Below are 122086 nucleotides of genomic sequence, written 5' to 3' on the forward strand. Positions count from 1 at the left end.
CCTTTTCAGAATTAGCTGGGAGGGATATCTGCAAAGCAGGTAGAAGGAAAGCAAGAAAAATACTGTTTGGGGACGGTTACTGTGCCTCTGCTTGTACCACAGAGTTGGGGCTGGTGACACAAAGCCTAAAATATAATTGAAGCTTCAATGTTTGTTCCATGGAACCTCACCAGTTCTTCTGCATTCCAGTGGTTTTCTACAGACAAAAATGTTTCAAAAACTATTTGAGAAGAACCCTTCTTAATGGTAGCAGCTTCTGGGGGCTGCAGGGAGAAGAAATCAATTTGAACAATGGGCTTATATTGTTGGGTAAGAATCAACTGTTAGGAACTGATGATGAAGATTGCTTTGTGTTGTCAGTGGTAATACCTATTCGTGCCTGAGGCTCAAAGTTCTAACAGGTGCTCTCTGTCCTGAAATTTTTTACTGCTTAGAAATGTCAATTTTAGGAATATCTGCTTGCAAATTTCTTTTGAATAGAACTTGTACATCAAATTCTGACCTTACATGATTTCATTGCTTATAATTTAAACCAAAGGTAACTGTCTCTCTGTGTTAAGACCAATATTTTATTTTCTTTTTTCACGAGCTTTTTTGATTTTTTTTGCCTTTTAATTGAATAAACTGTCAGAAGATTCTTTTTCTTTATCTTATTTCTCTTTTATCTTTCTTTCATAAGAGGAGAAGAGAAACAAACAGGAGAGTATCAGTTATGAGGATAATCCATGCTTGATAAAGGGAAAGCTGAGACTTTTTCTCCCACGGACAGAATAGTGTTTATTGTTATTTTAAAGGTGATGCTTCTTTTGTCAAAAATTCAAAAAATATAGAAAGACGTAAAGAAAAAGTAAAAATTATTTTGAAATCACACTATTCAGAAGAGAACCAGTATTAATGTTCTAGTATAGAATTTACATGTTGTCTCTCCATGTATATACAGACAGACAGAAAAAAAGACAGGGAGAGAGAAAATGTATGCAAGAGCCTTTCTAGGTCCTTTGAGAAAAGCCTGGTACTACCCTTTGAACCAGTGCCTTAATGTTGTCACCTAGGGAAGAAAGACAGATAAGCAAACCCCGTGTTTCAAAATTACCCATAACATAGCAGCTCCACAGATCAAATTAACCACACAGGACAGCCCTAAAGATCACTCAGGAAAATTGCTAGAACCACACTGTTATCTTGTTTCCAGAGCGTTACAGAACGTCTATGAGGAAACTCATAAACTATAAAGCATTGTCTTTGACGTACATAGTCATCTGATAGAGGCCACAACTCTTGAGTGGCTCAAAATACCACAAAAGTGGGTGGGGAGTGCTTCTACTCAGGGAGAGTCCTTTAACCTCATTTCCCTGTGTCTGATACTGCAGAAAGTCCAAGTAGTTTTAGTTTACCTTTATAATTGGAGAAGGCATTCCAGAAGGACTCTAACAAAACATTTGGAATCCATTAGTTGCTGCTTTGCACCCAGGATAAACTTTCTTTCTTTTTTCTTTTCTTTTTTTCTTTTCGTTTTTTTCTTTCTTTTCTTTTCTTTCCTTTCCTCTTTTCTTTTCCTTCTTTTCTTTTTTCTTTCCTCTTTCTTTCTTTCTTTCTTTCTTTCTTTCTTTCTTTCTTTCTTTCTTTCTTTCTTTCTTTCTTTCTTTCTTTCTTTCTTTCTTTCTCTTTCTCTTTCTTTCTTTCCCAAGTTTTTATTTAAATTCTAGTTAGTTAACATATATGGTAAAATTGGTTTCTGGTGTAGAACTTAGTGATTCAGCACATACATATTAAAGAATCCAGAGCTCATCACAAGTGCCCTCCTTAATACCCATTGCACATTTAGCCCATCCTCTGCACACCTTCTCTCCATCAACCCTCGGTTTGTTCTTTATAGTCCCTTATGGTTTGCTTCTTTGTCTCTTTTTGTCCTTCCCATATGCTCATCTGCTTTGTTTCTTAAATTCCACATATGAGTGAAATCATACGGTATTAGTCTTTCTTTGATTTATTTCACTTAGCATAATACACTCTAGCTCCATCCACATCGTTGCAAATGGCAAGATTTCATTCTTTTTCTCCTTTTTTAAGATTTCATTCTTTTTGATAGCTCAGTCAGTAATAGTCCATGTATATATATGCCACATCTTCTTTATCCATTCATCAGTCAATGGACTTTTGGGATCTTTCCATAGTTTGGCTATTGTTGATAATGCTGCTATAAATATCAGGGTGCATATGCCCCTTCAAACTGTATTTTTGTATCCTTGGGGTAAATGCCAGAAGTGGAATTGCTGGATCATAGGGTAGTTTTATTTTTAATTTTGGGGGGACCAAAAATTACTCTTCTCCAGAGTAGCTGCACTAGTTTGCATTCCCACCAACAGTGTAAAAGTGTTCCTCTTACTCTGTATCTTCACCAGTCTCTTGTTTTCCTGTGTTGTTAATTTTTGCTATTCTGACAGGTGTAAACTGGGTTACTTTCATCAAAGCAAGAATTTAAAAACAACATAACCTGATATAAAACAAAAATTTTTATTAACAGGGAAAGAGGACTGATGCTGGTATAATCCCTCACATGGTTTTCAGTATAGGAGTGGTGTTCCCTCTCAGTGAGAGAGTAGAAAGAGTAGGACTTTGGAGTCACATAGTTCTGAGTCAAATGCCACTCACTTAAGGGTGTATATTATATATCGCATGCAATATTTGGGAAATATTTACACTAAAGAATAATTTATTGTTTATCTGAAATGCAATTTTGACTGTGCATCCTGTATTTTTATTTGCTAAATCTGGCATCCCTACACTCACTCCATGTATGACCACATACAAGTTACTTTATTTCTCAGAATCTCCAGCTCTACATATGTAAAGTGTGAGATAACAATAACTAATTCTTAGGTGACTGAAAAGCACCTAGAATTCACTCATTAGATATTACTGAGTGTCTACTATGACAAGGGCTCTGGCATAGGCCAGGGAAATAGAGGCTGTCCTGCTGAAGATTATACTAAACGGTTAACTGAACAATTGGTTACTTCCTTAAACTGAGATTAGCACAACAGAAAAGCACAGGATGTTATGAGATAGAGACCCATACCCTGTAACTGGTCACAGGAGCTTTTCTTAAAGAAATGACACTTGGGGGCGCCTGGGTGGCTCAGTCAGTTGAGCGTCCGACTTCGGCTCAGATCATGATCTCACAGCTCGTGAGTTCAAGCCCCGCGTCGGGCTCTGTGCTGACAGCTCAGAGCCTGGAGCCTGCTTCTGCTTCTGTGTCTCCCTCTCTCTCTGCCCCTAACCCACTCACATTCTGTCTCTGTCTCTCTCAAAAATAAATAAACATTAAAAAAAAAATTAAAAAAAAAAAAGAAATGACACTTGAACGTGGATGCATATATTCATAGATGTGTACTTGTCAGTACTTGAAACTCAAAACACCTCTTTCTCTCAAACCTGTCTTTTGTCCTAAGTCCTTAAACTTCAGTTAAAAGGACAGAATTCATAGGTTACCCATTACACAAACCTGACAGTCATTCTGAACTCATTCCTGACACTCATTTTCTATATCAATTCAATTATCAGTTTTTCTTCCAAACATTCCTCAAACCTGTACCCTGTTCTCCATCTGTACACCCCACTTCCCTCACTGTCTCTTGCATGGCTATTTTGATAGCTTCCTAACCAGTTAATATACTGCTAGTTCTGCTACCTTAAAACTTGTATTTTACACATGAAGTAGGAAATTCTATTATATTTCTCTACTTAAAACATTTTAGTGACTTCCTTTTACCAAAAGCCCATGATTTCCTTCACTTTTCCCTTTATAGCATCTTTAAGAGTCATTCTTGAGTAGCCAATAACCTAATCAGGGAACCAGGGATGTGTTTTAGAGCCAAGGATACTATACACCTCTCCCAAAGTAGATAGCACTGAGAGCCTGCTAGGACACAACAGCAAGTGAAGGATCTAGGAAAACACATGGCTGCTTTTGAGTATTGCTAACAATAATATGCTTGGAAAAAACCCAAAAACAAACAAACCAAAACAAATAAAAAAACACACAAACAAACAAACAAAAAACCCTATAAAAATTCTGCCCTTCCAAACAATCAGTGCCTATTTTACCTTAAACCTTTTGCCAAAACCTGAAGTGTCTGGAAAAGAGGAGCACAGGGAATCCTGGATACATATAAAATACTGTCACTACTTAGCTTCTTTGGATCTGAACACTTCCTACTACCTAATCTTCATTGCCTGGGAAGCCACATCTGTTCATGAGTTGTATTTGGGTCTCTGGTGTTGACTTTCTACATGTATATCACTTCTATATATATGAATGCCCAGTATCCATCAAAAAGTGAAAATACGTATCATATTCCTTCAAGCGCCAGTTGTGAAAAACCATTAGCCAGTTCCCTAGACTCAGAAATCTAGAGTAATTTTTTTTATTTCTGTTTGCCTTAGAACAGAACCACCAGTGTGGGAGGGGAGAGTTCCGTGACAGGATTTAGGAAGCAGGCTCAGAAGGGAAGTTCATATGGAGGAGAGTGATGCTCTGTTCTAACAGTGAAGAGAGTAGGAACTGGAGGCAACAGAAGACAATTACCTCCTACTTGCTGCCTTGGTTCCAAGTAGGTCTGAGATTCCAAGGCGTCATCAGGAGGGCTTCAGTCTTTTCTTTGTTCAGAGTAGGACGAGTCTGAGAATGGTGGAGGTGGGGGAAGTAGATCCTCTAGTCTTGCCCTATTCTGCATCCAGCTCCTAGATGCTGTGGGAACAAAGCAGGACTTAATGAAGGCCAAAATGAAGTCCCTTTTGCTATAATCCTTTCTACCTCTACTATAGCCTCTTCACACCCTCTGTCCAGTGAGTTATAAGAGATGAAGAGGGAAGATAAGAGAGTTGAAGCAAAGAACAGGACAACTCTTGAGGCTTAGGCAAGGAGACAAAGTCATCTCCACAGTCTGCCAGAGCTTGCCAATCCAAAATGGCAAAGGCCACTTTGGGAGACAGAAGAAGAAAGATAGATTCAAGGAATCCCTTATTCCTCACATGGACACTGTGAAGAAGTTATGAGAATAGATCATACAGGCTATTTGTGGGTAACAAAAAAACAGGTCAGCCACAACTTCCTGCAGCCTCAATTGTGATTCGATTCACCAAACCAACTGGGGTCTTTTGGATAGAAACCCAGGAAGTTGGGCTGAAAACCTGAAACAAGGGGCTATGGATAACACTGGGTCTCCCATGTCTAGGAGAGTTGCTACAAGTAGACAGCCTGAAGCATTCCTACAGAACAGGGTAGCTGATTGGACATATTTAGATCCTTATGCCTATCATCACCTATTAACTCATTTCCATATGCTGGAAGAAAGTAAATTACTCTGCACTGAAGTCTAAATGCTTACATACATTATCCAGTTTGCAGTGTGCAGAAGATAAGATGTTTGCTTTATGCAGACCCATTCTCTTTGGACACCCACCAGTCAGGCGTTGCCATGGGTCATGAATTCTAGCTAATTATATGGGTCACCATTCCCCCTTCTGGATTAAAATATAAACTTAATAACTGAAATTGCAGCAGCCATTTTGTCATCCTGAGGTGGGAGACATATATAAAAAGACAGATAATCATAGACGATAACCTTGATATTGTCATGTTACTGAGCCAATACAAGTAAATACATATGTCAAGATTTCTTATGTGACACAAATACAAGTCTATTTGCTTACGCCACTACTTTGGGGTTATGTTACTTTCAACCTTAAAGACTTCCTAAATGATCCAGGGAGTCCAGAATTATTAGTGTTGGCTGATGACAAGAGAAAGTATAAAAACCATATGATCATTTCTGTAGATGAGAAAAAAACATCTGACAAAGTTCAACATCCATTCTTGATAAAAACAAAAAACAAAAAACAAAAAACCCTCAAGAAAGTAGGTTTGGAGGGAGCATACCTCAACATAATAAAGGCCATATATGAAAAACCCACAGCTAATATCCTAAATGGGGAACAACCAAGAGCTTTTTCTCTACTGTCAGGAACAAGACAGAGATGTCTGCCTTCACCACTGTTATTTAACTTAGTACTAAAGTCCTAGCCACAGCAATCAGAGAAAAGAAATAAAAGGTATCCAAATTGGCAAGGAAGAAGTAAAGCTTTCACTATTTGCAAATGGCATGATACTATATATCGAAAACCCTAAAGACTCCACCAGAAAACATTAGAATTGATAAATGAATTCAGTAAGGCCGCAGGACACAAAATCAATATACAGAAATCCTTTGCATTTCTATGTACTAGTAGTGAGGTAGCAGAAAGACAAATTAAGAAAATAATCCTATGTACAAATGCATCAAAAATAAGCAAATACCTCAGAATAAATTTAACCAAGGACGTAAAAGACCTATACTCTGAAAACTATAAAACAATGATGAAAGAAATTTAAGAACTCACAAGCAAATGGAAAGATATTCTATGTTCATGGATTAGAAGAATAAATATTGTTAAAATGTCCATACTACCCAAAGCGACCTACAGATTCAATGCAATTCCTAAAAAAATACCAACATCATTTTTAACAGAACTGGAAACTCTCCAGTTTCCAAAGGAATAAAAGCTGAACCACTTTCTTACACCATACACAAAAACAAACTCAAAATGGATTAAAGATCTAAATGTGAGACCTGAAACCATAAAAATCCTAGAAAAGAGCACAGGCGGTTTTTCACACATGGCCTTTATTTTCTCTGACATCAGCTATGACATCTTTCTAGATATGTCTCCTGAGGCAAGGGAAACAAAAGCAAACATAAACTATTGGTATTACATTAAAATAAAAGTCTTTTGCATGGCAAAGGAAACAACCAACAAAACTAAAACATAACCTACTGAATAGGAGAAGATAATTTGCAAATGTCCATTAAGAGGTTAGTATCAAACATATATAAAGAATTTATATAACTGAACACCAAAAAACCCCAAAGAATCCAAATAAAAATGGGCAGAAGACATGAATAGACGTTTCTCCAAAGACATACAGATGGCCAAGAGACATATGAAAAGATGCTCAACATCATTCATCATCAAGGAAATGAAAATCAAAACTACAATGAGATATCACCTCATACCTGTCAGAATGGCTAAAATCAAAACACAAGAAACAACAAGTTGGTGAGGATATGGAGAAAAAGTAACCCTCTTGCAGTGTTGGTGGGAATGCAAACTGCAGCCACTGTGGAAAAGTGTTCCTCAAAAAATTAAAAATAGAATCACGATATGATTCAGTAATCCCACTACTGGCATTTGCAAAAGAATATGAAAACACTAATTTGAAAAGATATATGCATCCTTATGTTTATTGCAGCATTATTTACATAGCCAAATCACAGAAGCATCTGAAGTGTCCACAGATGATTGGATGGATAAAGAAGATGTGGTATATATACATAATGAAAAAGAATGAAATCTTGCCATGTGTAGCAACATGGACACATTTTGAGAATATAATGCTAAGTGAAATAAGTTAGTCAGAGAAAGACAAATGCCATATGATTTTATTTGTACGTGGAATTTAAGAAACAAAATAAACGAACAAAGGGATAAAGAGACAAACCAAAAAAAAAAAAAAAAAAAAAGACTCAACTATAGAGAACAAACTGATAGTTACTACAGGGGAAGTAGATAGGGTGGATGGGTGAAACAGTGAAAGGGTTTAAGAGTACACTTATCATGATGAGCACTGAGTAATGTATAGAACTGTACATTAACTAAACTGGAAATAAAATAAATATTAAAAATAAATAAAGTGTTGGTTGCTGACAATGACTTAAGCCAAAAGCAAAATGACAAATGCATAGCTTTGTCAAATAATTTTTCTGTCAGTCCCTACTCAGACTTTTGAAGTAGCAGAGCACAGGGAGCAAGTTGGCTAGAACTCATAAATGGAATTTTTAAAAAAAAGGATAAACAAAAAGCAGATCAGAACTATAAATACAGAGACAAACTGATGGTTGCCAGATTGGAGGAGGGTGGGGGTGGGGGTAGGGCAAAATGAGTGAAGGGGAGAGAGAAATACAGGCCTTCCATTATGGAATGATAAAGTCACAGCAATAAAAAAGCAGAACATAAAGAACAGTCAATGATATTGTCATAGCTATGTAATGGGACGGATAGTAGTTATACTTGTGGTGAACACAGCATAATGCATAAACTTGTCAAACCACTCAGTTTTACACCTGAAACGAATGTAACATTGTGTGTCAACTGTACTTAAATAAAAATAAAAAGAAAAAAGAAAAAAGAAAGTTGGCTAGAGAAAAGGTATTAGGAAGTTAGAACTTTCATTTGCATATCAGTGTAACCTGGCAAAGGCTTGTCTATAGAGGATCTTGGAGATAATGTTCCAACATTCATTTTACCTCAGTAAATTAGTGTAAGCCAATTATGATAAGACTATGCCCCCTTTTAACTGGCTAATTGGGGGATGAGTAGACCAAAGCCAATATGGATCAAGGACCTACTGGAGTTCCCGGGAAAAAGGGCTAGTTTCAGTCTCCTGCTAGAAATAATCCAAGAAGAATATTATTCTAGTATATTATGCTAGCAGCCATATTATGACCATGAGAGTAACCAGTTTTAGCAGGAAGCCAACTCTGTGGCAGCAGAGAATTGGGGTCCCTAATGACATCTCTAAGCTGCTAAATCAATTGGCCCTGGAGTCTACCTGACTTTTAGAATTCCTAATATATGAAATAAATGTCTTTGGTGTTCAGACCAATCTAAAGCAGCCCTTCTGTTACTTATGACTGGGGGTATTCTAGTATATGTGCTGCCGAAGCGAGCACATGACTGGGGGTATTCTATCTGACATGGAATTTGGTCCCTGAAACTGATGTGCTACAAATCTCAGACCCTAAAATGTGATGTGGAATTTGCTGAATGGAGAAAAGTGGGACCAGTAACAATGGGCACTATGCTATTATTCCTAGTTGAAAGGTTCTAGAAACTTGCTTGAGAAACGGTTAGTAAAACTATTTCACCTGGGGGACAGATATATGCCACTAAAGCTGTAGTATTTGAGGAAATGATGGGAAAAATCAAGAAGATCAGCTGCTTCTTGCTGCCTATGGAACTAAAGGTGGTTCATCTGATAGCAGAAAAGAAGAGAATACACATCTTTTCCAAGAGAGACCTTTTATGTCTATAACCCATATTCTAAGTTTTTTGAGAGTCCAATAATTTTGACCCTTGCATGCTGAAAACAAACAGACAAACCAAAAAACAAACAAACAAACAAACAAACAAACAAACAAAACCACCCAAGTGTTTTCTCCCAAGAGGGAGGAAGAGGAGTGGAGTGTAAATATCCATAGACAAGGTTTGAGGGGCTCCCAGAAACTCTAACCACGATGATTGGTGAAGATCAGCTTCCTTGCTGAAGCCAATCCATAAAGACTGGGAGAGGTGGTTGTTTCTTCAAATGTGCAGACACCAATGCAAAGCCACAAGGAACATAAAGATTCAGGGAAATATGACACAATCAAAAGAACAAAATAAACCAGCCCTAAAGAAATGGGTATCTATGTATTTACTGATAAAGAATTCAAAACAATCATCTTAAATAAGTTCAGTGAGCCACAAAAGAACACAGATAACTAAATGAAATTAGAAAACCAATATATGAAAAAAAAAGAAGTTAACAAAGAAATGGAAATTATAAAAAAGAACCAAACAAATTCTGGAGCTCAAGAATTTAACAATTGAACTGAAAAATTCAATAGAGAACTTCAACATTTAACTCGACCAGGCAAAAGAAAGAACCGGCGAACTTGAGGACAAGTCACTTGAGATTATTTAGCCAGAGGCACAAAAAATAAAAATAATGAGAAAGCGTGTAAGAAACCCTCAGGGAATTATGGGACACCATCAAATTTACCAATATGCACATTAAAGAAGGAGAGAGAAATAGGGACAGAAAGCTTATTTAAAGAAATAATAAAGGAATTTATTTCAACACAATAAAGACCATCTATGATAAGCGATAGCTAACATCATACTAGTGAACAATAAAAGCTTTTCCTCTAAGATCAGTAACAAGAAAAGGATGCCCATTCTTGCCACATCTATTCAGCACAGTACTAAAAGTCCTAGTTAGGGAAATTAGACAAGAAAAAGAAGTAAAAGGCATTTGAGTAAGAAAAAAAGATTTAAAGGTGTCTCTCTTTGCAGATGACATGATCTTATAGGCAGAAAACCCTAAAGTGTATACACACACACACACACACACACACACACACACACACGTTAAACTAATAAGCAAAATCAGTAAAGTTGTGGGATACAAAATTAACATACAAAAATCAGATGTGTTTCTATAACTATCAATGAGCTATTTGAAAAAGAAATTAAGAAAACAATTCTATTTACAATTGTATCAAAAAGAATTACTTAGGAATAAACTTAACCAAAGAGGTGAAAGACTTACACACTGAAAACTACAAAACACTGGTAAAAGAAATTAAAGAAGACAAAAATAAATGGAAGCATGCCAATCACAGATGGGAAGATAATATTATTTAATATCCATACCACCCAAAGAAATCTATAGATTCCATGTTATCCTCCTCAAAATTCCAATGACATTTTTTATATTAAAAACATTTTTTTAAATGTTTCCTTATTATTTTTTTAGAGAAAGAGACAGAGCATGACCAGGCGAGGGGCAGAGAGAGAGGGAGGCACAGAATCTGAAGCAGGCTCCAGGCTCCGAGCAGTCAGCATAGAGCCCAATGCAGGGCTTGAACCCATGAACCATGAGATCATGATCTGAGCTGAAGCTGGACACTTAACTGACTGAGCCACCTAGGTGCCCTGACATTTTTTACATTTTTACAGAAATAGAAAAAAATATCCTAAAACTCATTTGGAACGACGGAGGTTCCCAAATAGTCAAGACAATCTTGAGAAAGAAAAACAAAGCTGAAGCCATTATACTTCTTGATTTCAAAATATATTACAAATCTACAGCAATTAAAACAGTATGATTCTGGTATAAAGACAGACATATAGACCAACGGAACAGAATAGAGGGCCTGGAAATTAACGAATGCATATATAGTCAATTAATTTTCAGCAAAAATGCCAATAATACACAATGGGGAAAGTATAATCTTTTTAACAAACTGTGTAGGGAGAACTGGGTATCCACATGGAAAAGAATGAAATTAGACCCTTATCTTATGCCATGCTTAAGACCCTTATCTTATGCTTAAATGTAAGACATGAAACTGCAGGGGTACCTGGGTGGCTGAGTCAGTTAGGCTTCCAACTCTTGATTTTGGCTCAGGTCATAATCTCACAGTTCGTGAGTTCAAGCCCTGTGTCGGGCTCTGTGCTGACAGCTCAGAGCCTGCTTGGGATTCTCTCTTTCCCTCTCTCTCTGCCCCTCCCCGACTTGTGCACATGTTCTCTCTCTCAAAATAAATACAAAAAGTTTAAGAAAAAGACATGAAACTGTAAAGTTCCTAGCAGAAAACATAAGGGAAAATCTTGACATTGGTCTTAGCAATGATTTCTTGGATATGATACCAATAGCACAGTCAACAAAAGCAAAAATCCACAAGTAGGACGACATCAAAACTAAACAACATTTGCACAACAAAGAACAGTAAACAGAATAAAAGGCAATCCACAGAATGGGAGAAAATATTTGCAAACCATATATCTGATAAGGGATTAGTATCTGAAATACATTAAAGAACTGCTATAACTCAATTGCTGAAACCAACATTAAATTACCTAATTAAGAAATGAGCAAGGGCTTGAATAGACATTTTTCCAGAGAAGACATACAAATGACAACATATATGTGAAAAGAAGCTCAATATCACTAATTATTAGGGAAATGCAAATCAAAACTACAATGAGGTATCACCTCACACTTGCTAGAATGGCTTTTTTTTAAATCCAAAAGATAACAAGTATTGGTAAGAATGTGGAGAAATTGGAACACTCGTACACTGTTGGTGGAAATGTAAAATGGTGCAGCAGCTATGGAAAAGAATATGGTGGTTCATTAGAAAATTAAAAATTGAACTATCATATGAACTAGCAATTCCACTTCTGGATATAGTCAAAAGAATTGAAATCAGGATCTCAAAGAGATATATGAATTCTTATGTTCACTGCAGCATTATTCACAATAGCCAAGATATGGAAACAACCTAAATATCCATCAATGAATGAATGGATAAAGAAAATATGATATATATATATATATATATATATATATATATATATATATATTTCAGAGTATTATTCAGCCTTAAAAAAGAAGGATATCCACCATATGCAATAACATGGACAAACTTGGAGGACATTTTGCTAATTGAAATAAGTCCATCACAGAGAGGTAAACACTGCGTTATTCCACTTACGTGAGGTACCTAAAATAGTTCAACTTATAGAAACCAAGAGTAGAATGGTGGTTGCCTGGGTCTAGGGGAGCAGGGGAAATGGAAAGCTGTTGTTGAATTAGTATAGCATTTCATATGTGCAAGATGAATAGGTTCTAGGGATCTGCTGTAAGATATAGTGCCCACTGTTAACAATATGATTAATATGATTAATAATATGATTAATATATGATATTGTATGCTCAAATTGTTAACAGGGCATATCTCATATTAAGTGTTATTACTACAAAAAGCAGGGAGAGTACAAAGATAGATACGTTTATTACCTTAATTGTGGTAATAGTTTCATGGGTATGCCTATGTCCAAACTCATCAAATTTTGTACATTAAATATAGGCATTTTTTTGTGTACCAATTATACCTCAATAAAGTTGTGGGGGAAAACAGTTTATAAAGTCTAAAAGCATTTGCATTCTTAGAAATTAGGTTAGAAATTAGATATGGTTGAAATTAGGTTAGAAATTAGATATGGTTGAGCTATCTCTTTAGTGTGGTTAATCATAAAATGTGGGAAAAATTTCCAACTTAATGAAGTGCCTGTCCATGAAATATTTTATTCACACACATATTACTGACAGAATTAAGATATAATGGTTGTTTCTATGACTGCTCATTCATAGAATATCTAAATCTCTCTTGTATACCATGGGTTTGTGATTTTATCTTTGTTTTCCCATTGTAAATCTCATACTGACTTAAAACAGGAAAGAGTTACTTTTTCTCAGAAAGTGATTCTCTCAGAGGATGAACATTTGAATAGAAGCAATTGGGAACAATTGAGTACGGGGAATCCAAGCACACTGATGGCAATTTTCCCTGCAAGCTTTCTTATTGTCTATCTGGAGACACAAAAGAAATATCTTGTTTGATAATTTAGATTGAATAGTAAATTTGGAGACAGTGGGAGGTCAACCATTTCCCACTAACTTAATTTAATAAATTTCATACAATGCCTACTTACTGTTTATTACTTGGATAGAAATTTTAAGCCTGCTATATATTGCCAAGCAAATACTGAAAGCCAGTAGAATGGTTATGGGGTGGATATTTGAAAGAATGTTAAAGATTTTAGTATGGCTATTTTCTTCCAAAATTCTACAAAAACTGCAGATACTCACAGGTAAAAGTAGATGATAAAAAGATTGGTTTGCCTCTATTTGATGAAATGGAGATAACGCTTCAACCCAGAAATACACTATTCCACAGAAAAGGGAAGGTAGAAAATGAGATTTCTCTCTGCAGTTATCATTCTTTTGTGTGATTGAAAGCGCAAACTTCAGTCCACATAACTCAGGCAATATGAAAATAGGTGTCTCTCAGTCATGTTAACACAACCTTCAATTAATAAACATTATTTCCTTTCATCCATGAATCTACTCTTACCATCCTGGCATTCATGTTTTACAAAATTAAAGATGTTTGTAATGTTATTTAAATTCTAAACTACATGAATCCAAGAAGGAACATGTATGAAAAAATAAGCACAAGAAGAAATATGACAAATGGGGTGACTAAGTTTTTCTTTGATTGTTATCTGCTCAGTGGGGCAGAAGAAATAGTCTTTCACTCAGCTATCTAAGACAACTCTTCAGTTCTTTTTAGCCAGAAAATTAGCAATATGTAGATTAATAGAAAGTTCAATGTTAGGGAATGAACTACATATCACACTAAATGGTTATGGTAACTGTGAAATACAAACTTTATCTATCCCAGTTTAAATACACATCATAATTCTCTCAAAATATATAGCATAATCACAAAGAGAACATCATAAAAGCATGTCATTTAACTATGAATAGTAGTATTAAGACGGAAAAGTTTCATGGAAAGGTCAACTTTTCATTTCAGATTATATATAAATATAAAAAAAAATCAGGGAAAGGAGTTAATATGGTGGAGCAGCATGGAGACCCTGAGCTTGTCTTGTCCCTGAAAAGCAGCTAGATCAGCACCAAACCATTTTGAACACCTAAGAAATTGATCTGAGAATTAACACAACAATCTTAATAACTTGGGCCCCAGAACTTTCCAGGTACATGGTGCAGAGAGGTGAACTGGATGAGAAAAAAGCCACGGAGGGTAGGGAGCTGTTTTTTGGAGAGAGACAGAGAGAGAAAGGGGGAGAGTGCAGCACATTGGGATCGTGCAAGAAAAGCACTCCCCCAAAAGTAGCTGGAGAGAAAGAATGAAAACACTCACAAGGGGCTGAACAAGAAATTTCTTCCCCCAAACCATTGACAGGCAGAAAGGAGAGGGTTTTAATACCATCAGGATTCTATAAACAGTGGAGTGCAGAGTCTGAAGTTTTGGAGCTCGGTGTCTGGCAGTGTTCTGGTGGGGAAGCAGGGTAAATTCCCCAGAGCTGGCAGCAGTGTCTGAGGGATCCGTGTGCCACACAGGGAAAAGTGGTTCCCCTGCTTGGAGTGCATTTTGTAGAGGCCATAAAGCCTCCCCACAGGCAAGGGTACCAGGTGGACCCCAGAGAGCAGCCACATTTGCTGGTATTGGGACAAAGACACGAGAGGGTGGTGAAACCTAGAGCTGGCTATGTTGTGATTTGCTATAATCTCTGAACATCTGACATTGCACGATCACACAAACATTTTCTGGGGCAAGCCAGCACCTGGCTATTGCTCAGCAAGACCCTCCCCCAGAGAGTTGGTGCAGGTCCAAGCCTCAGGGATCTCTGAAGCATGGGGTTTTGAACACAAACCCATCTGAGATAAAACTCTGGAGGGAGGTGCTGCCTGGTAGGTGGACAGCTTGGACATGGACAGGGTAGAGGCAAGGAGTGGATGGAGGCTTGAGACAAAGGAGTGGGGCTTGATCACAGGTGGGTGAGTGCACCAAATTCCTGTAACAGAGACTAGGGAGCTGGGTGAAGCCATTTCCACCTCTCCCACATATGAGCATGTTGGTGCACGGACATGCGCAACACAATAATCCACCCCAGTAAGCTAAGCTAAGCAGCACCACCTAGGGGAGAATGGAGCCATTGCACCAAGCCCCACCCAACTGCACCCTAGAAGGACATCCCCTAGAAGACCAGCACAAGTCACTCCACCTGCTTAGTGTAAGTCTTCATAGTTTCACTTCTAGAGGAAACTGGATGTAACTTCATTCAGGTTTCACTCTGTTTGCTGGGTTATTTATTTGTTTTCTTTGCTTCTATTTTTAAATTGTTTTCTTTTTCTTTCTTCTCTTCCTCTTTCTCAGATACAGAAAGAGAAAAATTTATTTTGTTTTTTTTTACTTTTACTTTATTTTTAAATTTTTATTCTATTTCATTTTTTTATTTTATTATGTAATATTTTTTAGTTTTTAAATTTTTTCTTACCTTTTCCCCCCTTTCTGCTCTATTCTATCAAGCTTCTTTCAACATGCTGACCAAGACACACCTAGGATCTAGCATCCTTTATTTGATTTTTTTGATTTGTTTTTAAGTCCTTATTTTTTATTTTTTTCTTCCTCCAAAATGACAAAATGAAGGAATTCACCCCAAAAAGAACAGGAAGAAATGACAGCCAGGGGCTTAATCAACACAGATATAAGCAAGATATCTGAACTAGAATGTAGAACCATATGACCAGGAATACTAGCTAGGGTTGAAAAAAACCATAGAATCCCTTTCAGTGGAGATAAAAAAATAAAATCTAGTCAGGATGAAATTAAAAATGCTATAAACTACACACAATCTCAAATAGGTTTCACGAAGGCAAGGATGGATGAAGCAGAGCAGTGAATCAGCGATATAGATGGTAAAATTATGGAGAATAATAAAGCAGAAAAAAGGAGGGAAACAAAGGAAAAAGATCACGATACAAGACTCAGAGAACTCAGTTATTTATTAAAAAGGAATAACAACTGAATCATAGAGGAGTCACAGAAGATGAAGAGAGAGAAAGAAGGGCAGAAGGTTGATGTGAGCAAACTATGTTGGAAAACCTTCCTAATCTGGGGAAGGACACAGACATCAAAATCCAGGAAGTACAGAGAACTCCCACTAGATTCAACAAAAACTGACCATCACCAAGGCATATCATAGTCAAATTCATAAAATACACAGACAAGGAAAGAATTATAAAAGCAGCAAGGAAAAAAAGTCGTTAACCAATAAGGGAAGAGAGATCAGGTTCACGGCAGACCTATTCACAGAAACATAGAAGGCCAGAAAGGAGTGGCAAGATATAGCCAACATGCTGAATTGGAAAAATATGCAGTCAAGAATTCTTTATCCAGCAAGACTGTCATTTAAAACAGAAGGAGAGATAAAGAGTTTGCCAGATAAACAAAAACCAAAGGAGTTTTGACCACTAAACCAGCTCTGCAAAAAATTTTAAGGGAGACTATCTGGAGAAAAGACAGAACAAAACAAAACAAAAAAAGACCAAAAGCAAAAAGACTAGAGAGGACCAGAGAACATCACCAGAAACACAAAGTCTATGGGCAACATAATGGCACTAAATTCATACTTTCAGTACTCACTCTAAATGTCAATGGACTAGGGGTGTGTGGGTGGCTCAGTCAGTTAAACATCTGACTCTAGATCTCGGCTCAGGTCATGATCTCACGGTTTTGTGAGTTCGAGCCCCACATCGGGCTCTGTGCTGACAGTGTGGAGTCTGCTTGAGATTCTCTTTCTCTTCTTACTTCTCTGCCACTTCCTCACTCATGCTGTCTCTCTCTCAAAATAAACAAACATTAAAAATTAAAAAAAAAATGTCAATGGACTAAATGCTCCAATCAAAAGACATAGGGTATCCCAATGGATAAGAAAATAAGACACATCTATATGCTGCTTACAAGAGACTCATTTTACACCTAAAGACACCTTCAGTTTGAAAGTAAGGGGATGGAGAGCCAACTATTATGCTATGGTCATCAAAAGGAAGCTGGAGTAGCCATACCAATATTAAACTAGATTTAAAAAAAATTTTTTAATGCTTATTTATTTTTGAGAGAGAGACAGACAGCGAGTGGGGAAGGGGCAGAGAGAGGGAGACACAGAATCGGAAGCAGGTTCCAGGCTCCAAGCTGTCAGTACGGAGACCGACGTGGAGCTCAAACTCATGAACCATGAGATCATGACCTGAGTCATGCCTCTTAACCTACTGAGCCACCCAGGTGCTCCTAAACTAGATTTTGGAATAAATACTGTAACAAGAGATGAAAAGGGGCATTGTATCATAATTAAGGGGCCTATCCATCAAGAAGATCCAACAATTGTAAATATTTATGCCCCCAATGTGAAACGCCCAAATATATAAATAATTTAATCACAAGCATAAAGAAACTTATTGATAATAATACCATAATAGTAGGGGACTTCAACACCCCACTTAAAGCAATGGACAGATCATCTAATTGAAAATCAACAAGGAGACAAGGGCTTTGAATGACACACTGGACTGAATGGACTTAACAGATATATTCAGAATATTTCATCCAAAAGCAGAATACACATTCTTCTGCAGTGCACATGGAACATTTTCCAGAATAGATCACATACTGGGTCACAAATCAGTCCTTAACAAGTACAAAAAGATCAAGATCATACCTAGCATATTTTCAGACCACAACACTATGAAACATGAAATCAACCACAAGAAAAAATTTGGAAATACCATGAATACTTGGAGATTAAATAACATTCTACTAAATAACGGAAGGGGTAATCAAGAAATTAAAGAGGAAATTAAAAAGTACATGGAAGCCAATGAAAATGAAAGCACAACAGTGCAAAACCTCTGAGACGCAGCAAAGGTGGTCATAACAGGGAAATATATAGCAATACAGGACTTCCTAAAGAAGGAAGAAAAGTTTCAGATATACAATCTAAACTTAGACCTAAAAAATCTGGAAAAAGAACAGGAAATAAATCTCAAAACTAGCAAAAGAAGGGAAATAATAAATATTAGACCAGAAATCAATGATATCGAAATAAAACAAAATAGTAGAACAGATCAATGAAACCAGGAGCTGATTCTTTGCAAGAATTAAAAAAATTGACAAACCTCTAGCCAGTTTGATCAAAAATTAAAAAAACACAAATAAATACAATCACAAATGAAAGAGGAGAGATCATAATCAACACCACAGAAATACCAACAATAATAAGAGAATATTATTAGCAATTATATCCCAACAAATAGGGCAATCTGGAAGAAATGGACAAATTACTAGAAATATATAAACTAGAAAAACTGAAACAGAAAGAAATAGATAACTTGAACAGACCCATAACCAGTAAGAATTGGATCAGTAATCAAAAATCTCCCAACAAACAAGAGTTCAGGGCTGGAAGGCTTTCCAGGGGAATTCTACCAAACATTTAAGGAAGAACTAACACCTATTCTTTGGAAGCTGTTCCAAAAAATAGAAGTGGAAGGAAAACTTCCAAACTCATTCTATGAGGCCAGCATTACCATGATTGCAAAACCAGATGAAGACTCCACTAAAAAGGAGAACTATAGACCAATTTCCCTGGCGAACATGGATGCAAAAATTCTCAACAAGATTCTAGCAAACTGGATCCAATAATACATTAAAAGAATTATTCACCACGATCAAGTAGGATTTATACCTGGGATGCAGGGCTGGTTCAATATCTGCAAATCAATGTGATAAATCACATTAATGAAAGAAAGGATAAGAACTACATGAGCCTTTCAATAGATGCAGAAGAAGCATTTGACAAAATACAGCATCCTTTCTTGATAAAATCCCTCAAGAAAGTAGGGGTAGAAGGATCATTCCTAAAGATTATAAAGGCGATATATGAAAGACCAACAGCTCATATCATCTTCAAAGGAGAAAAACTGAAAGCTCTCCCCCTACGGTCAAAAACACAAAAGAGATGTCCATTCTCACCAATGTTATCCAACACAGTGTTGGAAGTCCTAGCCTCAGCAATCAGACAACACAAAGAAATAAAAGGCATCCAAATCAGCAAGAAGAAGGTCAAACTCACTCTTCACAGATGACATGATACTCTATGTGGAAAACCCAAAAAGCTCCACCAAAAAATTGCTAGAACTGATACATGAATTCAGCAGAGTCACAGGATATAAAATCAATGTACAGAAATCGGTTGCATTCTGATACACCAATAATGAAGCAGAAAGAGAAATCAAGGAATCAATCCCATTGACAATTACACAAAAAACCATAAAATACCTAGGCATAAACCTAACCCAAGAGGTGAAAAAATCTATACACTGAAAACTATAAAAAACTTATGAAAGAAATTGAAGACACACACACAAAAATGGAAAAACATTCCATGCTCATGGATTAGAAGAACAAATATTGTTAAAATGTCAATACTACCCAAAGCAATCTACATATTCAATGCAATCCCTATCAAAATAACACCAGCATTCTTCACAGAGCTAGAACAAACAGTCCTAAAATTTGTATGGAATGAGAAAAGACCCCAAATAGCCAAAGTAATCCTAAAAAAGAAAACCAAAGTTTGAGGCATCACAATTCCACACTTCAAGCTGTATTACAAGCTGTAATCACCAAAGCAGTATGGTATTTGGCACAAAAACAGACACATAGATCAATGGAACAGAATAAAGGACCCGGAAGTGGACATACAAACATATGGCCAACTAATCTTTATAAAGCAGGAAAAGAGTATCCAATGGAAAAAAGACAGTCTCTTCAGCAAATGGTGCTGGGAAAACTGGACAGCGACATGCAGAAGAATGAGCCTGGACCACTTTCTTACACCAAACACAAAAATAAACTCAAAATGGATGAAAGACCTAAACGTAAGACAGGACGCCATCAAAATCCTATAGAAATATACAGGTAACAACCTCTTTGACCTCAGCTGCAGCAACTTCTTATTTGACAAGTCTCCAGAGGCAAGGAAAACAAAAACAAAAATCAACTATTGGGACTTTGTCAAGATAAAAAACTTCTGCACAGTGAAGGAAACAGTCAGCAAAACTAAAAGGCAACCTATAGAATGGGAGAAGATATTTGCAAGTGACATATCAGATAAAGGGTTAGTATCCAAAATCTACAAAGAATTTATCAAACACCCAAAAAACAAATAATCCAGTGAAGAAATAAGCAAAAGACATGAGTAGACACCTTTCCAAATAAGACACCCAGATGGCTAACAGACAAATGAAAAACTGCTCAACATCACTCATCATCAGGGAAATACAAATCAAAATCACAATGAGATACCAACTCACACCAGTCAGAATGGCTAAAATTAACAATTCAGGCAACAACAGATGTTGGTAAGGATGTGGAGAAAGAGGAACCCTTTTGCACGGCTGGTAGGAATGCAATGGGCAAAACACATAAAATCCCTGGCTTCACAGAGTATATATTAATGTGGGAGGACTCAGACAATTAAAGAATAAATAAGAAATTATGCAGTGTAATTAGAAGGTGACAATAAGCTATAGGGGGGAAAAAGCAGGGAAGGAAGGTAGCTAGTTCTTCAGAGGTCAATACTAATAAGGTGATCAGAAAAAGTCTTTCAAAGAAAAACATTTGAGCAAAGAATTGAAGAAGGTGAAGGAATAAGTCAAGTGGATATTGGAGTAGACATCATTTCACGCAGAATACCAAATGCAATGGCCCTGAGGCTGTCACATGCTGTTTTGTTCAAGGAGCAGTAAGGAAGCCAGTGTGAATTGGAGGTAAGAGAGAAGAGTAGTGAGAAATCACATTATTGAGGTCAGATGAGAGGGGTCTTGTAAGCCAATTAATGACTTTGGCTTTTACTTTTGGGGAGATAGGAAGCCACTTGAAGATTCTGATAAGCATGACATAAATTGATTTATATTTTAGAATGATCATTTCATCTCCTGTGTGAAAAGAGGCTTTTAGTGGAACAAGAACTGAGGGAAGGAGCACCATTTAAGAAAATGATTGAAATATTAAAACAAATGTTGAACATGCCTTAGACTAGAATGGTAGAGATAGCTATGGTTAGAAGTGCTTGATTAAAGATCAATTCTGAAGCTAGAACCAGTAAGATTTTTTGACAGATTGAATATGGTGTACAAAAGAAAGAAAGAAAACAAAGATGATTGCATAGATTTTTGTTTTGAGCAGTTAGTAGACTATGGAATTCCTAATAATGAGTGACAGGGAAGACCTGTGGAACCACCTTTTCTGGAACCATTGCCACATCTCTACAGTATTTGTTGGTACAGTTATTTATCTTAAATATATTTTTTAAACATTCAAATATACCGAAGTGTTGAAGAATACCATTTTAATTTGCTACTGAAAGAAAAAGCATTACTGCTTCTTCAGTGTTTGGACCTTAATTTGGTGATGATAATTGGCAGCAAGAGTAGTGATTGAATGCCATGTGGTATCTTTTACTATTTAAATGAAAATTTAAAATTTTAATCTATTGATTTCATTCTTAACTGTAATAATACAGTTGTTTTATATATGCTGGTTATATATGCAATTCTTAGAGATAAATATAGCTTCATATAGGGACATTACTTCAGTACAGCCACAAACCAAAAGCATACTGCATGTGTTTCAACCACAATTATGAAACCTGCAAAACAAAGTAACAACTTTGAGATATAATCTACACACCATAAATGTACAATTCAGTGGTTTTTAGTATATTCATGAACTTAGGAAACTCACTACTATCTAATTTGAGAACATTTTCATCACCCCAAAAAGAAACCCCATACCCACTAGCACTCACTTCCTATTCTCTCTTATCCCAAACTCTGGAAATGAATGAATTACTTTCTGCCACGATGGGTTTGTTTTTCTGGACATTTTATATAAACAGAATCATACAATCAGCTTTTTGAAATTTGCATTATGTTTTCAAGGTTCACCCGTGGCAGAATATATCAGTACTTCAGTATTTTTATTGCCAAATAATATTCCATTGTATGGATATGCTACATTTTATTTATCCACTTTCTGGCTATTTTAATTAATGTTGGTGCTAACATTTGTTTACAAGCTTTTCGATGTGCTTTCATTTTCTTGGGCATATATCTAAGAGTGGAACTGCTGGGTCATACAGTACTCCAAGTTTAATACATATATATATATATATATATATATATATTATATATACACACACACACATATATATATACATATGTGTATATATATACATATATATGTATATGTATATATATATGTATGGGAGTACATATACATATATACATACGTACATACATATGTATATGTGTATACATATACACATATACGTATATGTGTATATGTGTATATGTATACACATATACGTATATGTGTATATGTATACACATATACATATGTATATACACATGTATATATACATATACATATATACATATGTATATACATATATATATATATATATATAAACCCAACTACCAAATTCCTTTCCAAAGAAGCTGCACCATTAATTTACATTCTCCCCAGCAATACATTACGGTCCTATTTCTTCACATCCTTGTCAACATTTGCTATTGTCTTTTTTATTTTACTTACCTTAATGGGTATGAAGTGGCAGCTCATTATGATTTTGGTTTGTTTTTACCTATTAATGATATTGAACATCTTTTCATGTGCTTTTTGGCCATGTGTACATATTTTTTGGAGAAATGTCTATTCAAATAATTTTTCCATTTTTAAATGAGTTGCCTTTTTATTGTTGAGTTACAAAAATTCTTTATACATTATGGATACAAATCATTTATAAGAATCGTGATTTGCAAATATTTTATTCCATTCTGTGGGTTATCTTTTCACTTTCTTTATGGTGTCCTTTGAAGGACAAAAGTTGTAGATTTTAATGAAGTCTCATTTTTTTTGTTGATTTTACTTTTTTTAGTGACATATTAAAGAAACCTTGACTAATTCAAAGCCAAGAATATTTACTTCTATGTTTTATTCTACAAGTTTTGTTATTTTAGGTCTAAAATTCAGTTCTATGATTTATTTTTGGTTAATGTTGGTATATCACATGAAGTAGGGGTCCAACTTCATTCTTTTGCAAATAGATATGCAGTTGTCCCAGCACCAGCTGTTGAAAAGACTATTCTTTGTCCATTGAACTGTCTTGGCACCGTTGCCAAAACCAACTGATCATAAATTACAGGGTTTATTTCTAGAGTCTCAATTCTATTCCATTAGTCTATAAGTCTATTCTTATGACAGTAGAGGTTAGCAAATTGTACACTTACCAATTAACTTACCCACCCACCCTTTGCATTCACAGTTTTATATTGTCTTTCCTACTAAAATGTAAAATTTTGTAGGCTAGGGATAGCTACTTATTTTTGTACTCCCATAGCCCATGATGTTGTTCAACAATGTACCTTAAATATTTTGTAGTAAAAAAAAACAAATACCAAATAGGATTGTCTAAAAAGAACATGGCCTAATGTACTTATACAGTGTTGTTAACTGCATATCCAGTTGACCCTTAAACAATATTGGTTTGAACTGCACAGGGCCACTTATATAAAGATTTTAAAAATAAATACAGTATTATACTGTAAAGGTATTTTATCTTCCTTATGATTTTCTTAACAACACTGTCTTTTCTTTAGCTTATTTTATTGTAAGAATATGGCATACAACACATATAGAGTATATATGTTAATGGGCTATTTAAGTTATCAGTAAGGTTTCCAGTCAGTAGCAGGCTATTAGTTAAATTTGGGGGCAATCAAAAGTTATACATGGATTTTCAACTGTGCAGGGGTCAGTGCCTCTAACCCCCCACATTGTTCAAGGGTCAACTGTAATGAGAAACCCAAAATAACAGTGGCTTAAACAAGATATACTTGCTTCTCTTTTACATAAAAGCCGTCAGAAACTAGGAAATCAGAGTTGATTTGGCAGCTACATAAAATATTCACTATCACAGCTCTCAGCTTTAACATCCCGAGAGTATGGTCCCCTGTCCTTAAGGTCCAGAAGTGTTACTAGAGCTCCAGCCATTATAGCTACATGGCCACACTTCATTGCAAAGGGAAAGTAGGAAACGTGGTCTTTATGAGGAGCAGCAATATATCTAGCTAAAAATCAGGATTCTTTTTCTAAGCAGGAGGGAAGAATAGATATTAGGATGAAATTAGAATTTTCTACAACAAAAATAGAAGAATAGCTTTTCACAACCCCTTTGGATCTGAGGAAAGTGAGGGATTTAGGAAGCTCTGAGGTGATTCAGTGTCTTGTAGCTGCCCCTACAGGACTGACTGGATGGATATGGAGCTTGTTCTTCCTTTAGTTAGGCTCTGATGCCCCAGCCAATGGGGGCCCTGGTGTGGTTCTATTCTCACCGGTGGGGTGTGGCACTTGAATTCCTTAGGAAACAGTACCACACAATCTAAATCTAAATCAGGCTATACTCTTTAAAAAATTATCATTTAGTTTTAAAAACAAAACAACAGGCCCAAAATAAAGTCATTAAACCAAGACTTAATTCTAGCTTCATTTCTCCCAGGAATGGAATCTTAAACCAGTCAATCAGGAACTGTCTGATCAGCACCAGATAATCTACCTGATAGACCAGTGCCATCCCTAAAAGAAAGTAGCTTTGTAATAACCAACACATTTTTTTGTTTTGTTTTGTTTTGTTTTGTTTTGCATAGTATACCTTCCTTGTTCTTGCTTTCTCTGGATATCAGTTTTTCATTTTGTACAATTCCCCAGAGCTCCCTTCTATTTGCTAGATGGGATGCTGTCCAATTCAAATAGATTTTTGCTCAAATAAACTCTTAAATTTTAAAATATGCCTCAGTTTATCTTTTAACATTATGAATGATGGGACAATGGACTGTAAATGAATGATACACTCAAAGCTACTGTAGAAGAGGGAAGAACAAATGATTAACAGAGAGCTTAGAAACAAAGTTAGGCAGGAAAGATGAAGATAAATGTAAATAATATATTTTTACAAGATTTTAATTAAAGCACTTATATTGAAGAGAAGAAAGCTAATATTTATGTGTAAGTTGCAAGGCTTAATTTTTAATGTACAAAGAAAATAAAGTCCTTAGTGAAATACATATAACCAGAAAAAAATTTCCTTACCTGTTTTGCTGTAAGAGGAGATAAATGGATGTGAAAGTGCTTTATAAATATGAAATGCCTTGCAAATCTATTGCTATTACTGTCAGACTGTTCCATTCTACTTCTGGTAACTGCTGTGTGACTTGACATGGGTCTTATATTTACACAAAAAGTAAAGTTCCAAGGGTTTGTAAGATACTCCCATTATTGTTACATTTAGGCAGTGAGGTGCCTCTTGGTTGCCAAATGCAGACAAATGCCTAGTGTGATACTCCCATGTCAGCCTTAAAACACCGTACTCTGAATGTCCAATTCAACTTAAATTCACAGTGGATGCAATCACTTTCTTTCTTCAGACATGATAGAATTGTTAGGAAACATCAAATGCTCTGGTGCTTTTAAAAGGCCCAGAAAGAAATGAAAAACATGAGTAAAACCTAGCTTCTGTAGCTGTGTGAATTCAGCTGCTCTAACTTCTTAGAAATCCTGAAATTTCTCAGACAAGGTGTTGGGTAGGCGAAGGTGGATGATGCCTTGCCTGACTCATCAGCTATCACTGATAGAGTGAAGTGAGATGGAATAGTAGGCACACTCTAATTCAACCTTCTCTGTGTAGTCTAATGTACCTAGAATTTGGCATCTCACTATTTTACACCGGAAATATGTAAGATCATTAGGGGCCAGGAAGTCTTGGGGTTTTGCTCTAACTTCACCACTAACTTAAGAATGTGATCTTGGGAAAGTCACTTAACCTGCACAAACATCAAATTTCTTATCAGTAAAATATGACTCAATGAGATAATGAATTTGAAAATACTTTGCAAAATTAAAAGTACCATGGAAATAATTCTTCCATCCCAAAAGATTATGAACATCATTAAAATTTACCACATGGAAGAGTACAAGAGTGAGACTTAACTGTGATCCACAGATAGATTTACAGAGGTAAATCTATCATGGAGGACTATAGGTCTGATAAAGACAAAGACTGGGCACCAACCTATGCCTGAGGAAATTCAGTTTCTCATGGAAAACACAGAGATCATAGCTGAATACTCTCTAGGTGGTATAGAGAGAATTCAATAATATGTCCCTAAATACGGGGAGATAACTGTATCCTGAAAAGCCAAGAGGCCTGTAGAGAAACTAACAAGAGACACATTAATATGGGCATCAAGCTCCAGTCCAAATTAAAGTTTTACAAAGTGGGGGCACCTAGGTGGCTCAGTTGGACGTTGGACTTTGGCTCAGGTCATGATCTCACAGTTTGTGAGTTTGAGCCCCAAGTCGGGTTCTGCACTGGGAGCTCAGAGCCTGGAGCTTGCTTCAGATTCTGTGTCTCCCCCTCTCTCAGCCTCTCTCTCATTTGCGCTTTCTCTCAAAATTAAATAAACACTAAAAAAACATTTTTAAGTTTTACAAAGTGATGGGAAAGGGTGAGAAAGAGAAAATTCTCACAGGACTTGGAGTCCTTGAAAGTCAGCTTTGCTGGATGGACAATGTGTGCAACTGACTGACCAGTCTCTTCGGTAGACAGCTTCAGGGATTGAAGGTTCCCTTTTTTTAAGTTTATTTATTTATTTTGAGAGACAGGGAGAGAGAGAGAGAGCAGGGGAGAGGCAGAGAGAGAGGATAGAGAAAGAATCCCAAGCAGGTTCCAAGCTGTTAGCACAGAGCCCGATGTGGGGCTTGAACTCATGAACTGTGAGATCATGACCTGAGCCAAAATCAACAGTCAGATGCTTAACCAACTTAAGCACTGCTGAGGCTTCCCTTTTTAAAGAACTTGGGCTACTCGAGTCTAAGAGGCTGAGTCACAAACAAGGCTAAGCAATGAAAACAGCTTATTGAATAGTAGAATTTTATTTTCAAAGGGGAAGTAGGGGGTGTGACACATGCAGTAGCTAGCAGTCTACTACTGACTTTACCACCACTATAGCCAAAAAAGCCAGCTGATGTGTCAGACATGTTAAAAAGTGAAAGTATGCCACAGCGTATGGTAGCTTTATCCTCAGGCATTTCAAGAAAGAAATTATAAGACCAACTTCCATAATGGTGTCTGTTATGTGCTAATAGGGATAAGCCAGGAGCTTAGGAACGAATTTTCTACAGGGTCCCAAAAATGTAGCATATATTGACCCATTCTCTAATGGAAATAGCTGGAGAAATAGAAATACCAAGACTATGAGAACATCAAAAGCCTCATTGGAAAAGCCCCCACACAGAAAAATGTGTGGGCCTGAATTCTTCCATTCTGGAAGGGTAAAGGCCTGAGCTGATGATGCTGGGATGAAACACCGAAGTCTTTAGAGAGCAAAACAAGTATTATAAAGTTGACACACAGATCATTAAATAGCCTTTCCCTTAGAACTAATGCTCACTTTGTGGTTTTGATTTGAGAGGTAGAGAGAGGCACTTTGCATTTTTTAGTAATAAAAAGAAAAGATCATGATCATTTGTCTCTAACTTGTCTCTAATGTTTCCTAAAAGATCACTGATCGCTAATCTGGCTTTTCCTTCATTTTTTTCCACCCGAGGAACTATAATGCTTATTTTTAAATGTTAAGTTGTTTTACGTTCTTCAGAATGTTGTCTACCACATAAATAGTCCTAAGCCATTTTTCTCTGCTTTTTGTAGGTATAAATGTTCCTAAGAATGGTTAACCGTTTCTGCCCACCACCTTCTTCCTAATCCTAAATTTACATATCTATAGTTTAAACATGTCAAAATCCAGTTTCAAGTCATGTTCCTTCTTCAAAATTCTTTATATCTATCTCTCTTGAGGTGGAAATTTTACCTTTTACCCAGGATTACACTGGTCTGTGTACATTATTCCCTATGGCACATCAGGTTCCTTAAGAAAGAATACAAGTGAGAAGAGTGGGCTATAGAGTCAGAATATTCTGGTTTCAAATCCTTGTTCTGCCCCTGATTGGCAGTCAGGGCTTCATGACCTATAATAAATTAGTTAACATATCTGAGATTCAGTTTTCTAATCTGCAAAATGGGAACCATCCCGTCACAGGTTTGCTGTAAGGCTTAAACTAGGCTATGTGTTTTCACAATGTTCTTTTTTCTCCCTTTCTATATACCTGAAGTGCTAGATAAATGTCTTTTTAAAGACTAGACACAAAATGAATTAGTAAAATTGGAGGAGTCACCAGCAACTCTTTGAGGAAGAATTTTCTCAATTATCTCCAATTTAAGTCAGAACTTTATGCCTCTACCATCATACTGGGGCAGTTAGTGCATTATACTGAGGACACATTAACACATATCCTAAGTATCCTACCCATTCTACTAACTTTAAACATATCGATCTGATCTTATTTCAGAACTACTATTGTTACACTCATAGTGCCCTAGATGCTGTAGTGGAGAAACCCAAATCTATTAGAGAGGTGAAAACATAACAAGTACAAACTTAAGGATTGGTTTACATACAGCGCATATAAAGTCTATTATAAAACTAGCATCAGTACTCTTGGATGCAAACCCTTTTCTGAATATTTGTTTGTCATGAGTTGTTTGTAGTACTTTATTTTTTTTCATAAAAGGCACTCCAAAATTGTAATGGATACCCCTTCTTAGTAACTTCTGTTAATTCAATTCTGACCTCTGTATAATAAGAATCATCTTGGAATAAATGAGTCCTGATATCCCTGCTCTGAGGACAGCTCTTATTCCACAAGGAGCATGCACACACAAACACCCCTACCCTATGACCCACCACAGCCTCCTGGGCTATTTTACTACCATCCCTTTCTCAGCCCCAGCCCCACTACTTAGGCCAGGATTGGTACACCTCATGCTTGCCAGATCATATTATCTTTTTCCTAAATAATGTCCAGAAATTTTAGTTAGTGGCTTTCTACAAACAAATAAACTTGGGGATCCCTATTATTCTCATTTTCTGCCTTATAGTTAAAGAAATATAAGCAATCTGTTCAATAAAGAGAGAGAGAAATGAAATGGACATAAACTGAAGGAAAAGATCTAATAGCTCAGGTGGTCCTTGAGAACAAGAGGAAGAAAAAGCATCCTTGGTTCTGGTGACATTCCAACTCACCTTACATCCCCTTGATGCCCAGGAAAAATCATAAAGCAGCAAAAATATATTTGTCCAAAACCCCCTCCCCAAAAGCAGCATTAGTACTCTTGCATGCAAATCCTTTCCTGGGTATTTATTTGCTGAACATCATATCCATTAAAAATGTGCAACAGATATTAAGAGATTAAAACAGATACAAGAAACATTAAAACTAAGACAGCACCTTAAGCTCAATGAGCATTTTATGTATTCTAGTCTTAATATTTCTCTAGCTGATTGTTTAAGAAGTAATCTATCACATATGCATTAGCTCAGTCATTGTGTAGATCAAAAGGTAAAACCATCCTGAACAGGAAACCAATATTCTTCCTGTGTAATCAACAAATCTAAAAATTTATTCTTTGCAACTATTTACTCTTGTCCACCATACCACAGTGCTCCACATGTTCAACACAGTTTTATGACAAAGAGTAAATTTTCATGAGCCACTTTTGTATCCCCACCCCCTTAAAGAAAGAGGGAGGAAAAATTGTTTCATACAGAAGGCGTTAGTTGTCTGAATTACAACTGCCACCTAAGTGTGGGCTAATGTAACCAACAGGGATTTTACCTACATCCATTCAGTCAGTTTATGGGGGTTTAAAGAAATTCCAAAGAGTCATCAGAAGAGGAAAAATAAAGGTAATGCTTTTTGCCACACAGGTAGAATCTTTGAAAATATGTGTAATATGTAAAACATTTTGACACCCCCATAAGATTTTTCCAGAATTAACAGTATAAATTGCTTCTCTCGTTCAAGAGCTTTCTATCAGCCTCTCTAACCACTACTCACAGTAACCTCAACTCCTGCCACAATGTACAAAATTCAACTCTTGTCTTGCATTGCACTGACTCTTATACTCGTCACAAACAGTGCACCTGCTTCAAGCTCTACAAAGGAAACACAGCAACAGCTGGAGCAATTACTGCTGGACTTACGGTTGCTTTTGAATGGAGTTAATGTAAGTATACTTTCTTTCTTATCAAAATTATTACATATAAGTTTTGAACTGGAGATCATTTTTTAATGAAAATATATTATGCTTTCTCAGAATCCTGAGAACCCCAAACTCTCCAGGATGCTCACATTTAAATTTTACGTGCCCAAGAAGGTAAGTACAACTTTCTATGTTCAATTTATGTCTTAATAAAATTCAAAACGATATGAAAATCTGCATGCTGATTAGATTAGTAGCACCTCATCTGAGGAAAAGAAATTAATAACTTCAATATTTTTTAAACCAATTTTGTAATGAAGCTTCTGGAAAATAGCTTTGCCTATATATTTTTTATGTGTATTTGTGTTTTGGGACAGAGGCAGTGGGAAGAAGACAGTTTTAAAAGATTATGTTGACTTTTATTGAAAAATGTAAAACTTGAGAGATATTTGATTATATCATTTTACCATACAAATTATCAAAATTGATTTCAGAGAAGTCTATTTTAAAAAATCCTTTATTGTTTTGGGAAAGATTCCTAAGGGTCTACCTTTGAGCTGCAACATAACAGTGACCAATAGCACAGTCTCTAGAGCCAGATTATCCAAACTAAAATCCCAGCTCTGCCATGTCTTAGCTTTTGTGACCCTGGGCAAATTACCTACTCTGTGGCTCAGTTTCTAATCTACTTATGTGAATGATAATTATATATATACTTCATATAGTTTTGTGAGGATTAACGAGCAGATGTAAAGTACTCATAACAGTGTCTAACATAGAATAAATAACATATAAGAATTAGCTATTAGTTATAGTAAAAACAAAATTCTGCCTGGGGAGTATAAAGTAAAAATTTGGACTTACACATCTTTTATGCCAATAGACCTAGAGACTTACGATGCTATATGACTTGGTTTCCAAGATTCAAAACTTTTTAAAGGTCATGGTATGCTTCAAACTACTCTTCTGAAAAATGAAAATAACTTAGAGATGCTTCTCCAATTTAATTAGAGCCATGTAACTAGAGCAACATAACGACACTAGACTGGTTTTTGAAGGAAATAGCTCCAAGTTGCTCATGCCAAAAATGTTAAGCCCTGCATTTGTAGTAGCAAGTTGAAAGGGCAATGGATGGAAATGTCATAAAATGTGTGTGGTGTAGTCCTCTCTCTTTTTAGAAATTGTTAGAAAGGTAAGATAAGATTATGTGCATAAGTTAGAAGGTGGTGAAATTCTTTGAAATCTAACAGTTTCTAAATGACAGCTCAAAATCTATTTGAAACCCGAAGTAATGTGATAAATTCCATTCATTTGTCCATTTTACCATCAGTCTATATTTGCAAAAAAAATTTTTTAGGAAGGGATAAAAAATTACGTCAAAGGATGCTATGTTAATGCCATAAAGAAAAATAAATAAAATTTAATCTTGGCTCCACCTAGTCATGTGACCTTGGGAAAAACACTTAAATTCTGAGATTTAATTTCATTATTTGTAAAATGGAAATAACAATGCTGAATTGGTATCTCAAAAAGTGGCTGTGAGACTTAAATGGGTTTATTTGGGAGAAGACACTTTAAAATTATAATGTACCACAGAAGTGTGAAATACTATCAATGTAGTAGACCACGTAAGTAGATGGGTGGGTGTATATGTCTAAGTGTGGAGGGCCACCCAAAAGTCCTTCAAAAATTCTAACCTTTTATTTGGTTGGGACACATAATTTTTTAAAAAGTGCTTCTTAATGTACTTATTATAGAAAAATAAAAAATTGACGCAGTTATATGACTTTGCTGTATTGAGAATCTTAACTATATAGTTCCAACTGCCTAATCTATAAAATGTTGGGACTATCACAGCATATCCAAGAGCTCCTCTGTCCTTAACTTTCTATGATTCTCAACTCTTAGATTATTAAATACTAGAATCATATAATGTGATCCTATACTTCCATGTTGTGACTACTCTGGTTCTAATAATTTCTACACAGACTGGAAAAGAATTATGCCTATATCTGTGATTTGCATTCGGGTGCAGAAATGCTAACTTTTGGCAAGGCCAAATTAAACTGAAGTTAATGATTCATTATTTGCTCACAGTTAAGGCAAAACATGGGTAGTTGAACTAAAGTTCTTCCAATCTTATAATGTAAGTTATATTGGTCCATCTTTACAGTAATGCTGAGAACAGGGATAATACTAAGAACTATACTGCTACTCCTAATAAAATAAACTTGAGATTAATTTCTGATTCTGACCTTTAGGGAAAAATGATCCAATAATTATTTTTATTATTATTCAAGGCCACAGAATTGACACATCTTCAGTGTCTAGTAGAAGAACTCAAACCTCTGGAGGAAGTGCTATATTTAGCTCAAAGCAAAAACTTTCACTTGAATCACATCAAGGAATTAATGAGCAATATCAATGTAACAGTTCTGAAACTAAAGGTAAGGCATTATTGTATTTGCTCTCCTGAAAATAAAACAAATGGAATCGCATTTTAAAGTGATATAACGGTTTTGTTATTTGTGAAGTACTCATGCATTTTAAGACCACTATGAACATGAATCATTTTTATGGTAGATGATACATTGTGGAGCTAAGAAGTAAAAGCTAAAGGGTTTCTGCCCACCATCCAGCCACTAACAAGCCCCTACCCTGGCACTCTGTCATCTCTCTCTCACATTTTTTTTTAAGCTCTCTCTCACATTAACACAAAACTGGGAGTGGGAGAAGACAATTAAATTTCACAGAAAGAAAACAGGTTTTGTTACATATTTTAAAATTCTTTTAGATTGTTTTTCAGAACAACCAATACTGATTACCTGAAAGGCTTTTAAAATGGGGTTTCCCTATTATTTGGTTGAAGGACTAAGAGATTTACCTAAAAAATGGTAATCGCTAAAATTTAGGCCAATGGGCTAGATACGTAACTTTATTTAGAGGTAATACTTTCAGGGACTTAAGTATTTTTAAATGCACAGGAAATATTAAATATACAAGGGACTTGGGATGTGTAGAGATTCATGGCTCTCTTTTTTCATCTGCCAAAAGTACAAACTTCATGAGTTAACAGGAATCCTAAAGAAATAGCATAATTTTAATTACAGTAGAACCAAGTTTATAAAATTATGTAACTCTAGTTGTTTCCAAATAAGAAACAGTAGACTGTTTCTTTCCAACTAATTAAAAAAAATACATTGAGATCAATGCCATCTAGACATTGATGGACTGACATCTATGTCAAGAGGTTTGCTCTGAAATTTCTGACCATCAGAAAACTCATTCTCAGTTCTTGATGCAAAATTAATATAAAATTATGTGAAATTCAGGAAATGTATTTCAAAAGCAATCTATTGTTAAAAATTTAAACCTTCCCAAGAGGGGAGGTTTATTTAATATTTAATATTTAAATAATTAAAATGTTAAAATTTAAATAATTATATGTAAGAAGATATATAACACTGAAACAATTTATTTAAAGGAAATATTTATCTTATCTTTAAAGGAAATATGTTTCCAGGATAGGAATTACCTCAATTTAAAAAAGCCTTCTCTTCTATCTTGCTATATTTTAAAGTATTTTCTTTCTCAGCTAGAGGCAGAGTTGAAACAGCTCCTATGAGCAGAGGAGGTTAATTTCTAAAAACTCAGTCCATAGAACAAAATTTCTAATGTTTAGACTTTTAAAATTGGGAAACTCACCTGCGTTGATACTAAGGTGGAGTGGGTATGAGTATTTATGAAAATGTTCTTCACACAAATTTTCCCCAAACAAAAGCTTATCCTAACTTATTCTGGGCTGGCTCTATCTTTCTTTGGGGAACAATAAGGAGATTCACTAAAGTTAAGAGAAGACTTATGGTTTGAAAAAGTTTAATGTGCATATGACTGCATACCTGTAACCTACACTTAGATAAGGATACAGACATATGCCCACAGAAAAAGAGGTTTAATAACTTTCTTTTGCATGCAGCATTTAATAAAATATTTGTCTGGAACTGTTTTTACTTAAAATGTTTATTTTTATACAATTCAGGAAAAAAATTCTTGTATTCACTGAGATTGACAGAATTGACAAATGAAGAAAATCCTAGTTTTCATTTTACTATCACTTGGTATCATAACATACAATTTTTTGGTAGGCCATTTTGACTATCTCAAGAAAATGTGAATGATTAGTATGTTTAGCATACTTGAAAATAAAGGCCATAAGCCTGTAAGATTTCAATGGAGAATAACTATATATAAGGGAAACTACCTTGAACTAAAAAAATTAAATTTTTCTCTTACAGGGATCTGAAACAAGATTCACATGTAAATATGATGATGAGACAGCAACCATTGTAGAATTTCTGAACAAATGGATTACCTTTTGTCAAAGCATCTTCTCAACACTGACTTGATAATTGAGTGTCTCCTATTTAAAATGTATCAGGTTATTTATTTAAATATTTAAAATTTATATTTATTTTTTGATGTATGGTTTGCTACCTTTTGTAATTATTATTCTTATGATAAACATGGATCTTTTAAGATTCTTTTTGTAAGCCCTAGGGGCTCTAAAAATTCACTTAAATTATTTATCCCAAAGTATTTATTTTTTATATTGAATTGTTACATATAATGTCTCTGTAGATCAATTAATAAAATTATTTAATAAAAATAATACAAGCCTAGCCATTTATTATCCTGGGAATAGCACAAAGTAAAAGATTTCTGAATTACTCATGTGAACTCATAAAATGTTTAAGATGCTTATAAGAGTCATTCTTCCCTTGAAGATATATGTGGAATAGGGAAATGGGCTTCTCAAAATTCTTTCTTTCTCCTTTCCCCAGGTAGTCAGATCCTTAGTTCTAGTCTGTGAAAACCTTATCAAATTACCTACATGCCTCAGAGAAGATGTCAAACACACTGAAACTCTTCATACAATTGGTGCACCTCCCTATCTATTCTCCAACATCTTACCACTTGCACTCTGCCCTCAGGAGGCTCACTTGTATGGCATATATATCAAAGTTCTCCCCTGTCCTCTGGCTTTTCATTAGGTCCTGCCACTGGGGAGCTCTGGTAGGATGTCTGAGGGACAGAAGAGATTCCCTGATTCTCCAAGTGAAGTAACTTCTCAAAGAACCCAGTTTCTCTCAAGACTTTTTCCTTCTGGGTTCTGCTAATTCTTCCATCCATTCCTACCTTCAATGCTAGGGATAGTAACACTTCTACTGTCACTAGACCCAGGGTACTGCATTCTCTCTCACAGCTTCCCTGTACCATGACCACAGCTTGGTAAGTGTCTCTAGTAGATCCTCCTTGACTTGTTTTGATATGCTATCTCTTTCCTGGCTCAAAGACAGTAATTATACCAGAAATAGCTCCAACAAATAGACCATCAAAATGAGATCTGGGACTGGATTCACTAGGAACACAATAATCTCTGAGATGTACTAACATCCTGATTACTCAATTATCAATGGCAGCACAGGATGAAATGCAGATGAAGGGCAAGGTGTGAGATCAAATGGCCATGACATTTAATTGTGAGAGTAGCAAGAGTTATAAAAATTGTGATTATTACCTAGATTCTTCTGATGGTCTCAAAGAGGAGTTAAAAATAACATCATAAATATACAATTTAAAACATGCATGAACAACCAGAAGTTTTTGTTGGCAGTTTTGAAGAAGTCCCTCATCCCCTGTAGTCACAGAACATCTATGACGGAAGACACAGCCAAGAGTCTGATGTAAGGTCTGCAAAGATATAGTGCCAATTAAAATTTAAGTCTTCCAGGGGCTCCTGGGTGGTTCAGTTGGTTAAGCGTCTGACTCTTAATCTTGGCTCAGGTCCTGATCTCACAGTTCGTGAGTTCCAGCCCTGTGTTGGGCTCTGCACTGACAGTGCAGAGCCTGCTTGGAGTTCTCTCTCCCTCTCTCTCTGCCCCCTACCCTACTCGTGCTCTCTCTCTCTCTCTCAAAATAAATAAACTTAAAAAATTAAAAAAAAAAAAAAAAGCTTAAGCCTTCCAGGTTTCTTATACTATGAATGGAGAAGTGAGACCCTGAGATATGGGATGTGGACATTTTGCCAGACATAGAAGCTGAGAATTTTAAGCATCCTATTGGCAGACACAATACCTTTTCTTTAGTAGTAGACTTTCTGAGGAAAAATCATTCCTCTGCATAAAAACTTTTCAATGACTCATGAATTAAGGGAAATTTTCCTTAGAACTCACTTCTACCACCTTTAATTGCCTCTAGGCCTGAAATGAAAGTTAAGATCTCAACATTGCTGGGGCAGTGAGATAAAAAGTGTTTAAACCAACAGGGGTAAAATTAAGTCATGTCTGGGCTGATACAATTTAGAGAAGTGCAAATTCCCTGGGATTCAGAATTTAATGAGAACTTGCAAATGGCATTAATAGTTGGTTGAGTAAATTCTTGGACTCCACAGTGGCCTTTTAAAGTGACATTTAAATGCCAGGCTTCTCTGGAAGAAAGAGTCCAAAGAATCAGGGAATTAGAAATATTGGAATGGACCTATTATGTGCAATCTTCTCCTCTTGCCTAGCAAGACATTAAGAAATTCATTGGTAAGGGGTACACTAGCACCCACCACAGTTCTGTAGTGGTTTTTCTTTCTTAAGCCAGAAGTGACAGATGGTGCTGCAATAGAATTGGTTTCCCTGATCTGAGAATAATGGAATCCTGGACTGTTACAGGCCAGATGACAGCATTTAGCCCTCAGAGACAAGGTGGAAGCAATCACTAAATAAACAATAGGGCAAAGTGCCAATCAAAGCATTTTGATTCAAAATGATCCTTAATGGTGACTGATTACAAGATCCCCCCAAATTAGAAGATTCTAATTCTGCTGGGCAAAAAGTGAATGAAAATCATAATTGGGATTCATGACCTGTTTTCAGTTCCCAGACTTGAGCCATTTCATAGACCTGGTCTCCAAGGAGGCTGGATCTCTTTAAGGAAGTACCCCATAATATGGCCACAGATATATACTGTGAAATTTTCCCCTAAACCATGCTGGAAGAGATATTTTCCAGGGAGATCATTCACTGAGAAATGGGTAATGTCTAGATGTTCTGGTGGTTATTAGTTAATGGCTCTGAATGTACCCAGTAATTCTGAAACTCCACTGACAGCCTCCAGTCAGAGAGCTTATGGAGGATCAAGTGAACAATGCAACATTACCCTGAATCCATCTCAAGAGGGTCTAAAGGGATCACAGATATTATCTATGCCATACCTCTGTAGTGGCTAGGGAGGCACACTGTTCAGAACTACCTTCAAGATGGCATAGTTGACTGGTAGTCTTTAGCTATTGCCATTTGCATTTACATGAATGAGCAACAGAATACCTTAACTGTCTAGTCCCAAGGATATAATCAGTTCTTGCTCCTTTATAATTAGTCTGGAGAGTACTTGATCATTTTATTATTGCACAGAATATCATGCTGGCCCATTACATGGGTAATGTTATGCCAACTGGATCTGATGAGAATAGTGGTAGTGCCTGAGCAAGGAACATGTTTGGTAGAAGAAGGGAGAGAAGTCCTGCGGAAGTTCAAGGATGTAACAGGAAAATGAAGTTTCTAGGGGTTGAGTAGTTTCATACAAATTAAGAAATTCTTCTAAAGTGGAGGATGAGATGTTGTGGGCCTGAACAGCCCACTACAAAGAGGTACAAATCTTGGTGGGCCTCTACAATTTGGAAATACCCTACATACGTTAGTCTGACCCACTTGGTCAGGGGAGGTAACCCATTAGTCTGTCAGTTTTCAATCTGACCTACAGTAAGAAAGGGCTCTATAACAGGTATAGGCCTCAATTCAAATTCCCCAGCCAAATGGGCTTTATGACCAGGAGATCCAGGGATATTCAAAGTATTGTGACACAGATACTGTTAAAAGTCTCTAGAAAGTCCCTGGATAGTTTTCAAAAAAGACCATGCCCTACTGTGCAGGTAATACTTCATTTAAAAACATCACCTGGCTTGTGACAAAACCCTGGTAGAGAAAAATGCCTGACCACAGAACACCAAATGATTATGCAACCTGAACTTCACATCATGAACTAGTTACTAACTGATGTTCTGAAACATAATAGTGGGCAAACAAAGCAGCATTTCATCGTATAATGGAAGGGAGTAGGTTTGAACAGGTCCAGGAGGGATAACTAAACTTCCTAATCAGGCAGCTTAGAATCTCATGGTACCTGATTTAACCCCTCTTCCTCAGTCCTCTCCTTTGGTTTACTGGCGAACTTCCTTAATACAAATTCAAAGAAAGGAGTAAGATCCTAGTTTAAAAATGGATTTGCAATCGATGTTGTGATCAGCCAGAAGATGGATGATCCCAAAACTATAACCCTATTCAAAATTGTGTATTTGTCTATACCATGTGGAAGGATAAATGGACAGAGATATAGATCTAGAATAGACTGACTTATGAGAAGTGACAAAATGAGTTTGGTAAATGATCAGAGATTTGTAAAAGAAAATGGGAAAATGATGAAAAAGAGGTCTGGGGAAGAGGTATGAGAATGGACCTCTTAAATGGGCAGAGAATATAAAAATATTAACATACACTGTAAAAAAGGCTATCATTATTCAAGTGGGGAAGAGGACTCTTTCCCAGCCTCTTTCCCGGGATAATCCAGTGCTTACTCAATAGACCCATGTACAAAGTGACTATGGCCACAAGGATGGAGAGTGTGTATGAGCCCAATATGGTCTTTCACTCACAAATGCTGATCTGACTACTGCCACTGTTGAGTACTCAGCCTCCCAAAAGCATAAGCCAATGCTCAGCTTTCAATATGGCACAATTCCCCAGAAGAACCACTTGGCTATCTGATAGTAGATTGATTATATGGATCCCTATCCCTATGGAGTGAACACTGTTTTGTCCTCTAAAGGATAGATCTGTGTTCTAATTCTTATGTTCTTTCTCTGCCTCATGTAGTGCAGCATGACTTTTAGATTTATGGAATGCCTTATCTATCACAACACTGCCTCCAAACAAAGAATATAGTTATGACAAAAGAAGTGTGGCAATGGCAACACGCTCATGGATTTCACTGACCTCACTATATACTCCATCATTCAGAAGGGGCTTGAAAAGAGAGTGAAATGGCCTGATAAAGGTTCAGCTACCATATTTGTTTGAAAACAATATTGTGAAGAGGACATGTGGTCCTACAGGATGCACTATTTGTGTTAAACCACAGCCAAAATATGATAATCTCCCTCCACAAATTGCACAGGTCTGGCAATCAAGAGGCAGAAGTAAACGTAGTCCCTCTCATTATTATACTTAACGACCCACTTGAGAATTTTTACCTCCAGTCAACAAGACCTTAGCTTTGTTATTTTTAAGGTCCTAGTGCTCAAGTAGGCATGTTTCTACCAGGAATCTTGACTACTACCAGAAAATTGATTAAATGGAAACCAAGACTATGCTTTGGCCATGTGGGGACTTTCCATGCAGCTGAACTAACAGGTATATGACAGACTACTGTACTGTCCAGAGTGATTGATTTTGATGACAAGGGGAAATTGAGTTCCTGCTATAGAATAGATGCAACAGCTACACAATAAGTAGCACTATATTTGGAACCCAGGAAATCCAGCAGGGCATTTTTTGGACTCTCTTTCCAATAGTACTGGTCAATGGAAAACTGTACCAATCCCCCAAATTCAAGAATACCAAAGACTCAGATTCCCCAGAATTGAGATTTATAGTCCATCACTAGGTAAAGAATTTCAGCCAAAGTAATGGCAGAGGGTAAAGAAGAATATGCAAAGGATATTGGAAGAAGGTAACTATGATTATCAACTCTCATGACTAGCTATTGAGCAGAGACTCAAGTACATTTATTTTACCTGTTTTTCTCTCTTCTTGTCCCACATCATGTGAAATAAGACTTCACATAGTCTCACTTTCTTCATGTGAAAAATACTGGTGGTGTCCACCATTGTAATTTCAGGAAACGTATTCCTGAATTGATATTCACAATGATATCAGAATTGGTAGAACTTCATGTGTCCCCTTTGCTTGGGACACTTTTCTCCCAAATGAAGAGAGTACATGTTGAAGAATAAAGAGGTAAACTGTGCCAGATATCTTCCTTTTCCTCTTGACAACTCTACATCTCTTCCCACTCTCCTAAGCTGGCTTGCGTAGGCTACATTAAGGCATTTTCTTGCTTTATGGTATCTAGTTGAGTTTGGCCAAAGGGGATCCCTGGTAAGAGCTGGATGAAGGATCACCTCAGGATGGCTACATCACTAGACCAAAGGTCATTCTCCTCTCAAAGTGGTCCTTTATGATCCTGTCCTTAAGTTTTAGTAATCTATTCATCCTCCTCCCTCAGGCCTAAGCGTGGTAGCACTTTCTCTATGTGAGGACAGCAACCAATACAGGCAGGTCTTACAGATTACATTCCTTAAGAGAAAGAATGTACACAGGAGACATCCTGGATTTTTATCTGAGGGTATGTTTCAAATTATGGCACAGAGAAATGGAATTCAAATGGTAGTTCCACAAGGAAATAAAAGTAGGAATTCAGGGTTGTCAAAGTAGATGGGATTTGAGAAGCAAAGGCAACTGTGGATAAGGAGCCACTACATCCAAATACAAATTCTTTCCAATGGCTGATCCATCAGCTGCACATGCACAAACAACCACTTGACCACTAAAAAATGGCAGAAAAGAACATGTAGGGGGCAAATGAGCTGTGTATAGAGCTGTGTTGTGCTGAGGAGACACAGGTTGGAATTTAAGCTCTGCCACGGGGAAAAGGTCTAGTAAGCATGTAAGTAAGGATTTAAGATGAGAAAAAAGAAGGTACAATGTTCTAAGTAAACAAGCCTTGAAATGAGGATGAATCTAAAATATAACAGCTCTAATAAAGCCTAAAACCAAACTTCAAAAGGATCAAAAGCATCTGCCAGATCCTACTTGCTTCCCTGAATAAAATTTTAAAGATATTATCATCCGGACTCTCTATAATATTTCACTTACATGTGGCATTACTTAAAAAATTATGAGGCATACCTGCTAACACACACACATACTCAAAATTAAGAGGCAAAACCAGTAAAAAAAAAATCTCCAGTACAGAATTCAGATAGTTAGAAGTTATTTAAAGTAACTAATATGTTTAAGAAAAGAACTTGGCACATATAGATGAAAATATAGATTTCTGCAAAGAACTGAAATCTGTTTGAAAAAATCGAGTGAGACATTCTACAACTGAGAAATATAGTATCTGAAATTAAGAAATTACTAGATGTGTATATCAGCATACTAGACATAGCATAAGACTGGATTAGTGATCCAAAGACAGGCCAATAAAAAAATACCCAAAGTGATTTATAACAATACACCCCTAAGCCTCATTCCATGTTTTGGTTTGTTTTGGTTGAGTGTTTCCAGTTTGCAAACTGTCTTTCTGATGTGTGCAAAATATATTTATTACTACTTTGGTGATTTATAGTTTTATTTCTGTTATTTCTCAGCTTTTGACATGTGTCAAATTTTCATATTATAAGTAACCTCTAAAAGAACAGTATAACTAAAAAGTAATATAGCAGGAAACAAAATATTAGAAACATTTAACCTAAAAAAGAAAAGGTAAGAAATGAAGGACAAAGGGAAACTAAAGGAAGAAAGAACAAATGAGACAAAATAAATAGCAAGAAGAGAGACTTAAACCAAACGCCATCACAATAATCTCATTAAATAAAAATAAAAATTTGAATTAAATATTTTTAAATAAATATTACATTGTTTATATAAAATATACTTTAAATAGACAAGGAAGGATTAAAAGTAAAGAATGAAGGGGTGCCTGGGTGGTTCAGTTGGTTAAGCATCAGACTGTTGATTTTGGCTCAGCATGATCTCACAATTTGGGAGACAGAACCCTGTGTCAGGATCTTGTGCTGGCAGCATTGAGCCTACTCTGTCTCTCTCTGCCCCTCCCCCCGCCAAAATAAATAAACATTTTTATTCTTTATTATTATTTTTTAATGTTTATATTCGAGAGAGAAAGAGACAGAGCATGAGCGGGGCAGGGGCAGAGGGAGAGGGAGACACAGAATCCTAAGGAGGCTCCAGGCTCTGAGCTCTCAGCACAGAGCCTGATGAGGGGCTCCAACTCGCAAACTGAATAATAAGCTGTGGCTATTTAGGGGTGTGATTCTGCGAGGCTGGACAAAGAACAATTAAGAGGGAAAGTATGTATCCTTAAAAATTGTAGTCTAAACAGCCACTGAAGTTTGTATAAGATTAGAAGATGCTCAAATTCTAAGAAGCTGAATCCTCTGGAAATTTCATAGAAACACTAAAAAGACTATGCATTAGAGGTTGGACCAATTCAGGCTTACTGTAAAGACCACTCAAGACATGCCCTAACGAAGCTTAAAAGCAAGTCTTGAAAGGGGCACCTGGGTGACTCAGTTGGTTAAGCATCTGACTTCAGCTGAGGTCATGGTTTGATCTTATGGTTTGTGAGTTCAAGCCCCATGTCCGGCTCTATGCTGACAGCTCAGAGCCTGGAGCCTGCTTCAGATTCCCTCTCTTTCTGCCCCTCCCCTGCTCACACACTGTCTCTCTCAAAAATAAATAAACATTTAAAAAAAATAAAAAAAGCAAGTCTTGAAAGACTCAAATAATCCACAAGTTACTTCCATTCCAGAATCAAATTCAACATTGTCTGAAATAAGAGAATGACATGGATGGAGCTAGAGTGTATTACGCTAAGGAAAATAAGTCAGTCAGAGAAAGACAAATACCATATGATTGCACTCATATATGGAATTTAAGAAACAAAAAAAGATGAACATGGGGGGAAAAAGAGAAGCAAAACCATAAAACAGTTCTCTTACTTATAGAGAACAAACTGAGGGTTTCTGGAGGGGAGGTGGGAAGAGGAGGTGGGAAGGGGGATGGGTTAAATGGGTTATGGATATTTAAGGAGGGCACTGGTTGTGATGAGCAATGGGTGTTACATGTAAGTGATGAATCACTAAGTTCTACTCCTGAAACTAATATTACACTATATGTTAACTAAGTGGAATTTAAATAAAAACTTGAAGCAAAACAATGAAAACTAAAATAACAAAACCCACTCCAGCATAAATAAAAAATGAACAGGCACGTGAAGAAGCATGAAAATGTGATAAGGAGAAAAAAGCATCACTCAATAGAAACAAAAAAAAAATGACAGAGAAGATGGAAGTCACTATTATAAATAAGTTCAGGATTTAAAGGACAAGCATAACACAGTGATGGGACCAACTGAGAATCCAACAGAGAAATGAAAACTGTAAAAAATGGAACTATTTAAAAGGCTACAAAAATAAACCAAAGTTCTAGAACAGAAATTTTATAACTGAAAAACAGATGAAAAATTCACTGGATGAGTTTAAAAACTGGACACTGAAGATCAATGAACTTATACTCTGAAATAAATTCCAGAGAAACTATGAAACTAATGCACAAAGGAAAAAAAAAGGTTGAATAAAAAGTGACTAGAAACTCAATGACTTGTTGAAGAATATCAAATGATTTAACATATAGGAAATAGGAATACCAGAAAAATAGGAGAGCAAAAAAAGTTTGAAAAAATAATAAAAAATAATGGAAAATGATACTGCAATTAAAAATTTTACCATGAATAAAACCTCAGGTCTAATGGCATTTGTTTTATTTTTACAAATATTAAAGGAATAAATACAAGCAATTCTACACAAGCAATCTGAAAGAGATTCAAAATCATTCAAAAATCATTCTATAAGGCTAGCATAACCTTAATACCAAATGACATTACAAAAAAAGATGAAGTATTAGCCAATATCTCTGATAAACACAGATTCAAAAAGCTTTAACAAAATATTAGCAAATAAAAATCAAGGTTATATTGAAGAGTAATATACATATCCAAATTAGGAATGTAAGACTGGCTTGATGCTAAAAAATAAAATGCAATGCATTGCATACAAAAAATATATAAACTTAGATAGACTACATGTATCAGTTAAATTGATGTATAAATATCATTTAAGAAAACTGAAATAAAAATTAACGGTGGTCAGAAAACTAAGACTAGAAGGGGATTTTCTTAATCTGAGTATCTTTGTCACAAAAACCATAGCTAATATGTTAATGATGAAATATGGAAAACTCTCCTTCTAAGTTTGAGACTAAGACAAGGATGTGTATCACCATTTCTATTCAGTAGTGTAGTAGAGGTTCTAACAAATTTAATAAGACAAGAAAAAGAAGTATTAGAAAGGAAGAACTAAAATTATCATTTCTCATAGATGTGATTGTATAAATAGAATATCCAAGAGAATCTGCAACTACAAATTATTAGAGTTAATGGATGAACGTAGTAAAATTACTAGTAATAAGGTTAACATGCAAAAATTCAATTATGTTTTTATATGCCAGCATCAAACAGATAATCCCCTGATTTCATAATTAAAATTTATAAAAATACACAATAAAAAATAAAATAGCCAAGACAGTATTGAAGAAAAACAAAGCTGGAAGGTTCACATTACCAAATATCAAAACATTAAAAAGCTACTTAGTAAATAAGAGAGTGTAGCACTGATTTAAGGACAGAGCAGTGGAGAAGAAAAAGACCAACATATATAACATTACATGAGATGTGCAACCATAATTCAGTGAGGAAAGAATAGTCTTTTCAATAAATACTGCCAGGTCAACTGAATAGACAAATTTTTAAGAAAGTCTTTGAACACTACGTCAAAAAGAAAAAAAAAAAGAAAAATTGCAAGGGTTGACAAGAATGTGGAAAAATTGACACCCCAGTTCACTGCTTGTGAGAAAGCAAAATGGTGCAGCTACTGTGGAGAACAGTGGTAGTTCCTAAAAAGTTAAACACAGAATTACCATTTGATCAAGCAAGCCCACTTTTAGGTATATGCACAAAAGAACTGAAGGCAGAGACTCAAACACACTTACACACTAATGTTTATAGCAGCATGATCTACAATAGCCCAAATATGGAAGCAAGCCACAGACAGATAAACAAAAACAAAAAATGCAGTGAAATATTATTCAGGCTGAAACAGGAAATTCTGATACATGCAACAGCATAACAAACCCTGAAAACACTATGTGAAATAAGCCAAACACAGAAGGACAAATATTGTATGATTCCACTTATATGAGGTACCTAGAACTGGCAAACTCATAAAGACAGAAAATAGATTGGTGCTCACCTGGGGGTTGGGGGAAGGAGGGAGTAGGGAGTTATTGTTTAATGGGTACAAAACTTCTGTTTGGGATGATTTAAAAAGTTCCAGAAATGAATAATGGTGATGGTTGCACAGCACTGTGAATGTACTTAGTACCATTAAATTGTACACCTAAAAAAGATTAAATTGGTAAAATTGATCTCAAGGTCATCATCATGAGTGAAAAAAGCCAATTTCCTCACATTATACTATAGGATTCCATTCTTATAATACTCTCAAAATGAAAACATTATATATATAGAGAAACAAATATATATATTGAAGAAACAAAGGTTGTCAGAGTTTGGGGGAGAAGGCTTGCTATAAAGTCTGAGAGAGTTCTTTTGTGGGATGTAAAATTGGTCTTTTGTGGTCATATTTATTCATATATACATATGAAAATATTTCATAAAACTATACACATGAAAAAGGAGTATATATAAAAACCGATGATATCTGAGTAAACTCTGTGGTCTAGTTAATTGTATTGTGCCTATGTCAATTTCCTGGTTTTGATAATGCTCTATAATTATTTAAATGCACCATTAAAGGAAAGTGGGTAATGGGTACACAGATCCTTCTGTATTAATTTTGCAACTAACTTCTGAGGAGCCTATAATTATTTCAAAAAAGAAGTTTTAAAATTATGAGAGGAAAAATAATTCCTTTATTTAAAAACAAACACATTAGGGGCACCTGGGTGGCTCAGTCGGTTAAGCGTCCAACTTCAGCTCAGGTCATGATCTCACTGCTCCTGAGTTTGAGCCCCGCACCGGGCTCTGTGCTGATAGCTCCGAGTCTGGAGCCTGCTTCGGATTCTGTGTCTCCACCTCTCTCTCTCTCACTCATGCTCTCTCTCAAAAAAAAAAAAAAAAAAAAAAAAAAAAAAAAAAAAAAAAAAAACTAAAAAAATTAAAAAAACACACATTAAATCTGGTGTCATATACCCAAATTTAAAAAATTCTTGGTTTTTAAAAATAAAAGTTATGTTGGTAAGTGCAGTTATACAGGAGGTGCAGTCATTAAATTCTAGCAGTAAATGATCAAACAAGACAATTCATCTATAAGAATATATATATAAGGGGGCCAGAAATGCTCCAAATTTCTGTAGTAGTAAATTTCATTGCTGCTAGACATGAGGATAGCTATACCTTTCATTCTTGGGAAAATTTTTTAAAAATTGATTATAGTTTTCAATAAATAAATATTTATAAACAAATTACTACAGAAAAGTCATTGTCCAGGAGGCAACGAGTAAATATTGAATATATTTACTATTAGCAGTAAATATGTATAAATAAATGTAATAAGATAGGGATAGGATATATAAGAGTTAGAGACAGAGATATTTAAAACTAAAAGGTTTCAGAAAAATTTCATGGGCAGTTATATTTATATAACTGTTATAAGCTGTAGCTAAAATGGGAAGAATTTGGATAAAAAGATTGGAGAGTTTCCAGTTCAATACGGCAACACAGATCCTTAATTCACTTCTTCCTACAGATACACTGAACCTACAAATACATGTATAGAATAATTTTCCCCGGAAAAAAACTAAAGATTGGCAGGTCAATTCCCTCATATTGGGCAAGTGGGAGGGAAACCATATCAAAGTAGGGAAAAGCTGAGACACAATCTCACCATTACCCCATTCCCAGCACAGTGACTCACAACTGGAAGGGAACTCAAAACCTAGAGCTTCTCCCTGAGGAGCAGAGAGTCTATACCCCATTATCAGGCACTCCAACTTTTAAGATCAGCATCTGAGAGACAAGCCCCTAAAATGTCTGGCTTTAAAGACCAATAGGACTCTTGCCCATGAGACCTGTGGGGCCAGTGGCCAAATGAGGAACAGTTCTTAAAGGGCTCATGCACACCTTCAGCTGCTCCCAGGCCCAGCACAGAAGCAACCTTTTGAAAAGTTCCCAGACTTTATGTGAAAGAAGACTTATTTCTTAATTTTAACGCATTGGTCTGAGGGCCAGGGGCCTGCTGCAATACTCTTAAAGACAGAGGCTAGTGGGTGTCATCTTCCTGCCCTCCCACTGCCTTGCTAAAGGCAATGAGTATCATCTTTTTTCCTTCTTCTTCTTCTTTTTCTTGTTTTTTCTGCAGTGACCATCATCTTTGTACTCCCTTTCTGCCTCACTCCAGCCAGAGGGTGCCATCTTTGTGTTCTCCCTCTACAACACTCCAGATTGCCAGGTCTGCTGGAGGGGAGCTTCTATACATCTGGTATCCTGATATTTATATCTGGTAGCAGTTTTTGTGGCTGCTACCCAGAAGATGCCGCTCCTTGCTCACCTGACTCTGGTGGCCAGTGGGGGTTAGGGAGAATTTGCATTCCTGGGTCCTCTGGGACTGTAACAATCAGGGAAAGAGTTCTTGGGAGGCTACCACTCCCAGGGCACTACACAGATAGTAGACTAAATTCTACCTCCAAGCTTTCTGTGAAAGAGGCCTACTTGCTAGTCCTGGAGTTTCAGCCTTAGTAGCAGCTTCAGGTTTGGTATATATCTAGAAACTACAGAGGTCATCTCAGGGAGCACAGGTTGGGGGACACCATCTTTGCAGTCTCCCATTCCCTTACTTCAGGTCACGAGTATCTCCCTGAAAGGAGCTTATACACTTGTCTGGAGCCCCAATTTTTATGATGGCTGCTCATAAGCATGCATACCTTATTTTTTTTTTTTAATGTTTGTTTATTTTTGAGAGAGACACACAGAGCACGAACAGGGAAGGGGTAGGGAGACAGGGAGACACAGAATCCAAAGCAGGCTCCAGGCTCTGAGCTGTCAGACAGAGCCCAAAGGGAGCTCGAACCCACGAACCACGAGATCATGACCTGAGCTGAAGTCGGACGCTTAACTGACTGAGCCACCCAGGTGTCCCAAGCATGCAAACTTTAAAAGCTGCTGCCTGAGGGACTGGCTTCCAGTCAGATCTGACTGACATCCTCCCCTCTGGGACACTGAGAGGTCTTAGCACACCCTCAGTTACTGGGAGCTAATAAAAATAAAATAGACTTTCAGTACTATACTATAATATATATATATATTATATATTATATATAATATATATATAATATATAATATATATATATATAAATATATATATATATTATATATATATAAAAAATATTGAATAGCTCCCAGTAGTTGAGGGTGTACCACTAACTGGATTCTAAACAAAAACTTAAAAAAAAATCAAATAGACTGCTTGAACAATAACCAAAACTTAAGAGATAACAAGAACTAAGGCAAGGCTAAACAGTAAGGTTCATCTTCCACTTGAGGCCATTTCTACCACACTGGTAGCTGTTTTAAAACTAACACATAGAAATCAACCACAGAGTCAAGGAAAATGAAGAAACAAAGGAATATGTTTTAAATGAAAGCACAAAATAAAACCCAAAAAAGTCCTTAATGAAATGGGGATAAGTTATTTACCTGATAAAGTACAAAGCAATGGGCATGAAGGAGCTTACTGATCTCAGGAGAAGAATGCATAAACAAAGTGGGAGTTTTAAGAAAGAGGCAGAAAAATGTAAGAAAATACCAACAAGAAGTCAGAGAACTGAAGACTACAATAAGTGAATTAAAAATTACAACAGAGGGGCTCAATACAGACTAGATGAAGCAGAAGAAACCATCAGTGAACTTGAACACAGGGCAGTGGAACTCACCCAATGAGAGCAAGAAAAAGAAAAAAGTGAAAAAGATGAAGACAGATTGAGACTTATGGAACAGTATTAAGCAGACCAATATTTGTATTGAAGGGGTTCCAGAAGGAGAAGAAAGAGAGAAAGGGGAAGAAAACTTATTTGAAGAATAATGGTTGCAAACTTCCCTAACCTGGGGAAAGAAACAGACATCCAGATCCAAGAAGCCCAAGGAGTTCCAGCTAAGATGAACCAAAAGAGACCCACATGAAGACATGTTATAATTAAAATGTCAAAACTTAAAGGCAGTGGGGGAATCTTAAAAGCAGCAGGAGAAAAACAACTTGTTATGTACAAGGAAACACCCATAAGATTATCAGCAGATTTTTCAACAGAAATTCTACAGGCCAGAAGAGAGTAGCATGATACAGTCCAGGTGCTCAAAGAAAAAAAACAAAAAACAAAAAAAAACCCAACCTGTCTACCAAAAATACCCTGCCTGGCAAATTGTTCTTCAGAATTGAAGGAGAGATAAAGAGTTTTCCAGATAAGCAAAAGCTAAAGGAGTTCATCACCACTAAACACCTTATAAGAAAGGTTAAAGGGATTTGTTAAAGCTGAAATGAAAGGACACTAATTAGTAACAGGATATGAAAGTATAAATCTCACTGGTAAAGGTAAATGTATAATAAAGGTAGTGGATCAGTTTTAAAGATAATATGAAGACAAAAGTAGTAAAAATAACTGCTAACTCCAATAATTAAGGGCTAAACAAGAAGAAAAGATGTAAGTTGTGACATCAAAGACATAAAATATGGGGTGGGGAGTAAAAATGTAGAGCTTCAGAATGCATTCAAACTTATATTGTTATCAATTTAAAAGAGACTGCTATAAAAAGTTGTTACATGTAAGATGAACTGGAAATATTGGTCTCATAGAGTTGCGAGAAGAGAGTATGACAATACAGCAGGAAAGACAGATTATACTTAAAAAAAAAAAACCACACAGAATTATTCTAATTGGCTAAAACCCAGGATATTATTAAAGAAGTAGGGAGCAGTGAATAAACTGAAAGAATGATTACGGTAGACTCCAAAAAGCAAAATCATGGATTTTCCTATGAACTCTGCAGACAATGTCACCATCATATTTGTCAATTCTCAAATATAGTAAAGTTTGACAGTCTCAGAGCTAAGATATTCAAAATTTAATTTGAAAATGATATAAAACTGTACTGTAAATATTTTTCTATTAATGGAACAACTCAAAAAGAGTGGATAGAAAAAACTTTAAAATCACTAAAATTTTGGAAAAGCACCCACAGATGTAGTTTAATTATCTTACCACATCATCTATCCAAACAAATAACATTTTAGAAAGCTTCTACAATAGTGAATTTCCTCTATATTATAGTCAAAGTTCAAAGCAAAACTTTGACAAATACATTAATATATGTAGATAAAACTATAACTCCCAGGAAATACTTCATTTTAAAGTTTTAAATGATAACACCAGCCTACTAGGATTAGCATACCTTTTTACCTCTACGATCATGTAACAAATGAAAATTATAGCTTCTATGAAAACAGAAAACAATCCATACTTAAAATACCAATAAAGAAAGGCAATTCAGGCTCAGCAGAATTTTAAAGAGAAACATGTTATTTCCAAAAACAAATCCTGTTTTGGTAGTAATGATGTTCCTTTAGTAGTACTAAAACTATTAAACTAAAGAAAATCAGATATTTTTGACATTTATTGTAACACAAGAAGTGACAGAATAAGTTGTATTTCAAGTCAATTTATAGGATGGTGTCAGGATCAAAAGATTTCTAAAGAGGAAATTCTCATGCTTCCTGTTTACTTAACAATATTCTTTTTCCCTTCTCACATCAAAGAACAATTCTCTTTATCTAGGAACCATCAAATAGAGCTCATTTTCAAAAAAATAAAAACTTGCATTTCAAAGTAACAGTGATTCTTCATTAACTGTTGTTACTGAAGCTTGACAACATTCATATCCAGTCCCCATCAATATTTTCAAAGTATTTGTACATATTTAATATACATATTGTACTCAAATTATTTTTCACAAGTTTCATCTAAGGCTTCCTTAAAATAGTGCTCAGTCATCTCACTTCACCTTATGTGCAAAATGAAATATATTTATCTAAAAGTACCAACCAACCAAGAAACTCTAACACAGATATAATTAAATGTCCTTTCCAACTCTATAGGTACTGCCTGAATACATACATGATCATCACCATCATCACCACTGCATTTTTTTTTTTTATTAAAAAGTTTGGAATATTGTTTTCTAACCTTTGTCACATCGTGGCACAGATAAGAAAACAGCATTCCTGAACATGTGGGTAAATAATAGACTGTCAAAGGTCAGAATTGACTGTCCTGGGCTCCAGCTGTCCCTGGCACCATGCAGATAGATCCCTCAAAGACTGAATATAATGAACACTAAATTTCCATTCATAAGACATCTTTTCAACTAGATTTCAACTATTGTATTATTTCTCCTAATAACTGAGTTAGACTGAAGGTGAAGGGAACCTGACAAAATACAGGCCAGAGTTAAATATCTAAGAATTTCAACTTTGAAAATACCCTGAACACAATCCCCTGTCATCTCATATTTTCCCTCTCAGTGAAACTGCTTCACTTCCACTTAATTCTATTTACTCACTTAATTCTATTTACTCACAGTTTATTTTCCCCATTTTGGCTTGAGCATTTCATTCATAGCACCCAAAATTCCCTAGGGAGAGTTGATCTGACTCCAACTAGGCCAATTATCTGACCTGACTGCCAACTATTCCCTAAAACAAGTCATAAACGTCACATTAGCTGGCTCCACTAAAAATTCATGCACATTGATGAAGTCTCCCTCATCTTATAAGCAAACAAACAAACAAAAAACCAACCACAGCTATATTAGGCCCTCCATTAAGCTTCTAGAAAGAATGGAATTCAGTCACTGACTCCAAATCCGCATCTCTCATTTACTTAATTGTGGTCAATCCTTCCGCTACCAGCAAATTTTTATTACTTTACAGGGTGGTGTTTTGTGTGGTCAAAGTACTACCCACATCAAATCATCTGCAATAACTTGTTAAAATACAGATTTGGGGGCTTTTCCCAGATCTGCTCAATCAGTGTACCCTTCAGTGATGCCCCTTCTGAGCAATCAGTTTGGGGAAATGCTATTTTAGTCATCTGTAGACTCCTGGTTGCCAATTCAGCAGTATTTTTGTAGTTCTTATTCTCCTTGACCTGTAGAACACTTGAGAATGCTTATTCTATTCTTTGAAATTCCTCTTTCTGCCAACCTTACTCTTCACCCACCTGTCAAACAACTCCAAATATTGCTTCCTCTTATTTTTCCTAATGCAAAATATAAGTGTTCCTTGGGGATCTAGTCCTAATATATTTTTTATACTCCTCAAAAAGAGGCAAACACCTTTTCTCACAATTTGAAAACTGCCTCTTTGAAAGTGATTCCTAGTTTTTTACCTTTACTCCAAAACTTTCTCCAAGTCTCTTACTGTATTTCTAATTGTTGAATATCTCTACTTTATAATCTTATTACCACCTTAAAAATATGTCAAAGCTTCAAATATTTTCAGCCAAATCAGATTCCATTCTTGACTCTACTTACATTTATAGTACTTCCAGTTTCTAGCTCAAACCCATGGTATCATTTTCAACTTGTCTATCTCCTTTGTCTTATATATTCTATTTTTTGGTCCTATTTCCCCACCATTGCTTGAATTTGTCTTCCCCTTAATAACCAGTCACAACCCTGACTGGAATCATTATTACTTATTAGGCTATTGTCATGGCCTCCTGACCTTTTAGGCTCTTCTATTCTGAACAACCTAAAAAACCTGCCACTACAATATACGTTATAATAGCAAAAGAATAGAAAACAACCCAAATGTCTATCCATATGTTTATGCAGGTATGTGATTGCATTGAAAATAAAAGATAAATGAAAAACCTAATAATTATATATATATGTGTGTGTGTGTGTGTGTGTGTATATATATATATATATATATATATATATATACATATATATGTGTGTACACATCTATTATACTTATGTGTATTTATATAAAGACAGAGGGCGTACACATGCACACACACTCTCAGGAAGGAACAGGGATAAATGCTAGACGTTTCTGCATATACCATGAATTACAGATTTGTTATACTTTTATGTAATAATTTTTTAAATCTCAATTTTAAATATCAAGAGCTAAATTAAATGAATAATTTGAAGTGTGTCATAGGCTGGAGGCACAACTCATATAAAGAAGTTCAAACTGGTTGTACATATCTGGTAGAATACGTCCGGAGGACAAAAACAATTTTAAATTGTTTTCAGCAATCAGGGGCACCTGGGTGGCTCAGTTGGTTAAGCGTCCAGCTTTGGCTCAGGTCATGATCTTGCAGTTCGTGGGTTCAAGCCCTGCATGGAGCTCTGTGCTGGCAGCTCAGAGCCTGGAGCCTGCTTCATATTCTGTGTCTCCCTCTTTCTCCGACCCTCCCCTGCTTGTGCTCTCTCAAAATAAATAACATCAAAAAAATTTGTTTTCAGCAATCATTCTATTGATGGTAGTGATGGTATTGTTATTCTGAGACTACTATGTAGGAGTTGTAGAAAAAAGTGAATAAGAAGTTATATTGCTATCACTAGGAATCAGGATTTTGGTGTGAGAGGAAGGAGATACAAATGTAAGATTTAAGAGGTTGATTAAAAAAACTCTGTGGACCTGAATTTGAACTAAAATAATCAATAGGAACGAATAAACATATTATTTTACCTTAATGTACATATTTCTAAGGTATTTTTCTCTGAAAAGACCTTGAGGGGAAAAACCTCAGTATTAATAGGTACCCTTAGCATCCAGATTATAATTTCTAACCACTTTCTACAAAAAGGAAATAGAGCTTTTTAAGAGAGAAATGGCCATTTCCAAGTATGGGGCAACAAATGCACAAGATGAGGCAAGAACATTCTGTTCTAAGAGAAGCTCACAAAGACTATTGGGATCATGATCAGAAGACAAAGGCACAAACATGACAAGGTTCTCACATGAGACAAGGACACTGCTCATTACTTCTGTTCACATTGTACTAGGAAATTACAGCCAGTACAAAAAAGCAAGAAAAAGACATTTGAAGTTAAAGACTGGGACAGAAGAAATACATCTGTCATTATTCACATATGGCACAACTGTGTATGAAGAAAATCCAAAAAGCTCTAAACAATTAGAATTAACTTAGCAAGGGTACTAGATAGAAGGCCAACATAAAAAAAAAAAAAAACACAACTAGTTTTATGTCTATATATCAGCAACAAATAGAAAATAAAATATACAAAATGATATTACTTAAAAGAGCATTAGAAATATCAATTAGAAGAAAACCACTGAGAGGTTTAGAATAGGCTTCTTTTTAAGAAATTTTTTTAAACACTTTTATTTATTTTTGAGAGACAGAGAGAGAGAGAGAGAGAGAAAGACGCAAAGCATGAACGGGGAAGGGGCAGAGAGAGAGGGAGGCACAGCATCCGAAGCAGGCTCCAGGCTCTGAGCAGTCAGTACAGAGCCCAACGTGGGGCTCAAACCCATAAACCGTGAGATCATGACCTGAGCTGAAGTTGGACGCTCAACTGACTGAGCCTCCCAGGCACCCCTAGAATAGGCTTCTACTAACACAAAAGAATAATATCAATATGAATTTTAAGGACTGAAACCCAAATATGTAAATTCATAATGATAATGAAAAAAATTCTCATTGGTGAACTTTAAAAAATGACAGGGAACCTGCTATTTGAAAAACATAAAGACAGAGAAATAATCCAGGCTTTGTTATCAAGTACGCCCCAGGTAATCAGACCATTTATAAGCAAACATTTAATAACATTCCAGCTAATGAGAGAATGTGATTATCAAACTCTGCAACCCCTAACAAAATAAGGCAATGATCACTGACCGCTAATATCACAAAAATAAAAGAACCCAGACATTGTGTCTTGTGATGAAGTACTACTTCATATGTACTACTTCGTAAGTACTACTTATGAAGTATTGTTGCTAAAACAAAACAAAAACAAAAACAAAAACAAAAAATAACGAACCTCTATTTGAAAGCCTCTAGATTTAACCATTGATTTCAGGAAATAAATAAGACAGAGGAACACATTAAATAATATCATGGAGATGTAAGTAGCAAAAATGAGATTATGGCAAACTCCACTAAAAACAGTTTCTTCAAGAACTAAATTAAAAGAAAAAGAAGTGAGAGGAAATCTATAGATTGATAATTAACACACAAATTCCAATATAATGTAATTTTGATCTTGATTCCAACAATCTATATAACACTTATGAGATATTTAGAGAACTACTACTAATTTTTAAGGTGTTGCTAAATGGATTGTGGTTATACACATATGTGTGTATTAAAGAGTTCTCATATTTCACAGATGTGCATGAAAGTATTTTCAGATGAGAGAGAGAAACCAAGAAACAGCCTCTTCCTAGAGAACAAACTGATGGTTATGGGGGGGGGGGGGGAGAGAAGGGAGTGGTTAAATAGATGATAAGGATTAAGGGATGCACTTGCTGTGATGAGCGCCAGGTGATATATGGAAGTAATGAATTCACTATGTTGTACACCTGAAACTAATATTACACTGTATGTTAACTGTAATTTAAAACTTAAAAAAAAAGAAATAATATGTCTGGTATTTGTTCTAACATAATCCAGCTTGGGGAAGTATATATGAAAGAAGATTGCTATGTTTTAATAATTATTGAAGCTGGGTGATGGGTACATGGGAGTCACTTACTATTCTATTTTCGTATGTTTAGAAATTTCCATAGTAAGTGAACATAAAAATGTTGTGGATGGTGTCTTAATGTATGTCACTTCCCTGCACAAAACCCTTCAAGGGTTCCCTTCTGCCTACCCAAATCAGAACATCTGCTAGACTCAACCCTCAACTTTCCATCCAGTGTTCTATTCTCTAGGTGCAAACACTGTAACATTTCCCATCTAATCTTTTGTTTTATTATTTCCAACTGGAATATATTCTCTCTTCCATTTCGGCCTTCTCACTTTTATCTATCCTTTAATGTTTATCTCAGATAACAGAACCTTAGAGCTATAAGAGGACTTAGATGCAACTAGTTTAGTTTTTGAAGAATTTTTAAAATTGAAGTTCGTAAGTTTGGATTTAGAAGTCTGATTTTCTTCAAGCAAAGTATCTTATATAATCATAACACAGAGTACATAAAAGAGGCAATAAGTATTGCTGCTTTTGATGTAGGGCAGTTTAGAGTCCTTTCGATGAAGCTTCTATCTCTGAACAAAGAATGACAATTACTGGTATCAACTGCAATCTTGAAAAGATATTTTTAGAATAGATAAAACAAATTTAAAAAAAAACATTATCAACATCATCAGAGATTATAAAGATCCAAGCTAGGAGGAACAGAGTGTGAGAACCAATAATGCTTAATTCATCTGTGACTGAAACTAAGAAATAGGTTGAACTACAGAACAAACTCACAATTTCACTAACGATAGATATCCTAACTCAGGTGGTAACTAAACTTTTCCTTTTGATCCAATCATATTATAAACAAATATAAATGTAAAGCTAAATAATCTTTGGTTGATTATCAGAAATCCCTACTTATCTAAATTACAAGGTATTAAATCACATTTGGATGGAATTACAGAACACTGGAAAATGGGCACTCTTTATTTAAAGTATTTATGATGATACTATTAATCAGAATAACTAATTTATGAAACTATTCTCTAACATGCTTAACATTTTTCTGCATGTATATGTGCAGTTTGCATTCATAAACTTCTTTGATGTGAGGAATGACAGTTACTGATTTTTACTATTACACAAGCATGGTGATTAGCAAATATTAGGCACTCAAATGTTTGTTGAATTAATCAACAAATGAGCAAGGACTATTATTTGTATTCCTGTATTCTAATTTTTAATTGAAAAAGAAACAACAGGAGTGAAATACCAGGTCACAATGTTGAATATATCTGCTACATGGATAACTTTAAAACAAAAACTTAAAAGAAATAGAATTTTCTTTTAAACTATGAAAAGGGTAATGGCCTTATAATGCCTGTGAAAATAAATACAAAATGGCTGCATAATTAATCAGGTAGTAATTTTTCCAAAATTAAAAAAAAAAATTAAGAACCCCAATGCTTTCATGTAAATTATTATTTTCAAGCCAATCTCTGGACATTGCTTTTGCAAAGACTCAGGTTTTGAAAGCTGAAATCCACCAAAAATTTTTAAATATTTTTACTAGTCAAAGACACCAAAAAATAAAAGATTTTTAATATGACAATGGATTGCCTAAATCACATACTAAATTGCTCTATACAGGGAGATTTCACAATCCAGGAGCCATAGCCATGTTGCTGCAAGTAGGATTTCAACAAAGTTTTAGCTTCTTGATAGGATCCAGACATACACTATAGAAAGAAAAAAAATTGAATTATAGGATATAGGCAGAATTTGGCTTATGAAAAGTAAGTAGCCCTAATCTTGTTTCTTTGACATTTTAAAAACTACTGAAAATGTTTTTGCATTCCTATTTTTCTCGTTATTTTTGAAACTAAACATTTTCCTTTCCAACATTCCTTAAAGACATCTTTTAAACATTTTTTATTAAAATAATCATACTCATTACAGAAAACTTGAAAAGTAGAGAAAATATTAAAAAGAAAATAAAAACCACCTGTATTCCCCAAACTATAGATAACCACCATTATTATTTTGGTTTATTTCCTTTAATTTTTTATAAATGAACATATTGATTAAAAGTATTGATACTTTTAAAAAAGCTTTACTGAAGTATAATTTACATACCATAAATGGAGTCACTGCAAGTATACAGTTATGATGATTTTTTGTAAATTTATACAGGCATGCAACCATCTTATAGTCCAGTGGTAAAACAATCCCATCATCTGCGAAAAGTTCCACTGTGCTCATTTGCAGTCAGTCTGTATTCCCAGCGCCAGCCAACCATGAATCTAGCTAGTTTGTATTTAAAGTTTTGGTTTTTCTAGAAATTTCATAAAATGTAATTAACACAATACGAACTCTTTTGTGTCATGCTTCTTTCAGTTACCATGTTTTCAGATTAATTCATGTTGTTTCATGTATTTACAGTTGGTTCTGTTTTATTGCTGATTAGGATTCCATAATATGGGTTTATCATATTGTATATGCATTCACAAGCTGATAAACATTTGAATGTTTCCAGTTTTTGCCTATCATGAATAATGCTGCTGTAAACATTTATGTACAAGTCTTATGTGGGTATAAGTTTTTGTTTCTCCTGGACAGACACTAGTGGAAGTGTTGGATCACATGGTTAACTATAGGTTTACCTTTGCAAGAAACAGTCAAAATGTTTTCCAATGTGACTGTACTATTTTACATTCTCATTGGCAGTGTAAGAGGTCTCCGGTTTCTCTGCAACAATACCTAGTATTTATTTTGTATTTTAGTGGATGTGCTACAGTATCAAACTGTGGTCTGATTTTGCATCTCCCTAATGACCAGTGAAGCTGAGCATCTTTTATCTGTGTACTAGGCTATATTCTTTGCTATATATGCACTGGGTTGGAATGCCAGGGTGGCTCAGTCAGTTGGGCATCTGATTCTTGATTTCAGCTAGGTCATGATCCCAGGGTCGTGAGATCAAGCCCCATGTTGGGCTCTGCACTGGGCATGGAGCCTGCGTAAGAGTCTCCCTCCTGGGGCGCTTGGGTGGCTCAGGTGGTTGAGCATCCACTTTTGGCTCAGGTCACCATCTCACAGTTTAGGTTTGTGAGCTTGAGCCCAGCATTATGCTGCTGTCAGCATGAAGCCCCCTTCAGATCCTCTGGACCCCTCTCTTTCTGCCCCTCCCCTGCTTGCATGCAGTCTCTTTCAATAATAAACATTAAAAAAAAAAAAAAAAGGATATCTCTCTCTCTCTCCCGTTCTGCCACTCTCCTCTGCTCGGTCTCTAAAAAATACCCCACAAAATTAAAAAAAAACAAAACAAAACTGGGTTGTTTGCCCTGTTAATACTAAGTTGTAAAGAGTTCATTGTGTATCACAGATCCAAGACCTTTCATCAGATGTATGATTTGCCAGTATTTTCTTCCACTGTATGGCTTGTATTTTCATTTTCTTAATGATGACTTTTGAAAAGCAAGTTTTTAATTCTGGAGCCCAGAATTATGTCTTCTTTAATTACTCTCAGCAACATCTTCATTCTCAGTGTACAGATCTTGCACTTACTTTGTTAAATTCACTGCTAAGTATATTTTGTATTATTTTAGATGAAACAGTTTTCCTAATTTTTTTCTAATTTTTTTTTTTAACATTTATTTATTTTTGAGAGACCAAGAGAGACAGAGTGTGAGCAGGGGAGGGAGACACAGAATCCAAAGCAGGCGTTAGGTGCTGAGCTGTCAGCACAGAGCCCAATGTGGGGCTCAAACTCATGAACTGTGAGATCATGACCTGAGCCAAAGTTGGACGGATGCTTAACCACGCAGGCGCCCCAACAGTTCTCCCAATTTTAATTTTAGAGTGTTCATTCCTAGTACAAAAATACACAGCTTATTTTTCTACACTGTCCTTATACTGTGTACTAAATTTACACATCATATAATTGTTTGTTTTGGTAGATTCCACAGGATATTTTACATACAAGATTATATCATTTACAAATAAGAACAGTTTTTCTTCCCTCTTCCAGTCTCGATGGGTTTTATTTCTTTTTCTTGACTTGCTGCACTTGCCAGGACCTACAGAATAATGTGGAACAGAAATGATGACAGCAGACATTCTTGTTTTCTTCCATAATCTTGGGAAGGTAGGGAGAAAAGTATTCTTTCACCACTAAGCATGATGTCAATGGTAGGTTTTTCATTTAAGGAAGTTTACTTCTATTTCTTAGTGTTTCTATCATGAACATCAGCTGTTCATTTTGTCAAATACATATTTAATTGTACATATTGTACATACATACATGTACATACATATTGTACATCTTTTGAGGTAATTATGTGGGTTTTAAACATGAATCTATTCATATAATGCATTACATCAAATAATTTTCTGATACTAAATCAACCTTGCATTCCTGGAATAAACCTCCTTTGTGATGGTGTATAATCCTTTTTATGGGTTGCTGGATTTAGTCTGCCAATATCTTAATTCTGCATTTATGTTCCTAAGAGATACTGGTTTGTAGTCTTCATTTTTTGTGATGTTTTTATCCAGTTTCAGTATCAGGGTTATAGTGACCTCATAAAAGGAATTGGCGAGTGTTCTCTCCTCCATTTCATGAAAGAGTTTTTGTAGGATTTGTATTTTTCTGTCTTTTTTCTTTTTTTGCATATATGTTTGATAGAATTCACTCTGCTATTCTTTAGGGATAGATTTTTTTTTTTAGTTTTTATCTTAACTCCAATTAATATACAGTGTTATGTTAGTTTCAGGTGTACGATATAGCAATTCAACAATTCCATACATCACCAAGTGCTCATGGAGACAGGTGCACTCCCTAATCCCCACCACCTATTTAACCCATCCCTCCCTCCAACCCCTTTGGTGACAATCAGTTTGTTCTCTATAAGAGTCTATTTCTTGGTTTGTCTCTCTTCTTAGGAAAACAATTTTAATAACTCAACTTCTTTAGTTCAATTTGGATATTCTCTTTAGTCAAGTTTTATAGTTTTTGTCTTTCTAGGAATGTGTTCATCTAATTTGTCTAATTTTTTGACAAAAGTTTGTTCATGATATTCCCTTACAATTATTTTAGCTCTTTGTGGTCTATAGTGATGACCTTTCTTTCATTACAAATTTTGATCACTTGTGTTCTCTCTTATTGGTTACTATAAAGGATTATCAATGTCAATTTTTTTCAATGTACCAACATTTGATTTCAGAGTTTTTGTTTTTTTTGTTTTCTATTTCTCTGATTTCCATACTATATTATTTCCTCCCTCCTACTTTTAATTTGCTCTTCTTCTAATTTCTCAAGGTGGAAGCTCAAATAACATTTTTTTTTTTACAATTCTCTTTCTTTCTAATGTAAGGGTTTAAACTATAAATTTCTAACCACTTCTTTGATTTATATTCCATACATTTTATTATGTTGTATTTTCATTCAGTTCAAGATATTTAACTTGCCTTATAATTTCTTTGACTCCTGGATTATTCAGAAGTTGTTATAATTCTCAAATGTGTAACTTCTAAGATTTCATTCCATTGTTGATCTCTAATTTAATTCCAAAGTGGTAAGAACATACTTTGCATGATTTTAATCCTTTTAAACTTATTGAGACTTGCTTTATTGCCTATACTAGATAATGTCCCATGTGTACTTAAAAAGAACATATATTCTACCATTGTGTAGAGTGTTTTGTATAGGCCAGTTTGGTTGGCACTCTTATTTAAGCCTTCTACATAGTCTTATTTTTGTCTAGTTGTTCTATCAACTGCTAAAGCAGTAATATTAAAATCTACTATAATTGTAGAATTATCTATTTCACCTTTCAGTACTGTCAGTTTTTGCTTATACATTTTGGAGTTCTGTTGTTACTAACACATACAATTGTTACATAATTATAAACGCCATAGCTTTTATTTTTGAAAAATTATTTTGCTGTAATTCTATAGAATTCTTGGTTGCTAGGTTTTTCTTTCAGCACTTTTCACTGCATTTCACTGCATTCTGGTCTCCATTATTTCTTTTCTAACAGCTTTAAGATGTAATTCATGTATCATAAAACTCACTCTTTTAAAGTGTATGTTTCAATGACTTTCAGTATATTCACAAAGTTGTACAACCATTACCACAGATTCCAGAAATTTTTCATCACTCTAAAAAGGAATCCTATACCCATTAGTAGTCAATCCTTATTCTCTCCTCCCCACCAGCCCCTGGAAACCACTAATCCACTTTCTGTGTCTATGAATTTGACTATTTTCATATAAATGGAATCATATTATCTGTGGCCTTTGTGTCTGGCTTCTTTCATTTAATATCATGTTTTCAAGATTGATCCACGTTGCTTATGGATGATTAAAGAGATATGCCATATTTTGTTTATCCATTCATCAGCTGATGAACATTTGGGTTGTTTCCACCTTTTGTACATTATGAACACTGCTGCTATGAACATTCATATACACGTTTTTCTGTGAATATATGTTTTCAATTCTCTTATGCATGTATCTAAGTGGGGAATTCCTGGGCTACATGCTAACTCTGTATTTAACTTTTTGAGGAACTGTTAAATCATTTCCCAAAGGAGCTGCATCTTACATTCCTACCAGCAATGTGTGATGATTCCAATTTCTTCACATCCTTGCCAACACTTGCTAATTAGTGTCTTTTTTACTATAGATATATCCTAGTATATGTAAAGCAGCAAACCACTGTGGTTTTCATTTACATTTCCCTAATGATTAATGATGCTGAACATCTTTTCATATTCTTATTGGCCATTCGTTTATCTTCTTTATAGAAATGTCTATTTAAACTTTGGTCATTTTATAAAGGAGTCATCTATTATTGAGTTGCAAGGGTTCTTTGTATATTGTAGACACAAGTCCCTTATCAGGTATATAATTCGCAAATACTTTCTGCTAGTATGTAGCTTGCCCTTTCATTTTCTTAATAATTCTTGAAATGCAAAAGTTGTTATTATAATAAAGTCTAAAATACGAATTTTTTCTCTTATGGATATTTTTGGTAGATCTAAGAAACCTTTCTCTAACTTAAGAATACATATATTTTCTTCTATGTTTTCTCCTAAGAGTTTTGTAGTTTTAACTCTTACATAGATCATCCATTTTGAGTTAATTTTTGTATATAGTGTGAGGTAGAGGTCCAAGTTCATTCTTTTCCATGTAGATTTCAAGTTGTCCCAAGACTATTTGCCAAAAAGACAATTTTTTTCCCACTGAATTATCTTGGTGCTCTTGTTAAAAATCAACTGACCATAAATGCCAGGATTTATTTCTCAACTATCAATTATATCCTATTGATCTATATGTTTATCCTTATGCCAGTATTACAGTGAGTACTGTGACTTTCTGGTAAGCTTTGAAATCAGGAAGTGTGAACTGTCAAACTCTATTCTTATTCAAGACTGTTCTGGTTATTTTAGGTTGGCCTCCATTGTTGCTAATGAGGAGTCAGCCTTTAGATGTACTGCTCTTTGGTTGGCAACTTTTTTGCGGTTTTCAAGATTTTCTCTTTGTCTTCGTCTTAAGCAGTCTGAATATGACATATCTAGATATAAATCTTTTTTAAAATTTTATTTTTAAAATTCCAATTACAGTGTTATATTAGTTTCAGGTGTGCAATATAGTGATTCAACAATTCTGTACATTACTCAGTGTTCATCATTAGATAAATCTTAATCCCCTTACTTTTTCGACCCATCCCCACCCACCTTTTCTCTGGCAACCATTGGTTTGTTCTCTATATTTAAGAGTCTGTCTTTTTATTTTGTTCATTTGCCTTGCTTCATAAATTCCACATATGAGTGAAATCATATGGTATTTGTCTTTCTCTGACGTATGGTTGGATTTAGAGGGCATGGATCTTTTAAAATAGTTTTTCCTTTCTTGGGAGTCTGCTGAGTTTCCTGGATCTGTTAATGTTTTTCATCCAGTTTGGGGATTTTTTCAGTAATTATTTCTTCAAATATTTTTCCCAGCCGTTTTTATTTCTTTCCCTCTGAGATTCCTAATACACATATGTTGGTGAGCTTAATATTTTTCCACAGATCTCTGATGCTGTTTTTCATTCTTCCATTTGTTTTCATTCTGTCTTTCAAAAAAACTTTCAATTATCTTCAAAGTTTATTGATTTTTATCTGTCATCTCAAATGTACTGTTGAGCCCATCTAAATAATTTTTCATTTATTACATATTATTTCAATTCTGGAATTTTCATTTGTTGTTTTACCATTTCTATTTCTCCACTGAGATTGCCTATTTATTAATACACTTATATTTTCCATTAATTCTCCAAACATATTTATAATAGCTACTTTGAAGTTTGCTATACCCAACATTTGCTAGACTCAACAAAATCAGTTTCTATGGACTGTTATTTTTTCCTGAGTATAGGTTTCACTTTTGTGTTTTTTTTTACATATCCCAGAACTTTTGGCTTAAACTTAAACTTTTTAAATAATATATTGTAGCAAATCTGGATATAGTTTTAGTTTTTCTAAAGCTTTTTTTTTTAATTTACCTTGCTTAAATTGTGACATCTGTTTGCTCCATGGTGTGCAACTGCTGCTATCTCTCCCAAGTTTTTTTATTCTTATATTTGTGTTTTAGCCTGGCTTCTGAATGCTTACCCTCTATCTACATAGCTTAATGATAAACAAATGATTTCGGTTGATACTGCTCAAACACCTTAAACCTACAAGGCATCTACATTCTTCTGATCAATTTGTGTGTGTGTGTGTGTGTGTGTGTGTGTGTGTGTGTGTGAGAGAGAGAGAGAGAGAGAGAGAGAGAGAGAGAGAGAGAGAGAGATTGAGATTATGTCCACAGTTCCCTCCACCTTATCCATGGTTTTGCTTTCCCTGGTTTCAGTTACCCGTAGTTAACCGCGTTCCGGAAGCAGATGATCCTCCTTCTGAGGTATCAGGAGGTCAGTAGTAGCCTTCATGCTATGTCACAATGCCTACATCATTCACCTTACTTCATTTCATCACATAAGCATTTTATCATTTCCCAAGAAAAAGAAAGGTGAGTACAGCACAATAAAATATTTTGAGAAAGAGACCACACAACTTTTATTACAGTATATTATAATTGTTCTATTTAATATTGTTGTTAATCTCTTATTGTGCCTAATTTATAAAACACTTTATCACAGGTATGTATGTATAAGAAAACAACAGTATATATAGGGTTCAGTACAATCTGCCGTTTTAGGCATCCACTGGGGTTACTGAAGTATCCCCCATGCATAAGGAGGGACTACTGAATTTAATGCCATAGCCAGTTCTCTTTTACAGTTTCACTCTTTACTGGGTTCTCTGGGATCTTCCCTGCACAAGTGTAGTTTCTCATTCAGCCAAGGATATATGGAGAATTTATCTCAGCTCTTCTATGACTCTTTCATTTCCAAAGCCTACCTATTAAGTTACTAGTTGGTGCATCACTTGCCCCAACCAGGACTGCAATCTTGGGCCAGAAAAGTTGTTGATTTTCCTCATCTGTTTGTTACTAGGTTTGTCACTTTTAGCTGAAAAAGCCTCAAATTTTCACCCCCTGCACCAAATCAAGTCCACTCTTAAGTAGCAAATCAACTACTTCCAGTGGCATCCTCCCTCTAGTAAAAACTACGGTTTTTGCCATTCAAACTAGCAGAGGAGAGGGAGAAAGAAGAGGGACAGCTCTGGTGAAGGCACCACAAACTCCTGTTATTCTTATCCAAAGTTCTAGCAGTTTTTCAAGAATATACACTTTCTGCTGTTTTTCTGTCTTTGATTCCCAGAGTTGTGAAAGGTGGTTTTTTGAGAATTTTGTCCAGTTTCATACTTTCTTTTATAAAAATGATCTGCAATTTCTTCTTGCCACCAAACCCAAAAATTGTGTAGATAAGCCTTTATACTTAAAAATGTGTATACATACCCACAAATCTGTAGTTATTATAATTTGTTTCACAGGTGGGGATTTATAGTGTGAGCATTAAGATATTGGTGAAATTAAGGGACTTTCATACAATACTAGATTATTAACTGAATTAGGCCATCAGAAACAATCTGTATTTAATAACTTGATGTCATGGGTATGTCACATTATGATAACATGGTTCATGTCAGACTATTCCGAATGAAAAAAGCAGATTCAAAAACATCCAGTATGAACTTAATATTTTAAAATTTATGCAAATATATATATACACACACACACACACACACACATATATATGCATGACACAGGTGACAAAAACTGAAATAATGTGCTTATAACATGCAATAGCTCTTAATCTTATAAAAGATTAAGAACATTATAATTTGAATAGTAGGAATGATTACAAGTAGTATTTTTCCTTTGTATTTAAAAACATTGGCAAATTCTCTATATGTTACATTTGTAATACTAAAAACAGAATATTTTTAAAGAGAGAAAAAGGCTCTGTGAATCACCAACCTAATCAGGTCCAAGTCACATGCTGAAATTAAAGCTATTTCACAACTTTGAAATAGGAAAATTAATTTATATGGGTATTTTAATGTATTATTTTAAAATACATAACCTCTAAAGTTAACACAGTTAACACCTACAGAAAAAAAATTCATTACCATTTTGTTTCTCTGGATATGAAAGCAGGTTTTGATTGATATCATCAAAGTATGTACCTACCAACTAAGGTCACTACTTTAAGTGGCAACACTCATTTACACATCCAATTTCTGGCATATTCATTTAAAAATGAATTTTACCAGTACATGGCAATACCTTATTGTCAGGTACTATTCAACTAACTTCTGCTGTGTATCATCATCATAAAATTACATTTTTGTTGTCTTAAATTTGATTTCTATAATCATTTTCATTCCTTGAAGGACTTACCTTTGCTGCATGGTATGTACTAGCTTCAAGTAAATCTTCTTTTTTAGCTTCTTTGGCAAGCAGGTTAAATCGACTTAACATTGCAGCCTTACAAAGCCGACTTGCCATTGACACACCACTTTTAAATGGGGAACTAAAGTAGGAAGGAATGAAACATTCATCATTATTCAAGGATATATGTTGACACTGTAGAGAGTAAAATCAACACAGAATCTACAAATATTTTTCTCAGTTATGTACAATGCAATTTACATGAAAATTGTCCTGAATATTTAATTACTTTCTGAAGCTTATTTCTTTTATTAAATTGCAGTTTTAGTTACTATAGTGTTGCATTAAAAATTAAAGAAGATGGACATTGGAGCATTTTATTGTTTAAAGCAAAATTAATCTATTTTGATCCAAACTAAACCAACGGTTTTACCAGAATTGACTGGAAAAAAGCAGAGAAATATTTTCTGGAACTGATGAAAATGTCCTGCACTTTGGAGTGATGGTTACACAGGTATATACATATATCAAAAATCATGAAACTGTGCAGTGCATTTCACTGTATGTAAATTTAACTCACTAAAAAGTAAAATATCTACACCCCTTCTCATGACCTCCCATATTTGCATACATGCATGTAGATATATTTTTTGTTTCTAATAAAAGCGGGTCCACAGACTATGAAAGTTTTTGCTATTGTAACTCTCTCTTCGTTGTATCTTCTCACACTAGCTGTTCTTGTGATTACAAAAATTGCCCAAATCCTTTCTTCCTCCCTGTGTTCATGCTCTTTATAATGTGACTTTTCAAATTCTCCTCCCAATAACTGTGGTTAATTTCTCCTCCCCTTGAATTTGGTCTACCTTTGTGACTTATTTTGGTGAACAGAATAGATGATGTGTCAGTTCTGAGCCTGGGCCTCATAGGTTTGTGTTCTCATTCTCTAGGGAATCCTCTGCCAAATGAGCCAGCTGGGACTAATCTACAAGAGGTTGAGATAACACATGGACCAGAGTCCCGTCATCCCTCTAAGATCAGCCAAATTGACTTTCAACTGACCTAGAGCTAACTCCAGAGGAATGAGGGAGTCTAACCAAATCCAGCTCAGGTGACCTAAAAACTTGTGAGCAGTAATAAATGGTTATTTTAAGTTTTGAGGTAGTTTTAACCACGTTTTGAGGTAGTTTATATAAAGCAATAGTTAACGGTAGTACCCTCTGGTGTATGAAATCTATTGTGTGATATCTTTATTAATATTTTCACCAAGATAACCTTTTGTTGTAGTTTTTTCCAATGATTCTTCAGCTTTTCAGGTATAAATGATACCATATGCAAATAAAGGTAATTTTACCTCCTTCTTTTCAATATTTTATAGGCTCTCACTTCTTTCTCTTGTCCAAATGCTTTCAGTAAAAGATTAAATAGCAGTAACAGTAAACAATAATGTCTTGTTCTGGATGTTACTGGAAATGCTTCTGAGATTTCCTCATCAATCATGATGATACTTTTAATAAAGACACATTTTATCTTTAACAAAAGTATCAAAATATTCCTTTTTTATTATCTTTATCTAGATAGTTGAATATCTGTATTATGTGCCTTCTTAGAATTTATAGAGAGGAATATTTGGGGTATTTCCCTAGATCAATTAATATGACAAATTATTTTAATAAGAATTTCTAATGTGGTATTATTTCTATTATGTTAGCACTACCCTCAAATTCCTAGAAAAAATACCAATTGGTATTGCTGTATAAAATATATATATATTTTTAATATACTACTACATTCTGCTTCCTAATATTTTATACATAAATTTTACTCAGATATAAAAGAAAGTTTAGCCTGTAACTTTTGTGAGGGGAGGGCATCAATCTTCTATCTTATTTAAGTACAGTGGTATACCTGCTTCATAAAAGGATTTTGAAGTTTTCTATCTTTAGATAGCACTGGAAATTTCTACTATTTAAGATTAAAAAAATTCCTCTGAGGGGCGCCTGGGTGGCGCAGTCGGTTAAGCGGCCGACTTCAGCCAGGTCACGATCTCGCGGTCCGTGAGTTCGAGCCCCGCGTCAGGCTCTGGGCTGATGGCTCAGAGCCTGGAGCCTGTTTCCGATTCTGTGTCTCCCTCTCTCTCTGCCCCTCCCCCCGTTCATGCTCTGTCTCTCTCTGTCCCAAAAATAAATAAAAAAAAAAAAAAAAAAAAAAAAAATTCCTCTGAACCACTGCAGAATGGTGCCTTCTTTGAGAATAGTTAGGGCATCTTCTTGATAACTTTTATTATGAAAACAGTGTTTAGATTTTTCCCTCTTCTGTACCAGTTATAGAAATAATTTTTTCCTAGAAATGTATGCATTTCACAAGATTTTCAAATATATTTACATGGTTGACCAAAGAAGTTTTTTAGGATTCTTTCAATCTTCTATTTTTGTTAATTACTCCCTTTTTGTTAAATGAGATTAATAAATGACATTTACCAGAATCAGCTTTTTATGATTACTTACAACTTGTTTGTGCTCTAGCTCTTTAATTTACATTTCTCTTATTGTAAATTTCTCTTATTCTCTTTTTCATTCTGCTTGATTTCCATTATTTGTTGATATAAGCATTTAAAGTACTGATTTTCTATTCAGCTTTGCTTTAGCTATATCCTACAAGTTCTTACATGAAATGCTGTCAATATCCTTGTTTTCTAAATATTCTGAAGTTTCATTTTACATTTCCTCTTTGAGCCAAAAGTTAAGAGTATTTTTCCCAATAAATTTCTAGTATCCTGATTTTATTATTTATAGATTTACTATATTACAAATACTATCTACACATTGCTTCTTTTAGAATTTGAAATTTTCTTTGTGGCCTAACATAGGATGAATTTTTTTCAATATTCTACAGGTTCTTGAAAAGTAGGTATATTTTACATTTTTATGGTGCAAAGTTTCGTAAGTTAAGCAAATCTACCTTTTTGTTATTAAAAACCACTATATCCTTGCTTATTGTCTATTTGCTAATGAAAGAGGTCAATTATGGTCTCAACTAGTGGTGGATCTTAATTTTTCCTCCTTTTCTGTAACTTCTGCTATATGAACCTTGATACTATGTTATTTGTTGCATAGATATCCATTAACTGTTTTTGTCTTCCTTGTAAATTATACCTTTCAATGATAAAGTATCCTTTGCCTTACATAATGCTTTGAGGCTGAACTATACTTTGTCTAATATTTAGATCACATCTGCTCTCTCCATTTGTAATCAAATCACCTGGCAAGGATATAGCTACAATAAAAGAATTAGGCTCATTTTGTCTCTATTGATTTTAGTCTTGTTGCGTTATTTTCTGTTTTCAGTAAAAGATTTTTAAATGTCTTTCATCGAAGATTTGTTTTGTTTTTATGTGTATAGTTTGTTCATAATTAACAGTGATATTACTTTTTGATGATGCAAAGCAATGGTTTAATTCACATTAGTTGAAGTAATCAACAGAATGCTTGACTGAGTTCATACCAAGAAATGTTTGTATGTGGTCTTGATTTAAATCCATCTTTCACAAAGAAAGCAAGATTAAGCATTTAAACTTTTAACATTATTCATTACTTCATTATAAACCTATGGTCACACGAAAAGAAGGGTTTTAGCTTTGCTTGACAATCAGTGGCAGGGATGTTACAAAGAAATGTCTAAAGGCATAGTGTCTAAAGACAAGGGCTTTGGAAATACAATGTCCAGATCAGAATCCCAGCTGTGTCACTTACTATTTGGATGACTTTAAACAAGATATTTAACCTACTTGACAGTTTACCTGTAAAAGAGCAACAATACAACCTAATCTACAGGGTTATTACAAGAAGGTAGTATAACACAGTACATTAGTTCTCACATTTAAGTGTAAGTAAGTAATAGGGGCGCCTGAGTGGCTCAGTCGGTTCAGCATCCGACTTCAGTTCAGGTCATGATCTTGTGGTTCGTGAATTCAAGCCCCGTGTAGGGCTCTATGTGGACAAGCTCAGAGCCTGGAGCCTACTTTGTATTCTGTGTCTCCCTCTCTCTCTCTGCTCTCCCTGGCTCATGCTCTGTCTCTCTCACTCTCAAAAATAAAAAGTAAAAAAATAAAAAATTAAGTGTAAGTAAGTAATATTTGAAAACACATATCAAATATACAGATTCTTGAGTCTTAGATCCAGAAATTCAGCTTCAGTAAGAGAAAATGAATTTTTAATACAAACACATTATATGATTCCAGTGCTAATTAAAATCATGAAATGAGGTGTGCCTGGGTGGCTCAGTTGGTTAAGCATCTGACTTCAGCTTAGATCATGATCTCACAATTCATGAGTTTGAGCCTTGGGTTGGGCTCCATGCTAACAGCTCAGAGCCTGGAGCCTGCTTCGGATTCTGTGTCTCCCTCTCTCTCTGCCGCTCTCCCGCTCATGCTGTCTCTCAAAAATGAATAAATGTTTAAAAAAAATTTAAGTATTTAAAATCATGAAATGATACTTAGAAAAATATAGGTTCTGGAGACTGATTTTGAATGCTGGCTCCATTCAACTTACTATGTAACTTCAGTAAGTTATAGAACTTCGCCAGGTCTGTTTTCTCATCAGAAAAAAAAAAATGGTTTTTTTTCTCCTTAAATTAGTATAGCCACACTCAATGATAACACACTCATTACTGTTCATAATTTAAAATTTTTTACCTAAAAAAGTTACAATAATTTTAAAAACTGTATTAAAATGTATTATTTTGCTTATATGTGCTTTTGGGTGGGACTTTGTTTTTATTATAGCATAGACAGAGGGAGATTTACTGTGAAGTTTAACTTCTGGGCCCCTTACACTTGCACTTCTAAATACAGCTGATCCTTGAACAACACAGGTTTAAACTGTATGTACAGTTTTTCTTTTTATGTACAGATTTATGTACAGATGTTCTTTTCTAATAAATACAGTATTTTCTCTTACAATTTTCTTTTTCTATTTTTTCATTTTTATTTAAATTCCAGTTAGTTGACACAGTGTAATATTAGTTTTAGGTATACAATTTAGTGATTCATCACTTACATATAATACCCGGTACTCATCACAAGTGCCCTGCTTAATATGCGGTTTTAAAAGAAATTAGAAATGCTAACCTTTCAGTGATCTTTCCACTTAGGCCATCCACAATCTCCAAAGAAATGTCCCCCTGTGCCCAATTCAGACTCAGGGATTTATATTCCAAGTTTGTTTGAAGTGGATATGCAGAAGGTACTAAACTAACATGAGGTCTGCTGACCAAGTAAAACATTGGAAGTTTTGAAGTCAGTGCATCATCAACACGTTGCTTTATAGCAATTTCTAAACCTCTAGTATCGCTGCAATTCCCATTACCTAAAAAGTAAAAACAAAACACTCAGAAGAAGTTCAATATTAAAAGACTATACACCAAAAAAAAATTGGAAAGAGTCTAAAGTCTATCTTTTATCTTGCTACTTTTCCTTTCCTACTTCTCTCTTAGCACCTGTTTCCATATTCTTTACCAGAATTAGGACAAGGTATCAAGGTCATGATTTCTATTCAAAAAAGAATCTACAGAAAATACAGAAAGTAAAAAAAATTGAAATTCCAGTGAAGAGCCAGAACTGACCCAGAAAAAAAAAAAAAAAAAAAAAACAAGCAAGCAAACAAAGAAAAAAATCCCAGTACTTTATACAGGTTTCTGCCAAAGACAATTGACTCGTCTTGATTTCTCAGATGACAGCATGAAACCAACACCTAATACATGAGATAAATGTGGCTGAGAAATAGTTGGTGAGAGTAAGTTACTTTTCTATATCTAAGGACCACAAATTACAACTATTCTAGTACTGTAATAGTCCAGTTTCACAACACAAAGTAATTTAAAGAATGGCCATTTCTGGTTAAAATTTTGACCAATATCAAACCTTTAGAGTTCTTGGTTAAAATAACTGTTGAAAGAGAGCTCAAAGAGATGCAATGTCATTAGTAAGGTATAAAATAATGGGCTGCAAACTTAAAACAGAAGTTAAACAAGTCATTCCTATTTAAAAATTAAGAATTCTAAAGTAGATCTCTTTTCTCCTTAGTGGGTCGGAGGTTCTCACAAGAGAAATTTTATAAACTACTAGATAATACTTCAGAAAAAAGTTGTTTCCGTATCACTGAAATTGTTGAGATGGATGGCTACTGGTCTTACACTCATTATGACTACTTGGAAACTAGAAAATGATGTAAAGAGAGCATGAGTTGCTTTTGTCACCCTTTTTCTAAGCACTCCTTTGTGTGTGTGTGTGTGTGTGTGTGTGTGTGTGTATGTGTGTGTGTGTGTTTCATTTTAATTCTGGTATAGTTAACACACAGTGTTAAATTAGTTACAGGTATTTAACATAGTGATTCAACAATTCTGTGTATTACTTGGCACTCATCAAGAGGTGTACTCTTAAAATCCCCATCACCTATTTCACTCACACTCCCTCCAATGTACCTTCTCTATAGTTAGGAGTCTGTTTTCTGGTTTGTCTTTTTTTTTTTTTCCTGCTTCTTTGTTTCTTAAATTCCACAGGAGTAAACTCATATAATATTTGTCTTTCTATGACTTATTTTGCTCAGCCTATACCCTCTAGATCTAACCCATGTTGCTGCAAATGGCAAGATTTCATTCTTTTTAATGGCTGAATAATATTCCAATGTATGTATACACCACATCTTCTTTATTCATCTACTGATAGACACTGAGCACTCCTCTGAATATTCCAAATTAAGAAATACTGACAAATTAAGTCTAGGATAAAGATATGCTGGGCACAAAAAAAAAAGATGCTTGGACATAAAATATTGGTAAGAAGGAAGGTCTGTGGTCTGTGGAAAAGTCACTGTATCTATAATGGACAGAAGACATAGATTCAAAAGAAAATGTTATATATTACATACTGTGCTACAAACTAAATGTATTCTGACAAAATTAATATGTTGAAACCTAATTCCCAATGTGATGGTAGTTGGAGGTGGGCCTTTGTGAGGTGCCCTCATAAAAGAGGCTCTCACCCCTGCTACAGTATCAGGACACAGTAAGAAAACAGTCAACCATGAATCAGGAGACAGGCCCTCACCAGAGAGTGAATCTGTCAGCACCATGATCCTAGAATTTCTAGCCTCCAGAAGTGTGAGAAATATATGTTTAGGTGCTTAAGACACCCAATCTGTTGTGGGTAGCCACAAACAGAGTAGTAGCCCAAACAGAGTAAGACATACTGTAATAAGATAAGGATACTATTTGTGCCCAAGGTACCAAGACATATTTTGGAAAAAACAAAAAAAACCAAGAACCCAACAACACTGCAAGTCAAATTCCATGTAAGATTCCTTAAATACCAAATTGTTTCAACTAGATGTTTTAATAGGGTGGTATAAAAGCAATAATTTAATAGAAAAAAATCAAGGATATTGATACTAGAAATTTTACTTTTCCCCCTTATATATGTATGCTTTAACTATTAACTAAATCTGAGGTGTGGTTTTGGTTCTATCTTGAAACTAAATCTTGTTCCTGGAAAAATACGGCTCTAAAATTATGTCATATAATAGGAAAAGTTTGATTTATTTAAAATCATCTAAAATAACAACATAAAACTTGAAAGGTAAGTCAAAAAATAAATCTAATCAAAGACTGAAGCAGACCTGACTTGACAGCTTTTTTTTTAATTTTTATTTATTTTTGACAGAGAGAGAGAGACAGAGCATGAGTAGGGGAGGGGCAGAGAGAAGGAGACACAGAATCTGAAGCAGGCTCTAGGCTCTGGGCTGTCAGCACAGAGCCTGACACGGGGCTTGAACCCACAGACTGTGAGATCATGACCTGAGCCAAAGTCAGATACTCAACCGACTGAGCCACTCAGGCACCCCAACTTGACAGCTTTTTATACAGAAAAGATTCTCAGGAGCGTAATCTACCATAAGTGTAATGTAAATCAATAGAAATGGTTCCTGAAAACAGTGTGGAGGTTCCTCAAAAAATTAAAAATAGACCTACCCTATGATCCAGCAGTAGCACTGCTAGGAATTTACCCAAGGGATACAGGAGTACTTGTACTCCTGTATAGGGGCACTTGTACCCCATGCCTGCATAGGGGCACTTGTACCCCAAGTTTATAGCAGCACTCTCAACAATAGCCAAATTGTGGAAAAAGCCTAAATGTCCATCAACTGATGAATGGGTAAAGAAATTGTGGTTTATATACACAATGGAGTACTACGTGGCAATGAGAAAGAATGAAATATGGCCCTTTGTAGCAATGTGAATGGAGCTGTAGAGTGTGATGCTAAGTGAAATAGGCCATACAGAGAAAGACAGATACCATATGTGTCCACTCTTATGTGGATCCTGAGAAACTTAATAGAAACCCATGGGGGAGGGGAAGGAAAAAAAAATAGAGGTTAGAGTGGGAGAGAGCCAAAGCATAAGAGACTCTTAAAAACTGAGAACAAACTGAGGGTTGATGGGGGGGGTGGGAGAGAGGGAAGGGTAGGTGATGGGCATTGAAGAGGGCATCTTTTGGGATGAACACTGGGTGTTGTATGGAAGCCAATTTGACAATAAATTACATATATTTAAAAAAAAAGGAAGCCTGGGGCGCCTGGGTGGCGCAGTCGGTTGAGCGTCCGACTTCAGCCAGGTCACGATCTCGCGGCCCGTGAGTTCGAGCCCCGCGTCAGGCTCTGGGCTGATGGCTCGGAGCCTGGAGCCTGTTTCCGATTCTGTGTCTCCCTCTCTCTCTGCCCCTCCCCCGTTCATGCTCTGTCTCTCTCTGTCCCAAAAATAAATAAAAAACGTTGAAAAAAAAATTAAAAAAAAAAAAAAAAGGAAATAGTTCCTGAAATAGCTAATAAAAACTGAAGCTGCGTGAATAAGAATGAAGTATTTAAATCAAACAGAGAACTGTGCACTGGTCCTACCACATCTGGAACATTGTAATTAGTCTGAAGCATTACATTGTTACCACCACCACCCATATACCACAGAACATCTGGAGAAAACAAATCATGTTCCTGTGAAACACAAATGTGTGGCTAGAAGAAGACATAAGGCAAGAAGCATCCTGTGTGTATATTCATAACACTCACTCTGTATTTTACACAAAGGGCACCCCTGAGGGTAACACAACAGTACACAGCACCTAGCATTTAGTAGATGGCTCAATAAATATCTGATGAAAAAGGAATATAAAAGATTAGATTACCAGAAAGCGATAATTATCAATTCTAGATGCACATTAGAATCACTAGGGATTGGAATATTAATACCAATGCTTAATTCCCATACTATTTTAAAAGCTTCCCAGATGATCATCAAATGTAACAAGAGCAAAGAATTTAAAAAAAAAAATTATTTTTTAACTGTTCCAGACAGAATACGTTTTAAGTAGAAAAATAAAAGCACTTTCAACAATAAAACATGCTGACTCAAACCATTTATTCATGAAACATTTACATTTGTGCTAGGGAACATAATCCAGACCAAGATGAGTGTGGCATAGCATCTGCCTTCAAGACCGTCAAGTTTAAGAGACATAGCAGTGAAATTCTAGTCACTGGCTATGCTCAGACAAAGCTGTCAGAGCTCAATTTAATAAAAAAAAGCACCAGCATGAGAAGTTATAAGACTAGGTTTGAGTCTTGGCTCTGCCAATAGGCAAACTGAATGATTTTGGGCAAGTCTTTTATTAACATTGTGAACCTCCAATCACTGATCTTAAAAAAAAAAAAAAAAAAAAAAAAAGGGGGGGTAACATAATCTCTAAGGTTATGAAATGTTTAAATCTATGTTTAAAACAGTTTCACTAGGAGGGAATCAGCAATTAGTATTCTTTATAATCCAAATGTACAATTCAAATCAGCATATGAAAAGCACTCCTGGATGGAAATACCTCTGGACAAACACTCTTGAAATGTTTAGACAGATGACCTTACCTTAACAGAATACCAAATTTGCAAAATATATCTTAAAAACCTTGAAAATATAAATCCAGCTGTTTTTAAGTACCTAAGCAAAGTGAAATTTCTTCCATATTAGTCTGGATTGCTTTCTATTCAAATAATAGTAAATGTATTTTTAAATGCAAGTCTAAGACTTTTTCCTAAAAAAGAAAAAGAATACTACCATAAAGTGATAAATATCTGACAATATCTAGAACATAAAATTTGTTTCTGTAAACTTTTTAAAATGTTAAATAAGTCTTAAAATATAATACTCTCCATTGGTAACTGATCTAGTAAATTAGGTTTTTAAGAATCAAAATAAAGAACTGTAAAAACTTTCATGAGACTTATTAAAAGAGAATGGGATGAGGTCACTATTCTCAAAGAACTAGAATTAATTAAAGGGAAGTAAATTTCAATTCTAAATACAGAGAAATTCGTCTTTAAAACAATTGGAGCTATTCAATTAATAGAATAGATTGGCTTTAAATCCTATGCTCCACATTACTAGATGCTTTTAAACTAAGGTCAGATGATCCTCTATCAGGAATGACATAAAAAGAGTTTATTATTAAATGAGCAGCTATACTAGACTACTAATACAGTTCAGTGAACTCAGGATTCTTTTAGCTCTCCAAATCACATTCTTTTAGTGTACGGACACTTTAAATGAGTATTTCTCAAAGAGCCATTCACATCATCTGTATAAGAATCACCCAGTGGTGCTCTTTTAAAATGTATATTTCTCTGCCTCAAAACTTCCTACCTCCTCCACCAGACACAAAATAGAGATCATAAGAAGTCCAAAAATGTGCCTTTGTTACAAACGTATACACATTAAAATCATTTAGACTATACCAGACAGAACATCAGTTAGCTTTAGATGTGTCTCACAAAGATGCCAAGAAAAGAGAGCAAAAACAATTTTACAAAGTCTTATATAGTGTTTTATCGTTACCTGGTGTTTCCCATTGCTAGGTGCAAGATGAACTCAAAATGACAAGATTTAATTTTTAAGTTCCTATCCTAAACCACTAGCTAAATTCTTTTTTTTAATTAAAAAAAATGTTTTTTAATGTTTATTTATTTTTGAGACAGAGAGCGTGAGCGGAGGAGGGGTAGACAGAGAGAGGGAAACACAGAATCCAAAGCAGGCTGCAGGCTCTGAGCTGTCAGCACAGAGCCCGACGTGGGGCTCAAACTCACAAGCTGTGAGATCATGACCTGAGCCAAAGTCAGACGCCCAACAGACTGAGCCACCCAGGCACCCCAACCACTAGCTAAATTCCAAGTAATTTTACAAGAACCTATATCCATCCTTTTGAGAAACCATAGTATGGAGTTATGTCATATAAATGACATATTTTAAAATACCTTCTTCACCAGAGTCAAAGAAAGCTGTGATTCTAGAGAAAGCATAGATAATTCTTAGATACTTAATAGACATTCAAAAAGAAAAAGAGCCTTTCTTAAAGGAGATTGAGGAAAGTTTAAGTGTCTGAGAGAGTATCTGACCTGACTAAAAGAAAATATTGCAAAGAACCTTGGAAACTAAATTAAATCTAAGAAATGTATCATCTATATGAATATGTATTTGGAAAAAGTAGATTTAGAAGTAAGCACTTTTGAGGGTAAGAATAGCAGGCACTGCCATATTTACCAGGGGCAATATGATTTGGAGGGTTAACTTAGTAATATTTTTCAAAACTGCTAATGCATACTTCTTTGCCTGCAATTCTACTTCCAGGAATTCATCTTAGTAATATACTTTTACATGCATAAATAATAAATATAAAAAGGTCATTCACTGTAGCATTTTGGCAGTGGCAAAAAAAAAAAAACCAAAAAAAAAAAAAACCAAAAAAACACCCTACAAACAACCTAAAATTACCACAACCTAAAAATGGTTAAATAAATTATGATACACTTATACAAAGAAATATTACAGTGAGCCACGAATAATGAGGAAATTCTTTACATACTCAACATGGAAAAACTTCCAAGATACATTATTAAATGAAAAAAGATGCAAACAATATGAGCTGATATCATCTATTCACATAAAATACAGAATAGAAAAGAAAAGAGAAGGGAAAGAATGTATTCATTTATTTCTATAAGCATAAACTATCTTTGGAAAGAAAAACAAAAAACTAGTAACAATGAATGCCACAGAAGTAAATTGGGTGCCTGGGGCTCTAGGATGGGAGGGAAGCTTTACTGAAAACCCTCCTGAATCTTTTGAATTGTGAATCAAATAATGTATTTCCTATACAAAGAAAATAAGGTTAATATTAGAAAATTTAAAAAAAAGAAAATAAATAACCATTTTCCTTTTTACAATTTATTAAAGCCAAACAAAAATAGGAAGAAAATACAGAATCTTATATACACATGGAACTGAAAAAGTTTTACCTATAAGAGAAATTTCTAAGAAATGGTATATCTAAACAAACAAACAAACAAAAAAAAAAAAAACAAGAAAAAAATATAAGAAATAGTACCACCTAAAAACAAAAATTTTACCCATGTGAGGATCTAAAGCTTGTACATGCAACTGTTATTAAAAATGGTAAGCAAAGAAGAACCAAGTAACAGTATAATTTAAAGTGTTTCACAAGGGAATTAAAGTTTTACAATACCTAGGGCTTTATGAAAACTATAAAACTGAGCCCCAAAACTGTTTATTGAAATAATGCCTGAAATAACCATTCAAATATAAATACAGCATTCTGTAATACCTCCCACCACAGAAAGAAGTAAATTGCTAATTCACGTTATTTATCTTGTGCTCTAGCTACTTCCTACTCATTTGACCAATTTAAAGGATCCAGATCATAACCAAATGTATGAAAAAGGTAGGAAAAAAACCAAAATGGGCACTTAATATTTTTTCTTATTTCAAGGATAACTAAAGACAAACTTTTAGATTTGAGAAGTTTAAGGAAACACCTTTTTCCAAAAGAAAAGGAAAAAATAATTAAATATTGTGCAAACAAAAGTGTAAGTTCAAGGTATAATGTATCTAAGGTATAATATATCTAAATGGCTAATTTAAAATATTAATTTTTCTCCTCCTGATAAGAAAGCAGAAGTCATATTATACTAAGTATGATTACAAGCTACCATGAAATGAAAATCTCAACAAAACAGTGAATGTGTTTTTTACCTTAAATAAAGGCTCAAGAGTGCAAAAATCTGGTTTTACACTGATTAATATATTTACTTAGTAAAAGAGGTCAGGAGGTACTGAAATCCCACTCACCAACAAGTATACTGCTGATATAAACTGGCTGTATAAAGTGACTCAGCAATGCTCCCTGTACACCAAGCACTTCCCATCTTGTCAATTTGTCACTTGAAGACATACTGCTTACTCTATTAACAACATCTGCAGGACAGTAGATAGTCAGATAAATTTTGCCTTCAACAGCCACATGGAGACTCAGCTCTTCATTGGCTTCAAATGCAGATATAGAATGTGGATTAAGACGCCTAGAAAAAGAAAAGTTTTATCCCTTTAAAAAAAAAATAGTGGAATATTACTCAGCCATAAAGAAGAACAAAATCTTGCCATTTGCAGCAACACAGATGGAGCTAGAGAGTATTATGCTAAGTGAAAGTCAGTCAGAAAAAGAAAAATACCAGGTGATCTCACTCAGATGTGGAATTTAAGCTCAGTTAGTGTTTTAACAAAACAAATGAGCAAAGGCGAGAAAAGGTGGGGGGGGGGGGGGCAAACAAAGAAACAGAATGTTAACTGTAGAGAATGATGGTTACCAGAGTGTAGGTGGATGGGGGGATGGAATAAATAGGTGATAGGGATTAAGAAGTGCACTTGTGATGAACACTGCATGCTGAACGGAAATTGTGAATCACTATACTGCACCCCAGAAACTAATATTACACTGGAATTTAAATTAAAACTTTAAAAAATGTTTTTAAAAAGTTGACAAAGTAAAAATCTTTATGTACTTAAGAACTGGGGGTGGGGTGCCTGGGTGGCTCAGTTGGTTGAGCATCTGACTTTGGCTTGGGTCATGATCTTGTAGTCCATGAGTTCAAACCCCACATAGGGCTCTGTGCTGACAGTTCAGAGCCTGGAGCCTGCTTTGGATTCTGTGTCTCCCTCTCTCTGCCCCTCCCCCACTAGTGCTCTATGTCTCTCTCTCTCTCTCAAAAATAAACAAACATTAAAAGATAAAAAAATAAAAAAAGAACGGGGGGGCATCTGGGTGGCTCAGTCAGTTAAGCATCTGACTCTTGATTTTGGCTCAGGTCATGATCTCACAGTTTGTGAGTTCAAGCCCACATCGGGCTCTGTGCTGACATCGTGGAGCCTACTTGGGATTCTGTCTCTCTCTCTCTGCCCCTCCCCTTTCGCACATGCATGCTCTGTCTCAAAATAATAAATTTTATTATTTAAAATAATAGAATTTTTTTCAGACATGTTTAACTTGCCAGTGTTCATTTAATTTCACGAACAGAAATAAATGCAAAACCAAAGCAAGGTAGGAATGGAGTAACATAGTTCTACAAGATTAATACCAAACATAAATTAACCATATTTAGAGCTTCTGGCAAAGATAAATTCTTTTTATTATCTTTGTGTCCCTTAAAATCAAATGAATACCTAATTTTTGTTCCTACCACAGTTCCTAAGCTATTTTCTTTCTCTGTATGAATATTTTTTTAAACTACAAAGAGAATGAAAAAAAAAAAATCCTGACAATTTGTGTTCAAGATCTTTTCCAATAAAATATGTTAAAAAATGTAAAATAGTTTTTCTTGAATTTTCCCTCCAGGAATACTCCTTGCCCTTGTTTTCAAAGGTATAACTGTAAGAATTTTTAACAAAATATTAACCATTATTCTCTCTTGAATATGGTGAGACTTGAAGTGAATTTTTCTTTCTCCTTTGTGCGTGTCTGTACTGTTTAAATTTCTGATGCTACCCATTCATCAAGATAATGAAGTTTTGGCCACAGATCGACCAGAAAAGCAAACTGCATTTCTTGATTCTGTAATAACATGTGAAGAGTGCATAAATCCATGCTTCCCTACCGTTCATGAAGTCTTCAAACTTGAAAGGAAATTTTCAACATCATAGAAAGAAAGTGGTAAGGTAGAGGAGATTAAGTGGAGGGGAGGGAGAAAGAATCTGTGGCCTCTAGCTAGCCACAAATAACACCTCAAGGCAGAGGGAGAACAAGGATAGATATGAAGTTACTTGTTCTATTGCTGTTATGTATACAGAATATATGACATAGACATCCTCACTGCTTTGAAAAATAACTTCCATAATACTTACAATTGTGACTTAATCTGGGCTGACCCTTTAGGCAACTGGTTCATATAGAGATAAATGTTGACATTCTGTTTGAGAGTGAGTAGATTAGAAGCTGCCTCTGTACAAAATACTGATTTTTCCATCACAGCAGGATTTTTGCTGTAGAAGAGCAGAAGTTGTCTATAAAAGTACCTAAAATAAAGGGGTTATAACTTTATCAAGTAATAGAATTTTTAAATTATATATCTTAAGTATCATATCTATACATGTGTTGTGAGCAATGTCTCTCCCTATGTGTTGAAAGTTTTGATACCTGATAAGAGCTCCTAAAATAACTTTAGTCTTATTTAATGAAGAGTTAAACTGTATGGGAACTCCTCAGCTGGAGCCCAGTCTGCCATGTGATTTGCCTTAAAGCACCATTCCTTGATTACCACTCCACTCATTTCACATTTGAGTCTGCATCTGTCATATCCTGCAAAATACACATTTCTCCACTGATTCCTCCTTTTCTCACAAGTTCTGTTCTCAGCCTCCTGCATGAAGTGTCAATATTCTGTCTTATTTCTATTTCCTCTTCCTGCCAAAACAGACAAACAACTGTGGTTCCTGTTTCTTAGCGGTTGTGAAGACAAAAACACAAGAGTACAGAACAGCACAATGAAGACCGTAAGTTATAGAAGTGAAACGATCTCCTGAAAAACTAATACTAATCAAATCAGGAGACAGATATTGTTTTGCTTATTAAATAAAAAACGTGATTTTAGTACTTTCTTCAGAAATAATGAAAAATTAAGCACCAGTATATAACAAGGCCAAGCATGGGAAGAAATACACATATCAGATAATTTTAAAGAGGTCAAATAATTCAATAAGCACCAATGGGGATTAGAGAACAATGAGTTACATTACCTTCACGGACTTCCCTAAAACTTATCTTTTAAGATTATAGGATTCTTTCCTTATAATTAGAGATACGTGCTTAAGTTTTTTAGACAAACTAATGTCTAAATATGTTTTCAAATACTCTAGCAGAGAAAATACCACCAACAAAAAATGAGGATGCAGAGATTAAATGCAGAATGGTGATAACTGGGGGCCCCTGGGTGGCTCAGTTGGTTAAGTGTCCTTCAGCTTAGGTCACGATCTCACGGCTTGTGGGTTTGAGTCCTGCGTGGGGCTCTGTGCTGACAGCTCAGAGCCCAGAGCCCGCTTCAGATCCTGTGTCTCCCTCTCTCTGCCCCTCTCCCACCCATGTTCTGTTTCTCTCTCTCTCCCAAAAATAAATAAACATTTTAAAAAGTTTTTTTTTTAATTAATAAAAAGGAAGCTTATAACTGGATATGCTGATCATTGGATATTGGTATGAGAATGCTGATAACTGAATGATGGAACTCATTATCCTATTCTCCCTAGGGTTTGAATATTTCCACAAAAAAGTTTTATAAAAAGTAAGCTTAATGTCTTAATGGAACCAAAATCTGGCAGACACTGGAGAAAGTAACACATTTCTTAATGTTTTCATATGAAGGGACTTCCAACGAGTAACCTTCCTGACTTCTCCCTCCTACCTGCTACTAACTCCTTTCACAAGGAGCAGAGTGACTGATGAGTTTGGAAGAAGAAAGTAGGCCTCCTCACCTCAGCCCTTTTCCTTCTCTCTTTTAAAAAATGTTTATTTATTTATTTTGAGACACAGAGAGACAGCATGAGTTGGGGAGGGGCAGGGAGAGAGAATCTCAAGCAGGCTCTGTGCTGTTAGCACAAAGCCTGATGTGGGGTTCAATCTCACGAACCTTGAGATCATGACCTGAGCCAAAATCAAGAGTTGGACGATAAACTGACTGAGCCATCCAAGTTCCCCTTATTTCTCTTTAAGATCTGCCAGCCTATACAAACTTATAGTTATAAAATACATAGGTCAGGGGATGAAAATATAGCATAGGGAACAGAGTCAATAATATTGTAATAATTTTGTATGGTGACAGATGGTAACCATATTTGCTATGGTGGTGGTGGGTGCAGTGAGTGTTGTAAACTAACATGCAAATAGTATAATACTGTACATGTCAACTATATTACAACTTAAAAAAAGAATACCTTATCTATATTCTGCTATATAGTAAACTTTGCATAGACTTCATGAATGGAAACTTATTGTTTTCTGGCAATACTTTGGGTAAATATGGCTAATTTAGGGGTGAAATATTACCAAGCCAACTTGGTCCAGATCTAAAGCTATATACTCTTAATTACTTTGATCAGTGATAAACATGTCATATTAAAAAAGTTGCAGGACTTAAAATGGAGCTCATAAGGTCTTGATAATAGAAGCCACTAAAATCCACAGATTATAGACACTGCAGTTACAGCAAGGTTTTCAAAAATGACATGGAAATAATCAGATGACCTGCATAAGGAAAAGAATGTCATATCCATGGCTCAGTGATTTGTAAATAAAGACACTGATACGTGGTTACTTTGGGCTGAAAGCATTAATGTTTGATAGCATTAAATATATTTGTCACCTTACCTAAGGAGAGACCTTCTTGCTGTAACAACAGCATGAGTATCGTGCAACACTCTTCCATTTGGCTTAATGCACTGGCTATAATTGTATTCACCTGTGCCTATAGCTACAACTTCATGCTGTCCAGCTGAAAGGAAAAGGTTAAGAATAGTAGGTTATTTTCACCTCCATCTTACCTATGTTCAACCTCTACCTTACCATTTTAAAGTTACTAAAATATATTGACCAAAGAGATGCAAAACTTACACAATTTCAATTTCAAGTAAGAGTTTGAGAGTCTTCTAAGAACTAATTTTTTAATAGTTCAATAATTTCAATTAAAAATTCATATATTTTATGATAGTTCATCTGAACTTTTACTACAATCAACAGAATCATTAGATATCCTTAGTTTGAAAACTTCCATCTATTTCTTCTACATCTAGATTTGTTTGGCTTACTAGAGATTTCACTGGCCATTCTATTTCTGCCTTAAACAAGTTATCTACACATAGTGGCTCCTTTTTTCTTAATATACTCAAACTCTCTACAAATAAAATTATAGTTTCTGTTCTACTAAAACTGCTTTTTTAGAGAAACAAGCACCTTATGCTTTTTCTAACAGTTTTTCTCCATTTACTTTTTGCTGTACCTCATTTGAGATTTCCTTGAAACTCTAGGCTCAAATTACACAATTCTTTTTTCCTTTCACATCCTATGAGGCCTTTCTATAGCCTAGTCACTAGCTCTTTTCTCTCGATACTCTCTTCTGAACATTGTGCCTTTTAAATCTTTTACCTCTGTTGATGATTTAAAAAAATCTCTAGTCTTAGTCTTTCAGAGAAAGTTCAATTTCACATTTGCAAATACCTAAAGGACTTTCATTAATTCAACAAAAGCAGCTGAGATCCTACCAAGTTCCAGGTGCTGAGGTTGATGGTAAGAATAAAATATTGAGCAAGATATGCCCTCATGAAGCTTCTAATAGGAGAGACAGAAAAAAGACAAACCACAAACTGTGATATGTGCTTTGAGGAGAAAAAATATGGGGCAAATGTAAAGAATGATTACATTCTTATTGTAAGAAAAAGTGCGTTTCGGGGGGAGGGGGGAGAGGTTACCCTATGCAAACTAGTTGCAGAATCCCTCCCTATGAAACTGAAATTTAAGTTTCAGTATGAGGAGTGAGCAACATGAGGAGGTAAAAGGTACTGGAGTTAAAAGACAGACCAGTACAGCTGCTCCAGTAAAGAGTGAAGGGAATGGCATAAGATGAGGTTAGAGAAAGAGGCATCATAAAACATGCTAAGGATTTGTGGATTTTACCCAGGAGCTGTGGTGAAGTTACTGAGGTAAGGGAGTGAAAATCGCATTGGGTTACATTTTAAGATCACTCCTTTATTTGGAAAATGCTATATGTAGGGTCCAAGAAACCAGAGATGATGACTTAAGACTCAAATAATGAAGGGTAGTTGGAAAAAGAGTAATCAGATCTGAGATAAAGTTTGGGGATACAATAGAACTTAAAGAAAAATTTTGGGTCTTAGGGAAAGCACTTAGATTTTCAGTCTGTCTTATGTCATTTACTGAGATGGAGAAAGCTGGAGAAAAGAAAATAAGACAAGAAACATAAAAAGTTCCATTATCATAAATGTAGCTGCTCCAGGAAGGAGTGGATGGTGGTGGGAAAAGTGAATTATATAGAGTTAGTGTAAGTTCTGGGATGGTGATGTTAAGTTTTGAGTTATAAAGGGCAATAGGGTAGCCAAGAAGTCAGTTTCTATTGCAACTCTAACTTGACCTGCCATATTTCAGGGAGATGCTAGTTTGATAATGCAGGAAAAAGAAGGGAATAACCCAAAGAAGGTATTCATTAAGATGTGCGAGGGAATGAAACCAAAATTTAAGTGAAGGAATTGGCTTTATGAGAGAGCCTGCCTCCACTCTCACAGTAGAGAATATGAGCACAATTGCAAGGAAGTGCACAGAGTTGGTGGAAGAGGATGGAAGGAAGTTTGCATTTGAAAGCTTCTTACAAACAAAATTAAAAATTATGAGGCAAGGCCAAAAGCTGAAAGCAAGGATGGAAAAGAGGATGTAGGGTACTTGAGGACAAAGAAAAGTATGAAACAGCCATTCCAGGGAGTGTGTGACACACCCTACTGGAGACACAGGCTGGCTGGGCAGCGAGGAACACCAACTAGATTTTCTAATACCTTTTAAGTAGGTACTGACTGTACAAGTTACTCCAGCAACAGGTACTTAATTTTACTTAGGCTTTCCCCAACCCATATTTGCAATCATATTTCTAAAACCAGACTTATTATTCTCATTCATGCTATTCGCTCAACTTCACATCAGCTTCCAGATTCCCGTGTATGTGGAAACACCATTCCCCTATGTAAACTTGAAATGTTGTTTTACTCATCTCACTTCATTTATCATTTGTCACTCCATCTTATCGCATCAATTTCTAAAAAAATATTATTTTCTTTCCCTGTTCATACTTATCTCAACTCTAAGCACCTCCATCATAACCATCTAATTTATGATTCCCTAATTCAGGTACAACCTGTGTAGTATTTTTAAAAAGTTGTTGGCAATTATTGCTTAGACATCAACTTATTTTAATTATCACAAATATAAATCAATGTTTTCTTAAATACCAAGTACTTTGCTAAATAGTTTACAGTATTATACCTAATCCTAATAACTCTATGAAGTAGAGATTGTTATAACTTCTACTTTTAATTAAAAGAAAACTAAAGCAGAGAGATGTTAAGTACAAAATGTGCCCAAGTCATTTAAGTCTCAGAGCTACGTCTGATGCTGTTTCCAACAATTATAGTACAGTATCAATCCATGACCAAAAATCTTTCACCACTTACTATCTACATCTCATTAAATCCAACTTCTGATTGGATTTTATTTATTTTTTTTTCAATATATGAAATTTATTGTCAAATTGGTTTCCATAGAACACCCAGTGCTCATCCCAAAAGGTGCCCTCCTCAATACCCATCACCCACCCTCCCCTCCCTCCCACCCCCCATCAACCCTCAGTTTGTTCTCAGGTTTGTTTTTTTTTTTAACGTTTTTATTTATTTTTGAGACAGAGAGAGACAGAGCATGAATGGGGAGGGGCAGGGAGAGAGGGAGACACAGAATCGGAAGCAGGCTCCAGAATCTGAGCCATCAGCCAAGAGCCCGACACGGGGCTCGAACTCACAGACCATGAGATCGTGACCTGAGCCGAAGTCGGACACTTAACCGACTGAGCCACCCAGGCGCCCCTGTTCTCAGTTTTTAAGAGTCTCTTATGCTTTGACTATCTCCCACTCTAACCTTTTTTTTTTTTCTGCCCCTCCCCCATGGGTTTCTGTTAAGTTTCTCAGGATCCACATAAGAGTGAAAACATATGGTATCTGTCTTTCTCTGTATGGCTTATTTCACTTAGCATCACACTCTCCAGTTCCATCCACGTTGCTACAAAGGGCCATATTTCATTCTTTCTCATTGCCCTGTAGTACTCCATTGTGTATATAAACCACAATTTCTTTACCCATTCATCAGTTGATGGACATTTAGGCTCTTTCCATAATTTGGCTATTGTTGAGAGTGCTGCTATAAACTTGGGGTACAAGTGCCCCTATGCATCAGTACTCCTATATCCCTTGGGTAAATTCGAGCAGCGCTATTGCTGGGTCATAGGGTAGGTCTATTTTTAATTTTCTGAGGAACCTCCACACTGTTTTCCAGAGTGGCTGCACCAATTTGCATTCCCACCAACAGTGCAAGAGGGTTCCCGTTTCTCCACATCCTCGCCAGCATCTATAGTCTCCTGATTTGTTCATTTTGGCCACTCTGACTGGCGTGAGGTGGTATCTGAGTGTGGTTTTGATTTGTATTTCCCTGATAAGGAGGGACGTTGAACATCTTTTCATGTGCCTGTTGGCCATCCGGATGTCTTCTTTAGAGAAGTATCTATTCATGTTTTCTGCCCATTTCTTCACTGGGTTATTTGTTTTTCGAGTGTGGAGTTTGGTGAGCTCTTTATAGATTTTGGATACTAGCCCTTTGTCCGATATGTCATTTGCAAATATCTTTTCTCATTCCGTTGGTTGTCTTTTAGTTTTGTTGGTTGTTTCCTTTGCTGTGCAGAAGCTTTTTATCTTCATAAGGTCCCAGTAATTCATTTTTGCTTTTAATTCCCTTGCCTTTGGGGATGTGTCGAGTAAGAGATTGCTACAGCTGCGGTCAGAGAGGTCTTTTCCTGCTTTCTCCTCTAGGGTTTGGATGGTTTCCTGTCTCACATTCAGGTCCTTTATCCATTTTGAGTTTATTTTTGTGAATGGTGTGAGAAAGTGGTCTAGTTTCAACCTTCTGCATGTTGCTGTCCAGTTCTCCCAGCACCATTTGTTAAAGACTTTTTTCCATTGGATGTTCTTTCCTGCTTTGTCAAAGATGAGTTGGCCATACGTTTGTGGGTCTAGTTCTGGGGTTTCTATTCTATTCCATTGGTCTATGTGTCTGTTTTTGCGCCAATACCATGCTGTCTTGATGATGACAGCTTTGTAGTAGAGGCTAAAGTCTGGGATTGTGATGCCTCCTGCTTTGGTCTTCTTCTTCAAAATTACTTTGGCTATTCGGGGCCTTTTGTGGTTCCATATGAATTTTAGCATTGCTTGTTCTAGTTTCAAGAAGAATGCTGGTGCAATTTTGATTGGGATTGCATTGAATGTGTAGATAGCTTTGGGTCATATTGACATTTTGACAATATTTATTCTTCCAATCCATGAGCAGGGAATGCCTTTCCATTTCTTTATATCTTCTTCAATTACCTTCATAAGCTTTCTATAGTTTTCAGCATACAGATCTTTTACATCTTTGGTTAGATTTATTCCTAGGTATTTTATGCTTCTCGGTGCAATTGTGAATGGGATCAGTTTCTTTATTTGTCTTTCTATTGCTTCACTGTTAGTGTATAAGAATGCAACTGATTTCTGTACATTGATTTTGTATCCTGCAACTTTGCTGAATTCATGTATCAGTTCTAGCAGACTTTTGGTGGAGTCTATCGGATTTTCCATGTATAGTATCATGCCATGTGCAAAAAGTGAAAGCTTGACTTCATCTTTGCCAATTTTGATGCCTTTGATTTCCTTTTGTTGTCTGATTGCTGATGCTAGAACTTCCAACAGTATGTTAAACAACAGCGGTGAGAGTGGGCATCCCTGTCGTGTTCCTGATCTCAGGGAAAAAGCTCTCAGTTTTTCCCCATTGAGGATGATGTTAGCTGTGGGCTTTTCATAAATGGCTTTTATGATCTTTAAGTATGTTCCTTCTATCCCGACTTTCTCAAGGGTTTTTATTAAGAAAGGGTGCTGAATTTTGTCAAAGGCCTTTTCTGCATCGATTGACAGGATCATATGATTCTTATCTTTTATTAATGTGATGTATCATGTTGATTAATTTGCGAATGTTGAACCAGCCCTGCATCCCAGGACTGAATCCCACTTGATCATGGTGAGTAATTCTTTTTATATGCTGTTGAATTCGATTTGCTAGTATCTTATTGAGAATTTTTGCATCCATATTCATCAGGGATATTGGCCTGTAGTTCTCTTTTTTTACTGGGTCTCTGTCTGGTTTAGGAATCAAAGTAATACTGGCTTCATAGAATGAGTCTGGAAGTTTTCCTTCCCTTTCTATTTCTTGGAATAGCTTGAGAAGGATAGGTATTATTTCTGCTTTAAACGTCTGGTAGAACTCCCCTGGGAAGCCATCTGGTCCTGGACTCTTATTTTTGGGAGATTTTTGATAACCGATTCAATTTCTTTGCTGGTTATGGGTCTGTTCAAGCTTTCTATTTCCTCCTGATTGAGTTTTGGAAGCGTGTGGGTGTTTAGGAATTTGTCCATTTCTTCCAGGTTGTCCAATTTGTTGGCATATAATTTTTCATAGTGTTCCCTGATAATTGTTTGTATCTCTGAGGGATTGGTTGTAATAATTCCATTTTCATTCATGATTTTATCTATTTAGGTCATCTCCCTTTTCTTTTTGAGAAGCCTGGCTAGAGGTTTGTCAATTTTGTTTATTTTTTCAAAAAACCAACTCTTGGTTTCATTGATCTGCTCTACAGTTTTTTTAGATTCTATATTGTTTATTTCTGCTCTGATCTTTATTATTTCTCTTCTTCTGCTGGGTTTAGGCTGCCTTTGCTGTTCTGCTTCTATTTCCTTTAGGTGTGCTGTTAGATTTTATATTTGGGATTTTTCTTGTTTCTTGAGATAGGCCTGGATTGCAATGTATTTTCCTCTCAGGACTGCCTTCGCTGCATCCCAAAGCGTTTGGATTGTTGTATTTTCATTTTCGTTTGTTTCCTGATTGGAGGTCATGATCTCACAGTTCATGGGTTCGAGCCCCACATGGGGCTCTGTGCTGACAGCTTGAAGCCTGGAGCCTGCTTCAGATTCTGCCTCCCTCTCTCTGCCCCTTCCCCACTCATACTCTGTCTCTCTTTCTCCTTCAAAATAAATATCAAAAAAATTTTTTTAAATAAATAAATAAATGACTCCATAATCTGGTAACATCTTATCAACCTAACAACATTTTGTATTACTCCTGTGTGTGTGCGCGCATGCACGTGTGTGCATATATACATTATGTATATGTATATATGTATATCTCTTCCACACTAGTAATAAATTTCTTTCATTGTTCCATAAAAAGTTTTCTCACTGCTGCTTTCTTCCCTCATATCTTTCTACAGAAGTGTCTTCTTTTCCTCTATTTAAATAAGCCTTATTAATCCTTAAAGTTTCAGCTTAAGTCCCACTTGTTCCCAAAGATTTTAACTCTATCAGGTTTCTATTGTCTATGAATTTTTCATACATCTTTTGATCATAGAAAATAATTAACTTTTATCATCTTAGACTTTCACAACAGTATATATATCTTCTCTCCCCATTTAAATTATAAAAACTCTTTAAGACCAGGAACCAAACCTCAAATTTGTTTTATATCATCTATAATCTCTTAACTGAAATAAATATAAGATTTAAATACTTTTAATGATCAACATAGAACATTAAAGGGTAAATAAAAGATAAAATGTAGTTGGAATCATCATAATATCCACAAGAAAAACCAGAAGCTCATGATTTTCCATAGTAATCTTTTCTTACTTTAAAATGAAAATTTGGTCATTTATTATATAGAGTCTTTCTCTTTGTCATAATGGAAATTAGAATTCAGTTTGGTAGTGGTTCTAATAGGGTTATTGTTTAAAGTGTTAGGCATTTTACCATTCTGCAGTTCTCTATTAGTTTCTGGTCAGTATATTTTAACTTTGAGAGCCTTTGTGTTTAATGATATACACCCACTATGTATGTAAGCGATGAACCATGGGAAGCTACCCCAAAACTCAAGAGCACACTTTACACCCTATATGTTAGCCAATTTGGCAATAAATTATATTTAAAAAAATGATACACACCCACTAGAAAAGGCCACTTCAAATCAATGCAATACCACTGTAAAAAGGGTCAAAGTTATTTAATTAAAATACTACTATACACATCTTAAAATTAGGATATTTAATAGCTTTTCTACAAACCAACACATCCCATGTATTTGGACTTACCTCTTTCAATTATAAAAGCAGCCAATGAATTGCTACATTTCAGATATTCTGAATGACTGGATATTAGTTGATTAAATGTTTCTTTAACAATTTGTGATATCTTTCCACGCTGAATATGTCTCCCTTCTGGAAAAAAAAAATCAAATGGAGTATGAATTTGAAAAACATTGTGCTTTCTTGCAGAGACCTCTATTATTCCAATTACAACCTTAACAATTGAGTTTGTAACTTACAGATGTGTAAACAAATTATAACTTACATCATGACTGATATTTTAAAGCATTCCATTCCAAATAAAACACGTTATTGAGCTTTATAGAAAATTTCTCTTAATGTCTTCATATTACACACTAGAGAGTTACTGATCTATATTTGTTGAAATATTCAAAAGTCCTATAAGACACACTTCTTTGTTGTATAGGATTATTCTACATTGCCAGACAACCAACATCTCACTGAAAGCCAGTAGTCTTCCCTCATCATTGTGATAATTGAAATACATTCCTTAGTATTTGCCCCACTGAGAACCACTGAAAAACACGGAGCACTTAGACCCTTGATATAGTTCCATGTTCCTACTAAAAAGTCCTAAACTTTGAAAGGGGATAAAGACAGTGTTAAGTAACCAGGATTACCAAAGAACAGTTTATAATCAAGAATATACATCAGAAGTTACCCATGGATTTTTTTTTAAACATGACAGAGGGATACCTGGGTGGCTCAGCTGCTTAAGCGTCCAACTTTAGTTCAGGCCATGATCTCATGGTTCATAAGCTCGAGCCCCACATATGGTTCTCTACTCTTAGTGTGGAGACCACTTCATATTCTCTCTCTGCCTCTCCCCTCCTCCCTCTCTCTCTCAAATAAAAATATTTAAAAAAATTTTTAAAAACATGACAGAACTTAAGATTCTGGGGTAGGGCCCTGGCCATTTGTTGCTTTGTGTATCCCTACTGAAGGACCCTTGTTTTAGAGAATGAGAGGTTGCAGAATCACCTGATACCATACAGTGTTTCTCAAAGTTTAGTTGTAAGACGCTGACGGTTCCTCATGTTTCATGATGGCTGCTAAGCAGTCTACCAAGTAGTCTGTAGCCCATTTCATATTTTCAGAGGAAAAAAAGCAATGAAAGAACTTTTCTATCATGCATTATGTATATACGAAATGAATAATTGATTATAATTTTCATAGAAATTCTTTTGACCTGCTCAATAATAAATTACATTAAAAGCACACAAGTAATAAAAATTTGATGTTGGTCTCAGCTAACATTCTGCTAACTGGATACAACACATTGTAGTTAGGTCATTTGCATGTTTTTATTTATATTTGTTAATATTTAATTTTTCTGTTAATACTGTTAATGCTATTTTATTGGCCAAAATAAACTCCAAATTCACATTATCAAGAAGAATGAGAACAATCATAAAATTAATCACAAAATGAAGCTCTGAGAGAAAAAAGAATAAAGTAATGGCTATATTCTTTTATCTCATCACAAAGCATACAATGTGGAGATAAAAATTATTATAATTGCATGCTAGCATACATTTACCTAAAATTGGTCAAAACCATCAATGTGTGGTGTATAAATTAGTTTTTGGTCCTTATGCAGTAAAAATATAAATGAGAAATTCTCAGCATCTTGGCTCTGCTTATCACCAAAAACTCATCATACAGAAGCAGTATTCATTTAAGGATATTTTAAAATTTTACTTTTTTTTTAAACTGAAACAGCAATATAAAGATATACATTCAGAGGTTCCCTCACCAAATGTGGGCACTATTTCAGTTCTTAACAGAAATTTTTAGAATCTATAAACATATATCACTTCAAAATATAAAAACTGGGACATGCTGAAATGCACCCTTTGCATTTACTTGGTCTTGGCCATCACTCAAGGATAGACATAGTAACTACCACATCCTTCCTAATGGATCTATAGAATAAATGTACTATAATTTGTTTAATTATACCACATGTAGTTAGCAATTATTTTGTATTACGATATGGAGTAGAAAACCACACTGCAATTAGTACTGCTAGAGTAAGAATCGTGTATGGGGCAAGAGAATGTTTTGCTACCCATTAAATGATTGCACCTAAATATCATAAAGAACCCTTGGGTCTTAACAACGTATCAGTAATCCTCTTGATCTTCATTCAGTATTGAAGGAAATAATATCGTGAATATAATCAAATCTTAGGTACTAAATTGTATCTCTTCGTACCATGCATGTAAAAAAATAAGTAGCATCATTTTCCTTATACATGTGTTCCAGCTATTGAGGAAATAAAATGATTTCACAAATGACTGAAAATGAAGAATGAGATAAGAACATGACATACATAATGCCAAGTAACACCATTTCTTTGATTTCAAGTTGCCAATTTCAAGTGTCATGTGTTTTTAGTATCATGTGTAACCTGAACTTATCTTCAAAGCCAAAATATCATTTTTTTAACATTTATTCATTTTTGAGAGACAGAGAGTGAGCAGGGGAGGAGCAGAGAGAGAGGGAGACACAAAATCTGAAGCAGGCTCCAGGCTCTGAGCTGTCAGCAGAGTTTGATGTAGGGCTTGAACTCACAAACCGTGAGATCATGACCTAAGCTGAAGTCGGATGCTCAACAGACTGAGCCACCCAGGTGCCTCCCAAAATATCACTGTTTTTAATGAAGATATGGTCCAGTCAGAGATATGGCAGAGCAAACAGGCTGTGAAATAGTGGTATCTTCTATAACTGGCATAGCAGAATCTGTTTCGGAAATTATTGTGAGTCTCAAATCTTTTTTCTTCAAAGGCAATAACATCCAACTCCTGTGTTTGAAGGATGATGTTTGCTCTCCTTTTTCTGACACTTGACTCCTGTCTGAGCCTACCAAAGCTGACCCTAATCTTGTATTTCTTTAAACATACTGTTAACATATGTTCTTTCTTCCCCACAGACTGATCTGTTTTCTCAGGGTAATCATAATCTGTGTTATTTGTCAATCATTGACTGGAGATTCTACCCCACTATTCATTAAAATTGCCCATAGAGGCTGAAAAGACAGACCAGAGCCCTTTCCCATATTAAGAGATGACTATTGCTGGATTGATCCCTCACTTCCCTTCTCTTCATCAATTCTTATGACTGTTAGATCAAGTGACTATATTAAACTGTTGGTAGACTTTGCCATTTGAATGTGCCTACTTTCCCTGGTCTGGTCCTTTTACTGCAAACAAACTCATAAATGTGCAGGGTCTTTCTCTGTTTTAGAGAAAGAGATATAACAATAACAATGAGAAAAAAAAGACAACAGAAAACAAGTTTGACTAAGCATAAAACCCATTTTTCAAATCCTAATCTGCAGATATAGAAAAGAGAAAGGTAGGCTCTTTTTCATTTTAATTCTATAAATACTCTAAACTTTGAAGTCTGAAATGTTACCACTATGTAGGCAATGAAGAAGAGTAATTCCCTGACTTTCAGAGGATTCATAAACCAATGAATGGGAAAAGTATACAATAACTACCACACAGTATTGAATATGACAAAGTATTATAATAAAACGTTACTATTTAGGAAGCATCTACTGGCACTGCTTTAAGTATTTTACATATATGATTACACGGAATCCTCGCAATTACCCTATCAGGTAATTATTATTATGGACATTTTACAAATGGAAAAATTAAGGTGCATGGAGAAGTAGTTGATCTTTGGTCATGTAATTAGTAACTGCAATTGCAGTCATAGTTTTCCTGAGCTTGTGTGACAAATAACTGCCATTAAGAAACTGATTATTTAAAATGAATGCCCAACCATTAAGCACTACCAGAAAGCTGTTGGTTTTCATTAATGACAAGCCTACCAAAGAAAAGCGTTCTCAAAAGAGAAGATATATGAAATTGATGAACCATCTCCTCATATGAAAAAAGCCATTTCTTCAATTTTTCCTCTCCATTCCTCATTTCTCATTTTTAGCACAATATAGAAGGAAATTCTTCTCCTTGTAGAAGTCTGATAGGTTTGAATGATAAAATACTAATGTATTTTCATACCTAAACTATCTTAAAGTTTATTTTGAGATAGAGCTCATGTGTGGGAGGGGCAGAGAGAGAAGGGAGAGAGAATCCCAAGCAGGCTACGTGCTGTCAGCATGGAGCCCGATGTCAGGCTTGAACTCATGAACCGTCAGATCATGACCTGAGCTGAAATCAAGAGTCGGACACTTAACTGACTGAGCCATCCAGGCACCTCACCTGAGCATATTTTAATTATATGTTGTTATAACTTTTTATTGGGCTCCCCTTCTAAAAAAATATCATTATGAAGGACTTTCTTACCATAATGTATTTTTGAGACATAGACTGGTTCAGGTGAAACAACAGGTTCTGCAGGGATAGGAGGAGGACCTGTAAATAAAATAAAAATGTAAAGAAACATGAAGCTTCCATGTTCCAAAAAGCAGGTACCTTACTATTATGTAACACACATATTAGATTATTATCTAAAAATGATTATTTTTTCTGTATAGTTCTGCCAACTCTAGGCCATCAAATCTCTGTTAGCTCAGCCTTAGTAAATGTCCTGCCTTACTGAAATTATACAAACACATTTCTGGATTTCCTAATTTATCAGCACAAGCATAATTGCTACTATATAGTTGGTGTTGTAATAGATGCAATGTTCTGAAAAACATTTAAAATGAAACCTTGTTTTAGATGCCCATGAACAATTCTCTATTTACAGTAATACTACGCAAAATACTTAAAATTATTATCCTATCAAAAATTTAATATGTGAGAATTATCATTTTTCCTAGGGGGATACTTCATTCAAAGTTTTCAAAGCTGTTAGTCTCATTCTTTGCAATGGCTTTCCAATTTGTTTCCCAAGTTAGGGAATCTAGGAAAAACAAACCAAAAAATAACACTAAACCAAAGAAACAAAAAAAGATCATAAAAGTTTAAATGAAGAGGCTCCAGGAGCAAAGGTTCAAGATATTAGATCTCTCAAGAATCATTCATAAAGACAAAGGAAGCAAAAAAGCTGCTCCTCTGGACTTCATTTTGACTAAAATGAAATACTGGCCAAATACATAAAAGTTAGCAAGGAAAGATTGGCGATGTCATCTTGTTAGTTAAGCAAAGGCTAACTATAGATATATACACTCTGGACTTTAGAAAAGCAGAACCTTAAAAACTCAAAGAAAGATGATTTTTTTCCATTTACTAGCGCACTAGGCACAAGTGGAGTGAAAAACACAGATATTAAATCCTATTTATCAAGCACAAATAATTTCAATAAAGAAAATGTGACTGTACCAGTTGCACTGGATCTTAAGAGGCACTGTATAAATAAGCAAAATAGTCTTGAAAAAGAACAAAGGTGGAAGACTCACACTTCCCTATATCAAAACTTAATACAAAGTGACAGTAAATAAAAACAGTATGGTAATGGCATAAAGACATACAGACCAATGGAACAGGGAATGCAGAAATAAATTCTCACTTATTTTGTCAAATGATTCTTGACAAGGGTGCCAGTATCATTCAAAAACAGAAAAGGCAATCTTTTCAATGATGCTGGAAAAACTGGATATTCACATGCAAAAGATTAAAGATGGACACCTACCTAACACTACATACAGAAATTAAGTCAGTATGGATCAAAGACCCAAACATAAGGGCAAAAGCCATGAAGCTCTTAGAAGAAAACAAAGAGAAAAGCTTGATGATGACACTGGATTTGGCAATAATTCCCTGGATATGACCCTAAAAGTACAGGCAATAAAAACCTGCGATTTTATCAAAATTAAATACTTTTGTGAATCAAAAACCACTAATAACAGAGTAAAATGTAAATCACAAAAAGGGAGAAAACATAGGTACCTCACATATCTGATAAGGCATTAACATCCAGAATATACAGCAGTCCTCCCCTTATCGGAGGTGATTAGTTCCACTGCAAATAATACTGAACCCTATATATATATACATATATATATATATATATGTATATATATATACACACACACACAAACACACTATGTTTTAATATGTATATTATACGCACATCCCTATGATAAAGTTTAATTTATAAACTAGAAAAAAATTAATAATAGTAAGAAATTAATAATAGAATATACATACAGTAATAAGAATTATGTGAATATAGTCCTCTCTCTCAAAATATCTTATTGTACTGTACTCACCTTTCTTGCAACGGGAGATGATAAAATGTGATGAGATGAAGTAAAGTGAATGACACAGGCATTGTGATGTAGTGTTAGGCTACTATTGACCTTCTGATGACATGTCAGAAGAAGAATCATCTGCTTCCAGACCACAGTTGACCACAGGTAAGTGAAGCCACAGAAAGTGAAACTGTGAATAAGAAGGGAACTACTGGATAGAGGACTCCTAAAACTCAACAAAAAGACCAATGACCCAATTCAAAAATGGGCAAAAGAATGGAGAATGACATATGTCTGAAGAAGATATACAAAGTGGCACATGAAAAATGCTCACCATCACTAGTCAGTAGGAAAATGCAAATCAAAGTCACAATGAGATGCCACATCACACCCAAAAGGATGGCTACTATTTAAAAAACCCAGAAAATAACAAGCATTGGTGAGGATGTGGAAAAACTGGAACCTTTCCACACTGTAGGCAGGAATGTCAAATAGTGCAGCCATTATAAAGAACAGTACAGCAGCTCTTAAAAATTTAAATATAAAATTATCATATGACCTAGCAGTTCCACTTCTGGGTATAAATCCCAAAGAATTGGAACCAGAATGTCAAAGAGATATTCGTACACCTATGTTCATACCAGCATTAGTCACAATAGCCAAATTTGAGGCAACCCAAGTATGTATCAACTGATGAATGGATAAACAAAATGTGGTATATACATACAAGAGAATATTATTCAGCCTTAAAAAGGAAGGAAATTTTGATACATGCTACAATAAAAACTTTGAGGACATAATGATAAGTGAAAGAAGCCAGCAATGAAAGACAAATACTGTATGATTCCATTTGAGGTACCTAGAAAAACTCACATAGAAAATAGAACGGTAATTGCCATGAGCTTGGTGTGGAGTGGGGGTGGGGAAGGAATGAGTAATTTTTTAATGGGTATAGAATTTCAGTTTTTCAAGATGAAAAGAGCTCTGGATATTGGATACACAACAAAGTGAATATATTTAACACGAAAGTGTACACTTAATTACGATACTAAAATTTATATTTTATATATATGCAGTACAAAATTTTATTTTACCACACTAAAAACCTCAATTTTTTAAAAAAGCAGTATTGAAATAAGCTAAACTTAGAACCAGATTCTTAAATCATTGTATAAAAAGTGTTAAGATTTTCAAAACCTAACAGAGTATTATTAATAACACTGTCCTTGAAAAAACTTAGAGCAACATTATACAGTTAATTAACAATTATGATTATACTTAAAAAACACCATGTACAAAATATGAAAGAAGCAATACGTGGAAAATAATTTTTTTGAGCTCAGAATTTTGAAAAAATTAAAAATACGGTTTTTAAATGTTTAGGACATTTTAAAGAAAATGTAACTCACTGTAAAGAAAAAGGTGACTTAATTAAATTTTTACCAGGCTCTGTGACCACAGAAAATACATTATTAAAAACTTTTAGTCATAATTAAGGCACTATTGGCACTTTTTGAGAAAACAATGGTATTGAAAATAAAAGTGGTACCAGTGGAGATGGGAAAATGTTTTAATTTTCACAAAAAATGGAAAAGATAAATATTTAAAAACTAAAAATTGTATCCCACCAGGCAAAACATTTGCTAGCCCTAAATAAGCATTTTGAAGTATTTATCATTAGAAGCTAACCATAAACATTTTCCGATGATTAAGTTAGATGCTTGGGAAATTGTGTAGATAGATTTTAACTTAATTTCAACAAAGCATTTTACATCTTAGCTCCCTGAGAGTAGAGGACAGGTTATGTAATTCTAGATCCTCAGCACCTACCACAGGCCCTGGAACATAGTACATCCTGAAAACATTTATTGATTTATTCATTCTGCTGCATGCTACTATCGGAAGGAAACTGGCAAAATATTGCTGGGGACGTACCTAGATGGGTTGATAGCTGATAAAATAATCACATATAAAGGATTTCAATAAATAAACTGAAAGAATGTCTTAAGAATATTATTTGTCACAGGTTCTACATTTTACATTAATTTGTTAAAGACTCTGGAAAGGCAAAGGCATATCTATAAAAAAATAAATCTAAATAAATCACTTGTCACACTAAGCTCTAGGTGAGTAAAATTTGTTCACTCAGGGCATAAAGCAGTGTGAGAATGGATAAATGAATGATGGACAAAAGCTAATACTAGTAAAGATGACAAAATTATCAAATGATAAAATCAGAACTCAAAATTATCAAAAGTGATTTAATATTAGGAAGGAATTTCTAGGTTAAAATCAGTACCTTCTAAATATTTAAAAGAAAAAAAGTCAAAACATTATCCACAGGACAAAAGGAAAAAAATGCATAACATGACATCAGACATTCATAATAAGTGCAAATGTTAAAGCTTTTTATTGAAATATTTATTGACTAGGTCAAAAAATCTAATTTTATGCACAAAAGAAAATCATTAAAAACAAAACAACAGGATAAAGACACTGGACCAATACAAAATGTAACAAAGTATCAATCTGAGAATTTTAAAAAATTCAAGACCAAAACATATATAACATAAAATATACAAGATAAAAAAGTTATTTTATATTGAATTAAAAAAATATACACTGTAACAACATGAAATCACTGCATCACTGCTCTATAGGTCAAATAACATGTAAAAATGAAAGCATTTCAATAAAATAAGGATAATGACATTTATAGTGCCAGCATGTATAAGACATATACCAGAATCATCATACCTAGCCCTTTAATTAATAAACCTGAAAAATAGTGAAGAGAAAATAACGTAAAAATTAACAAAGTACGTTCTTAAGTACTTAATAAATCCAAAATATGACAAACTATTTGAAAACAACGAAAAAAACCACACATCAAAACTCACAAGATGTGGCAAAATAAATCATTTTTAATTATTAGTTTTAAACAACAAAAATAAAGATACATGAAAGAAGAACATAGAACAAAAAGTTTAAGTATTAAGAAAGACAAAATGAATAGACTAAAAACAAACCAAAAAAAAAAGCCCAGTAGTAAAATAAAGTGATGATTTGTATTTAAAAAGAATGAGTTTATGATCACTGTTTAAATCAGATTTTTCTTTTTTTAAAGTTATCATTTACAGATGAACCAAAATGTAATCTACCGTTAAATGAGCAAAAATTGCTCACTATGACAAAATTTGCTTACTATGCTAGCATATATAACATGGTAACATATTCCTCAAATTGATTAATAGTAATAAAAGCTACCATCATTTTATTACAAATTATTCACTAAACACTAGGTAAGGGCTTTGCATACATTACTTAGTTAATTCTAATAACAGCATAGGAGGTAGTTACTATTGGTGCCCCCACTTTTTATTTTTTTTTATTTTTTATTTATTCTTTTTTTTAATGTCCTCCCTTTTTAAATGATGAAGCTTGCATTTAGAGGGCAAATAACTTGTCTGTTCAGAGTCAATATTCCAACTTCAGCAATTAATTCTGGAATTTACACTTAACCTATTTGCTGTGTTACTTTAGGCCATTATTTTCTCCAATAACTCTACCATCACTGAATTTAATATAAGCCAACTTCACAAAAATTGCATTTAAAAACTCTGAGCATTAAATGCACAGTATTAAAGTGCATAATAAGAATCCAATGAACTACAGAGAAAATCAAGTTTCTGGATATGAAGCTCTTGAGAATCTGACAAATTATCAGATAATTCAGCCAACATGTTCATATAATTTGGTGCTGAAATATACAAGAGTATTTTTTTCTTTTATATAAAATCTTTGTATTCTTTCCTTTGCTATTATTTTTATTTTGTTTTTAATTCAAGTATAATTAATATACAGCATTATATTAATTTCAGGTGTATGATATAGTGATTCAACAATTCTATACGTTTGTTACGCAGTACTCATCACAACGGGTGTACTCAATCCCCTATACAGGAGCATTTTAACTAATATTAAATATGTCAGCAATCAGCAATGGAAGAAAATAAATTCTGCCATTTCGCTCCTGTAGTTGCCAAATAATTCTTCATTAACAAATCCTTTGGTGATTCCTTCTGGAAAAAGATTAATTTTACAAACACTTTATAATCAAGAGTATTTACCTGATGTTTCTAAAATTCTTGGCTCAGGTTCATCCAATTGTAGAAGCTCATCAAGAGCTAATTTTGCTGCATTGGATCTAGACTCCTTTTTATTTTGTCCCAGCCCAGTCTTATATTGAATACCATCCACCACAGCACAAAAAGCAAAATATGGTCCCATAACGTTACCTTGAAAAAGAAGTCAGAATGAATGCTGAAACAATTCATAATATGTTCTTGCAAATGACATTTTATAAAGAAAAATATCCTAGTACAAACACTGTGGAAAACTATCTTGGCCTATTAGTTTTGTGTTTTATTTTATTTTATTTATTACAGCCAATGCAGGTTAAATATTTTTTTTATGTTCTTTATTTTTGAGAGAGAGAGAGAGAGTGCAAAGGAGAGAGCATGCAAAGCAGAGGGACAGGCAGAGAGAGAGGGAGACACAGAATCTGAAGCAGGCTCCAGGCTCTGAGCTGTCAGCACAGAGCCTGATGCGGGGCTCAAACCCATGGACAGTGAGATCGTGGCCTGAGCTCAAGTCGGACGCTTAACTGACTGAGACGCCCAGACGCCCCACAGCCAATGCAGGTTAAAAGCAAAGCTGGATGAACCCCTGAACCAGTTCTGAGGAATTCATCAAGCAGCCAGGTTAGCTCCAAATTCAGCATGAACAGTAGGGCCAGCTTTAGAGTATAGATCATACATGGAGGGACAGGGTCTTGTATAAAGAAATACCTGGCAATAGCAAGCACCCAAATATCTACTGAATGACCAACAAGAGGTAAAATGTGGAGCCTCTGGCAACATCTCTCTTCTCCCACCTTCTGAGTACTCTGATACTCTTGTAAGCCCCAGAACAAAAATATCCCTTTGAAGAAATCCTGTGAACCAATCAGGGTGTCATGATAAGCAATTCAAACCACCATAACTTTAAAGGCAAGTGGAGGGGAGAGAATTCACGAGGAAAACCAAAACAAACAACGGTTTTATACTGAATGTCCAGTCATCCAAAATTCCTAGAAGGATTAGTTTTACACAATTACTTTTACCTAGTTTTCATATTTGCCTAATGAAAACTGAAGTGGAATCATCTAAATTTATAGGCCAAAGATTTTTCCAGCTCAAGTTTTACTTGTTGGTATTCAGACTTTAGAAGTTCTCTAGTTAATGCAAGTCTCTACTCGTTATGGATGGCTAGGTACAGCGTCACTCCACATAAGCCTCATCATCACTGTTATTATTACTTCCTTACATATTACACTAACTTCTGGGTTTCCATATGTATCAAAGTTTTACAAGTAACTCCTGACTACATTTGAGTAAATTGCTTTCCTCCCACCATCTATGACTTCAGTTTCCCAAATTCCTTCATTATGATCACCTAGGTTCCCGTCCCAACTTACTAAACCTTGTAATATTTTGTATATTTATTTAACAAGGGTGAGATTATTATGTGTGAGATATGACCCATCAAATTTGTGAATAAGACCTCTGTGTCAGAGTACTGAGCCTTTAAGCTTCATCCCATCATGCTTCAGGTTCTCAAACTTTAGTATGTATCTAAATCACCTGTAGAGTTGTTAAAATATACTCTGGTGTCATTACTAAACCTACTCATTCAGATTATTCAACTAGTAGTATACACATAAAGTAAATATCATTACTTATCAATGGGTTGTAGTTGTGAGCAGCTTTTACTAAGTTCAATGAAGATTTGCCCTCACATTTTTTTTCTTACTATGACCAACAGCTTACATTTTCCAAGAGCATTCTGAGAAGAATGGAGGGAAATACAACTGGTGACACAAAAATTAAGTCCACAGTACCAGTCATGAAGTAATCCCACCTACAGTGACTAGACCTTGGAAAACTCCCACCTGCGATATTAAGACTCTATTTTTGTCACATGTTTACCAGTTATTTCATTCAAAACAACAGACTGGAAACTTGACTTCACTATGACAATCTTTGCTAAAATCTCAAAAACTTTAAATCCTTTTGCAAAGATACCTTGAGACCCATGTTGGCAAAAGTTAGTAAGAGAAAATTTAAAAACCAAGCTACTTAATAATGTTTTTATATACAAATACCCATAGGAACCCACACATATGTGTACACATATATATATATTTTTAAGGATTGTGTTTGACTCATACTTTTAGCCTGTCAATACCTGTTAAGAGCATTTATTTTCTTAAAAAAAGTTTTTTTACATTTATTCATTTTTGAGAGACAGAAAGAGACAGAGCATGAGTGGGGAAGGGGCAGAGAGAGAGGGAGACACAGAATCTGAAGCAGGCTCCAGGCTCTGACCTGCCAGCACAGAGCCCGACGTGGGGCTTGAACTCATGAACTGCGAGATCATGACCTGAGCCGAAGTCAGACACTCAACCAACTGAGCCACCCAGGCACCCCAAGAGCATTGATTTTCTTATCGCTCTACTTTCCGAAAGTTCTATCTAATCATTGGTCATAAGGTAAAGAGAGCAGGGGCTGCTGTTTGCATTTTATTTGATCTTTACTCCTGCAGCCTTCCACAGGCACAATGTGGTAAAAGATCCTTCTGGTTGGGAGGTGGTTTAAGCGAGAATGGAGAAAATAGTCACACACATCTGCAGAAAGGGTATCCATCATATACTATTTTCGATATACTATCCAAGTCCTAGTTTCACTTTTAGAAGTGAAATTCAGAATTTCATTTGAATTTCAGTTTATTTCACTTGAATTTCACTAACGGGATTTCAGTTCAACTAGCCACACACAAAAAATTAAAATTCAGTGATTAGAAAAATTTTGTACATGTACGTTATTTGCAGAAAAGTATGAATATAAAAATTTCTGAAGTATATTTGTCAAAACATACTAGTTACCTAACCCCAACATTACATGAATATAGAAAATAACCAAATTTAGTACCACTTGTACTCTCTGCTTTAAAAAAAAAAAATGTTCTTTTAACATTTTTGAGAGACAGAGCACGAACAGGGGAGGTGTGGAGAAAGAGGGAGATATAGAATCTGAAGCAGGCTCTAGGCTCTGAGCTGTCAGCACAGAGCCCAACATGGGGCTCAAACCCATGAACTATGAGATCATGACCTGAGCTGAAGTTGGACACTTAATCCACTGAGCCATCTAGGCGCCCGTTTGCTATGCTTTTCATAGGAAAGTATTTTCCAGTACTGCAATAACCAGATACAACTTTCCACTTGCCTGTTGTTACTGTTTCCTTAAGGTCAAGGTGAACTCGTTGCATTTGTGCAAATTGGTGCAAAGCTGACACAGGATTTATCTCTCCACGTTTGTATTTCATTATAAATTCCTTGGGTATTTTTTTTGGAGGAAGGACAGGATTTGAAGTAGATGAAAGACCTTTGGAAAGCAATGGTTCTGGAAAATTACCTAAAAATAAATGTTTACAGTGGTCAGTTCTGTAAAATAATAATAATAAAAAAAGTAAAAGCACTAAATCCTCCACTAAAATGGAAGATTGTCCCTGATATATCTAATTGTTTTTCATTACAGGTAAGTTTCTACTAAAAAATTTTGGCACACATGACAAGTGCAACCTGTTGAAGCAAATACCTTTTGGAGTACTCAAACTATTTGCAAAGAAGTACTATCATTGTCATAACATTAAGTGAGGTCAAGGTTTTCAGAGTCTCTCAAAAGTCATTTTTTTACACATGATGTCACTAAGACCTAGACTGAGGACATAGTCCTGGGACTAAGACAAGTTTGTTTCCCATTCACTGTTTTATATTACTCTTCACTTCGAATTCAATTGACTTTAGGTGTTTGCCCCTGCTTTATACTTAATCTCAGTGATATATGGAATAGAAACCAGTGTAAGTTCAGTCTCTTCCCTGAAGGGGCTAACACAACTGCACCTCAAAAAAGCAAGACACCCTTTGAGTGGTTAAATAGTAAAATAATTAATTGCATAGCAAGGGGAAGGATTTCTACAGGCCTCCTTCAGTGTTCAGAGTCAAATCTGAGTTCCAGATGGGACACAGCCACTGGTATATGGATATATAGTCAGGGAACATTTAAACTGGAGGCTCAACAATACTTACTGGCCATCCCGGATTCTTAACTCAGACATTATTGCAAATGAAAAAGAAGTCATACCCGTCACTTGCGTAACTTTGGATGCCATATTCGACAGGCTGTAACTTTCTGAAGAATATCCTGTGGGTGTAGCTACCGTCTGGGCTGATGGCTGAACTGGCAAGTTCTTTTTCAGCATCTGAGCAAAGCTAGGGACCCGGGAACTCTGAAACCAGTCATTGTTGCCAGACATTTTCTCGCCTATAAATCATACGAAAATTGGCAGAAAACAAAAAAACAAAGTACTAGATAAAAATAATCTGAAATTAAAAATAATGTATATTCCCATAAATGGCTTGAACACACACGACATAGAACTAAATCTCGTTAACTTATGTCATGACTGCTTTGTAACTAGAGTTTTAACAGGCACGGGGCTCGTCCCCCCTACAGCCCTTCCCTAAGTGCTGCTACAAAAGGGTAACGAAGAGTCAAAACAGTTGGCCGGAAAAGCCCTTACATCTACCCGGGGGTCAGAGAAAAACAGAAAAGAAAACATAAAAACATAAGACTCTCAAAGGCCGATTCCAGCCCAACTCCCACCCACCAAAATTGTCCTTCCTGCCCTGTAGGTCGGAGACCTAGTGGCAGGCCGGAGGCTCGCCAGCCGCAGCTGCCGCCGCCGTTGCTTCCTCCTCCCGGTTCGATCTCGGGCTTCAAGGCTCACGAGGCCAGAATTGCATCTTTCAAAAGCTGCCTGGTGGCGTCCCAGCAGTACGCAGACTAACACCCCACAACCCTCCTCATCCAATCACCAACCGTCTGCGGGGCTGTGCTCCCGCCCCCGCGCTCGCGCCTGCGCCAGCGCCATGGCGGTGCCTTCTGGGCTGTGCGGCCTGCGTCAACAAACGGAGAGACGTAGGGCGTCACGCGTTCGACGTCCCGTGATGCCGACCTTGTTCTCTCTGAGCGTGGGTACCCAGTACCCCCTAAGGGGCCCTCACTACCACGGAAGTCAGGTAAAGCTGCGCAGCCAGGCCTTTCTACTGTCGTACCCAATGCCCTCCACACACCTGGCGCTACCATTTTCATGAAGCACTGTGTTAGAGCCGGGGTGCTTGGGGGTGTCCCTGGGGTATCAATGTGTGGATGGTTTCAAAGAAACTTTTCGTTTTATCTCTGGTTATGCTGAGAAGGCCCCTGTGGACAAGGATTGGCCTCAACAGTGCCTTTACTGTTTACAGGAAAAAAAACTTTGGACTTTGCATTAGTTTCACTGCTGGTACCAAACAATGAACAATCATGAAAACAGGTGGGGACATTGAAAGCTAATGGCTGTAATATCTGAGTGATAAACCCATTGTGGGTGTTTTCTTCAATTCTTTGCACTCGTGAAGGTTGAAGGAGACCCTAATGGAGGTGTTAGCTGACAGATGGTAAATTAAATAAATTTACCCATGAAGGCAATTTGTTTTTTAATCTATATACATTATGGTGTTGTAGATAGGATTTTGATGTATGCTAAGTCCATTTTGGCCCAAATCCAAGGGAGCTGATTTTTTTTTTTTTTTTTTTTTAATGAAATAACCTTAAAAGAATCACCTTGTAAAGACTCAAGCCCTCCCCTCTTTCCTAAGGAGAATATTAAGACCACACTATACCTGTGACTACTTAATTTACCTTCTGGCTAATGCCTGGCTCTATTTTTCTTTAGTAAATTACCAATGGAGTTTGGCATGTAACGCAGAAGGAATTGAAGAATTGAGTGATAGCATTATTACAATATATAAATGCTCCCCTATTTTTTTTATATAGGCAAGATTTCTCAAGGGTTAAATCATTTTAAAAGAAAAAGAACAATATAATTGATGGTATTCTACCTCATTATAGCAAGGAGTAATATCCGTCCACAAATACGTGGGCTAATTGGAAGAAAAAAAAAACAAACCTTAATTCCTCTTATAAGTAATGCATTTTCAGTAAAGGCATATTTTTCTTTAGTGATTACCAAAATGTATTGATATGTCGCTTTGATCAAATGCCCATTAATAATTGTAATGATAATTCAAAGCAGAATTCTTTTGCCTTAACATTTAGAGACTTTTGCTTACAGGAAATTAAAAAATTCAAATGGTGTTGCCAAGAAGTATGATAGGGATGAATAAAACTTCTGAGTACAAAAACATGTAATTACATTAGGATCAAATTTGAGGAGGGACATGGAATGGAAATAGAGGGCCAAGAAGTTAAAGGAATGCATAAAAATTACTCTTAAAGTGTATATAATGTTTTATTTTGAAATAATTTTAGATTTACAGAAGAATTGTAAAGAGAACACAGAGTTTCCTTATACTCTTCCATTCAGTTTTCCTTATTGTCAACATTATTTTTTTAATGTTTACTTACTTTTGAGAGAGAGGGCAAGCAGGAGAGGGGGCAGAGGTAGAGAGGGAAACAAAGAATCCGAAGCAGGCTCCAGGCTCCAAGCTGTCAGCACAGAGCTCAACACAGGCTTGAACTCACAGACCGTGAGATCATGACCTGAGCCCGAAGTCAGTCGCTTAACCTGAGCCACCAGGTGCCCCTCCTTATTGTTAACATTATATGTAACAATAGCACAATTTTCAAACCTAAGAAATTGGTATTAATACAACACTACTAACTATACTATACACTTCATTAGGATTTCACTAGTTTTTCAATTAATGTCCATTTTCTGTTCCGTGATTCAATCCAGGATATTACATTGCACTTAGTGGTCCCGTCTTCTGTGGCCTGTGATAGTTTTCAGTTTTTGCTTTTTTTCATGACCTTGACACTTTTGAAGAGTAGTGATTGAATACTTTGTAGAATGGCCCTAAATTTGGGTTTGCCTAGTGTTTTCTCATGGTTATGCAAGAGTTAAGAGTATTTGGGGAGACGACTAGGTGAAGTTCACTTCTCATAGCATATTTGGGAGTACATGATGTTAGCAGCTATTGCTGATATTAACTTTGATGACTTGGTTAAGGTTGTGTCTCTGGTTTCTCTTCTGTAAAGTTACCATTTTTCCTTTTCTGTACTCTTTGTTAGAAGGATTCCATCCCAGAGAGAAGAGTATCACAGAATTTGTGGACATATATTAAAACCACCATATTAATAAACATTTTGAAGGAGATATTTTGAGGTTATGCAAATATCTTGTTTCACCCTGGAGTTTCACTAATTTTCATTCATCTTTGGATCTTGCCTCAAGCAGTTATCACTGGTGTTTTTTTTTTTTTAAATATGCTTTCTCAGTTAAATTTCCTTTTTATTGAGATACTATTGACATAAATTAGTTTCAGGTGTACAGTGTAATGATTTATTATCTGTATATACTATGAATTGATCACCACAATAAGACGATTTAAAATCCATCCCCCAAATCTTTTTTCTTTTTTTGTGGTAAAAACTTTTGAGATATACTTTGATATACTTTCTTAGCAACTTTTAGTGTATTTCAGAGATGTAGCAGGTTTAGTTCTAGACCACTGTGATAATGCAAATGTCACAATACAGAAAGTCAAATGAGTTTTTTGGTTTCCAGTGCATATAAAAGTAATGTTAATACTATACTGTAGTCTATTAAGTGTGCAATAGCAATATGTCTAAAAACACAATGTACAAACTTAAAAATACTTTGTTGCTAAAAAAAAATGCTACCATTCGGGGCGCCTGGGTGGCGCAGTCGGTTAAGCGTCCGACTTCAGCCGGGTCACGATCTCGCGGTTCGTGAGTTCGAGCCCCGTGTCAGGCTCTGGGCTGATGGCTTGGAGCCTGGAGCCTGTTTCCGATTCTGTGTCTCCCTCTCTCTCTGCCCCCCCCCCCCCCGTTCATGCTCTGTCTCTCTCTGTCCCAAAAATAAATAAAAAACATTGAAAAAAAAATTAAAAAAAAAAATGCTACCATCATCTGAGTAGTAATCTTTTTGCTGGTGGAGAGTTTTGCATTGATATTGATAGCTGCTGACTGATCAGGATGGCCTTGCTGAAGGTTGAGTGGATGTGGCAATTTCTTTAAGATAACAATGAATTTGGTGCATCAATACTTTTCTTTTCACTGATGATTTTTCTGTAGCACACAATGCTATTTGGTAGCATTTTACTCACATGCCTTTCAGATTTAGAATCAATCCTTCTCAAACCCTACTGCTGCTTTATCAACTTAGTTTATGTAATATTTTAAGCCTTTTGTTGTCATTTCAACACTCTTTACAATATCTTCACCAGGTGTAGATTCCTTCTCAAGAAGCTACTTTCTTTGTTCATCCATTAGAAGCAGCTCCTCATCCATTCAAATTTTATTGTTAGATTGCAGCAATTCAATCACACCTTTAGTTTCTACCTCTAATTGTAGTTTTCTTGCTATTTTTACCATGTCTGCAATCACTTCCTCCTCTGAAGTCTTGAACCCATCAAAGTCATCCATGAAAGTTGGAAGCAACTTCTTCTAAACTCCTGTTTATGTTGATGTTTTGACCTCTTATGAATCATGGATGTTCTTAATGGCATCTAGAACGGTGAATCCTTTCTAAAAGGTTTTCCGTTTATTTTGCCCATATCCATCAGAAGAATCATATCTATGGCAGCTATAGCCTTAAAAATTAAGTCGTCTTAATAAGACTTGAAAGTGAAAGTTAATCTTTGATCCATGGGGTGCAAAATAGATGTTGTGTTAGCAAGAATGAAGGTAACATTAATTTTATTATATATCTCCATAGGACCTCTTGGGTGATCAAGTGCATTGTCAATTGAGCTTAAAATATTCAGTAAACCATGTTATAAACAGACGTGCTGTCATCCAGGCTTTGTTGTTCCTTTGATAGAACATGAGCAGAGTAGAGTTAGCACAGTTCTTAAGGACCCTTTTCAAAATGGCAAATGAGCATGGGCTTCAATTTATGATCACCAGCTGCATTAGCTGTTAAGAATGTCAGCTTCTCCTTTGAAGCCAGGCATTGAGTTCTCTCTAGCTCTGAAAGTCCTAGATAACATCTTCTTCCAACAGCAGGCTGTTTTGTCTACGTTGAAGATCTGTTGTTTAGTGTAGCCATCTTCATTAATTATCTTAGCTAGGTTTTCTGGATAACTTGCTGCTGTTTCAACTTGTACTTTTATGTTATGAAAATGGCTTCTTTCCTTAATGAAACAACCTCTACTAGCTTCAGACTTTTCTTCTGCATCTTACTCACATCTCTCAGCCTTCATAGAATTGAAGAGAGTGAGGACCTTGCTCTGGATTAGGCTTTGGCTTAAGGGAGTGCCGTGGCTGCTTTGATCTTCTATCCAGACCACTGAAACTTTCTCCATATCAGCAATAAGACTGCTTCACTTTGTTATCATTTGTGTGTTCCCTAGAATAGCACTTTTAATTTCCTTCAAGAACTTCTCCTTTGCATTCACAAATTGAATGTTTAGTGCCAGAGGCCTAGCTTTCAGCCGGTCTCCAGTTCCAACACTTCCTCACCAAACATAATCATTTCTAGCTTTTGATTTAAAGTGAGAGACAGAAACTCTGCCTCTCACTTGAACACTTACAGGCAATTGTAGTGTTATTAATTGTCCTAGTTTTTTTTTTTAAATTAAAAAAAAAATTTTTTTTAACGTTTATTTATTTTTGAGACAGAGAGAGACAGAGCATGAACAGGGGAGGGGCAGAGAGAGAGGGAGACACAGAATCTGAAACAGGCTCCAGGCTCTGAGCAGTCAGCACAGAGCCCGACGTGGGGCTCAAACTCACGGACCGCGAGATCATGACCTGAGCCAAAGTCTGATGCTTAACCGACCGAGCCACCCAGGCACCCCTAATTGTCCTAGTTTAAAGATTGTTTTGTCTCAGGGAATTAGGAGGCCCAAGTAGAGAGAATGGAATTGCTGGTTGGTGGAACAATCAGAACGTATACAACATTTATCAATTAAGTCTGTGTTATGTGGGTGCAGGTTTTGGCACCCCAAAACAATTACAACAGTAATATCAAAGATCACTGATAACGGATCACCATAACAAATGTAGTAATAATTGAAAAGTTTGAAGTATTGTGAAAATTACCAAAATGTGACACAGAGGAAGTGAGCAAATGCTTTTGGAAAAATGGCACCAATAGATTTGCTTGACTTAGGGTTGCCACAAACCTTTAATTTATAAAAAAAAAAAAAAAAATGCAATATCTGCAAAGTGAGATAAAGCAAAAACACAGTAGAATGAGCCATGTTTTTATACAATACAGTGTTGCTAACTATGGTCACCATGGTCTCTACATTACATCCTCAGGACTTATAACTGAAAGATTATACCTTTTGATCTCCACACCCCTGGCCATGGGCAATGACCAATCTCTTCTATCTATGAATCTGTTTTTTTTTTTTTTTAATTCCAAACTTACATGAGATCATACAGTATTTGTGTTTCCCTATCTGACTTTATTTCACTTAGCATAATGCCCTTAAGATCTATGCATCTTGTCCCAAATGGCAAAATTTTCTTTTTTCTTTTTCTTTTTTTTAATTTAAATTTTAGTTAATATACAGTGCAATATTGGTTTCAGAACTATAATTCATCGATTCATCACTTACATACAAGTGCTTATCACAACCAAGTGCCTTCCTTAATTCCCATCATCCATCTAGCCCAACTCCCACCCACCTCCCTTCATCAACCCTCAGTTTGTTCTCTATCATTAAGAGTCTTGTGTGGTTTGTTTCCCTTTCTTCTCTCCATCCCTCCCCCCCAGCTTCCCCTGTGTTCATTTGTCTTGCTTCTCTAATTCCATATATGAGTGAAATCATATGATACTTGTCTTTCTCTGATTCAAATATTTAGTGTAATACATTCTAGCTATTTCCACATCATTGCAAATGGCAAGACTTCAATTTTTTTGATGGCTTAGTAGTATTCCATAATATATACACACCACATCTTCTTTTTCCATTCATCATTGGATGGACATTTAGGCTTTCTCCATAGTTTGCTTGACTGTTGTTGATAATGCTGCTATAAACATTGAGGTGCATGTACCCCTTTGAATCTATGCTTTTGTGTCCTTTGGGTAAATACCTAAGTATTTAATTGCTGGATCATAGGGTGAAATTGCTGGATTGAAGGGTAGTTCTATTTTTAGTTTTTTTGAGGAACCTCCATGCTGTTCTCCATAATGGCTGCACCAATTTGCATTCCCATTCAGCACATTGAATGTTTCCTGCCACTCCCTTCTGACCTGTGAAGTTTCAGTGGACAGGTTTTCTCCTAACCATATGTGTCTACCCTTGTAGATTAAGGACCTTTTGTCTTTAGCTGCTTTCAGAATTCTCTCTTTATCTTTGTATTTTGGAAGTTTCACTATGATATGTCTTGGTGTTGGCCTGTTTTTGTTGATTTTGAGGGTGGGTTTCTCTGTGCCTGTTGGACTTGAATGCCTGTTTCCTTCCCCAGATTAGGGAAGTTCTGTGCTAAAGTTTGTTCAAATAAACCATTTGCCCCTTTTTCCTGCTCTTCTTCTGGGACTTCGATGATATGGATATTATTTTGCCTTATGGAACCACTGAGTTCCATAAGTCTCCTTTTGTGATGTAACCGTTTCCTTTCCCTTTTCATTTCAGCTTCATTATTTTCCATCATTTTATCTTCTGTATCGCCTTTTCTCTCCTCTGCTTTTTTAACTCTCATTGTGACTATATCCAGTCAGTTTGGCTTCTCAGTTATAACATTTTTTAATTTCAGCCTTACTAGTTTTTAGGTCTTTGATCTCTGTAGCAAGGGTTTCTCTGGTGTCTTCTATGCTTTTTCAAGCCCAGCTAGTAGTCTTATGACTGTTGTTCTAAATTCTTGTTCACATTTATTGCTTATATCTGTTTTGAGCAAGTCCCTGGCTGAGATTTCTTTTTGACCTTTCTTTTGGGGAGAATTCCTCTATCTTGTCATTTTGGCTAAGTTTCTGTGTTTTGCAAGTTTTAAAAGGTTGTTATGTTTCTTGCACCTGAGAGTAATGCTATATTAAAAAGGAGTCATACAGGGCACCTGGGTGGCTCAGTTGGTTAAACATCTGACTTCGGCTCAGGTCATGATCTCGTGGTTCATGAGTTTGAGCCCTGCATTGGGCTGTCAATGCAGAGTCTGCTTTGGATCCTCTGTCCCCTTCTCTCTGCCCCTACCCTGCTTGTTCTCCCTGTCTCTCTCCCTCTCTCTCCCCCTCTCCCTTTCTTCCTCCTTCTCTCTCTCCCAAAAATAAATAAACATTTTTGAAAATTTTTTTTAAAAAGGGGGTCATACACTGTCTAGGGCCTGGCACTCCAGGAAGTGTTTCTGGTGTATACTGTGTGCATGCCCTCTTGCTGTTGTGTTTTGGCTGCTCTTTCTCACTGGTTAGTCCTCTGCAGAGCTTCTCCTTGCTTGCAGTGGTGGAGTGCTTGAAACTTTAACTAGGTGTGCTTTGATATTTTTGTTAAAATAAGCCTTGAACCTGCCAAGCTGTCTCCCTCTAACCGTGGAGATCCTTTTGCCAGTATTCAGATTGATTTCCTGGGTGTTCCAAGGGATCTGACCTCAATACATCTGTGTTTTAGGGGTAAGGAAAGCCCAGGGTCCTCCTTCTCTGTCATCTTAACTTCTCCTCCTCAAGATTTTATTTTTTATGGATGAATAGTTTTCTGTTGTGTGTGTGCATGTGTGTATCACATCATCTTTAACCATCTAATTAAAAAAATTTTTGAATGTTTACTTTTGAGAGAGAGAGAGAGAGACAGAGCACAAGCAGAGGAGGGGCAGAGAGAAAGGGAAGCACAGAATCTGAAACAAGCTCCAGGCTCTGAGCCATCAGCACAGAGCCCCACACGGGGCTTGAAAGCATGACCTGCAAGATCATGACCTGAGCCAAAGTCAGAAGCTTAACAACTGAGCCACCCAGGTGCCCTTCATCTTTATCCATTTATATATTGATGGAACTTTAGGTTGTTTCCTATCATGGCTATTGTAAATAATGCAGTGAACATGGGGGTGCAGATATCTCTTTGAGTTAGTCTTCATTTCCTCAAGCTTAATATCCATGTTGGTTCACAAGCTCCAATGTGTTGGTGTGGGAGCTTCCCGGGTGTAATCTGAAACTGATTCTCATACACAGAGGACAGGGAGAGACTAAAGACAGAGGTAGGTCATTCCAGGTTGGTAGATGGCAAGTTTTAATAAGCAAAAGGAACTAATATATAAGGCTTATCTTGGGTGACAACAAGGTGAGTAGATTTCTGCACTCACCTGTCAAATTTAAAAGTTTATATAGAGGCATTAACTGGGCTTAATTGCATATATCATCCAGATGATCTCAGCACCCTACTCAGAATTACTGTCTCAAGGCTGTGTCATTGGGGCAGCTTCTGGGAGTTGAGAAGGCAAGTGGAACCTATATTCCAAGGACAGGGAAGGAGGTAAGAATCTTTAATGGCCTAGGTCTAGCTCACAGGTCAACCAGTGATCATGTCTTGATGACCTCCAACATTCCACCCCCTATGATCAACTCTGACTGTCTCATATACCTCCCTTTTTCACAATTTGCCTTGTTGGGCCAGCAAGGGGTTTCACTAGCATGGAGGTGGCTCCTTTGGTGGCTATCTGACTGCATTGGAGGCAAATGCCACAGCAACAGTATGGATAAATTTAAGGGAAAACACAGATTAAGACAATGATTCTTAAAATCGGTGACAACTTTTCTACTAGGAGCCCATGATCCAAACCACTGACTTATGTCCCCTAGTCTAGAGATCAGATCACTCAGCATTCATTTGTGTCCTCATATGATTAAATATAGATGATATGTTAGCATGTTCATCAGGTGTGAAAACATAACATTTTGCTTGCATAGTGGTAGAGGTGCCTCCTTGCAAGGCAGTAGTAATGTCCAAGGCCATTCTATTTTGGAGGATGGCTTTTCTCATTAGAGACATTTTAGTATTCAGTCAGGCCAGGGTTTATTGGCTATCATTCAGGGTTTGCTTTGTGAATTTAGTAAGGGTTTCTGTGTATGCTATAATGTCCTCTAAGTCAATAGAAGGAACAAAGACAGTGGCCAAATGACCATACTAGTGGAAAAAAAAACGTGCTCACCTGGATTTGAGGAGAGGGATGTTGGAAGCTTCAGAAACTTGACTGGATTGTACATACTATACATGTTGGCTCGGTATCAGGCAAGAGGAGATGGTCTGGGGATAGGATATACAAGACCAGGACTCCCATATTCCCTCTTCCAATCATGCATGTTCCAGGCCAGGTTGAGTGCATTTTAACTGGTCCAGCTTATAGTAAGACAAAGTTTCCTCTCACTCAGGGGTGTGAAGTAACTAACCCCAACCAGAAGGACATTCCAATGTAAATTTCAATAGATAACTCCTTTCTTAGGCTTGATAGAGTTTGTTGTTCTCAGCAGCACAGCATATTGATCCATAGTGAGAGGTGAGGGCAATGGCTGTTTCCTGAGATGTCCATACCTTTATGATATTGGGTGCCTTGGCAGAGGTACCTAGTCCTGCACATAGAACAATAGGCCCTACTAGTTAATCATTCAAAGGTAATAAAGTCTGGAGGCAGTACTTTAATCTACTTGGCCAGGGTGGGTTTACCTGGTAGGAATTTTATCTGCTGTTTTAATATTACATTTTTTCTTTTTACCAATCCTGCTGCATGTGGATTATAGGGGAGATGGAACCTGTGTTCAATGTCATGTTCTTTTGCCCAGTCTTGCAAATCATGACTTTTGACATATGACCCCCAGATGAATATCTAGTTGATGAGGATATCTATACATGGTATTTAACTTTCTTAATCCCCTAATGGTGGTAAACTGGTTTGCATAGTGATAGGGGAAAGCTTGTGTTAGGTCAAATGCAGTGTCCACATAAACCGAGGCATGTTTAGAACCCTCACTCAGAGGGAACCAATATAATCAGTCTGCCAGTCCCTTGTTGGTGGGGAACTCTGGTGGATGGCCCCAGACTCCTTTGGCAGTTGCCTTAGGCATTGTTTACAACACACAGGACATGCTGTTACTGCATTAACCAATTTACTGTATTTCAAGGCGGTATCCTTGGAATCAGGGATCGTTGGAATATGTCCTCCCACCTGGGCACTGTGATAGTCACACTTTCTGTGTACCCAATCTGCTGTGTCTACTGAACGATCAGTTGCTAGGGCTCATATCTGAACCAGGGCATCAGCTCTTGATTGTCAGGGGTTTGTCAGTACCTTATGAGCTGGGACATGGAAAACAGTGAGGACTGCCTCACGCTGTTGCAAATGAACCCAGGTGTCTCCCCTCCCCCCTCCTCACCCCCCCACACACACACATCCTGAACCCAAAAGGGCCCACTCATGATTTATCCACCTCTCGGTGTTCCATTGTCCAAGCCATAGGGTTAATCTCTTTAAAGTGGCCCAACTGTATCCAGAGGGTTAATGGCAAGGGCTCATGAATAATCACCAGTCAAACCACTCTGAGTTTAGCCCATTGGTTGATGCATTGGCTGCTGTGGGAGAGGCTGTCCTTGGAGGAGTGCTGTGAACACTGCTAGGAACAGTTGCTCTATGGGGGTGTATGGGGGGTTTGCCCCCTTTTAGAGCTGGGACTAAAATCCTAAGGGTACTCTCTTCTTTGTCTCTGCTACAGTGCCTGACCCATAACTTGAGAAGTCTCAGACACATCTAACTCGGATGGTAGCCCTGCTGGGGAGATGCCCAGAGTTCAAAGGGAACTTTGCTCTGATCTCTACTCCCATACATGCCCCACACCCAACTTTTTTAACCAGCTGTTATAAAGGATGGGGACACTGTGCTAGGTAAGGATTAAAAGTCCTCCAAAATCCCTATAAAGGCTGTATCTCTTTCATATTCTTTGGGGTTGGATACACTGGCACCTTATGAATCGTAGCTTTTGGGACAGTGTGCATCTTACCTGACCAAATGATTTCCCAAAACTTACAGCAGTGTCTGGTCCTTGAATTTTTGTGGGTCCACTGCCCATTCTCTCCTCTGCAGATGTTTCAGCAAAGCCTGCAGAGTATCCTGCAGCAGAGGCAAACATTCATGTTAACATTATATCATCAATGTGACGGGCTTATTTTACTGATATGGGGGAGGGGAACAGGGATGGGTCTGGGACTACCATTGAATGACATATTGTTGGGTTATGCAGGTAGCATTGGGGAAGCACTCAAAGGGCTCCTTATTGTCCTTCTCAGATAAAGGCAGATTGATCTTAGTTATCAGAAACTTGTCAAAGTCTCCCATGAATCTCCTTGAAGATGGAGGACTTTTGCAAGAACGCTTTTAACAAAGCAACTAAGTAAAGCAGTAATTATCTGTAAATGACAAAAGACTTAAAAATGGCCATGGTTAAAGATCAGGCAAAAGCTCAGTATAATGCTGTTGACAAGGGAATTTTCTGTGACATACATTTTAAAATTATGAGTGGTAACATTGTACCAGGACATACCAGATTTTTAGGAATTTCATGCAAATACGCAATAAGTTTAGCATCACTTATTTGGTAATGATTCTTATGAGATTTGATGTATACAATGTTAAATAGTTGTAAAAAAACTTAGCTCTTTTAATAGAGAAGACTCAGCTTTCTTAAGCAATTAAAGACCTGATAAAGACAAAACAATCTTTGCTTTCTAAGCAGATTACATTAAAGGTAAAGAAAAACTTTTGTTTACAATTTCTTATTAAGAGCAGGCAATAACCTAAGAAAATTTTGTTCTTTTAACAGAGAGAAAACCAAAATCTAACTTTGCAACAATGCACTTTTGATATTAAAATTTTCATTTTATCCCACTACAGCTTAAAGTCCAGAATTGTGATGCCTCCAGCTTTGCTTTTCTTTTTCAACATTACTTTGGCTATTTAGGGTCTTTGTGGTTCCATACAAATTTTAGGATTGTTTGTTCTAGCTCTGTGAAGAATGCTGATGTTATTTTCTTTAAACAAATTTTTTTAATGTTTGTTTATTTTTCAGAGAGAGAGAGTGTGTGAGCAGAGGAGGGGCAGAGAGAGAGGGAGACACAGAATCCGAAGCAGGCTGTCAGCACAGAGCATGATGCGGGGCTTGAACTCACGAACCATGAGATCATGACCTGAGCCAAAGTCAGTCTCCTAACCAACTGAGCCACCCAGGCGCCCCAAATACTGATGTTATTTGGATAGGGATTGCATTGAATGCATAGATTTTTTAATGTACACAAATTCATATATATATATATATATATATATATATATATATATATGAGTTTATATTCATATATATACATATATGTATATATATGTGTATATATATACATACATGTATATATATGTGTATATATATACATATACATATATATATAGATAGATAGATACAGACACAAGCAGAAACCCCATAGCTTTCATCTGTAACTCTAGTCATGAATCAGGTACCCTCTCACATGGCTAAAGTTTTTTTTTTTTGTTTTTTGTTTTTTTTTGGTATTTGTGATCTTATGGAGGCTGTGGACTAGATTTTTGGGCAAGGGAACTTCTACAGCAGTCTGTTTTAAAAAGCAGACCCTCCCATACCCTACTTTTTTCCCTTCAGTTTCTGTGGGCAATGTTTCAGTTTATCTGTGGTGTTTACATTTCAACAATTTGATAAAATTTATGAAGGACGGGAAATAATGCAAGTTTTCTAGAAATTTTGGGGTAATAAGTATTTAAAAAAATTTTTTTAATGTTTATTTTTAAGAGAGAGAGAGACAGAACATGAGCAGGGGAGGGGCAGAGAGAGAGGGAGACACAGAATCTAAAGCAGACTCCAGGCTCTGAGGCCCTGAGGCTCTGAGGCTCTGAGCTATCAGCACAGAGCCTGACACGGGGCTTAAACTTACAAACTGTGAGATCATGACCTGAGCCAAAGTTGGACCCTTAACCGACAGAACCACCCAGGCACTCCTTGGGGTAGTTAACTGTTTAAAATTTTACTTTGTATTATGGGTTGGACAACATAGTGTATTTTGTCTGTTTCACTGTCAGTCACCACAAATTCCTCTTCATGCTGATCACTTTCCCGGAGATTCCAGCTCCTAGTGTGCTAATCAGGCTTTGTCACAAGTACCTGGATCTTAAGCTGAGGCCTCTTGTGCTCTTCTAGCTTTGCAAACAAGACACTAAGATCTCTCATTTATTATCCTGTTCCCTTACCTTGTCTGCCAGCCCCCAAACTGGCAGAGTAGTGGGTACTCACATGTTCTTCGATAAGCTCAGCTCTTGTAACTTTCAAACTCAAGATTCAGCCTCTAGTTGGGCATCAATAACTACCCACAGTAGAGACCAGTGCATTGTGGTAGCCATTTATTTCCTTTTTTTTTTTGCCAGAGTGCAATATGTGCAGTTCCTCACGCAAGCCCATTAAAACAGCCAACATTTTTGGGCTATTCCTATATTCACATGACAGTCCACAGATATCTGACATATGGTCCATCCCTCCCCTCATAGAAGAGGATAGCCAACTCAGGATTTCCTCCATGGATGCCTCATTCCCAAAACCCATATCTTCAGTCTTCTGGCTGGCAAACCAGTCAAACTGGTCCCCATACACGAAGGGCAGGGAAAGAGCAAAGAGTCAAGTCATTCTAGGTTGATAGATGGCAATTTTAATAAGCAAAGGGAACTTACATATAAGGCTTATCTTAGGTGATGACAAGATGAGTGGATCTCTTCACCTACAAGTTTGTATAGTGACACTAATTGGGTTTAGTCACATACACTATCCAGATGATCTCAGCCCCACCTCACTATCTCAAGGCTGTATCTTTGGGGCAGGTTCTGGGAGTGGGGAAGGCAAATGGAATTCATACTCCAGGACAAGAGAGGGAGTGAGGAGCCTCTGATTGCCCAGGTCTAGCTCATGGGTCAAGAAGCCATCATGTCTTCTTGATGACTTCCCCAACAATCCAGAAGTGGAAAGCTGGATCATATGTTGATTCTATTTTTAATTTTTTGAGGAACCTCCATACTGTTTAATAGTGGCTGCACCAATTTACATTCCCGTCAGTAGTGCACAGGTGTTCCCTTTCCTCCATATTCTTGCTAATACTTGCTATTTGTCTTTTTGCTAATAACCATTCTGTCACCTATAAAGTGATATCTCACTGTGC

The 122086-nt window shown here is 35.8% G+C and overlaps 2 protein-coding genes across 2 annotated transcripts; one reads left to right on the plus strand and one right to left on the minus strand.

The window, feature by feature from the left end:
• The first annotated feature begins 30386 nt into the window (after positions 1 to 30386).
• IL2 (interleukin 2) lies at positions 30387 to 34953 on the plus strand. The gene is made up of 4 exons (XM_019418988.2): positions 30387 to 30543; positions 30634 to 30693; positions 32820 to 32966; positions 34815 to 34953. The coding sequence occupies exons 1-4, from the start codon at positions 30397 to 30399 to the stop codon at positions 34923 to 34925; spliced, it is 465 nt and encodes a 154-aa protein (XP_019274533.1). The 5' UTR covers positions 30387 to 30396; the 3' UTR covers positions 34926 to 34953.
• Positions 34954 to 57902: 22949 nt separating this feature from the next.
• Positions 57903 to 107830, minus strand: ADAD1 (adenosine deaminase domain containing 1). Its single transcript, XM_019418973.2, has 12 exons — positions 107739 to 107830; positions 107001 to 107180; positions 106083 to 106271; positions 102888 to 103055; positions 96905 to 96973; positions 92571 to 92696; positions 84950 to 85073; positions 82438 to 82608; positions 80392 to 80621; positions 72284 to 72521; positions 67168 to 67300; positions 57903 to 58016 (listed from the first exon to the last, which is right to left on the minus strand). The coding sequence occupies exons 1-12, from the start codon at positions 107788 to 107790 to the stop codon at positions 57903 to 57905; spliced, it is 1794 nt and encodes a 597-aa protein (XP_019274518.2). The 5' UTR covers positions 107791 to 107830.
• Between the last annotated feature and the right edge of the window lie 14256 nt (positions 107831 to 122086).

Source organism: Panthera pardus, unplaced genomic scaffold (assembly GCF_024362965.1).
Source record: "Panthera pardus isolate Hobbes unplaced genomic scaffold, ASM2436296v1 HiC_scaffold_13, whole genome shotgun sequence".
Lineage (NCBI taxonomy): Eukaryota > Metazoa > Chordata > Mammalia > Carnivora > Felidae > Panthera > Panthera pardus.

What these genes read in the sequence shown, in the direction of transcription:
- IL2 (XM_019418988.2), top strand. Translation starts at nt 30,397, where the DNA reads ATGTACAAAATTCAACTCTTGTCTTGCATTGCACTGACTCTTATACTC. An exon ending in AATTTTACGTGCCCAAGAAG is followed by an intron (nt 30,694 to 32,819) that starts GTAAGTACAACT and finishes TTATTATTCAAG; the next exon opens with GCCACAGAATTGACACATCT. An exon ending in TAACAGTTCTGAAACTAAAG is followed by an intron (nt 32,967 to 34,814) that starts GTAAGGCATTAT and finishes TTTCTCTTACAG; the next exon opens with GGATCTGAAACAAGATTCAC.
- ADAD1 (XM_019418973.2), bottom strand. Translation starts at nt 107,790, where the DNA reads ATGGCGCTGGCGCAGGCGCGAGCGCGGGGGCGGGAGCACAGCCCCGCA. An exon ending in CAAAGTTACGCAAGTGACGG is followed by an intron (nt 106,272 to 107,000) that starts GTATGACTTCTT and finishes ATTTATTTTTAG; the next exon opens with GTAATTTTCCAGAACCATTG. An exon ending in TATCAGCAGTATACTTGTTG is followed by an intron (nt 72,522 to 80,391) that starts GTGAGTGGGATT and finishes TTTACTTTTTAG; the next exon opens with GTAATGGGAATTGCAGCGAT.